At 42.7% G+C, this 143,348-nt stretch overlaps 4 protein-coding genes across 13 annotated transcripts; 2 read left to right on the forward strand and 2 right to left on the reverse strand.

Annotated features, from left to right (window-relative positions):
- Positions 1–10,206: 10,206 nt before the first annotated feature.
- Positions 10,207–22,356, forward strand: LOC139540897 (cell death-inducing p53-target protein 1-like). The gene is made up of 6 exons (XM_071344987.1): positions 10,207–10,388; positions 13,666–13,717; positions 14,263–14,422; positions 15,246–15,389; positions 15,521–15,803; positions 19,704–22,356. The coding sequence occupies exons 3-6, from the start codon at positions 14,338–14,340 to the stop codon at positions 19,813–19,815; spliced, it is 624 nt and encodes a 207-aa protein (XP_071201088.1). The 5' UTR covers positions 10,207–10,388; positions 13,666–13,717; positions 14,263–14,337; the 3' UTR covers positions 19,816–22,356.
- Positions 22,357–22,411: 55 nt separating this feature from the next.
- Positions 22,412–23,676, reverse strand: LOC139541214 (DNA-directed RNA polymerase III subunit RPC10). The gene is made up of 3 exons (XM_071345657.1): positions 23,546–23,676; positions 23,331–23,418; positions 22,412–23,066 (listed from the first exon to the last, which is right to left on the reverse strand). Exons 1-3 carry the CDS (start codon positions 23,654–23,656, stop codon positions 22,939–22,941), a joined length of 327 nt encoding a protein of 108 aa, XP_071201758.1. The 5' UTR covers positions 23,657–23,676; the 3' UTR covers positions 22,412–22,938.
- LOC139540966 (U11/U12 small nuclear ribonucleoprotein 25 kDa protein-like) lies at positions 23,669–29,828 on the forward strand. 6 transcript variants are annotated; one of them, XM_071345184.1, is made up of 8 exons: positions 26,038–26,054; positions 26,486–26,517; positions 26,975–27,016; positions 27,498–27,653; positions 27,813–27,938; positions 28,039–28,119; positions 28,287–28,434; positions 28,785–29,828. In XM_071345184.1, exons 4-8 carry the CDS (start codon positions 27,506–27,508, stop codon positions 28,891–28,893), a joined length of 612 nt encoding a protein of 203 aa, XP_071201285.1. In that variant the 5' UTR covers positions 26,038–26,054; positions 26,486–26,517; positions 26,975–27,016; positions 27,498–27,505; the 3' UTR covers positions 28,894–29,828. The 6 variants fall into 6 exon arrangements, with proteins under 6 accessions (XP_071201456.1, XP_071201535.1, XP_071201629.1 ...); XM_071345355.1 differs by lacking the exons at positions 26,975–27,016; positions 27,498–27,653; positions 27,813–27,938; ... (1 more) ...; positions 28,287–28,434; positions 28,785–29,828 and adding exons at positions 23,669–23,804; positions 24,255–24,499; positions 24,599–24,689; positions 24,803–24,908; positions 25,820–25,894 and having other exon boundaries at positions 25,990–26,054; positions 26,486–26,787; XM_071345434.1 differs by lacking the exons at positions 26,975–27,016; positions 27,813–27,938; positions 28,039–28,119; positions 28,287–28,434; positions 28,785–29,828 and adding exons at positions 23,845–24,499; positions 24,599–24,689; positions 24,803–24,908; positions 25,820–25,894 and having other exon boundaries at positions 25,990–26,054; positions 27,498–27,595.
- On the reverse strand, positions 29,540–94,688 carry LOC139540664 (myocardin-related transcription factor B-like). Of its 5 annotated transcripts, none has more exons than XM_071344620.1 (16): positions 94,543–94,688; positions 80,190–80,276; positions 53,527–53,726; positions 44,518–44,583; positions 41,818–41,873; positions 41,623–41,698; positions 41,095–41,259; positions 40,642–40,862; positions 40,183–40,329; positions 38,805–39,052; positions 38,237–38,399; positions 35,689–36,564; positions 34,429–34,596; positions 34,200–34,310; positions 34,037–34,097; positions 29,540–33,929 (listed from the first exon to the last, which is right to left on the reverse strand). In XM_071344620.1, exons 3-16 carry the CDS (start codon positions 53,681–53,683, stop codon positions 33,421–33,423), a joined length of 3,024 nt encoding a protein of 1,007 aa, XP_071200721.1. In that variant the 5' UTR covers positions 53,684–53,726; positions 80,190–80,276; positions 94,543–94,688; the 3' UTR covers positions 29,540–33,420. The 5 variants fall into 5 exon arrangements, with proteins under 5 accessions (XP_071200721.1, XP_071200636.1, XP_071200799.1 ...); XM_071344535.1 differs by having other exon boundaries at positions 53,527–53,770; XM_071344698.1 differs by lacking the exon at positions 80,190–80,276 and having other exon boundaries at positions 53,527–53,770.
- Positions 94,689–143,348: the final 48,660 nt, after the last annotated feature.

Below are 143,348 nucleotides of genomic sequence, written 5' to 3' on the forward strand. Positions count from 1 at the left end.
GTGTGATAGAAAAGGAGAGATTGGGTTGGTTGGCCTCTAAACTTGGCTCAGACTATGGGATGTAAAACTTGCCAGAGAACAAGGGAGTGTCTACTCTGCCAACAGCAGTACTTTGTTGTTATAACTTGTGTGCCTGGAACTTCACTATTGTTTAAGTTTGAATGCATGGGAAAACCTACAGTAGGCCTAATGACTAAATTGCAATGTGAAACAAAAACATACAGAATGCTCTAAAAACAAATATCCCATTAGAGATAAAACAGCATAAAATTGGCCATATTATCTGCACCTAAGATGCGGGGGAAATAGTTGCATTTGAGTGCAGTGGTAGACTAAATGTGTCTTCTGACTATAGTTATGCATTGTGCACAGTGCTCTCTAGTGGACATTTTAGGTATGGAGCCATTGCTTCGCAACACCATACAAATTCAGGCTATATAAATAATCGCAAACCTCCACTGAGACACCTATTTCAACCGCTTTCTTTCTTTTGTTTATGTCTGTGTATTGAAGTGAATGTTTTTGTTGTTGCCCCCTAGCATGATGTATATCATTATTGCATCTTCAACAGAGGGCAGGAATTAAGTTAAGTTTATTCTCTCTCAGGAAACAGTGGGAGTCTGGGAAATCCTAGGGCCAACGGCAACAATAGCGTAATCCTCTCTTTACATAGCGGGTTACTGTTTTTTCTAATTTGTTCCTTTTACATGCACAAGTCTCCAATGAATGTTTTTTAAACAGAGATCCAAGCTTTAAAAGAACATGGCACTGTTCTGGTACAGGGTTGTGGGCTCAGCTGCTCTCAACTGTCTACTGAGTATTCTAACAGTAGCTGTCTGAGAAAGACTGTGAGAGGCCATCTGGGGTAGTGAAACAGAGAGTGCTCTGAGCCAGAGAGAAGAGTCAGTGGATAGTCTGCTTCAGAGTTGCACTGTATCAGGAGGTTTTCTTTGGCTTGCACCCACCCACTACTTCCTCTCATGCTGTGCAAGGAAAGCGAGCTAGTGGTTCATAACTCTCTGTTCTGTAGGACTGAAAATATGCCTACATCTCCCAAAGAACAGGAAGGACATCTCTGACTCGCTTATTAGCACACTTATTATTGAAGCAAATGGAACATTATAAGAAAGATATGAGGCTACATATCACTTTTTCAGTTCTGTACAAACAACAATTATCATGTTACATTCAATGACAGTGAAGGTCTCGGGGTAATCAATAATAAAGAAAGATCAAGATGGCTTTCAGAGTATTAGATGTTTTATTGACAAAGACAAGCAGAGACATACATGCCAGGGCCCCTGGGAGAAAACTCTAGAACAGGTCTCAAGTACATTTTCTCAAAGCCTTAATTTCTTGTTCATCTCTGTTTATACCTGGTTTTGCGTCGTAATGTGCCTTGCAATAATTGGTTACAGTAATCAAATTCAACATATCACATCAGCTTGAGTGTAGAGTTTCAATAAACCAGTAGGTAGACCATATTTGGCTAAGCTTCCAGGTGACGAGCTTAATCATCACATCAATGTTGTTGACATGAGACCACAGATACAAGCAGCTTGTTAGCGGCTGGAGTGGACAACAGGGCAGGGCATTCTCTCTTGGCCTTGGGAGGAAACCCTCCCTATGTTAGACTCAATGGGTTCTGACAAATATTTCATTCGTTTCAGAAACAACCTGCAGGATGACCTCATATTCTATGATAACAGACAGAAAAAGTATTTTGTTTTCGAAGGCCCATTGAACTTCACTGCCCACTTGAGCTTAAAAACAAAACACACGAGGCATATTCATATACAGTGGGGAGAACAAGTATTTGATACACTGCCGATTTTGCAGGTTTTCCTACTTACAAAGCATGTAGAGGTCTGTAATTATTATCATAGGTACACTTCAACTATGAGAGACGGAATCTAAAACAAAAATCCAGAAAATCACATTGTATGATTTTTAAGTAATTAATTAGCATTTTATTGCATGACATAAGTATTTGATACATCAGAAAAGCAGAACTTAATATTTGGTACAGAAACCTTTGTTTGCAATTACAGAGATCATACGTTTCCTGTAGTTCTTGACTAGGTTTGCACACACTGCAGCAGGGATTTTGGCCCACTCCTCCCTACAGATCTTCTCCAGATCCTTCAGGTTTCGGGGCTGTCGCTGGGCAATACGGACTTTCAGCTCCCTCCAAAGATTTTCTATTGGGTTCAGGTCTGGAGACTGGCTAGGCCACTCCAGGACCTTGAGATGCTTCTTACGGAGCCACTCCTTAGTTGCCATGGCTGTGTGCTTCGTGTCGTTGTCATGCTGGAAGACCCAGCCACGACCCATCTTCAATGCTCTTACTGAGGGAAGGAGGTTGTTGGCCAAGATCTCGCGATACATGGCCCCATCCATCCTCCCCTCAATACGGTGCAGTCGTCCTGTCCCCTTTGCAGAAAAGCATCCCCAAAGAATGATGTTTCCACCTCCATGCTTCACGGTTGGGATGGTGTTCTTGGGGTTGTACTCATACTTCTTCTTCCTCCAAACACGGCGAGTGGAGTTAGACCAAAAAGCTCTATTTTTGTCTCATCAGACCACATGACCTTCTCCCATTCCTCCTCTGGATCATCCAGATGGTCATTGGCAAACTTCAGACAGGCCTGGACATGCACTGGCTTAAGCAGGGGGACCTTGCGTGCGCTGCAGGATTTTAATCCATGACGGCGTAGTGTGTTACTAATGGTTTTCTTTGAGACTGTGGTCCCAGCTCTCTTCAGGTCATTGACCAGGTCCTGCCGTGTAGTTCTGGGCTGATCCCTCACCTTCCTCATGATCATTGATGCCCCACGAGGTGAAATCTTGCATGGAGCCCCAGACCGAGGGTGATTGACCGTCATCTTGAACTTCTTCCATTTTCTAATAATTGCGCCAACAGTTGTTTCCTTCTCACCAAGCTGCTTGCCTATTGTCCTGTAGCCCATCCCAGCCTTGTGCAGGTCTACAATTTTATCCCTGATGTCCTTACACAGCTCTCTGGTCTTGGCCATTGTGGAGAGGTTGGAATCTGTTTGATTGTGTGTGGACAGGTGTCTTTTATACAGGTAACGAGTTCAAACAGGTGCAGTTAATACAGGTAATGAGTGGAGAACAGGAGGGCTTCTTAAAGAAAAACTAACAGGTCTGTGAGAGCCGGAATTCTTACTGGTTGGTAGGTGATCAAATACTTATGTCATGCAATAAAATGCAAATTAATTATTTAAAAATCATACAATGTGATTTTCTGGATTTTTGTTTTAGATTCCGTCTCTCACAGTTGAAGTGTACCTATGATAAAAATTACAGACCTCTACATGCTTTGTAAGTAGGAAAACCTGCAAAATCGGCAGTGTATCAAATACTTGTTCTCCCCACTGTATGTTAAGACAGACAAATCATTGTGGTTCCAGTGGCGATTTTAGCATTTAAATCTTGTTGGGGCAAAAAAAAGAATAATAAGTGGGATGCATGCCAGCCAAGCCACAACACAACACTAAGCAATAAATTAATTGCACTATAACGGTGACAAACGGTGCCCACAAACTGTTAGGGCCTACATAAAGCTGTCCCAACATCTTACCACTGCTACACCTGGCCTTGTCTGCCAGCAAAACAGTTCAATCAGCCTCATTTACTGCCTTTAAAAAAAACATAGCTGATATGGCTGACTTGCTTAAACAAATGTGATTTCTAATGACAATTGAGATGTACAAACTGGCATAAGGGGACGACAAGCGGATAAGAGGCAATCCGTAATTTCGATTAAGACATTAATGAGCGAGCTAGGACAGACGTTGTTGATATAACTATTTGTTTAGCACTTTTGAAATGTACAGCTACAGAATTCAGAACATGGGTCATTCTTACAGTGTTCTCCCTGTACACCAAGTCAGAACCGTAGGATAAATTAAAGGGGGCATATAAGCAGACAATGAAGGCTCTTACAAAATTTGTTGATTACATTTCTCTAAAACAGGTTATAGGCTACATGTGCACCACCAAGTCAAAACAGTTGGTGAAATTAAGAGCGGTAAATAGACCAAATTATTAGGGTGAGGCACATGGGCTACTAACAGCTTACTACACAACGTACACTTAGCTTCACCTTCTTAGATACAGTGTACATATCTCCCTGGCATATTACATCATTTATGCAGCAGCATACTGGACATATTTGGACTCACCTTGTTGTGCTGTACTCACTTGAAAGGAAGGTGGCCCGGCAGTCCTTCCTTGGCAAATTTTGTCAACAAAGTCTGGCCTTCTCTGGATTTATGGTGCTTTCAACTGGGAACTCTGAAAAAAACAAGGTTGAATCATGATGATCTTCAGGTCGTAGCTCTAGAAAGAGGCCTGAGTTCCCGACTTACAATTCCGAGTTGGATGACCATTCAAAACGTATTTCCCAGTCGGAGATCATTTTTTCCGGAATTCCCAGTTGTCTTGAACTCACTGAAGTCAACTTTTCGCAATTCTGAGTTAACAGTTGTTTTGAGCGCAGCACAAATCACACTTCATTGACAGCATGATTTATCATTTATCGTTTTAAACTTGGAAAAGAGACACTTAATCCCAGATTTGGGACCACACAGCCACTCCACTGAATAGCAGGCTAGTGATTGCTTTGCAACGCTTGCAGTTAGCCACTGTCACTGATTCCTTCCAAACCATTCATTGTTGAATTTACGATTCCAAACTCGTGTAATGTTTATGTCCAATGGCCCATGAGCACCGATACGTTTTACCTATACTTTCTCTTCATATGACAAGGATTAAAAAGGATTTGCCAGTAGATTGTCGACAAGATTCTTGATGATGCCTGAAAGCGAAGATTTTGAAAGTATGATGTTGACAGTCCAATCAAAGCTACTGTAGAGATAATGTAATTTGACATCATTTTATCTGTGGCCAATGACCTTGAGCCTTCTTGGATGGGCACTTCTAATGTAACTCTATGGCAGCACCCAAGGGGCTTGAATTTTCGAGGTCTACCCTTAGACTTGACATACTGTCCCCACGAGTGACAGAACACTGAGCTAATCATGGCACAAGTAAAGAACATTACCAAGACCTACGCTCCGTATTTTCCGCTGGCTGCCCCACCACCACAAAAAGCAATGAGGTAGGCTGAAACACCTGCATTTTGGAGCTGCCTTACTCAAGAAAGCAAAAAAGAGACCATGTTTGTATGCGTCTTTATTAACTCAATGACTTTTAAATATGTTTTTTAACTTTGTTTGAAAACTGATATGTGACACGTATTAATGCCAAAATAGCAAAAACAAAAATGTTTTTTGGGGGGGGGGGTTTGCAAAAATTGTGGTGCTCTGAATGACGGGTTGCCACTGTTCGGTTCATTGCTACATGTCCATAGAGTACCACAGTATGAGTCATAATACCCATAAAACCTAGTGGTTAAACAGGGAAATGGTTCCAATTGTTTTTCCACCATTCATTTTTCCCATAGGGGATTTTAAAACGCTTAAAATAAGGGCTGTTTCGTGTAGGCTTACCCCGGTATGACTTTTTAATAACCATGTAAATCTCTCTAGGACAAGGTGAATTTTATCAATATACTTGCCTGTATTTACCCCCCCAAAATGTAATGCTAATTAGCTGCTAATGTAGCTATCATAAAGAACTACAAATGCCTTGATAATCTGGACGAGACTGATGAATCGAGGAAAAGGTAAGAATATCTAAATGTAAATTATTTAAAATGTCATTAAATTAACCTGTTCACAAAGGTGCCAGCTAGAGATGACATGCAGGAGCTTGCAGTGATTTGTAGTCTTGCATGATATGCATCATGTGTACTTTGATGTGTACATGATGTGTACTTTGATGCTAATTAGCATTTTCAAATCTGAGAGTAAATGGAGCTGAATATATTGCAAAAATCACCTTGTCCAAGAGAGATTTACAAACGTCAAAATGTCTCGCCAGGGTAAGAACTGGGTCTGAAACCCACCCTGTGCAGCTGGGTCCTGGACTTCCTGACTGGCCGCCCCCAGGTGGTGAAGGTAGGCAACACCTCCACTATGCTGATCCTCAACACAGGGGCCCCACAAGGATACGTGCTCTGACCCCTCCTGTACTCTCTGTTTACACATGACTGCATGGCCACACACGCCTCCAACTCAATCATCACGTATGCAGACTACACCACAGTGGTAGGCCTGATTACCAACCACAACCAGACAGCCTACAAGGAGGAGGCGAGGGCCCTGGTGGAGTGGTGCCAGGAAAATAACGTGTCCCTCAACGTGTCCCTTCAGGAGACAGCAGACCAGAGGACATTTCTCCAAAAAGTACGATCTTTGTCCCCATGTGCAGTTGCAAACCGTAGCCTGGCTTTTTTATGGAGGTTTTGGAGCAGTGGCTTCTTCTTTGCTGAGCGGCCTTTCAGGTTATGTCGATATAGAACTTGTTTTTACTGTGGATATAGATACTTTTGTAGCTGTTTCCTCCAGCATCTTCACAAGGTCCTTTGCTGTTCTGCGATTGATTTGCACTTTTCGCACCAAAGTACATTCATCTCTTGGAGACAGAATGTGTCTGCTTCCTAAGCGGTATGACAGCTGCATGGTCCCATTGTGTTTATACTTGCGTACTCTTGTTTGTACAGATGAACGTGGTACCTTCAGGCATTTGGAAATTGCTCCCAAGGATGAACCAGACTTGTGGAGGTCTACAATTTTGTTTCTGAGGTCTTGGCTGATTTCTTTTGATTTTCCCATGATGTCAAGCAAAGAGGTACTGAGTTTGAAGGTAGGCCTTGAAATACATCCACAGGTACACCTCCAATTGATTCAAATGATGTCAATTAGCCTATCAGAAGCTTCTAAAGCCATGACACCATTTTCTGGAATTTCCAAGCTGTTTAAAGGCAGTCAACTTAGTGTATGTACACTTCTGACCCACTGGAATTGTGATACAGTGAAGTATAAGTGAAATAATCTGTCTGTAAACAATTGTTGGGAAAATTACTTGTGTCATGCACAAAGTAGATGTCCTAATCGACATGTAATGTGAATATTTTGCCATAGTGTTTAAGTGTGAACTATCACTAAATTATGCAATTTGTTATTAGAGTGGAGTGGAAAAGGCAGAAACAGGGAAATTATGCATACATCCTTTGTGAAACACCATTTTCCACCACCATTCAGCCACAGGTGTCCAACATCCTAAATTGTCAGAAAATACAAAAATGGTGGTGTCAACCTTGATCCTTAATTACTTTGTTGCTCACTAATTGGACATCAAGGTAAAGTTAGAGCAACTGTTTGTGATCAAATCAAACTCATCCAGACATAATGAAGTGCATGACTGAAGCTTCTCTGGATGTCCATCAAGCCTAAGTGTTCTGTTCTCTGATTCTAAAGCTATTCCATTAATGCATGAGGCCTAAATGCATGTTCTGTTTGATTAAACTGTAAAGTAAGTGCAAACTCATGACATCATCTAGGTTGCCTTAGTCCAAATACGGATAACTTAGCCTAGCTCTTATAGAACTGTGCCATACATTCAGATGCCATGCATTTGTAACTTGTATATTCTTAGTTTTTCCTACACTAGAAAGTCCTGTAATTTCCCCAACCGAATCAGTGTTCGTCACACTCACTGGTTTTATTTTTGGGCAATTTAGGATGTTGCACAACGCGTTCAGCCACTGGTGTCAGAAAATACGAAAATTGTGTTTTTACCTGCCTTCTTGTCAATGTAGCTAGTTAAGGAGTAAAAGGAGTAAAATGATGCCTTTGCAGCCTGAATGGAGGATGCTTCATGTACAGTACGAACCGGTCCAGAGTGTATTACGGGGAATGCACATCAAGCCTAGAAGAGCCTCTGCCCTACATTTACAGATTACTTAACAGCTGAACATAAGCTATCCAAAAGCCCCCATATAAAACACACACTCAGTAAATATCCTATGTTCAATATGTTTTTACATCAAATAGAATAACTTCAACATTATGTTACTGCCAATGTTGACATATCCATAATACATTTAATTTTAGGCAATCAGTCTACATAAGAAAAGCTTAAATTCTCATCTTTGTTACTCAATAATGTATCATAGGTGTCTACAAACGTGACACTTCCAAAAGGTGCAACAATGTGTCTAAAACAGGAAAAAAAGAAGTCATCATACCCAGAGCAGTAGGTGGCTGGGAAAATTGTGCTTTAAAGACGACTAGAAAAACATGTCAAATCATGACGGCGCTCAAGAAAGATGTCTGAGTTTCAGGGGGAGGAGGGGGGAGGAGGGGGGAGGGAGGAGGGGGGAGGAGGGGGGAGGGAGGAGGAGGGGGGGGGGGGGGGTGTCCCAGCTGTCTTGAACGCACTGAAGTCAGAAGTTGTAGATTTGGCGAGGGCACTAGAATAGTCTGCAGCACCCAGCCTCAGCATACTGGACTCAGAAATCAAATATCTACTGTTCACAGATAATCTGCTACTTCTGTCCCCAACCAAGGAGGGCCTACAGCAGCACATTGATCTTCTACATAGATTCTGCCAGACTTGGGCCCTGACATTGAATCTCAGTAAGACAAAAATAATGGTGTTCCAAAAATGGTCCAGTAGCCAGGATAACAAATATAAATTATATCTAGACACCATTGCCCTAGAGCAGTGGTTCCCCACCAGGGATACTAGGACCTGAGGGGGTATTCCAGGCAGAGCAAAATTCAGTTGGTGGTACAATAACTGAAAAGGGTTGGAAACCACTGCCCCCAGACCACACAAACTATACTTACCTCAGCCTAAACAGCAACACCACAGGTAACTTCCACAAGGCTGTGAACGATCTAAGAGAAGGCAAGGAGAGCCTTCTACCCCATCAAAAGGAACTTAAAACTCAACATCCCAATTAGGATCTGGCAACAACAAAAACACTTCAATCAGTTATAGAACCAATTGCACTCTATGGTTGTGAGGTCTGGGTTCCACTCACCAACCAAGAATTCCCCAAATGAGAATCTGCAAAAATATAGCTGGTGTACAACACAAAACCACAAACACCACACGTAGAGCAGAACTAGGACTGTACCTGCTATTTATCAAAATCCAGAAAAGAGTTGTTAAATTCTACAACCACCTACAAGGAAGTGATACCCACACATTCCACCACAAAGCCCTCGTCGACAGAGAGAGATAAACCTACTATCACATTTCAGGTAAGACCTAGATGCAGACAATGTCGAAGTATCAACAGTTTATAATCAAACAGAGGCAGGAAAAAGGCAAGTCAAGGGCAGGGAGAGGTCAGTAATCCAGAAAGGTGGGGCAAAGGTACAGGACAGCAGGCAGAATGGTCAACACCGGGAAAACTAGGAAACAGGCACAATCAGGAGCAGAGGGGAAAACCACTGGTAGGCTTGACGAAACAAAAACAAACTAGAAACAGAGAACACGGGTATAAATACACATGGGGTAATGGGGAAGATGGGTGACACCTGGAGGGGGGTGGAGACAATTACAAAGACAGGTGAAACAGATCAGGGTGTGACACCTACAGAAGAGTCCCCTCAGCCAGCTGGTTCTGTTCACAAACAGACCCCTAGGACAGCAACACAATTTGACCCAAACAAATTATGAGAAAGCAAAAAGATAACTATTTGACACACTGGAAAGAATCAACCCAAAAAACTGAGCAAATTGGAACGCTATCTGGCCCTAAACAGAGAGTACACAGTGGCAGAATACTCTACCACTGTGACTGACCCAAAATTAAGAAAAACCTTGACTATGTACAGACTCAGGGAGCATAGCCTTACTACTGAGAGAGGCTGCCATAGCAGACTTTGATCTTGAGAGAAGACCGGCTGTGTGCCCACAATTTTTGGGAGCTGCACTTCCTAACCTCCTGCCAAATGTATGACCACATTAGATACATATTTCCCACAGAACCACAAGGAATTCTAAAACAAATCAAGCATTGATAAACTCCCATATCTGTTAGGGAAAATACAGCAGTGTGCAACCAAAGCAGCAAGATTTGTGGCCGTTGCCATGTGAAAAGGGCAACCAGTGGAGCACAAACAACATTGTAAATACTATTTCACTTGCTTTGGCAATGTAAACGCATGTTTCCCATGCCAATAACGCCCATTTGAATTGAACTGATTTCTTTCCGAGTTTTTAACGCTCCGACCTGAAGCTCAGCGACGTCGTGATTTGACCTCTTTTTTTCCGCCGAGTTCCCAGTTGTCTTGAAAGCACCACAAGAGGCGGATGTTGAGTAGATTCATGATAAACAGACTAGCTAACGGTTGCCATCATTTGACTTCCCTACGAACAGGCTTGGGATATAGCTATTCTCATCACCTAATTAAAATTGTGTGGAAGAGACAACGCATCAGGTAAATTCCGTGTGGAGATAACTAGGAAACAATATTTGAGAGACTATCAGCTAGCTAACGTAATGTAGCTAGCTAACGTTATTCTCCGTTTAGTTTTAAACTGATGTTACTCAATGTGAGCTAGCTAACGTTACATGTTACTTGACTGTTCTTTTGAAATGTGTTCCATTTTCACTGATGAAAATTATAGCTAGCTAGATACCTAACTAGCTAGTTGAACTAGCTACAGTAACAACTATAACGTAACTAACTAGGCAGACAGTTGTATAACGCTAGCTAGCTGATGTAAACATCCAGTCAAATCGAGGCTTCTCTCTCGTCAACAAGTCCAACATGCAGTAACGACGAGCTAGCTAGCTAGCTAAGAGAACAATTTATGTTTGATATAAACTGTGTCGATGTCTAGATAGCTAGCTACATTACGTAAAGAGTGTTTGTCTAGTGGGTTGAGCAGATCATCTATGTAAATAACGTTACTGTAGCAAGAGGATTCAGGAAAAGGATGGATGAAGCTTTCTAGAAAGTTGCCTCTCACTAGAGGTAAATTATTGAAAATGATGATGGCTCATTCATATACATACATTGACAATTACACTTTTTTGTAACATCACCATCATTGATCCTCAATTACTTTGTTGGAATTCAGTGTAATGTTATAACAAATTAAGGCCTGTTTCAACTGTTTGTGATTAAATCAAACTCATCCAGACATAATGAAGTGCATGACTGAAGCGTCTCTGGATGTCCCTTAAACCTAAGTGTTCTGTTCTCTGATTCTGAATTTCTGATGCTGTTCTAATGTACAAGGGCTAAATGCTTGTTCTGTTTGATTAAACTGTAAAGTAAGTGCAAATTCATGGCCTCATCTAGGTTGCCTTGGGCAAAATACGGGTATTAACTTAGCCTAGCTCTTATAGAATTGTGGCCTACATTCAGATGCCATACATTTGTACAGTTTTATTTCTATCATACCCTGGACATTCCTGTGATTTCCCCAGCTTAATCAGTGTTCACATCACACTCACTAACTGGTTGGATAGCTCTCCTCTGCCTTATCACTGCCTTAGATTACCCAGTCATTTGACAGGTTTATTTTTATTGCGCTGTCTGGCATTCTGACTGTTTGTTTTGGAGCAGGCGGGCCAGCCTCCTAATCATCTTATGTTCAAATTAGAGACGCCGTGACATGCATGGTGATCTCTCACAGGCATGGTCAGCTGACCTGGGAAAGTGAAGCCTAGTAGGCCGAAGTATGGATGGCAGGTCTGGACAGCTGGTGGCATAGCAGTGTCCTGCTCCCTAGGCTAGGCTGTGTTTGTTTTCAGACACGTGCAGTAGTCAGGTGAGGTTTATGTTGTTGTAGAGTCTGTTAGGGAAAGTGTTAGGCTAATCTGTAGCCAAGTTAATTGCGCTGCATTGCTGTGATGACATATGAGTCTGTAATACCAACATGTTTCAAGCAGACCACCATAGTCACTGTGTCCAAGAACACTAAGGTAACCTGCCTAAAAGACTACCGACTTGTAGCACTCATGTCTGTAGCCATGAAGTGCTTTGAAAGGCTGGTCATGGCTCACATCAACACCATTAACCCAAAACCCTAGACCCACTCCAATTTTCATACCGCACCAACAGATCCAGAGATGATGCAATCTCTATTGCACACCACACTGTGCCTTTCACATCTGAACAAAAGGAACACCTATGTGAGAATGCTATTCATTGACTACAGCTCAGCGTTCAACACCAAAGTGCCCTCAAAGCTCATCACTAAGCTAAGGACCCTGGGACTAAACACTTCCCTCTGCAACTGGATCCTGGACTTCCTGATGGGCCGCCCCCAGGTGGTAAGGGTAGGTAACAACACATCCGCCAAGCTGATCCTCAACACGGGGGCCCCTCAGGGGTGCGTGCTCAGTCCCTTCCTGTACTCCCTGTTCACTCATGACTGCACGGCCAGGCACGACTCCAACACCATCATTTAAGTTTGCTGATGACACAACAGTGGTAGGCCTGATCACCGACAACAATGAGAGATCCTATAGGGAGGAGACCAGAAACCTGGCTGTGTGGCGCAAGGACAACAACCTCTTCCTCAACATGATCAAGACAAAGGACTACAGGAAAAGGAGGACCAAGCACGCCCCATTCTCATCGACAGGGCTGTAGTGGAGCAGATTGAGAGCTTCAAGTTCCTTGGCGTCCACATCAGCAACACACTAACATGGTCCAAGCACACCAAGACAGTCATGAAGAGGGCATGACAAAAATCTATTCCCCCTCAGGAGAATGAAAACATTTGTCATGGGTCCTCAGATCATCAAAAGGTTTTACAGGTGCACCATCGAGAGCATCCTGATGGGTTGCATCACTGTCTGGTATGGAAACTGCTTGGCCTCCAACCGCAAGGCACTACAGAGGGTAGTGCGTACGGCCCTGTACATCACCGGGGCCATCCAGGACCTCTATACCAGGTGGTGTCAGACGAAAGTATATAATTTTTTTAAAAAGACTCCAGCCACCCTAGTCATAGATTGTTCTCTCTTCTACCACACGGCAAGCGGTACCGGAGCGGCAAGTCTAGGTCCAAGAGGCTTCTAAACAGCTTCTACCCCCAAGCCATAAGACTCTGGAACAGCTAATCAAATGGCTACCCAGACTATTTGCATTGCCCTCGCACATTGACTCTGTACCGCTACCCCCTGTATATAGCACCGCTGTTGTTATTTACTGCTGTTCTTGAATTATTTGTTATTCTTTTTTTTGTTGTATTTTCTTAAAACTGCATTGTTGGTTAAGGGCTTGTAAGTAAGCATTTCACGGTAAGGTCTACACCTGTTGTATTGGGTGCATGTGACAAATACAATTTGATTTGATATCTAGTTCTTAACTGTTCCAATAATGTCAGCTCCTCTTGTGTCATTTGGCCAGTCAATCTCCTTTATTTTGAGGCAATGTGCTTGTTTTATTTAAAGGCTACTGAGATTAGCTTAGGTAAGCGCTTGTGTTGTCAGGTGAATGAATTAATGCCATAATGCAGTCGACTGTGATTTAATGGGCATGCATGTGTTAGTATCTTATAGTTATGATGTTGGAGACTAAATGTTCAATCACCAATGTTTGAGGGAAGCAAGTTGTCTATAATTAACCTAGCACTTGTTAATGGCTGCACACTGTTAGTGCTTTTCATTCGCCTGAGAAAGTAGCAATTGCAATTTCCAAATAGGACCACATACAATAAACTTTTGCCATCTTTTCTTTTCCCTTTTTCTTGTAGGCTGTTGGACCTGACAGAAGAGCAGGTGGAAACTCCCCACTGTCATCAGCAGGTAATCATGACTTATGTCCCTTCTCTTCATCCTGCTGCCATAGGTTTTGTTTTTCTGTAAATATTAGTGGCTTTAAGAGGTCATTTCTGTTTAATGTCAGACTGCCAACTCATTGCTGAACTCCCTAATGTTTGCTGTCGTGAGTGTGTTAGATGATAAACATTACTAATGTTTGTTATCCTAACACACATTTAGGTAAAGAGTGGATTGAAAGCAATTGCCATTGTTTTTGTCTTAAATCCTTGTAAATGTAATATTCTAGAGGCCTCAGAGCCAGTAGCCTAGCCTAAACACAGCGTTATCCAGCTATACTGTTGAATATTGTCTGCATCCATCATATTTATCATACCAATTCACTTGATTGAAAAGATCTATGGTCTACCTAGACGAGTCAATACTGAGACAAAATGACAAATAAATAAATACATTTACTTGAATGCATCAGTAGCTGAAGTGCGAGACAGCTGCTGTATCATGTTGCAGTGTGTGGGTATTGAACTGACTGTCAGTGAACTGATAGGCCTGTGTGCGTGTTCTTCTCACAGAGTGGCTGAGTGAGTCCAAGGCCAGTGGTGAGTGGAGCTTCTACCCCAGGCCCCCCATCCAAAGGTCCACCCAGCATGTCCAGCGACCCACCTCCTCCCTACCCCGGAGGTCCCAGCGCCCCTCTTATCGAGGAGAAGAATGGACAGCCAGCCGTTCCGGGTACAATTATTCTATAATGGTCTGTTATTGTATGATGTGTATGATGTGGAGGAAAAAACATTTAGTTTGGGGCAAGACTACAAAAAGAGACTATTTTACAAAAGGACAGAAGTCCAGGGTAGGAACCACGCACAGGCATACCTGTGAACTTCATCAGAGCTCTGACGAAGGCCGTGAGGCCGATATGTAAGCTTATTAAAGATCAGTGATACTATCAAGAGCAGTGTGCAGTTTTCTTTTTCATTCATGAAGTTCAACTATTGCCATGCACCTGCAATAAGTTTGCTCAGATGTGCTAGTGCCTTTTGAATACCTGTGAACTTCAAAATACCATCTGGTTTCTTTGACTGGGCTGCTGATTTAGTATTTGCACTGTAGCTGACTAGCTGTAGGGAAACTGGTGTGAATTTGCATAATTGCCTCCCATAACAGCTCTTGTGTGGCTGGTTAGAGGAAGGCCTAGAGAAACATCACCAGGGAAACCTTGAAAGTAGGCCCTGTCTGTGAACAAATCTTTATTTGTCTGGCTCCCCTTCCACCCCAGGTTTCCTTACAACAAAATACTGTTTTGATCAGCCAAAGGAATGTCATCAACAAAGTGTATTTGTTACAACTACGTAACAAATCCTTGAGAATTGTAAATCTATGAAAAAGCACAAGTGCGGCTATTCTGGACCTAGTAACAGATGATGATGCATGTTCTCAATAATGGGCAAATGCCTTACTTGATTTAAGCCCAACATAAGTCATGTTTCTTCAATCAATCATTGCTGTGAAAGCTCACTAATAAATCCTTCTTGTTTGTCTGTGTTTTCTCTCCCAGGCTCGGCGGCCCCTGTAACGACGGGTCCTCCTCAGGGGCCCTCCCTGCCTCCAGACTATGGCCCTCCACCCTACGAGGCCACGCTACAGCCAGGCTTCTTGCCGCCACACGTCCCAGGAGATGGGGCCATGCCCATACCACATGGTAGGCATACACTGGTCTACAGGGGGAATGAAATAAGATGGGCGACTCTAAATGCATACACATGTCATTTGGCATAGCACCTGTATACAGAACATAAACAGTACATACCTCCTTGTGTTTTTACTCTACAGGTGGCTTCTACCCTCCGCCAGGTCACTTTGGCCCGGGGCAGTTTGGCCCGGGGCAGTTTGGTCCGGGGCCCATTCAATTTGGGCCTGTGGCAGGTCAGACGGCTCACACGGTGCTGGCACCCCCTGGGACAGCTACCACAGTGACCGTGCTACAGGGGGAGATATTCCAGACAGCACCCGTACAGACTGTGTGTCACCACTGCCAGCAGCCCATCATCACCCGCATCAACCACAGCGTGGGCCTCATGAACGCTGTCTTCTGCCTCTTCTGCTTCTTTGTTGGGTAAGAGGAAGAATTGGTGTACTACATTGTATAGAGGTTATGTAAGGAATAACCAACGAGTGGCTATGCGTTCTATGGAAAATAATAAACGGCGTGGAAGGTGTGTTCCACGACATGTTTAGTTACATTATTTTCCTGAGAAAAGCCCATAAAGCCCTGAGTTGATTCTCTTTCACACCATGGCTATAATTGAACACATTTGCTGCTAGAAATGTGTTCATTTGCAGGTAGAAATGTGTCAACATCCACTGAAGTAGCTAACAAGTTTACTAGATACAGTGCCTTCAGAAAGTATTCATACCCCTTGACTTATTCAATATTTTGTTGTTACAGCCTGAATTCAAAATGTATTTAATGTGTTATGTTTTATTCTCACCCATCTACACATAATACCCCATAATGACAAAGTGAAAACGTTTTTAGCAATGTTAGCAAATTTATTTAAAATGAAATACAGAAATATTTAATTTACATGAGTAATCACACCACTGAGTCAGTACTTTGTAGAAGCAGCGATTACAGCTGTGAGTATTTTCTGGGTAAGTCTCTAAGAGCTTACCACACCTGGATTGTGCAACATTTGCCCATTTTATTATTTTCTAAATTCTTCAAACTCTGTTAAATTGGTTGTTGATCATTGCGAGACAACCATTTTCACATCCCACTGTCTGGTGGAAAGCAGACTGAACCAGGTTTTCCTCTAGGATTTTGCCTATGCTTAGCTTCATTCTGTTTATTTTTTATCCTGAAAAACTCCCCAGTCCTTCATGATTACAAGAATACCCATAACATGATGCAGCCACCACTATGCTTGAAAATATGGAGCGTGGTACTCAGTAATGTGTTGTATTGGATTTGCCCCAAACATAACACTTAACACAAAAAAAGTTAATTGTTTTGCAACATTTTTGCAGTATTACTTTAGTGCCTTGTTGCAAACAGTATGCATGTTTTGCAATATTTTTATTCTGTACAGGCTCCTTCTTTTTCACTGTGTCAATTAGGTCAGTATTGTGGAGTAACTACAATGTTGTTGATCCATCCTCACAGCCATTAAATTCTGTAACCGTTTTAATGTCACCATTCGCTTCATGGTGAAATCCCTGAGCGGTTTCCTTCCTCTCCGGCAACTGAGTTAGGAAGGGCGCCTGTATCTTTATAGTGACTGGGTGTATCCAAAGTGTAATTAATAACTTCACCATGCTCAAAGGAATATTTAATGTCATTTTTTTTTTTTTTACCCATCTACCAATAGGTGCCCTTCTTTGAGAGGCATTGGAGAACCTCCCTGGTCTTTGTGGTTGAACCTGTGTTTGAAATTCACTGCTCGACTAAGGGACCATACAATTATCTGTATGTGTGGGCAGTGTAGCATGTAAATCTTGGTGGGGGGGGGAGAATTGGGGGGGGGGGGTGCATGCCAGCAAAGCCACAACACTAAACAATAAATTAATTGCACTATAATGGTGACAAACGGTGCCCACAAACCGTTAGGGCCTACATAAAGCTGTCGCAACTGCAGTCCCAACACCTTACCAATGCTACACCTGGCTATCAGCGGAGCCTTGTCTGGCAGCAAAACAGTTCAATCAGCCCCATTTACTGCCTTTAAAAAAAAGAAGCTGTTATGGCTGACTTGCTTAAACAAATGTGGTTTCTACTGACAATTGAGATGTACAAACTGTGGCATAAGGGGACGGCAAGCTGATAAGAGGCAATCCGTAATTTTGATTAAGACGTTAATGAGCGAGCTAGGACGGACGTAGTCCATATACCTATTTGTTCAGCACTTTTGAAATGTACAGTGGCAGAATTCAGAACATGGGCCGTTCTTACAGTGTTCTCTCTGTACACCAAGTCAGAACCGTAGGATAAATAAAGGGCACATAAGCAGACAATGAAAGGTCTTACAATATTCAATGATTACATTTCTCTAAAACAGGTTATAGTCTACATGTGCACCACAAAGTCAGGGCAGTAGGTGAAATAGACCGATTTATTAGGGTGAGGCACATGGGCTACTACCCAAGCGTACTACACAACATACACTTAGTATTACATTCTTAAGTTGTTTTGTTAAGTTGTTTTGAACGCGGCAGAAATCACGCTGGATTGACAGCATGGTCAATGTTGAATGTTTAGAATTTTAAGCTTGGAAAGAGACCCTTAAACACAGACTTGGGACCACACGGCCATTCCATTGAATATCAGACTAGTGATTGCTTGGCAATACTTGCAGTTAGCCACTGATTCTTTCCAAACCACTCATGGTTGAATTTGCGATTTCCAACTTGTTGTGTAATGTTTATGGCCGATGAGCACCGATATGTTTTATCTATTATTTCTCTTCATATGACAAGTATTGAAAAGGATTTGGCAGTAAATCGTTGACTTGATTCATGATGATGATTACTAGCGAAGATTTTGAAAAGTATGATGCTGACATGATCAGTCCAATCAAAGCTACTGTAGATATAACGTGATTTGATGTCATTTTATCTGTGGCCAATGACCTTGAGCCTTCTTGGATGGGCACTTCTAACAGAACACTGAGCCAATCACGGCGCAACTAGAGAACATTACCAACCCCTACGCATCGTATTTTGCGCTGGCTTGCCCGACCACCACTGAAAGCACTGAGCTAGGCTGAAACACCTGCATTTTGGAGCTGCCTTTCTCAAGAAAGCAAAAAGATCATATTTGTATGTGGCTTTATTAACTCAATTATATATATATTTTTATATTGTTTGCAAACTGATATGTGACACATTAATGCCAAAATAACATGAAAAACGGGCACCCCCGCACCCCCTCAAAGCAGCAACAAAAGATGAGGTAGTCATTCAAAAATCATGTTAAACAGTTGCACACAGTGAGTCCATACAACTTTTTATGACTTGTTAAGCAACATTTTACTCTTGAACATATTTAGTCTTCCCATGACAAAGGGGTTGAGTATTTATTGACTCAACTTTAAAAAAATTAAAACCTCTACAGGATCGGTGTCCCTAAACCGGGACGGTTGTTGCTAATGTGACTAGAATGACGTAAGTAACAGCCAACTTTCCAGGACATAGACATGTCTTATATGGGCAGAAAGTTTAACAAGAATTTAAGCTAACTGCACTGCCCAATTTACAGTAGCTACTACAGTTAAAATACCATGCTATTGTTTGCAGAGAGTGCACGACAACAAAACGCTTTTATCACGGCAACAAAGTGTTTCCTTGCAAATGGTATCAAGGATATGCATATCCTTGCTTCAGGTCCTGAGCTACAGGCAATTAGATTTGGGTATGTTATTTTAGGTGAAAATTGGAAGAAAAAAAACTTTCCACTTTGACATTATGGGGTATTGTGTGTAGGCCAGTGACGACAAAATCTCAATTGAATCCAATTTAAATTCAGGCTGTAACACAACAAAATTTGGAGAAGCTCAAGGGGTGTGAATACTTTCTGAAGACACTGTAGCGAGAGTAGTTGCCTCGGTAACCAAACAGACTTGCTAGTATAGCTAACCAAACCATCAGTCCTGCTTGCTGTTATGAAAATCGAATGCAACAATGCCAATAATGTTTTCAATTAAACTTCTGCTTTCAAAAGCAGCTCAAACATAGAACATGTAAGAATGAAGTAGCCATTGAATTCTACCATGCGTCATAAGGAAATAATGCATGCTCTAGAATGACCTTCAAGCCAATCGGAAACGAGTATTCAACAATACCATGGTATAAACACAGAATAATATACTATGGCAGGAAATATTTGATTTCAGGCCAAACACCACAGAATGAAATGAAGTAGAGCAGCGGGTTGTTAGCTATAATAAGACTATTGATTTTGGTCTGTATTCTCTGGTGGTTTGTTTCGTAATTTTTCTCTCTCTCTCCTCTACCACAGGTGTGATCTGGGCTGCTGCTTGATTCCCTGTCTGATTGATGATCTCAAGGATGTGATACACACCTGCCCCTACTGCAAGGGCTACATCTACACATACAAGCGTATCTGCTAACCACCAACAGACAGACACGTATATATATATATATTATGCACACATTAACTCACAGCCCCTCATGGTTGTAGTTGCAGCCTATGTTCTTTCTCCAACATTTGCTCAGTGTGTTGTGCTTCATTTAGCCCTCCTAACTTTACCCTCACTTTCTAAAGCACTTGTTCACACACACTATACTTACTGTATATCATAGGAGGCTGGTGGGAGGAGCTGTAAAAGGACAGGCTCATTGTAATGGCTGGAATGGACTCCATGGAACGGAGTCCAACACGTTGTGTCGATGTATTCGATTTGTTTGGTACTATTCCACCGATTCCATTCCAGGCATTACAATGAGCCTGTCCTCCTATAGCTCCTTTCACCAGCCGCCTCTGATATATATATTGTCCAGACTCACTTACCTAGCTATGTACAGGCATTTAGATAAGTGCTAGATAGACACGTCACAGGGGACTGAACTTGATCTAAAAACAGAAACCTATAACAATTGAGAAAAGATGAGTTGCAGACACGGTACATCTTACATACTTTATATAAATGTCTTTGGTTACGAGAAGGCTCGGAATTTGACATTTATGGTGCGAACTTGAGGGGTAGAGAAGGTCACACTTTGGGAAAGCTGTAAACATTTGTCACTTTAATCAAAATCGTCAGCAATCATCAGCAATTGCAGGGTCAGTATTTTGTTGTTTCTGTAATTATTTAATGTATTTTAACATGTTAATTTTGAGCACAATGAAGGTTACGTCCATGTCTGAGACCTACTTTATGTTTATGTTCTATCACCCTGTTTGTCCTACAACCTAAATGTATATCCATTTCAAATGTTACAAGGAAATAACCATGTATCAGATTTGTCAGGACAAACTCGAGTCGGTAAGACTGAGTTTAATTTATTTCGTTTTCCTCACTTAAGTGAGATAAGTATGTGTTACTGTCTTTTTTAATCCTCTATGTGCTTTAGATACACTTGATGTCCAGTGATTTTTGCTAGAGTTGTTACACAATAATGCCAGTCATGTCCATATGAATGTATTCAATTTTGATAATGAAGAAAATGTGTGCTTATATAATGGTATTGCGAATGCACAAGTTCCCATGTGAAATTTCATACATTCATAAAACCATAATTGCCATGACTTTACTGTATAGTTTTTATTTATTTAAGTGGTTTAGACTGTCATTCATTTAGCTACTTTATAGCCTTGCTTGCCAAGCTTCATTATCATTAAGACCCAACTGGTAAGGAGACTAGCTTATTTTGGAAGACTTTTGTCAACAACTTGGACTATATGTCATATTAAGGATAATTTACATGTGGCTTGGTGTCAAATGAAGTGTCTGAGTGAACCTGATCTTTACTCATAATCCTGTACTCTCCACAAACACATCACCTGTCATTGATGCAGGACTACATTGAGCTTCAACATCCATGCAGTCACCGAGCACCATAACCATGCACATGTCAGAGGCTGCGATTTTCTAGTTGATCTATCAGTCCACAGAGAAAAATAAGTTTCCTTGTATTTTTCCGTATAGGAAGGGAACGGAGCGAAGCCGACCTGGCTGGCAGAGTCCAATCCGCTCTGCTGGAGAGGCACATTAGAATGATGAAGCGCTCTGCATGATATCACTGTAATTTTGTGCAGTCCTCTCCCAGGCCATATGTCCAGTCTGTGTCACGAGGCCAATGTGTGTCAACCTGTGCTGCCCAATCCCAAACAGATTATCCTTTCAATGGTCATGTCTGTCAGTTGATGTTCAGAGGGAATAATTAAAGTAGAGTGCATCGAGGGTTTTTCCCTCGCCATTGTTTTACTACCTTTTTTGATGGGTTACATAGCGTATTTAATGATAGACAGAATGTCCTTTATATTCAATCTCATACATTCTTTCATATTCAGCATTTCTGTGCATAAACCTGCTACATCATCTGTTCAAGCAAAGTTAAGGTCTCAAAGCCACAATCTGCTCTTTCTTTTTAGTGTTCCTTGTCTAGGTTTGATCACTATTGCTATGATGCATGTTAGTCTGAGATGCCATAGAGATACAGGTATACAAAAGCAAGTTCGTCACCAAGTCTTGGCTGAAATAATGTAATCTCGAATGCAGATTCGAGTGATGTCATCACCTGCTTCATATTAACGTGTTCGATCCAGTCCAAGTACACCAATGTATGGTATGCAAGATCTTTTGTCTGCTTCATTTGAGTCTCATCTGTAGGATCTCTCGTCTCCTCTTAATACTACCAATAACCAGCATGATTATATACAGTAAACACTGACGGCAGGTGGAGTATGTCTGCATGTACATGCATTCTTATGGATATGTTTCACAGGCTGGTCTCTTAACTTTGTACACTCTTGAATCTTCTACATGCAGTGAGAAGTGGCTTGAAGCTGTGTAAGAACATGTAGTAAAAGCACAGTTTAAGGATTGTCTTTAACTTTAAGCACAATGGTCTTTGTTGTTGGTAGATAGTTTGGTCTGTTGCCCCCTCAAAAAAATAAAGAATTGTATAATGTACATGCAAAATCTAAATGATGAGTTGGCTCATTACTGTTGCATACAGTGCAGTTATTTTAACAAAACAAACCAGTATTTGTGATTTTATGTTATTAGTAATTTGTCAGCTGGTCATAGTCTTTTAATCCAAAAACAGTCATTTTTATAGTATGTAAAACATCTAGGAGAAATAAAATAATGACTCAAACAATGGATTCTGGCCATTTGGCAACTACTCAAACACAAATTATGTATCTTCAGCTATAAATTGGAAGTGACTTCTGAATGTAATAGGAAACAAAACCCAGAGAAGTTAACTAATCACAATGCTAAATAAAGTAAGGACATACTCGTGTATGAAGCACATTTGGTAGAAGTGTATATTACATCAACTCTTGCTACTTTTCCCCCAACACGCTTGGCACCAATGGTGTGGTCAACTAGAAGCCACGTGGTCCAGTCTGTTTGTGCTATTAGCAAACTCCTATCTGTTTATTCACGGTTATGCCAAAGCTGTCTGGCATGACAACAGAAGATTTGGCTACAGCACATACACCATAAAACCAGGTTAGCTGACTCAACTAGTGTTCTCAAGTAGAGATCCAATTGAACACTAGTTTAGTCTCTCCAGCGATGTCCACACTCATAATTGCAGCATTTGTAGAACGTTGTCATCGGTTCATCTGCAGATCTTGTCTGAATCTGCATGAAGAATGCTCGGGGGTGCTCACACTTGGGACATTTTTCTAAAGAACACAAAATGAGGGTTAGAGTAAATACATACCTGGCTATAAGTAACAGTGAATATTGCCCATTAGGACCACCTGCCCTCTATAGGTCCGGTGGTGGACACAGGACAGAGGAGGCTGGGCAAATCTAATCCAGCTATGCCATCTGCCAGCCTTTGGGCTACAATCCAGCCAGTGTTCTATCATTTTAGGCGTGGATAACCAGTGACCACAGAATGATTGAAATGTTAGGTAAATTATGCAGGTGATTTGGTAATTTACCTGGCGTGGAATCCACATTTTCCCAGGCTGCAGCTCCACCAAGCACATCATCAACCTCTTTCAGTTTGGGATACTTCCTGTTGTTTACCTATGGGAAAGATGGACATGTTAATGTATCAATAGGTTTTAAAATGACACATTGTAAGAGAGAACACATGACAGACACATCAGTTACTTGGCAAGAAGTCTAGGAATTAAGTAAAAGTTCGTTTTACCTTCCTAGTAATGTTATGCACGTACGGACATGTGTTGCAGGCGAATCGATAGCACTTCTGTCCTTCCTCTACAATCAACACATTCCCACATGTTGGACAAAACAGAAGCATATTCTTTTGACTAAATTGGTCAGCACCGATCTCACAATGTAGCTAGGTTTATACATCTATTTCAATCATTTAGCTAAATTAAGAAATCCCTGACAACGTTGTTGACCTCCACACTCGTGTGAAACGTTGTTACATCTAAAAAGGTTCGGTAAGAAACAACATTTGCTCTTTCTTTATGGTTCTTTGTTAAAATAATTATAATTTATATTTAAAGTTAACTATATTGTATTATATTATAAATATAGCCCTAGAAATGGAGCAATGATGATAGAAATAGCAGTATCCCAAATCGGTACAAGTCAGAACCTCCACTCGGGAGAGTTTGACTCCGGTATGTGGTAGGTGACGTACATGCCGGTCGCTAAATGTTTTAGCATGGATTGCAGAGCTTCAGACTTTACCAAATATACTTTATTTTTAAGCTACAGTTTATGTATGTTTTAGTAATCACGAAATATATATTTTACTGTACACGTTGATCAATAGAGTATAAGGTGTGAAAATCAGTTACTTTATCTAGCTAGCTAATCCTACATGAAATAGCTAGCTAGCTAACATAAACTGGTCAGCAACTTTAGCTACAAACTCCTATTCACAGTGTAAATGATGGGGGAGGAGACCAAGTCCCTTCACCTGGACGAGGGACTGTCTGTAAAGGAAGAGGAGTTAGGACAGGCAGAGGGAAAGATGAACCAAGTGGAGGATGAACAACCAGAGGAGGTTGAAGAGGAAGATGAGGAGGAGGATGAAGAAGCATTGCCACACTCTGAATTCCTGGACATCTTTGAAGAAGGACTCGCTCGCCTTGTACAGGACCCTCTACTCTGTGACCTTCCCATTCAGGTTGGTTACCTAATCCATACTGGTGAAATGTATCTATTTGATGATGTAAAGTCCTCCAGCCTAACCAATGTCTCACTACTGTCTGTCGCTTTCCTGCAGGTGACTCTGGAAGAGGTGAATTCCCAGGTTGCCCTGGAGTATGGCCAAGCCATGACTGTCCGTGTATGCAAAGCGGATGGCGAAGTAATGCGTGAGTTTCTGACTGATGTTTCTAAGTAGAATACCTTATTTTAGTTCTATTTGAGCAGGTCAGATGAATGATACTGTGTGTGTGTAAGTGAAATTCCAATGTGTGTTGATCAGCCATAGTGGTGGTGCAGAATGCTATGGTGCTGGATTTGAAGAAAGCCATCCAGAGGTTCATGGAGCTGAAACAGCAACGGGAGGGTGGGGTAAAGCACGTCAGCTGGTAACAAACACACACACACACACACACACACACACACACACTAACCTTGTGGGGACACACAATTCAGTCCCATTCAAAATCCTATTTTCCCTAAACCTAACCGTAACCCTTACCCTAATCCTAAAATTAACCCGAAAACATGAACCCTAAACCTAACCCTAGCTCCTAACCCTTACCCTAAAACAAACCCTAGCTCCTAACACTAATTCTAACCGTAACCCCCTAGAAATAGCATTTGGCCTTCTGGGGACTAAGAAAATGTCCCCAGTTGGTCAAAAGAAAATGGTTTACTATTCTTTCTTTTTTTTTTTTTTTTTTTTTTTTTAATTTTATCCCCTTTTCTCCCCAATTTTTGTGGTATCCAATCGCTAGTAATTACTATCTTGTCTCATCGCTACAACTCCCGTACGGGCTCGGGAGAGACGAAGGTCGAAAGTCATGCGTCCTCCGAAGCACAACCCAACCTAGCCGCACTGCTTCTTAACACAGCGCGCCTCCAACCCGGAAGCCAGCCGCACCAATGTGTCGGAGGAAACACCGTGCACCCGCCCCCTCGGTTAGCGCGCACTGCGCCCGGCCCGCCACAGGAGTCGCTGGAGCGCGATGAGACAAGGATATCCCTACCGGCCAAACCCTCCCTAACCCGGACGACGCTAAGCCAATTGTGCGTCGCCCCACGGACCTCCCGGTCGCGGCCGGCTGCGACAGAGCCTGGGCGCGAACCCAGACTCTGGTGGCGCAGCATAGCACTGCGATGCAGTGCTCTAGACCACTGCGCCACCCGGGAGGCCCACCGGTTTACTATTCTTGTGGGAAATTCTTGTCCCCACAACTATAGTTACACACACACACACACACACACACACACACACACACACACACACACACACAGTTTTTATTTTCTTGTGCAGGAGGTACGTATGGAGAACCTTTCATCTCGTATTTCAAGGAGAGAAGCTTGATGATGACAAAATGAAACTAAAGGAGTAAGTTTCAATCAAACACCATTGTAATTATGGAGTATATTACATAATGCTTTTGTTAACTGAAAACAACATTTCTTGTATTGTTTTATTGTCAGTTATGGGATCAGAAACAGAGATGAGGTGACATTCATGAAGAGACTGAGGAAGAAGTGAAACGGAGGTACAGTAGTCTTCTGAACTATGATCTCACCTGAAAGATGTTCACAGGCCAAGTGATACCATTATAATGATTACTGTAACTAATACAATTTTATGGCTGTGTGAACGAGAGAAAAGCTATTGGAAAATACCACTGTCTTATGCGCCTGTGGCATTTTCCATTATAATAAGATAATGCTAATTTTGAAAGGACTCAACATTTGTATTTCTTGCACTCCCCATGGGAGTATAACACTGGCAACCCTTTGAAATATATATTTTATGTTTGTAATATTATTGATAATACATTGAGTTGAACAATGAATAATGCGTGTGTGTAATATTATTGATAATACATTGAGTTGAACAATGAATAACTCGTGTGGGTAATATTATTGATAATACATTGAGTTGAACAATGAATAACGCTGCTCTATGTGCTTCTAACTTCAGATCTCACTACCGTGTGGAGTCCTGCCTACTCTGTGAGTTGCCTGCACAGTTCCCATTGCTTCAGACCTCTATGATTCAATCTGGAGATGTACAGCAACTATATTCATACACTGACATGATTCAGTTGATGTCTAAAAGGTTTTTCAATTGACATCTCAAACGTTTTTACATGTTGTAGATATGATTGTGTGGAATGTTTCGTACGGTCTCAATTTTTTATTGTTTGGACATATTCTCTTGTCATCTTGTACAGTCAAATTGTGCCACTTCAAATATGAATAAAGGCTACAGTGCAACCTAAACCCCCCTGAAATATCACTTAATTTCAGTGAAAATGTTTTAGAATTTTATCTGGCGTTAAATCATTTAACCAGACCTGGGTGTGCCGCCTGGTCTAACAGTGAGAGTACAACCACAATATGTAAATATCTCCTGTAGTCCTTGTTGAAAACTGAAACAAAATATTTCACTATTTCCTGGAGTACATAGAGGAGCATCACATTTCCCACTGCACAATCTGGGAGCAACCAGGTAAAAATATATATTGTCTCATTACAGTAATCATTTAATTTGCAGCAGCTAAGATGGATAAGAGAAAATGTGAAATATATTTCTTATCTTTCTATTCTTGGTTTTTAGTAATGTTGGGTCACATCAATCTATCTGACTTGTGCAAATAGAACGCGATCTCCTTACATTAGTTTGTCTTGGTATGAAGTATTTGTAGATGTGCAAGGTTGATGCTTACATTGATACATAAAGTTAGTGCTGTGTCTTCTTTTGGCTTATCATCCAAGTGTTGCATAACAGGAATAGATCGAATTGATCTGAATGAATCTAACTTCATGACCCAATCATCTGAACAAATTTAATTGTTGGCGTAACACTATATAGTTCAAGTCTCTGGGCGACTGGCATGCGTTTCAAACCGGACTACTTGATTGGTAGCATTGACTGGTGGTGTTTGAAATGTTCCACCTTTGTGATGTCTGATGCTGGTGGTTCTTTTCAGCTCCCAGGATGTCTGGCTCTTCTGAGGACAGGGAGCTGGATAGGATCTCCATGGAGATGAACCAACTGTCATTCAGGAGGCAGCAACTGATCGACCGCAGGAACATGCTGACCATCCTGCAGGAGTTCAGGAACCGTTCCAACAACAATAGCACAGGTAAAGAGGAAATTCACTGTCTAGAACCGCTATTATTGAGTAAATGCACATGGCAGGCATGGATGTACTGTGTGATGTGTCCTCTAGCTATGACCCAGCAGGGCTGATGTGTTCCATCACTGACTCCCTCTGAGACATGTATTACCTCTCTTTGTCCAGTAGAGGGATCCAAGCAGCAGACTGAGATTCAATGCATTGATCAGGAACTGCAGGAGCTGTCTGAGAAGAAGAGAGCCCTGCAGGAAAACCAAGATAACATTCTCCATTCCAAGGACCAAAGAAAAGGTGTCTACTTTACCTCCGTTATGGTGATACTGTCCTCACACAGCACTCTCTTAATACTCACATTCTGATCATGATTGTCTCCCTTTAATGTCCTTTGCAGAGTGCATCATCAGTCAGGGGGGCGTGTCTGTTCTCCCTGATCCCTCTGTTGTCTTTGTTGAAGCTCCACCCTCTATACCAGGTGAGACACCTGGACTGAGAGTCAAATGAGGTGTGAACTTGTTCATTTGTGAGTTATTTCAAGCGGTACGCCCATTTTGCTACAATTATTTTCCTGGCCTGCTTAGATCAGAGGCTAGTCCTATAGATGAGTGATGTCATATGGTCACAACTACACTCCCTCCATAGCTCCGGAGGTGATCCTGGACATCCAGAAACTTCCTCCCTGCTCATCTCAGACCCAGTGCCCACATTGTCGACAGTTCATCACCACAGAGATTGTCACTTCAGTAGGCAATGTGGCCTGTCTGGTCTGTGTCACAATGTCTATACTTGGGTGAGTTGACCTGCACTGTCTTACTGCTGTGTTACTACCAATTGTCTGCCATCTTTGAATGGACAGGAGGTCGACAATGAGGTGTTTTCAACTCTATGCTTCATCTAGAGTTGGAGGGAGTAGGATATTTCGGTTAACAAAGAATAGGAACACTTCTTAGGTCTCTTAAGTAGAGCTGCCAACAGGTGCTTTTTGGAGACTGCATTCCAGATGTTTGTTTCCTGCAGTACTATGCAAATTCCAGTTTGTAACAAAAGCCAGTGCCTTTGGGCTAGTGTCATATCTGATAATCACATCACCTGATGGAATGCAAAGTTTAACACTATATTTTCTGGTCTATTCTCATTCAGCTGTGTGGCTGGTTGCTGCCTTATCCCTTTCTGCATTGATAACTTCAAAGATGTCACGCATAGATGTCCTAAGTGTCGAAGTTCAATACTCACCATCAAAAAGCTCTGAAGTAAGGGCCCACATGTACATAGAGACTAATAAACAGGTCTCAGACTGGGCATGGAGATCTCCCCTTGTGATGATGAGATGATCTACATGATCTACCATGAATCTGAGGTGACCCATTTGGGGTTCAGTAGACACCCTGTCCCATCATGCAGGTACAAGACAGCAGTGGATGAGGAGGACATGGACAATGAATGTTGAATGGACCCAAGCCATAGTGAAACATGTTCTGCTGAGTGATAAGTGATCATAAATTCCCAACAACTGTACTGAGGTCAGTGTCACTCCCATCATTCCTGTGATGACGATGTAGTCATACTGTGAGAACTGTGGCTGCATCCTGTACATTTGAAGTTAGTGTGTATGGCATTGTTCTTGGAATAAAATGTCTTCATCAATGCAATTTATTAGAGAAACTAATAAATAAATCAAATGTTAATATTTTCTTTTGACCTGCAAAAAGCCTGTGTGAATTGTAAAACATAAGAGGAAAATAGTGTTTCAAGGTCTGTGAACTCTAAAGCTGCATGTGACTTATCCAAGCCTAGTGGTGGCTGTGTTAGGGTTTGGAACTCCTTGATAAACAAAAAGTCACATGATATGGTTGTTTTATTTACTAAACACAGCTGAATAATTTTCACACACAATGTACATGACCATTTTTATTGACACAAACAGGCTATATATATACATTATGGGTATACAGTAGTACGCATACTGTATACACCAAACAGTCTTAATACAAAAGAGCTTAGATGTGCTACATTTGTATAAAATGTACGAAAAGAGCTAATGTGCTACATTTGTATAAAATAAAATGCATGACAAAATATATACACAATGTGCAAAATGTATGGCATACTAACTATGTATCAATACACCATTGCAAGGGAAGGGGCTATACTAGTATAGTACAAATAAAATGACTTCTGATTCCAGCTCATTCTCCCTTTCTTTAGTTTGGACACATGATCAATGGGACACTGATGCTCAGACAAAAACAAAGTTGTGCACAAAGACCTATCAGGAGCAGGCAATGTTTTTTTGATTAGCTACCCATTTTTATCCACTCACAGTGTAAACTGCTTTGCAATTTAAGTGCTTTTGTCTGTTTTTTCTAACAGAAATGTGTGACATTGAGGCTCTTAAAGGACCAGTGCATTCAAAAACATTTATATACACTGATTGTACAAAACATTAGGAACAGCTTCCTAACATTGAGTTGCACCCCCCGTTTCCCCCAGAACAGACTCAATTCGTCAGCGCATGGACTACAAGGTGTTGAAGCATTCCACAGGGATGCTGGCCCATGTTTACTCCAATGCTTGCTTCTCACAGTTGTGTCAAGTTGGCTGGATGTCCTTTGGGTGGTGGACCATTCTTGATACACACGGGAAACTGTTGAGCATGAAAAACCCAGCAGCTTTGCAGTTATTGACACACTCAAACCGGTGTGCCTGGCACCTACTACCATACCCCGTTCAAAGGCACTTAAATATTTTGTCTTGCCCATTCACCCTCTGAATAGCACACACACACAATCCATGTCTCAATTTTCTCAAGGATAAAAATTCCTTCTTTAACCTGTCTCCTCCCCTTCATCTACACTGATTTGAAGTGTATTTAACAGGTCACATCAATAAGGGATCATAGTTTTCACCTGGAAAGAGCAGGTGTTTTGTACACTCAGTGTATGTTTCAGCACTATGAGGTTGGAATAATACTGTGAAATTGTGAAAATTATGATAATGCCATTTTAGTCTTTAGAGCTGTTTTATAAAGACCGCCTGAAAATTCAGCCCGTTTACGTGGGATGGAGTTTTGGTTTGCCAGGCAGTAAATTAGTTAATAGACCAATAAGAAAGAGTTCCAAACCTCTCTGCCAATATCAGCTAGTTTTCAGTTTTCCCCTCACCACTCAGACCACTCCCAGACAGTCCTAGCAAAATTATTTCTGAGAAATGGCTCTTTGCTAAGGAGCTGTTTCTTTTTGATCATTTTAAGTGAAAACAATCACAGTAAGGTACTTATTTGTTACTCAGAAATGATTTGATATTGAGTTAAAAACGGCTGCATTGGACCTCTAAGTAATTTTCTTTGGTAGGGGACAGACAGGTAGGCTATAATTGATCAAACCCGTTGAAATGACATATTTCTTTAGCACTGTCCTCAATGTATTTCCAAGGAACGCTTATGCTGTCGTTGGTGCTTCAAACTTTATCATGCTGACTAGTGTTTTAAAGTTTCTTACATTTTGGGGGGGCTCTAGAAACACAGAAACCTTTCAGCAATTTAGTAAAGGCAGTTATCCGTTGCGTAGCTCAGACTGCTTGATAAAGAGGACTGCCAACTTTTGTAAAGTCAAACCGTCTGTAAACACCTCTACCTTAACCCATTTCAACCGTCGGTTCAACACTTCAAATGCTTTCACATTTTATCTTTGCCCAGTATATGTCACTGTAATGTAATTTTTAACTACATGTGTACGATTGCAATAATCATGTAGGATTTTGACCGAAAAGAAGACTTCAACTGGGAGAGAGGAGTGAAAACCAAGGCTATTACAACAGTGTGGAGATCATTTTAATACCCATCTGTTGGTAGTAATGGTACATATGGATCACACACTGCTTTGAAATGGGTTTTGAAATGTGTTTTGAAAGGTTGCCTCTTGATGTGATGTGAGTGGCCGAAATCCCGACCCTACATAATCTGCTGGACTAAGGCTTCATGAATAGAGACACATTAGGCCTACTACAACAAAATAATTATGCTTACATTTGAACCTGCGGGACTATAGCCACAAATATTGCTAAGCTGATCACAAAAGCACAAGACAGCCTTGAACCACCTCTGCTGATTCACTGTGACTCCCTGGCTTGTCAAACTGAATGATGTCAATTTGTCTGTTCTCGATATGTCAGGCAACTAAGGTCAGACGGTATATTGAAGAGAGCCATTGAAATGCTGAGGGGAATTTACTGGCTATATTTCTGCCAGTTCCTAGAGTCAAAACAAGCAAAAGCGATATGCAACACAGATGTGCAGTGCACACACAGACACCAGCTCTACACACCAGCTCTAGCTCATGTGCACTGCACGTCACACATAAACAAGCAAGATTCAGCTGATCTGTACATTGGGATAAATCCACTCCAGACTTGACAATAGGGTTGAGAGAGAGAACATTTTGAAAGGCTCTTTTGTCGATAATATAAAGGACATAGGCCTGGGCTAGCTAGCTACAGCAGCGCTGTGGGGTGCTGTGCCACCTATTGTGACCCCATGCACACTCAGGCAAAGCACGTTGTAGTTTGGTAAACAAACTCACATTGGCTCTACTCTCCCCCACACTCCCCCACACAAGAATAGAGTAAGAACAACAGCTGCTAAAAATGTGACGCCTCTCAACTTCTAATTTGGATTAATTCAAGAGTTCTCAGGCCGACAGCTCTCGTATTGTCAACCAGTGATACTAAATGTGGGTTTCGTGCACTCACTGTTTTATCTTACATGATATAAGGCTGCCTACTGTCAACACTCACTTTAAGTAGTCTCCTGCTTTATTTTAGTTACAACACTATCAGTCATCACTCTGTGTACTCTTTGGAAAGTCTTTAGTTGAATTAAGTGAAAGCAACGCGTTGAAAATAGCAAGATATTTGGCAAATGGTCTTATAAGGCATAATGTAATATGTGCAGTCTTTTAGCATCTGTGTCCAATTCTCTCCCGTGATGGGAATCGCATGCGGGCACTGAGTAAAGCAAAGGCAGTTATTACAAAGCCATAATGCTAAGCTAATACCACATTCCAATATGTCATATACATACACAGGACTGTAATACAGCTGCCTTAGTGATGTATGCAGCAGAGCAGACAGACTACTGCTACTGTAGACATAGGCTTATAATATATACAATCTCTCTGCGCTGTCTGTCAAATTTATCACGGAAGTCAGTCAGTAACCATGCCACTGGCGCAGTCAGAACCAGGCGTGAAATTCTCTAACACCTGGGTCAACATCTGTTTCCACTAGCGAGTTTTCATCCTGAGCCGGGATCACATTTCCTGATCCCGCTCCTTATCTACTGTAACACCATTTCAGGAGAGACCACCCTTCCTCAGACAAGGTTCTCTTCTGAAAGAGACCACAGGGGGAGATCAACCTCTTCATACCGTTGATCTATACCACAGCCCAGCGGGTGCGGGCCTTCCTTAGAATGAGTGGCTGTTATGAGGGACGATACCTCAAAGGGAAACAGCTTTACTGTATATCCAATGACGAAGGAGGGTCCATGCCTCTAGCACTCTGAGCTGCTCAGAGCAGTGAGATCCACCACTAGTGCTGCTGTAGCCCTGCACAGAACTTCCCACAGGGACTCAAGGCCAGCAGCACTGCACTCTCCTCCCCCACCTCCACTGGAGAAGGACTGACCTCTCCGTCTCACTTATCAGTATGTGTGTGTCTCTCCCTGACAGCCCTCTGTCTGAACAGGCCTGTTTGGGGGGGGGGGTCACATTGACGCCCCTTAGTCCCAGTGTAGCTGCAGGTCATGGGAGTCCAGGAAGTCAGAGGAGAAGACCCCAGACGGGGGAAGGCCCAGTGGGTTGAGTCCCCCCGTCGGCCCGGGCATGGTCAGGTCCAGCCACTCCATGTTGTCCAGGTTGGTGTGGTCCAGGTGGTAGCTGGAGGGGGGTGCACTGACATTGTTGAACCCGGTGGTGTCCGTGTCCATGGGGGAGTGGGGGGAGTGCTCCAGCAGCTGACTGTGCAGCTCTTCCATCAACCTCAGTGTCTGGGGCTCAGTCTCCCCCTTCAGCGTGCCTTCCAGGAAGGCCTCCAGCTGGTTGTCTATGGCCAGGGCTGTCAGGCTGGGTGGGGCCGGTGGGTTAAGGGTGGGGGCGGGTGGGCGGGCCACCTGGATCTGGGGCGGGGGGCGGGATAGCACTGTGTTGAAGGGCAGGGTGGTTACGCTGGCGGTCACAGGAAGCAGCTTGTCTGGAAAGGAAAGGTCCTGTCTGATGAATGGGGAGATCTCTGTAGAAGAAAATAACATGGGAGATGATGGATTCATGGCCAGGGAGGGACTCAGCTGTCTTAATGGAGAGGAGGAGACCCCAACCACAGTCAAATATTTTTCTCACCTCCACTCTCGATCAACACGTCAAACAGGTCGTCCATGTGCTGGCTGGTTGCAGTGGGTACCTGCATAGACAATAAAGACCAGTCAATACCTGCCTCAGCGCCTAACAGACCTAGAAGGTCAGTCCAGTGTGTTTTAGTAGGGTGTTATAAAAGCTCTATTACCTGTGCAGCAGTCTGCATTCTGCGCGTCTGTTTAACGGCCTCTTCGTAGCGTGGCGGGTCCTTACTCTTGGGGACGTGGTTTGAGAAGTTGGGCTGGCAGGGAGAAGGGGACTGATGGACAGAAAAAACAATGAGATCTAATCCCTATAAGCTCTAAACAACCTATGCGGTTCACATATTCAACACAACTAAATGAATACGTGGATATAATGCAGTTTTTAAACAATACCTTGTTTGTTGGACCATTGGGGACTGCTTGGTTGGACAAGGCCCTGGCAGGGGACCTGCTCCCTGGGGAAGTGTTTAGGAAACACTGGGGGATCTCTGTCTGACCTGGGCCTGCTCTGAACTGGAACCCAGAGCCTGAGGTGGTGGTGGTGCACAGTGGGACTGTCATCTGTAGAGGAATGATGAACAGTGGTTAACCCCGTGGTACACACTCCTTCTGGGGCAGATAAATACTGGTCAGCTGTAGTAGTACACACCCTCCCTTAGAAGGCACACAGTGGTTGGACAGGGTACACACTCTCTCTGGGAGGAATAAAAAGTGTTTATGTTTTATTATGTGGTAGTACACAATCTCTAGGGACATAATAAAAGGCATGGGGTATCAGTGCAGTGCAACACAAAGCAGTGTGTTTCTGGGTGTGGGAGCACTCTTCAATGAGTGTTGTGCTGCAGTTGCTGTTGCTAATTCTAGCTGGCTGTTGATTCGGCCCAGTGCAGCTCTGCAGACCTGGGTTCAAATAGTATTTGACATCTTTCACTTAAGTAGTGTTTGCTTGAGCTTGCATTTGAGTGACAGATGGACGGAGGGTGCACTTTTGGGACTATTCAATTGGTAAAATTTTTGTCAGGCAGGCCCAGTCAAGCACAGCTTAAGTATTTGAAGGAAAACAAATGCTATTTGAACCCAGGCCTGGTCCTATAGAGACGAGAGCAGACAGCGTAGTCTAGTGTGCTGTCTGCCTGGCCGTCAGTCAGCACCTGCTCCAGTAACCGGAGCTTAGACAGGCTCCGGCTCTCCTTTTGATGTGACTAGGAGAGGAATTCATCACCCTGGCCAGGCCTGCTATTACCTTGGCAACACACTAGATAAATCACCCAGAGAAGAGAATATTAAAGAAGTTGGAGAGGGAGACTCTCTGCTTTCAAAACACGGCTAATGCCCTAAGAAATGTGATTAGGCCGGCCCATCACAATAGAATGTAACCAGCGATTTATAAAGTGTCTCTGGAAATGGTGTTATCCCAGAAAAAGGGCACAAAAACAGGATGTGCAATTTATTCAGTGGAACAATTCATCCACAGACCAGACAGCAATTTATTTAGTTATGGTTTGGTGCAGCACACAGCCCATGGAGAGTACTATAACACAATACACAGAGACACTACAATACAGGTGGGTAAAATGGTGTCTGCAGACAGTAGCTTGGGGAATATCCCACTCTAAATATGGGATTGGAGTAAATTAAACCATATATTCTCACCTGTGCCATGGGTTGGGTCTGGGTGGTGTGTTGGTGGTGGTGGGGTGCTGAGGCCTCTGTTTTCTGGATGAGGCCTGGAGCTGTAGTGCTAACTGTGGTCTGTAGGACCGGCTCTCTGACCTGCAGCTTAATGCTGTTGTTCGGTAGCTGAATGGTGGCAGTGCTGGTGGGCATGGAGACAGGCAGCAGGATCTGTGTTCCAGGCTGGCCAGATAGCGAGGTCTGAGGCTGGGGCTGTCTGAGGACCTGATGCACCTGCTGGTGGCTGATGAAGAACTGAGGCAGGGGGGATGTCTGCACCTGGCCTGAGCTGGGCTCCTCCTGTTTCACCACTGCTAGTGGGCTATGCGCAGGGGCAGAGCAGTTTGAGGCGGCCCTGCCCTCTTCTTTGACCTGGGCCAGGGCCATGGGGGCTGGAGGGCTGGGCAGACCCCTCTTCTCCACCTCTAGCTGCATCTTCAGCTCCTCCACCAGCCTCTGCTCCTGCTCCAGCTTCCTCATCAGCTCCTCGATCTGACGCTCCTTCTCGTGTAGTCGCTCGTCCTTCGCTGAGGTTCTGGTCTCCATTGGGCTGTCCTCCAGGCGGCCTTGGTGGGGAGACGACCCAGAAGGAGTGGGCCGAGCTGGGGAAAGAGCTCCTGGCATCCCAGCCTCCTCCATGCCCAGGCTGGAGACCTCCGAGGGCGCGGGGGACACAGGAGGTGTGGAGCTCATGCTCTCAGGTTGTGGGGCCCCTGTGTAGCCTGTCAGCACCATGGCAGTGGCAGCCTGGCTGCTGGGGATCTCCTGATAAGGCTTTAGTCTCTCTATCAGGTCAGTCTTGGTGCCAGACACCGGAAGACCTCGCAGTTTCAGCTCCATCTTCAGCTCAGCTACCTACGGGCCAGGTATAATGAACAGTCATGAGTCATCATAACAAAAAACAAGCCCTCTCAATAAATCTCCATACAACATGTCACTGCCTAGGGGCTGCGCTCTGCCCTTTAATAAACTCAGCAAAAAAAGAAACCTCCCTTTTTCAGGACCCTGTCTTTCAAAGATAATTTGTAAAAATCCAAATAACTTCACAGATCTTCATTGTAAAGGGTTTAAACACTGTTTCCCATGCTTGTTCAATGAATCATAAACAATGAATGAACATGCACCTGTGTAACAGTCGTTAAGACACTAACAGCTTACAGACGGTAGGCAATTAAGGTCACAGTTATGAAAACTTAGGACACTAAAGAGGCCTTTCTACTGACTCTGAAAAACACAAAAAGAAAGATGCCCAGGGTCCCTGCTCATCTGCATGAACGTTCCTTAGGCATGCTGCAAGGAGGCATGAGGACTGCAGATGTGGCCAGGGCAATAAATTGCAATGTCCGTACAGTGAGACACCTAAGACAGCGCTACAGGGAGACAGCTGATCGTCCTCGCATTGGCAGACCACGTGTAACATCAGCACAGGATCGGTACATCCGAACATCACACCTGCGGGACAGGTACAGGATGGCAACAACAACTGCCCGAGTTACACCAGGAATGCACAATACCTCCATCAGTGCTCAGACTGTCCGCAATAGGTTGAGAGAGGCTGGACTGAGCGCTTGTAGGCCTGTTGTAAGGCAGGTCCTCACCAGACATCAACGGCAACAACGTTGCCTATGGTCACAAACCCACTGTCACTGGACCAGACAGGACTGGCAAAAAGTGCTCTTCACTGACGAGTCGCGGTTTTGGCTCACCAGTGGTGATGGTCGGATTCGTGATTATCGTCGAAGAAATGAGCGTTACACCGAGACCTGTACTCTGGAGCGGGATCGATATGGAGATGGAGGGTCCGTCATGGTCAGGGGCGGTGTGTCACAGCATCATCGGACTGAGCTTGTTGTCATTGCAGGCAATCTCAACGCTGTGCGTTACAGGGAAGACATCCTCCTCCCTCATGTGGTACTCTTCCTGCAGGCTCATCCTGACATGACCTTCCAGCATGACAATGCCACCAGCCATACTGCTCGTTCTGTGCGTGATTTCCTGCAAGACAGGAATGTCAGTGTTCTGCCATGGCCAGCGAAGAGCCCGGATCTCAATCCCATTGACCACCTCTGGGACCTGTTGGATCAGAGGGTGAGGTCTAGGGCCATTCCCCCCAAAAATGTCTGGGAACTTGCAGGTGCCTTGGTGGAAGAGTGGGGTAACATCTCACAGCAAGAACTGGCAAATCTGGTGCAGTCCATGAGGAGGAGATGCACTGCAGTGCTTAATGCAGCTGGTGGCCACACCAGATACTGACTGTTACTTTTGATTTTGACCCCCCCTGTTGTTCAGGGACACATTATTCAATTTCTGTTCGTCACATGTCTGTGGAACTTGTTCAGTTTATGTCTCAGTTGTTGAATCTTGTTATGTTGGTACAAATATGTACACATGTTAAGTTTGCTGAAAATAAACGCAGTTGACAGTGAGAGGACGTTTATTTTTTTGCTGAGTTTATATCTATCATATAGTGAAAATCTCTGTTTGAGTAAAATAATCTATGTTTGTACGGAGCAGGAGTGAGCTTCACCTTCATTTCGTCCAGGTTGGCAGGTAGGACACCAAGCTTGCGGTTTGTCAGAGTCTGGTTAGACCGTGCTGGGGCAGCGCTGGGTAGAGAGACCATGATGGGACTGGACAGACTGCTGCCACTCAGAGACACACTGGAGCAGCTGTTCTGACCCTCCGTCGACCTGTAGGAACACAGACAACGGGAGGAGGGTTTAGTGTTCGAATGGGAGAAAGAGTTTCCTGTATGTCCCATCATTCAACGGTCTCCGCCCGGGACAATGCACACAGGAATACTATATCTAAGCCAAACAGAAGCTGTGCAGGAAACAGATGTGGCAGATTACATCGCTATTATCCAGGTGTGGACTTATTCTGTTAGGGAGGATTGTTTGCTTGAATCACATTGTTCAAAGGAAACTATGTTTGCCTTCCAGGTGTAGCGATAATGTACTAACCGCCCTCAACACAAAGCTGTCAGTCAATTAAACTGCAACTAGAATGTGAGGGCTAGCCACATTACTTGGCCTACGGTATGCAAGCTGCGGTAACACATTACATTCCAATGTCCTTTTTACAGTGGGCCATACTTGAGTGGGGAAGGTAGGATGGTCTGGTAGTTATAGTGCTGCTGCTGCTGGCTCAGTATCTGCAGCTGGAGGAACTGCTGCTGCTGATGCAGTAGCCTGGCGTAGGCTGAGTCCATGGGGGCCTCGTTGGCCTCCTGTTTCTGGTCCGGGGGGATGTACTGGTGGTACTTTAGCTTCTTCACCCGCGGTTTGGGATCCTTATTCTTCTTACTGCGGCTCTTGTCATTGGGTGTCTTTGGTTGGCTTTGCTGCACAGGGGAAAAGAAGAACGGTTACAAACTACTGGATACTATCCGGGAGCAGCAGTGAAACGTTTTCACTGAAAACTTCAAAGGTTCATCTCACTGAGTGGATTGTGGACATGTTTAGTGTTCTGACTGTTATGGATAACGTCTAAACATCTTGCCAGTATTGTGAGGCTTGTACATGAAATTGTGTCCACTTCATACTGTAGTATCAAATTAATATGTGGGACATTGTGATAACGCACAGTGAGAAAGACCGGATGGGGAAATGGAATGTGGAAAGGGATGTGGGGTGACCCTTATTGTTCAGTAACTAAATTACAGGATACACATTAAATGGCTTGGCATTTGAGAGGTAGATGCAAGCCATAAAAATATGCATGCAAGCCATAAACACCAATTCAAGTTGGTTTATGCAAACACACAGCCTCGAATGTGTTCCCCCCTGTTCTTCAACACGGGAGGTTATGGAGTGTAATGGACTGTGACAAATGCCCAAGTTATTGCTTTACTCCCTTCTCTTGCTTCCATCCTTTATGCCCTGAAGGCTAAGAGAAAGCCTGTCACTTAACCTTAATTGAAGACTGAGAGCGGCTGGCAGTTTAAGTCCATGGATTTGTGAAAAATTCCTCCAGGCCTTGTTGTGCTTTGAACCACATTTGAATTGGCCGAACCATCAGTTTGGACTCGTCTCTGCCTGCACTGACGGGTTCTTTCACAGTGACCGAACACAGCCCAAGTGTTTGTCCTCCCCTGACTTCTTATCTCTGATTACAGTTCCAAAGGAAGCAGCATGAAAACCACAACAGATCAGAGAGAGAGAGTTAAATATCAGAGGTGACTTTCATGTTTACGGGGTATATTTAGTGTTTGTAGGAAAAGCTTGCTCAGCTAACTGGGATCAAAAAGGAACCAAAACATCGTCATTGATGAAATAAATAGCTTTCTGTACCAAGAGACAGAAAAGTTTGGTTATAGCTTGTAACGTGCTCAGCTAAACGCTATAAACAAATGTATGTTTAATATTTGCATTGAATGTACAGCTTTGCACATTGCCATGATTTACCATACCTTTGCCACAAGGTTCAAGTACTGTCCATATGACATCACTTTCTTTCAAATTTGTGGCTCACCTTTACTAACATGGGCCCCGGCTTTGGAGGGGCAACAATGGTGATTGGCTGAGGCGTGGTCACCAGGCGATTGTTCTGATGCTCATTGGTGGAGACATGAGAGAAGTTGAAGAAGTCTGTTGTGGACTGGGAGGTAGGTGGGCAGTGCTGAGATAGAGACAGAAACCACATGGCCCGTTCAGGAAGGAGGGGAACAGAGGCCTGTAAATCCCCCTCCCACACTAAGCCACAAGGGCAGAGCAACTGGAAAAAGACTAACAAAAGATGGATGTCGTCTAACAGAAAACAGGAGGCAAAGAATATTTTCTAGCAAGCAGAATTTGATATACAACAGGCAGGTACAATGGGAGACTATTATTTAGGCCCAAAATGTAGAAATATAAAATATTTACGCTGTTAGTCATACCATAACAACACAATTTAAGGTATTTATAGGTGAGATATTACGATTGGACCTACCTTCATGGTGATGGAGCTGGTCGGTGGGGAGGTGGAGAGGGCAACAGGGGCTTCTGTCACTCTGGGGGTTCTGGGGGAGGGTGAGGGGGCAGAGGAGCTCTGGGACTCCTGGCTGGCCGGCTGCTCTGGGGACAGGGCGTCGCTGCTGTCCTCGTCAAAGTTGTACACATCCGGTGTTTTCGTCTTGGGGAAGTCATTCTCCACCTCACTGTCTGGGGGATCTGCAACGTAACACGTGCAAAAGCACAGCTTATTAATTACAAGTAGACCAATGGAGAGAGGTTTGTACTAAGTTGTTTCTCATGGTAGTCACTGGAAATGTCTCAGTGCTGTGATAGTCATAATAGGCACTTTCAGAAATCTACACTATACAAATATGCAGGGAGTGGGAGTTGAATGAGTTACTTCGCCCTTAGCCTGAAGATAATGTATAAAGTCAAGAGTGTTCTCTACCGGTGATGCCGTCCTTGACGAGGCTGGGTTCCACAGGCAGAATGTTCTTGACCACCAGCTCCATGGGGCCGGGTCGCTGGGCCAGCTTCTCATTGAGGTCATCAGCCAGCCTGGCTCTCTTCAGCATCATCTGAGTGGCCTGCAGTGAGGGCTCCACATGGGTCTCTGTGGGACAGATAGCAACTCATCAGCAACTGCTAGTCTACCTAGAACTCACAACAGTACTGTTCTACTACTGTGCGTCTCACAGTGAAGACTGTTTAAGGTGGTATGTCCTCATACGTCAAAGACAATCAATCAGACAACTGATTGTAACATCTCAAGAATATTTAATATCCTATGGATTGTATCCAATAGGGAGGGGTACAATTTCACAGGATCCTCCTCTTCCGTCATCATCTCTCTTCTGAGAGCTAACTTGGCCAGCTAAACGTGCATGTACTTTCTGTTGCTAGCTGAGTATGCTCCATATCACCTGTCTTCTCTACAGCCTATCATAAAGCATACAGTACATGGCAGTGAGGTTACCTTGCAGGATGTGCATGCGGACCAGCTCTGAACGTTCAGGTCTACTGCGGATTTTGTGCTTCAAGAAGTTCTCAGTCTGTAAGAAAACAACATAAAACTACATTTAATCGAGATGATATGGAATGGCATATGTATGTGATAGTGTGTTTTTATCTCAATGAAGTACAATGAACACTAGTGTTAGTGAGGTCTTACCCTGGACCTCTGCAGGCTGCGGATCTGTTCGTGGAAGGCAGCAGGGCATTTCAGTGCTATGGGAGGGAAGATCAACATCATATACAGTGAGCTCCAAAAGTATTTTTATTTTATTTAACTAGGCAAGTCAGTTAAGAACAAATTCTTATTTACAATGACGGCCTAGAAACAGTGTGTTAACGACAGATTTTTACCTTGTCAGCTCGGGGATTCGATCCACCAACCTTTCGGTTACTGGCCCAACGCTCTAAACTCTAGGCTACCTGCCACCCCAAAGTATTGGGACAGTGACAATGTTTTGTTGTTTTGGCTCCGTATGAAATTATACAATGACTATGAGGTTAAAGTGCAGACTGTCAGCTTTAATTTGAGGGTATTTTCATCCACATCGGGTGAACCGTTTAGAAATTTCAGCAGTTTTTGTACACAGTCCCCCCATTTTAGGGGACCAAAAGTATTGGGACAAATCCACTTATGTGTATTGAAGTAGTCAAAATGTTATTATTTGGTCCCATATTCCTAGCACGCAATGACTACATCAAGCTTGTGACTCTACAAACTTGTTGGATGCATTTGCTGTTTGTTTTGGTTGTGTTTCAGATTATTTTGTGCCCAATTTAAATGATTGGTAAATAAGAATAGAATATGTTTCTAAACACTTCTACATTAATGTGGATGCTACCATGACTACGGATAGTCCTGAATGAATCGTGAATAATGATGAGTGAGACAGTTACAGACGCACAAATATCCTATCCCCAAGATATGCTAACTTCTCACCATTACAATAACAGGGGAGGTTCTTTTTTTACTGGGGGGGTGGGGGTGTTTATTATATGCCTCTAACTTTTTCACTCATCATTATTTATGATTTATTCAGGATTATCCGTAATCATGGTAGCATCCACATTAATGTAGAAGTGTTTAGAAACATATTATATTCTTATTTACAATAAAAGTGACTGCAAAATGGCACAATACATTATTTACCATTAATTTCTATTGGGCACAAAATAATCAAAAACACAACCAAAACAAACAGCAAATGCATCCAAAAAGTTTGTAGTCACAAGCTTGATGTAGTCATTGCGTGCTAGGAATATGGGATCCAATACTAAACTTTTGACTACTTTAATACACATATAAGTGAATTTGTTCCAATACTTTTGGTCCCCTAAAATGGGGAACTATGTACAAAAAGTGCTGTCATTTCTAAACGGTTCACCAGATATGGATAAAAAAACTCAAATGAAAGCTGACAGTCTACACTTTAACCTCATAGTCATTGTATCTTTTCAAATCCAAAGTGCTGGAGTACAGAGCCAAAACAATCAAAATGTGTCACTGTCCCAATACTTCTGGAGCTCACTGTATCTACCTATATCTTCTCATGGGTAAAAGGTAAACTTGTCCTCCTGAAATGTCATATTTGAGACATTATGTAGTTGTACTCGATGACAAGCTGACGACAACAAGGAGAGACAATAATGTCTGTTATTTCTTTGGAAGAGAGGATGACTTTGCTACTACACAATAGCTGACGGGAGTAAGACAGGATGTCTCTGAATGTTCCACTCATCCAACTAGTGAGACAGTCAGGCCGAGACTTTGATTTCATCAGACACACTTATCCTGCTGTTGGCATGGCACGGCTACACCCATTAGTCACCTCTAACTAACACAAGCACTGTTTGCTCTCTACACACACACACTGAGGTCTGAACACACACTGACCAGTGGTTCTTCTTAGTCAGAGTGAGTGTGTCAAACTCAGAGGAGCAGAGCTAAGCATTCCTGAGCGTCACCCAAGCCCTGGCACGCATACCTATTGTAAGTCCTCTGTGTGGGAGAACCAGAGCGATTTACCCAGTGTCGCTGGCTGGGAGGTTCCTGTGCTGCCTGTGCTAGTGCCGAAGTGGGGGTTACTGACCTCCAGCACAGGCCCAGTCGCTGACTCATACAGCTCTGACTGTGGAGCCTAATAAGAGGAGCTTAGAGTCCACATGGAGGAGGCCTCTTAGGGCTGGACAAGACAAGACAGAGCACACTCCCAGCACTGAGAGGGCTCTGGTCTGGGGCTCCTGCGGCTCTAGCCACAAATAACTTAGCTACACCACTGTTCTCCCTCTCTCTGTGTCTGTCTGCTGTCTGATTTCTTATCAGTCTGTCTGCTCTAGTCTGCAACCCACTGGCTCCCTGAGAGACTAATCCAGTAAGGGCAGCAAAAGGAAGGATTCTGCTCCACTTTGCTGACTTTGAGAGCTGGGTGTGGAAGTTTTCAGTATGCCTTTTGGTTTCTGGTATGCCACTGGCCACCGATGTATGCCTCACTGTGGGTTAAGACCTTAGACCATTCCGAGTATTTATTTATTCTACAAACATCATGACGAGGTTGTGGTGGAGGGTGGTCGAGACATCAGTGGTGGCAGAATTCCACTCCTGTATGGTTGTCATAATAGTAGCAAATCAGACAGCACGTAGTTCAATATATGGTATTCATTTAGGTAATAATTGTATGACATTTATTTTCTGAGAGCGTTCTGGAACCAAGACCCACTTTAATGACTGTGGTGTGGGTGCAGTTATAATTTTCCTACATGCCAGACCAATAACCTTAACTCTGGTAGAGGTGAGTTACAGTATATTAAATCCTTGGTGGTTTGAGAGTGGCGGTGCCCAATGCTCAGTGGTTATACTCACGTGGCATGATGCCCTGCTCCACTAGCTGCTCACGTGTGCGTCTCTGCTGCAGGCGGCGCTGGAGGACTGTGGGAGAGAAGCAGAGATAGGTTAGAGTTCAACCTATGCCCAACTAGCCTGGTCCCAGATCTGTTTGTGCCGCCACGCCAATGACCATAGGAGTTAGAAAGACAACATAAACATATCTGGGAACCTCCATTTACATCCTAGAGCTGGGACGATGAACTGAAAATGATCGATACCAGTCACTGGTGCACAGTCATGTTATAAAATTCTGGCAATTTATCGCAGTATGGATTTTGTCCACCCAGTTCTACTACACACCCAACCCACAGATTAAGGCAGTAGGTTACTTAAGACAGAAACGATAGGAGGGAGGTTGGTCGGGGAGGGTAGTATAACGTGAAGGTCTAGCAACCCAAACGGTGCATATTCGACTCTGGACAACTTTAACATTTTAGCGAATTAGCAACTTGTAACTACAGTTGAAGTCGGAAGTTTACATACACCTTAGCCAAATACATTTAAACTCAGTTTTTCACAATTCCTGGCATTTAATCCTAGTAAAAATCCCCTGTTTTAGGTCAGTTAGGATCACCACTTTATTTTAAGAATGTGAAATGTCAGAATAATAGTAGAGAGAATAATTTATTTCAGCTTTTATTTCTTTCATCACATTCCCAGTGGGTCAGAAGTTTACATACACTCAATTAGTATTTGGTAGCATTGCCTTTAAATTGTTGAACTTGGGTCAAATGTTTCGGGTAGCCTTCCAAAAGCTTCCCACAATAAGTTGGGTGAATTTTGGCCCATTCCTCCTGACAGAGCTGCTGGTACTGAGTCAGGTTTGTAAGCCTCCTTGCCCTTGCACACTCTTTTTCAGTTCTGCCCACAAATGTTCTATAGGATTGAGATCAGGGCTTTGTGATGGCCACTCCAATATCTTAACTTTGTTGTCTTTAAGCCATTTTGCCACAACTTTGGAAGTATGGTTCGGGTCATTGTCCATTTGGAAGACCCATTTGCGACCAAGCTTTAACTTCTTGAGATGTCTTGAGATGTTGCTTCAATATATCCACATAATTTTCCTCCCTCATGATGCCATCTATTTTGTGAAGTGCACCAGTTCCTCATGCAGCAAAGCACCCCCACAACATGATGCTGCCACCCCCGTGCTTCACGGTTGGGATGGTGTTCTTCCGCTTGCAAGCCTCCCCCTTTTTCCTCCAAACATAACAATGGTCATTATGGCCAAACAGTTCTATTTTTGTTTCATCAGACCAGAGGACATTTCTCCAAAAAGTACGATCTTTGTCCCCATGTGCAGTTGCAAACCGTAGTCTGGCTTTTTTATGGAGGTTTTGGAGCAGTGGCTTCTTCCTTGCTGAGCGGCCTTTCAGGTTATGTCAATATAGGACTCGTTTTACTGTGGATATAGATACTTTTGTACCTGTTTCCTCCAGCATCTTCAACAGGTCCTTTGCTTTTGTTCTGGGATTGATTTGCACTTTTCGCACCAAAGTACGTTCATCTCTAGGAGACAGAACGCGTCTCCTGCGTGGTCCCATGGTGTTTATACTTGCGTACTATTGTTTGTACAGATGAACGTGGTACCTTCAGGTGTTTGGAAATTGCTCCCAAGGATGAACCAGACTTGTGGAGGTCTTGGCTGATTTCCTTTGATTTTTCCATGATGTCAAGCAAAGAGGCACTGAGTTTGAAGGTAGGCCTTGAAATACATCCACAGGTACACCTCCAATTGACTCAAAAAATGTCAATTAGCCTATCAGAAACTTCTAAAGCCATGACATAATTTTCTCGAATATCCCAAGCTGTTTAAAGACAGTCAACTTAGTGTAGTGTTGACCCACTGGAATTATGATACAGTGAAGTATAAGTGAAATAATCTGTCTGTAAACAATTGTTGGAAAAATTACGTGTGTCATGCACAAAGTAGATGGCCTAACCGACTTCCCAAAACTATAGTTTTTTAACAAGACATTTGTGGAGTGGTTGAAAAACGAGTTTGACTCCAACCTAAGTGTATGTAAACTTCCGACTTCAACTGTACTGACTACTTTTTAACTACTTAGCTAGCATGTTAGCTAACCCTAACCTAACCCCTAACCCTAACTCTGAACCTTAACCCCTAGCCTAGCTAACGTTAGCCACCTAGCTAACTTTAGCCACGACAAATTGGAATTCCTTATAAAGAACATTGTGTAGTGGACAAGATTTGTTATGAAGAAGAAAATTGTGTAATGGACCTGAAAAAAATTGACGAGTCACCAATTTCTGTTGACACACCACATCACAGCCCAGCCAGAACAAAACAGGAAGTCCTGTTCCTCCACCTAAGACATCTTATAGAGACAGCCTACAGACTTTCTGCATGGTTAACCTACCAGACAACTAGCAATAACACTCTTCTTGGCACTGTGAGTTTACATTTGAACGATTACATGGGCTTTAAATATTAATATACAAGCTCTCTTCAAATAAAGTGAAGACAAGGACATACTGAGGACGGACTGGGATGCAAATGCAGAGGTAACTTTACATAGATGTTCAACTTGAAATACAAACATAGATAGACACAGGCAAGGGATGAGTCTTTCTCAAGTACCACTGTAGAAATAACAAACCCTGAAGACTAATTACAGTGCAATGTTCATTTGTCCGAGTCACCTCCGAGTTGGAGATGATGTCATCCCAGGACTGAGTGAACTCGGTCTCTTTTGTAAGTGCCGCCTCATAAAAAGTGAGATGTGTAGTCTTGTTTTGGAGCGGTAAGCACTGATCCAAGTCCTTGGAACATAAAAAGACAAGAAGGCCTCTTATGCAGGAGGCTCCAAATCCTTGGACGGCACCCAATGTTATTTTTCTATCATAATAAACTGCAATGTGGGCCCAGTTTAAACATGTTATAAACAGGCGAGCGTGGACGTGTTATTTCAGTGGAATAACAGTGATCCTCAGCAAAAATATTTGAAGAGGAAGGTGACGGTTGATGGTGACGAACGACGCGGCGCTGTGAAGAACGTTGGGGCCCTTATCGTCACCAAGGCACTGTGTTCATAGTGAGGTCGGACTGCTGCTGGAGTAGACTGCTCATTGGCTATGGCCAGATGGTCAATGCACAGTCAAACACACACACACACACACACACACATACACACTAAACACTACATACTACACACACACCCAGGCCTGCTCTGCTCTAGTCCCCTGGGACAGTCACTGCGTCTGACCAGGCCAACGTGACTCACTCCAGCTAAAATAAACTGGGCAGCTGTGAGAAGAAGGCCTGGGAACCATGGAGTCTGGAGGTGGCATGGGGGTGGGGGCCGGGACTGGAACCCAAAGCATTGTACAGAGTGGGGGGGGACCGCTCCCACTGGTGGACAGAGGAGCACAGAGAGTCCCAGGGAGCCAAGGCAGGGGAGCAACTGAGTCCATTCTCAGAGCCCCCCATAACTTTTTCAAGCCCCTCTGCGCCTCCAGGGCTCAGAACACTGTGTTCCTGCTCCCTATCCATGGTTCCCATTACACGTTCACACCAGGGTCAGGTTAGCGTTTTTTGTCATGAATCTTGTTCTGGAGGAAGTTCTGCAGCGGTCACTAGCTGGAACAGCCACAAAGACATAAAATCAGATTTTGACCCTATCTTTAACCACACTGCTAACCCTAATGCCTAACCCAAACTTTAAATTAAGACCAAAAAGCTCATGTTTGTTTTCATTCATTTTTACAAATGTGACTTTGCAGCTCGCCTATCTAAGGGGAAATCGCTCAGTGCTGCCTCCAGGACAAGACTCATGACAATACACGTCAACCTGCACACCAGGGGGGCACCGACACAGATAGATCATTCAGGAAGATTGGAGAGAATTACCATTGGTTGGTTTCAATATTCATATTATCCACTTTGACTGGACTGGAAAATAATGCTAAAGGATAATTGACGATTTAAGAGAACAATACTGCCATTTCAAGTTGTTATTCTTGACATCAACGTGGCAGTACAGCCCATGCCTGAGGTGCTCCTTACATTTTGTTTGACCGATGTCAATAGTGCTGTTCTCAGTGAACCCTGGCTGACCTCTGTGTGAGGCAAGTCGGCTGTACTCCCCTGCTCTCCAGCACAACATAAACAGAGGTACTTCACAAAGCTCAGAGTGTACATAGCCTTTACTAAAATCCCTGTCTCCTGATTCTATCTCTAATCCCCTGCCTATGTTCGTCTCAACAAAACTCATCTCTGGACAAAGTCTACCGTTAGATCTCTTGGCCTGACTTTTTCCTAGAAACTCTCTGCGTAAATATAAGAGAGAATCTGTTTTGTTATGGCTACACTGTTATAGAAACAGTCTGACACTGACATAAGCTATGTTCACATTACAGCTGGAAATATACAGTATTCTCCTTGCAGCTCAGCTGTGCTCCATGCCCTTGCAAATGCTCATTCACTCTGAGTCAGTTTGTTGTTTGATGTATGCTCGAAGATAGATAAGGAATAAAACATTGGCAGATCCATCCAACTCATCCAAGCACGATTCTACACCCATGACCCGAGGGGACACAATACCTTTTAAATATGACCTACATTGAAGCCAGGTAATAGAGTCATATCACCTTTTCTTTACACACCAAGTTGTTCTTTGAAACACCTAATACTATCAGGAGCTGCCCTGTAACAGTATGCAGATCACAAACAGAATGTGGAGCAACAGTATTTCCAAGTTTAGCATTTCACTGGGGACTATTCCTCCCAGCCAACATACTGTACAGCAGAATGCTATCGTTCAGGAAAAGGTACTAACTAAAAGTCCTGGGTTTAAGGATCCTAATAATATGATACCCTATATAAACCCACCTCCCTAGTCCCCTCCCTCATTCTGGCCTCATTTTGACTTTGCTTGTTTCTAATAGAAAACAACAACTCTTTACACTATTGTGATGCTCTTAATCCAAACGGATACTGGACATCATTTAATAGCTATTCGTTCTGTAATGCCCTATCATTTCCTGGTGGGGCTCTCTGTCTCTGTCCTAGCCCAGCGTCAAGGTGTTATCATCAATTAATCAGTACAGATTACTCTGACATCACTGCCGCTGGTCAAGTTTGTCAAGGCCTATAAGTAGCTGTATATTTCATTCAAGGTAATCACGTTGACTGAAAAGCCATACACATTTCACTGTAACTCCATTATTTTACTGAGAACTTTAACAACTATTTGCCTTCTAGTGAGAATATACTGTAGCTAAAAAGTCCTAAACACACAACATTTTTGGAGACAACCGTAGAGGAAACCAAAATGGATTCTGATTTATGTTGACACTGGGCTTCACGCCAACAACGTAGTGATGCTACCTAGCAGTGAGAGCAAGAAAGAGTGAAAAGGTAAGCGAAAGAGAGAGTGAATGAATGAGGAGGGAGAAAAGGAAAGACAGAGAGACAGGGGCACCTGATTTAAATTTACCCCTGCAGACGGCGGGGGTCTCCACGTCGAGGCACGCCATAGAGGAGGAGAGAGCCGGGTCGCTTAGCGGCCGGGTCTGGAGTCCCATGGAGTGATCAGGGCAGTGAGGAACGAGGACCAGCATGAGGGTTTGGTAATGAGGGGAAACACCCAGCTAGGAGCGTATGGTAAGAGAACTGTTTCTCACAGTCTGGTACGTACAGTCCCTCCCTCTCTCTCCAGTCTCTCCCTCTCTCTCCAGTCTCTCCAATCTCTCTCTGCCTGTCTTTGTGTTGGTCTCAGCGGGAGCGAGTGTGCGCTCACTCATGCTCTGGCTGGGCTCAGCCAGTAAGAGTCAGGAGGAGGAGGGAACACAGACAGACGAGCCACTGTTAACCCCTGCTGGGTCACTCTGCTCTGCTCTCAGTGCTCTGCTCTTTCAACACTAGCCTCATTAGAATAAAAAACATTGAGTCAAGCTACTTTAATTACCAAAACAACACAGAGAACAATATAACCTTTTGACTAAACCAACTACTGTCCTAAAAGTCTATAAAAGTAAGTCATACTTTCAACCAAATCATGAAGTATGCTAACTACATGATTGTATTGAAATGTCATTTTAACTTCTTGTGTCTTTCTTGGCCCAAAAACATTGAGTATTTGTGACTTTTGAGTGCGAGGATGAAAAGCTCCATGAGAAAACGAGCCGGGAGTCGATTTTCATACCATGTTGTGTCACTGGATAAGAATGACAAAAACAAACATGCTGAGGCCCCTGGGACATTGATGTTTATCTTTGTCACTTTTCCCAGTTGTAAAGTGTGTATTTCTGTCATTTAGCACATTCTTGTTATTGCCATCATTTTCATTTCACTATTTCGACTACAACACTACACTCAAAGCACAAACATGACATTAATACAATCTTATCTATTGTTTTCATTTGTGTAGACCAGACCGTAGCTGTTGCTGACTAATATTGACATAAGTATCAATATTTTCTTTCGGGTTTCAAACAAAATAGATAAAATGTAAACATTAGAAATGGGAGGTGGTTGCATTCAACCCTGTCTCCTTCACAATGTTGTCTCGGAGAACATATATCAATCTGGTCTCTGTGTCCGAGAACAAATAACAGCAAAGAGAAATATCACCCACCCAGAGGAGACTTCTAAAGGGACAACAGGGAAGAGAGAACACCGAAGAGTGATAACAGATGAATAGGTGGTCATTTCTAGCCAGGTTAGCATTCACATACAGGAAGTATGAGTCATACGCTTGAAGTCCAGATCTGTGTCCCTCCCTACTCCCTAACACTGCAGGTTAAAGGGCAGAGGGCAGCCAACATGAACTGGCATACTGGCATTTCCATTCCAATCCATTTCGCCCTGGTATATTTCACCCATGTCAATGTTCAAGGACGACTTGGGAACAGTCATGAACGTGTTAACCTTACAATACTATAAAATGACACAACTGCAAGCTGAATGTCTAGATAAACAGCTGTAGTCATATTATGACACTAACAAAGATACAGACCCGAAAGGAAATGACTGGCCGGTACCATGTGTTCAAATGGATTTGGAATGCTGCTTAAATGAAAGCAAGCTCCTTTATAGAGCCGGTCCTGATCTTGATTCTAGCCACTGTTGTGCAGGTGAATCCACTACAGGGGTCTTCCTCTTAGGAAGAAAGACAGGATGCAGTCTGTGCTCTAGACGGCCCAGATGCTCCCTGTCACGTGCCTGGCTGTGTCAGCTCCTGCTGGGGCCCAGGGAGGGAGAAAGAGCCCTGGTGGGGAGGGATTCATGGAGCTCAGACCTGGCCTGCAATGGGATCAATGTGTCTGCAGCCCAGAACAAGAAGAAAGTGGCAATCAATACAGAGAGTGGCACAAGATGGAGTACCAAGCAGAGACACTGGCCTATGAGAGCTCCCCACTAAAGGGGTGTGTTAATGTTGCAATGTCAAGGGCCTCCACAAGTGCATACTGTATGGAGTAAACACTTCAATAATGGATAGTATGACGTCCAATGTGCATCACTATCAATAGAAAAATGTTGGGTCCCGCGTATCACGTGAGCTGCATTGGAAATTATTAATCAGACATTAACCAGAAGAGAAAACAAACAGCGAACTTCCTGTATTATTCTGGTGATAAAAGACATCATAGTCTGAGTCGAGTCCAAGTTTTCTGAGGGTGGGGCTTGTGAGGGGAGGGTAGTAAGGGTCAGTACACGAGAGATTAAACTTGGCCAGACGCATGTATTTTGAAACTGAACAAATCAAAAATCTCCACTACATCATCACATCATCAACAAGGCGTAGAGTGCAACACATTTGAGTTTTCCCAGTGTCTGTCTCTTGGGCAGTAAGGTTGGGGTGAACAGTGGTCTCCACCCCATACTCTCCATTCCTGACTGTGCCCTCTCTAGGGACTGGGAAAATGTCAGGATACCACTCAGGGTGGGTGAGTGCCAGCCTGCCCACCAGACACTGCCTCAGTGCTACCCCTCACTATGGTTCACATGCCAGGGGAATATTTCCAGACTGGGTTCTGGCTGTGGTTGTGAGAACCAGTGGGTTAGGAGAGTGAGATAACAGAGGAGATCTCAAGATACTGAAGGTCCACAATTTCAAGGAAAATGCACTGGGAAATATTCGTAAGGAATTCATCATTAGTGAAAAGTTAAACTAGAGGCTCAACCCGTTCATTGACTTTTGTTGAAGTCTGTTCATCAGAATCTGCATCTAATTTATCATACTCATTAATAATTCCCGCTTTTCTGAGAGCAACCAACAAACAAAACACTTAGTGGCCCAAGGAGAGGACTGACTTTGGTACTTGATGTCAGGAACCGTTCAAGCTGTGATTATGTGTTGGCTTCCAGATGCAATTCCAGTATAATTCCCCACTTCTCTCCACAAACAAATCTCTCTGGACTGGAGAGGAGTTTGTTTTCTCACTGTCAGGGCAGGCTTGCTCTCTGATGGATGACATAGAAACCAGAGTCTCTGGGTTAATTTCAATCGTATTTCCTTGATTTTTCAGAGCCTCGGATCTGCTTCAATGCATTTTGAGAAGGAGGCAAGGAGAGAGGATGCAATGAATCAAATACAATTGATTCACCCTCTGTGTTTTCACCACTCATCCTCCTGATACTAGGTATGCAATTACAAAATTGGAAATTAACATGCAAAGTGGAAATTCCTGCTACAAACAGGGTGATCGAAGTAAGATCCTACATCTGTATATGACATTATATAGGCTAGGCCATAGGGTGCCATTTCAGATGCATGCCCTAGGTCAGGGCTGCCCAACCCTCTTCCTGGAGATCTACGGTCCTGTGCCTTTTCAGTCCAACCCTAATTTAACACACCTGATTCTACTAATTAGCTGCTCAACAAGACCTTAACTAGCTGAATCAGATATGCTAAATTAGGGTTGGACTGAAAACCTACAGGACAGTAGATCTCCAGGAAGAGGGTTTGGCTGCCCTGCCCTAGGTGATTGACCTAGGTGACTGAATGGTCTACTACTCACCGTTCTTACGCTCTTTGAGAGGCGGCAGGCTGGGACTGGGCTGCATAGTCAGATCTTCCAGCTCGTGGGTCACTGCCTCGCTCCGGAGACTGGGTACCAGCAGCGCCAGCTGCAGGCTGAAGTCCCCCTCCACTCCCAGACTCCCCTGGGGCTCCATGCTGCAGCCTCAGGACTCAGGAGGAGGAGCTAGGCCGGGTCTCCTGGAAACCAGCAGGGCAGATAGAGCTGCTGTTGTCAGTTGTTGCTGGGGAGATGGGAACATTGTGCCATTTTACAGAAGGAGTTATTAATCACATGACAAACTTGGCTGCCAATTGAATAATTTCATTGACTTATAACAGTTTTACTTATAACAGTTGATTGCATGGAGATCACTATGGAACTGAAGCAGAAGGGAGCTTGACAATGAAGTTAAAGATTCATGTGCCACGTTAACATTAATCTGATGCTGATCAACAAGAATCACGCTAAAAGCCTAATTACTTATATTAACAGATGAATGTACCAGATGTAAAAGGTCTTAGAATATTGTACGTTTCTAATTAGTAATACATTTCCCAAGTTTGTATAGAATTGGATTCCCAAGTTTCCTGTTGGTCTTATTACCATCACTTCATCAACCCATATTCTGGAAGTACAGGTGAAGTCGGAAGTTTACATACACTTAGGTCCGAGTCATTAAAACTCGTTTTACAACCACACCACAAATTTCTTGTTAACAAACTATAGTTTTGGCAAGTCGGTTAGGACATCTACTTTGTGCATGACACAAGTCATTTTTCCAACAATTGTTTACAGACAGATTATTTCACTTATAATTCACTGTATCACAATTCCAGTGGGTCAGAAGTTTACATACACTAAGTTGACTGTGCCTTTAAACAGCTAGGAAAATTTACAAACACCTTAGCCAAATACATTTAAACTCAGTTTTTCACAATTCCTGACATTTAATCCTAGTAAAAATTCCCTGTCTTAGGTCAGTTAGGATCACCACTTTATTTTAAGAATGTGAAATGTCAGAATAATAGCAGAGAATGATTTATTTCAGCTTTTATTTCTTTCATCACATTCCCAGTGGGTCAGAAGTTTACATACACTCAATTAGTATTTGGTAGCATTGCCTTTAAATTGTTTAACTTGGGTCAAACATTTTGGGTAGCCTTTCACAAGCTTCCCACAATAATTTGGGTGAACTTTGGCTCATTCCTCCTGACAGAGCTGGTGTAACTGAGTCAGGTTTCTAGGCCTCCTCGTTCGCACACGCTTTTTCAGTTCTGCCCACACATTTTCTACAGGCTTGAGGTCAGGGCTTTGTGATTGCCACTCCAATACCTTGACTTTGTTGTCCTTAAGCCATTTTGCCACAACTTTGGAAATATGCTTGGGGTCATTGTCCATTTGGAAGACCCATTTGCGACCAAGCTTTAACTTCCTGACTAATGTCTTGAGATGTTGCTTCAATATATCCACATAATTTTCCTACCTCATGATGCCATATATTTTGTGAAGTGCACCAATCCCTCCTGCAGCAAAGCACCCCCACAACATGATGCTGCCACGCCCATGCTTCACGGTTGGGATGGTGTTCTTCCGCTTGCAAGCATCCCCCTTTTTCCTCCAAACATAACGATGGTCATTATGGCAAAACAGTTCTATTTTTGTTCCATCAGACTAGAGGACATTTCTCCAAAAAGTATAATCTTTGTCCCCATGTGCAGTTGCAAACCATAGTCTGGCTTTATTATGGCAGTTTTGGAGCAGTGGCTTCTTCCTTCCTGAGCGGCCTTTCAGGTTATGTCGATATAGGACTCGTTTTACTGTGGATATAGATACTTTTGTACTTGTTTCCTCCAGCATCTTCACAAAGTCCTTTGCTGTTGTTCTGGGATTGATTCGCACTTTCGCACCAAAGTACATTAATCTCTAGGAGACAGAACGCGTCTCCTTCCTGAGCGGTATGACGGCTGCGTGGTCCCATGGTGTTTATACTTGCATACTGCTGTTTGAACAGATGAACGTGGTATCGTCAGGCGTTTGGAAATTGCTCCCAAGGATGAACCAAACTGACAGAGGTCTACAATTTTTTTTTCTGAGGTCATGGCTGATTTCTTTTGATTTTCCCATGATGTCAAGCAAAGAGTTTGAAGGTAGGCCTTGAAATACATCCACAGGTACACCTCCAATAGACTCACATTATGTCTGGAATTTTCCAAGCTGTTTAAAGGCACAGTCAACTTAGTGTATGTAAACTTCTGACCCACTGGAATTGTGATACAGTGAATTATAAGTGAAATAATCTGTCTGTAAACAATTGTTGGAAAAATTACTTGTGTCATGCACAAAGTAGATGTCCTAACCGACTTGCCAAATTAACAAGAAATTTGTGGAGTGGTTGAAAAATGAGTTTTAATGACTCCGACCTGTAAACTTCCGACTTCAACTGTATATGTTCTATACATGTCTTTATGTGGCTCTTATCCCAGAGTAAGAGTGGGATAAGGAGTGTGTAGACAGCATTGTAGATAGTGTAGACTGGGCACAAGGCTCCACAGCTGGGGCGTGTTCAGCAGGACGTTCAGATAGAAATATGTAGAACAAACATCCCTCTCGTATGTGTTGAATAAGGAATAACGTCAGCTCTGTGCATGGAATTTCTATCTGTAACGTTGGAGAACGTTTTGCAACAGAATGTGGAACTCTTCTGTCTGCCAGTGACAGATGCTGAATGTGCAACGTGAGGCAGACTGTGGTGCAGATCCAGGCTGCTTAGAAATGGAGCCATCGTCGGTCTGTTTCAGGAGAACAGCCTACAGAGGGGATCCAGGTGTACACAACGTTACCCTTCAAGTGCCAGAGAGTAATATAAAATGACCTTACCCTATAGCTGCTACAGTGTCTGGCTTCTGAAACCTGTCATCCAAAAGTAGAAACCCAAGACATCTGAGCTGCAAGGCACCTTCCATCTCTAAAACAAACTCCAGCTGTGTTAAAACTAAGGCGGATCTTTGTTTGTTCTTCTTCATGCATTCCGGTTTCAGTGCTGAAGATAGTCTTGGTAGACTCCCACTGGGAGCTGGCAGACTGGGAAAGGTATGAGAGGTGGCTATGGACAATGACAGCATTCTGGGCCCAGTCCTCCCATGTCAGCGTGCACTCAGCACAGCTCCTCATGAGTAAGCAAAGCAACTGTTTAGCACATCTCAGCACTAGCCTAGGTCATTATGGTTCTTCGCTTGAATTCACACCACTAGTACAGAATATAATTTTTGAATGTCAGAACATGTGGTTTTAAGGGTAGAGAGTGCAAGCTTAGAGAGAATGTGAATATTTATGTCAGCTTGACGTGTGAACTGATGTTTGGAGATACATATCGAGGCTTGTAAGTGTGTTCTTTTTATTTTGATGAAGGGGGAAGTATATAAAAAATTCCAAATCATTCTAATCATTTAAGTGATATACTGTATGGGATGTCAAAACCAGTTATTTCTAGCACCTTGTACCAGACAGATGTGCCACTTCCCCTGTCACCCATTTGAATGTCCTATGTCAGATCGTGATGCCATAAAACATATCAGATACACTTTCCTTGTATAATAGTCAATTCCATCGCAGCGTACGCAAAGCCTACAGTTTTCTGATTGATTTATGCAACACAATGGGTTAAATCACAGAGATAACAAATTGCTTTCAATGATGTGCCATGGAGCCAAACATATCACCCTTCCATCCCCTCCGTCCCAACCCAGAATCTACTCTCTCTCTCTACAATGTGCTCCAGCCTCCCAGAGGATGGAGTGGCACCAGTCCCATTTCTCCTGTCTGTCTCTAGGGTGTTATGCTGGGTAAAAAGAGAACCAGCTGTGTTGCAGGATGACTCTGGATAAAGACACAGTCCAAAATGGAAATATTGTTGTTTATATATAACACACATATAAATCTCCATAGTCCTTTGGTATGAGTAGCAGTGCCAGAAAACGTCAAAATAGAAGACTGACAAAGATAGTTTTACACAATGAGGTCTGTGCTCTCTACCACACGAGGCACATTATCAAGATGGGGAAAACAAATGAGAAAGCTGCTACTTAACTCAGTTGATATACGGTACAACTAGGAGAGGGTTTATTTGCAGCTAGGAGAGGGTTTGTTTGCAGCTAGGAGAGGGTTTGTTGCAGCTAGGAGAAGGTTTGTTTGCAGCTAGGAGAGGGTTTGTTTGCAGCTAGGAGCGGGTTTGTTTGCAGCTAGGAGAGGGTTTATTTGCAGCTAGGAGAAGGTTTGTTTGCAGCTAGGAGAGGGTTTATTTGCAGCTAGGAGAGGGTTTGTTTGCAGCTAGGAGAAGGTTTGTTTGCAGCTAGGAGAGGGTTTGTTTGCAGCTAGGAGAGGGTTTGTTTGCAGCTAGGAGAGGGTTTGTTTGCAGCTAGGAGAGGGTTTGTTGCAGCTAGGAGAAGGTTTGTTTGCAGCTAGGAGAGGGTTTGTTTGCAGCTAGGAGAGGGTTTGTTTGCAGCTAGGAGAAGGTTTGTTTGCAGCTAGGAGCGGGTTTATTTGCAGCTAGGAGAGGGTTTATTTGCAGCTAGGAGAGGGTTTATTTGCAGCTAGGAGAGGGTTTGTTTGCAGCTAGGAGAGGGTTTGTTTGCAGCTAGGAGAGGGTTTGTTTGCAGCTAGGAGAAGGTTTGTTTGCAGCTAGGAGAGGGTTTATTTGCAGCTAGGAGAGGGTTTGTTTGCAGCTAAGAGAGGGTTTGTTTGCAGCTAGGAGAGGGTTTATTTGCAGCTAGGAGAGGGTTTGTTTGCAGCTAGGAGAGGATTTATTTGCAGCTAGGAGAGGGTTTAGTTGCAGCTAGGAGAAGGTTTGTTTGCAGCTAGGAGAAGGTTTATTTGCAGCTAGGAGAAGGTTTATTTGCAGCTAGGAGAGGGTTTATTTGCAGCTAGGAGAAGGTTTGTTTGCAGCTAGGAGAGGTTTTATTTGCAGCTAGGAGAGGGTTTGTTTGCAGCTAGGAGAGGGTTTGTTTGCAGCTAGGAGAGGGTTTGTTTGCAGCTAGGAGAGGGTTTGTTTGCAGCTAGGAGAGGGTTTATTTGCAGCTAGGAGAGGGTTTATTTGCAGCTAGGAGAGGGTTTATTTGCAGCTAGGAGAGGGTTTGTTTGCAGCTAGGAGAAGGTTTATTTGTAGCTAGGAGAAGGTTTGTTTGCAGCTAGGAGAGGGTTTGTTTGCAGCTAGGAGAGGGTTTGTTTGCAGCTAGGAGAGGGTTTGTTTGCAGCTAGGAGCGGGTTTGTTTGCAGCTAGGAGAGGGTTTATTTGCAGCTAGGAGAGGGTTTATTTGCAGCTAGGAGAGGGTTTGTTTGCAGCTAGGAGAGGGTTTATTTGCAGCTAGGAGAGGGTTTGTTTGCAGCTAGGAGAAGGTTTGTTTGCAGCTAGGAGAGGGTTTGTTTGCAGCTAGGAGAGGGTTTGTTTGCAGCTAGGAGAGGGTTTGTTTGCAGCTAGGAGAGGGTTTGTTGCAGCTAGGAGAAGGTTTGTTTGCAGCTAGGAGAGGGTTTGTTTGCAGCTAGGAGAGGGTTTGTTTGCAGCTAGGAGAGGGTTTAGTTGCAGCTAGGAGAAGGTTTGTTTGCAGCTAGGAGAAGGTTTATTTGCAGCTAGGAGAAGGTTTATTTGCAGCTAGGACAAGGTTTATTTGCAGCTAGGAGAAGGTTTATTTGCAGCTAGGAGAGGGTTTATTTGCAGCTAGGAGAAGGTTTGTTTGCAGCTAGGAGAGGGTTTATTTGCAGCTAGGAGAGGGTTTGTTTGCAGCTAGGAGAAGGTTTGTTTGCAGCTAGGAGAGGGTTTGTTTGCAGCTAGGAGAGGGTTTATTTGCAGCTAGGAGAGGGTTTATTTGCAGCTAGGAGAGGGTTTATTTGCAGCTAGGAGAGGGTTTGTTTGCAGCTAGGAGAAGGTTTATTTGTAGCTAGGAGAAGGTTTGTTTGCAGCTAGGAGAGGGTTTGTTTGCAGCTAGGAGAGGGTTTGTTTGCAGCTAGGAGAGGGTTTATTTGCAGCTAGGAGCGGGTTTGTTTGCAGCTAGGAGAGGGTTTATTTGCAGCTAGGAGAGGGTTTATTTGCAGCTAGGAGAAGGTTTGTTTGCAGCTAGGAGAGGGTTTGTTTGCAGCTAGGAGAGGGTTTGTTTGCAGCTAGGAGAGGGTTTGTTTGCAGCTAGGAGAGGGTTTGTTTGCAGCTAGGAGCGGGTTTGTTTGCAGCTAGGAGAGGGTTTATTTGCAGCTAGGAGAGGGTTTATTTGCAGCTAGGAGAAGGTTTGTTTGCAGCTAGGAGAGGGTTTATTTGCAGCTAGGAGAGGGTTTGTTTGCAGCTAGGAGAAGGTTTGTTTGCAGCTAGGAGAGGGTTTGTTTGCAGCTAGGAGAGGGTTTGTTTGCAGCTAGGAGAGGGTTTGTTTGCAGCTAGGAGAGGGTTTGTTGCAGCTAGGAGAAGGTTTGTTTGCAGCTAGGAGAGGGTTTGTTTGCAGCTAGGAGAGGGTTTGTTTGCAGCTAGGAGAGGGTTTAGTTGCAGCTAGGAGAAGGTTTGTTTGCAGCTAGGAGAAGGTTTATTTGCAGCTAGGAGAAGGTTTATTTGCAGCTAGGACAAGGTTTATTTGCAGCTAGGAGAAGGTTTATTTGCAGCTAGGAGAGGGTTTATTTGCAGCTAGGAGAAGGTTTGTTTGCAGCTAGGAGAGGTTTTATTTGCAGCTAGGAGAGGGTTTGTTTGCAGCTAGGAGAAGGTTTGTTTGCAGCTAGGAGAGGGTTTGTTTGCAGCTAGGAGAGGGTTTGTTTGCAGCTAGGAGAGGGTTTATTTGCAGCTAGGAGAGGGTTTATTTGCAGCTAGGAGAGGGTTTATTTGCAGCTAGGAGAGGGTTTGTTTGCAGCTAGGAGAAGGTTTATTTGTAGCTAGGAGAAGGTTTGTTTGCAGCTAGGAGAGGGTTTGTTTGCAGCTAGGAGAGGGTTTGTTTGCAGCTAGGAGAGGGTTTGTTTGCAGCTAGGAGCGGGTTTGTTTGCAGCTAGGAGAGGGTTTATTTGCAGCTAGGAGAGGGTTTATTTGCAGTTAGGAGAAGGTTTGTTTGCAGCTAGGAGAGGGTTTATTTGCAGCTAGGAGAGGGTTTGTTTGCAGCTAGGAGAAGGTTTGTTTGCAGCTAGGAGAGGGTTTGTTTGCAGCTAGGAGAGGGTTTGTTTGCAGCTAGGAGAGGGTTTGTTTGCAGCTAGGAGAGGGTTTGTTGCAGCTAGGAGAGGGTTTGTTTGCAGCTAGGAGAGGGTTTGTTTGCAGCTAGGAGAGGGTTTGTTTGCAGCTAGGAGAGGGTTTGTTTGCAGCTAGGAGAAGGTTTGTTTGCAGCTAGGAGAAGGTTTATTTGCAGCTAGGAGAAGGTTTATTTGCAGCTAGGAGGGGGTTTATTTGCAGCTAGGAGAGGGTTTATTTGCAGCTAGGAGAGGGTTTATTTGCAGCTAGGAGAAGGTTTATTTGCAGCTAGGAGAGGGTTTATTTGCAGCTAGGAGAAGGTTTGTTTGCAGCTAGGAGAAGGTTTGTTTGCAGCTAGGAGAGGGTTTATTTGCAGCTAGGAGAAGGTTTGTTTGCAGCTAGGAGAGGGTTTATTTGCAGCTAGGACAAGGTTTATTTGCAGCTAGGAGAAGGTTTATTTGCAGCTAGGAGAGGGTTTATTTGCAGCTAGGAGAAGGTTTGTTTGCAGCTAGGAGAGGGTTTATTTGCAGCTAGGAGAGGGTTTGTTTGCAGCTAGGAGAAGGTTTGTTTGCAGCTAGGAGAGGGTTTGTTTGCAGCTAGGAGAGGGTTTGTTTGCAGCTAGGAGAGGGTTTGTTTGCAGCTAGGAGAGGGTTTATTTGCAGCTAGGAGAGGGTTTATTTGCAGCTAGGAGAGGGTTTGTTTGCAGCTAGGAGAAGGTTTATTTGTAGCTAGGATAAGGTTTGTTTGCAGCTAGGAGAAGGTTTGTTTGCAGCTAGGAGAGGGTTTGTTTGCAGCTAGGAGAGGGTTTGTTTGCAGCTAGGAGAGGGTTTGTTTGCAGCTAGGAGAAGGTTTGTTTGCAGCTAGGAGAGGGTTTGTTTGCAGCTAGGAGAGGGTTTGTTTGCAGCTAGGAGAGGGTTTGTTTGCAGCTAGGAGAGGGTTTGTTTGCAGCTAGGAGACGGTTTATTTGCAGCTAGGAGAGGGTTTTTTGCAGCTAGGAGAGGGTTTGTTTGCAGCTAGGAGAGGGTTTATTTGCAGCTAGGAGAGGGTTTGTTTGCAGCTAGGAGCGGGTTTATTTGCAGCTAGGAGAGGGTTTGTTTGCAGCTAGGAGAGGGTTTGTTTGCAGCTAGGAGAGGGTTTATTTGCAGCTAGGAGCGGGTTTATTTGCAGCTAGGAGAGGGTTTGTTTGCAGCTAGGAGAGGGTTTGTTTGCAGCTAGGAGAAGGTTTATTTGTAGCTAGGAGAAGGTTTGTTTGCAGCTAGGAGAGGGTTTGTTTGCAGCTAGGAGAGGGTTTGTTTGCAGCTAGGAGAAGGTTTGTTTGCAGCTAGGAGAGGGTTTGTTTGCAGCTAGGAGAGGGTTTGTTTGCAGCTAGGAGAGGGTTTATTTGCAGCTAGGAGAGGGTTTATTTGCAGCTAGGAGATGGTTTATTTGCAGCTAGGAGAGGGTTTGTTTGCAGCTAGGAGAAGGTTTGTTTGCAGCTAGGAGAGGGTTTGTTTGCAGCTAGGAGAGGGTTTGTTTGCAGCTAGGAGAGGGTTTGTTTGCAGCTAGGAGCGGGTTTGTTTGCAGCTAGGAGAGGGTTTATTTGCAGCTAGGAGAGGGTTTATTTGCAGTTAGGAGAAGGTTTGTTTGCAGCTAGGAGAGGGTTTATTTGCAGCTAGGAGAGGGTTTGTTTGCAGCTAGGAGAAGGTTTGTTTGCAGCTAGGAGAGGGTTTGTTTGCAGCTAGGAGAGGGTTTAGTTGCAGCTAGGAGAAGGTTTGTTTGCAGCTAGGAGAAGGTTTATTTGCAGCTAGGAGAAGGTTTATTTGCAGCTAGGACAAGGTTTATTTGCAGCTAGGAGAAGGTTTATTTGCAGCTAGGAGAGGGTTTATTTGCAGCTAGGAGAAGGTTTGTTTGCAGCTAGGAGAGGTTTTATTTGCAGCTAGGAGAGGGTTTGTTTGCAGCTAGGAGAAGGTTTGTTTGCAGCTAGGAGAGGGTTTGTTTGCAGCTAGGAGAGGGTTTGTTTGCAGCTAGGAGAGGGTTTATTTGCAGCTAGGAGAGGGTTTATTTGCAGCTAGGAGAGGGTTTATTTGCAGCTAGGAGAGGGTTTGTTTGCAGCTAGGAGAAGGTTTATTTGTAGCTAGGAGAAGGTTTGTTTGCAGCTAGGAGAGGGTTTGTTTGCAGCTAGGAGAGGGTTTGTTTGCAGCTAGGAGAGGGTTTGTTTGCAGCTAGGAGCGGGTTTGTTTGCAGCTAGGAGAGGGTTTATTTGCAGCTAGGAGAGGGTTTATTTGCAGTTAGGAGAAGGTTTGTTTGCAGCTAGGAGAGGGTTTATTTGCAGCTAGGAGAGGGTTTGTTTGCAGCTAGGAGAAGGTTTGTTTGCAGCTAGGAGAGGGTTTGTTTGCAGCTAGGAGAGGGTTTGTTTGCAGCTAGGAGAGGGTTTGTTTGCAGCTAGGAGAGGGTTTGTTGCAGCTAGGAGGTTTGTTTGCAGCTAGGAGAGGGTTTGTTTGCAGCTAGGAGAGGGTTTGTTTGCAGCTAGGAGAGGGTTTAGTTGCAGCTAGGAGAAGGTTTGTTTGCAGCTAGGAGAAGGTTTATTTGCAGCTAGGAGAAGGTTTATTTGCAGCTAGGAGAGGGTTTATTTGCAGCTAGGAGAAGGTTTATTTGCAGCTAGGAGAGGGTTTATTTGCAGCTAGGAGAAGGTTTGTTTGCAGCTAGGAGAAGGTTTGTTTGCAGCTAGGAGAGGGTTTATTTGCAGCTAGGAGAAGGTTTGTTTGCAGCTAGGAGAGGGTTTATTTGCAGCTAGGACAAGGTTTATTTGCAGCTAGGAGAAGGTTTATTTGCAGCTAGGAGAGGGTTTATTTGCAGCTAGGAGAAGGTTTGTTTGCAGCTAGGAGAGGGTTTATTTGCAGCTAGGAGAGGGTTTGTTTGCAGCTAGGAGAAGGTTTGTTTGCAGCTAGGAGAGGGTTTGTTTGCAGCTAGGAGAGGGTTTGTTTGCAGCTAGGAGAGGGTTTGTTTGCAGCTAGGAGAGGGTTTATTTGCAGCTCGGAGAGGGTTTATTTGCAGCTAGGAGAGGGTTTGTTTGCAGCTAGGAGAAGGTTTATTTGTAGCTAGGATAAGGTTTGTTTGCAGCTAGGAGAAGGTTTGTTTGCAGCTAGGAGAGGGTTTGTTTGCAGCTAGGAGAGGGTTTGTTTGCAGCTAGGAGCGGGTTTGTTTGCAGCTAGGAGAAGGTTTGTTTGCAGCTAGGAGAGGGTTTGTTTGCAGCTAGGAGAGGGTTTGTTTGCAGCTAGGAGAGGGTTTGTTTGCAGCTAGGAGAGGGTTTGTTTGCAGCTAGGAGACGGTTTATTTGCAGCTAGGAGAGGGTTTTTTGCAGCTAGGAGAGGGTTTGTTTGCAGCTAGGAGAGGGTTTATTTGCAGCTAGGAGAGGGTTTATTTGCAGCTAGGAGCGGGTTTATTTGCAGCTAGGAGAGGGTTTGTTTGCAGCTAGGAGAGGGTTTGTTTGCAGCTAGGAGAGGGTTTATTTGCAGCTAGGAGCGGGTTTATTTGCAGCTAGGAGAGGGTTTATTTGCAGCTAGGAGAGGGTTTGTTTGCAGCTAGGAGAAGGTTTATTTGTAGCTAGGAGAAGGTTTGTTTGCAGCTAGGAGAGGGTTTGTTTGCAGCTAGGAGAGGGTTTGTTTGCAGCTAGGAGAAGGTTTGTTTGCAGCTAGGAGAGGGTTTGTTTGCAGCTAGGAGAGGGTTTGTTTGCAGCTAGGAGAGGGTTTATTTGCAGCTAGGAGAGGGTTTATTTGCAGCTAGGAGATGGTTTATTTGCAGCTAGGAGAGGGTTTGTTTGCAGCTAGGAGAAGGTTTATTTGTAGCTAGGAGAAGGTTTGTTTGCAGCTAGGAGAGGGTTTGTTTGCAGCTAGGAGAGGGTTTGTTTGCAGCTAGGAGAGGGTTTGTTTGCAGCTAGGAGCGGGTTTGTTTGCAGCTAGGAGAGGGTTTATTTGCAGCTAGGAGAGGGTTTATTTGCAGTTAGGAGAAGGTTTGTTTGCAGCTAGGAGAGGGTTTAAATGCAGCTAGGAGAGGGTTTGTTTGCAGCTAGGAGAAGGTTTGTTTGCAGCTAGGAGAGGGTTTGTTTGCAGCTAGGAGAGGGTTTGTTTGCAGCTAGGAGAGGGTTTGTTTGCAGCTAGGAGAGGGTTTGTTGCAGCTAGGAGAAGGTTTGTTTGCAGCTAGGAGAGGGTTTGTTTGCAGCTAGGAGAGGGTTTGTTTGCAGCTAGGAGAGGGTTTAGTTGCAGCCAGGAGAAGGTTTGTTTGCAGCTAGGAGAAGGTTTATTTGCAGCTAGGAGAAGGTTTATTTGCAGCTAGGAGGGGGTTTATTTGCAGCTAGGAGAGGGTTTATTTGCAGCTAGGAGAAGGTTTATTTGCAGCTAGGAGAGGGTTTATTTGCAGCTAGGAGAAGGTTTGTTTGCAGCTAGGAGAAGGTTTGTTTGCAGCTAGGAGAGGGTTTATTTGCAGCTAGGAGAAGGTTTGTTTGCAGCTAGGAGAGGGTTTATTTGCAGCTAGGACAAGGTTTATTTGCAGCTAGGAGAAGGTTTATTTGCAGCTAGGAGAGGGTTTATTTGCAGCTAGGAGAAGGTTTGTTTGCAGCTAGGAGAGGGTTTGTTTGCAGCTAGGAGAGGGTTTGTTTGCAGCTAGGAGAAGGTTTGTTTGCAGCTAGGAGAGGGTTTGTTTGCAGCTAGGAGAGGGTTTGTTTGCAGCTAGGAGAGGGTTTGTTTGCAGCTAGGAGAGGGTTTATTTGCAGCTAGGAGAGGGTTTATTTGCAGCTAGGAGAGGGTTTGTTTGCAGCTAGGAGAAGGTTTATTTGTAGCTAGGATAAGGTTTGTTTGCAGCTAGGAGAAGGTTTGTTTGCAGCTAGGAGAGGGTTTGTTTGCAGCTAGGAGAGGGTTTATTTGCAGCTAGGAGAGGGTTTGTTTGCAGCTAGGAGAGGGTTTGTTTGCAGCTAGGAGAGGGTTTGTTTGCAGCTAGGAGAGGGTTTGTTTGCAGCTAGGAGACGGTTTATTTGCAGCTAGGAGAGGGTTTTTTGCAGCTAGGAGAGGGTTTGTTTGCAGCTAGGAGAGGGTTTATTTGCAGCTAGGAGAGGGTTTGTTTGCAGCTAGGAGAAGGTTTGTTTGCAGCTAGGAGAGGGTTTGTTTGCAGCTAGGAGAGGGTTTGTTTGCAGCTAGGAGAGGGTTTGTTTGCAGCTAGGAGAGGGTTTGTTGCAGCTAGGAGAAGGTTTGTTTGCAGCTAGGAGAGGGTTTGTTTGCAGCTAGGAGAGGGTTTGTTTGCAGCTAGGAGAGGGTTTGTTTGCAGCTAGGAGAGGGTTTAGTTGCAGCTAGGAGAAGGTTTATTTGCAGCTAGGAGAAGGTTTATTTGCAGCTAGGACAAGGTTTATTTGCAGCTAGGAGAAGGTTTATTTGCAGCTAGGAGAGGGTTTATTTGCAGCTAGGAGAAGGTTTGTTTGCAGCTAGGAGAGGTTTTATTTGCAGCTAGGAGAGGGTTTGTTTGCAGCTAGGAGAAGGTTTGTTTGCAGCTAGGAGAGGGTTTGTTTGCAGCTAGGAGAGGGTTTGTTTGCAGCTAGGAGAGGGTTTATTTGCAGCTAGGAGAGGGTTTATTTGCAGCTAGGAGAGGGTTTATTTGCAGCTAGGAGAGGGTTTGTTTGCAGCTAGGAGAAGGTTTATTTGTAGCTAGGAGAAGGTTTGTTTGCAGCTAGGAGAGGGTTTGTTTGCAGCTAGGAGAGGGTTTGTTTGCAGCTAGGAGAGGGTTTGTTTGCAGCTAGGAGCGGGTTTGTTTGCAGCTAGGAGAGGGTTTATTTGCAGCTAGGAGAGGGTTTATTTGCAGTTAGGAGAAGGTTTGTTTGCAGCTAGGAGAGGGTTTATTTGCAGCTAGGAGAGGGTTTGTTTGCAGCTAGGAGAAGGTTTGTTTGCAGCTAGGAGAGGGTTTGTTTGCAGCTAGGAGAGGGTTTGTTTGCAGCTAGGAGAGGGTTTGTTTGCAGCTAGGAGAGGGTTTGTTTGCAGCTAGGAGAGGGTTTGTTTGCAGCTAGGAGAGGGTTTGTTGCAGCTAGGAGAAGGTTTGTTTGCAGCTAGGAGAGGGTTTGTTTGCAGCTAGGAGAAGGTTTGTTTACAGCTAGGAGAGGCTTTGTTTGCAGCTAGGAGAGGGTTTATTTGCAGCTAGGAGAAGGTTTGTTTGCAGCTAGGAGAAGGTTTGTTTGCAGCTAGGAGAGGGTATATTTGCAGCTAGGAGAAGGTTTGTTTGCAGCTAGGAGAGGGTTTATTTGCAGCTAGGACAAGGTTTATTTGCAGCTAGGAGAAGGTTTATTTGCAGCTAGGAGAGGGTTTATTTGCAGCTAGGAGAAGGTTTGTTTGCAGCTAGGAGAGGGTTTATTTGCAGCTAGGAGAGGGTTTGTTTGCAGCTAGGAGAAGGTTTGTTTGCAGCTAGGAGAGGGTTTGTTTGCAGCTAGGAGAGGGTTTGTTTGCAGCTAGGAGAGGGTTTGTTTGCAGCTAGGAGAGGGTTTATTTGCAGCTAGGAGAGGGTTTATTTGCAGCTAGGAGAGGGTTTGTTTGCAGCTAGGAGAAGGTTTATTTGTAGCTAGGATAAGGTTTGTTTGCAGCTAGGAGAAGGTTTGTTTGCAGCTAGGAGAGGGTTTGTTTGCAGCTAGGAGAGGGTTTGTTTGCAGCTAGGAGAGGGTTTGTTTGCAGCTAGGAGAAGGTTTGTTTGCAGCTAGGAGAGGGTTTGTTTGCAGCTAGGAGAGGGTTTGTTTGCAGCTAGGAGAGGGTTTGTTTGCAGCTAGGAGAGGATTTGTTTGCAGCTAGGAGACGGTTTATTTGCAGCTAGGAGAGGGTTTTTTGCAGCTAGGAGAGGGTTTGTTTGCAGCTAGGAGAGGGTTTATTTGCAGCTAGGAGAGGGTTTGTTTGCAGCTAGGAGAAGGTTTGTTTGCAGCTAGGAGAGGGTTTGTTTGCAGCTAGGAGAGGGTTTGTTTGCAGCTAGGAGAGGGTTTGTTTGCAGCTAGGAGAGGGTTTGTTGCAGCTAGGAGAAGGTTTGTTTGCAGCTAGGAGAGGGTTTGTTTGCAGCTAGGAGAGGGTTTGTTTGCAGCTAGGAGAGGGTTTGTTTGCAGCTAGGAGAGGGTTTAGTTGCAGCTAGGAGAAGGTTTATTTGCAGCTAGGAGAAGGTTTATTTGCAGCTAGGACAAGGTTTATTTGCAGCTAGGACAAGGTTTATTTGCAGCTAGGAGAGGGTTTATTTGCAGCTAGGAGAAGGTTTGTTTGCAGCTAGGAGAGGTTTTATTTGCAGCTAGGAGAGGGTTTGTTTGCAGCTAGGAGAAGGTTTGTTTGCAGCTAGGAGAGGGTTTGTTTGCAGCTAGGAGAGGGTTTGTTTGCAGCTAGGAGAGGGTTTATTTGCAGCTAGGAGAGGGTTTATTTGCAGCTAGGAGAGGGTTTATTTGCAGCTAGGAGAGGGTTTGTTTGCAGCTAGGAGAAGGTTTATTTGTAGCTAGGAGAAGGTTTGTTTGCAGCTAGGAGAGGGTTTGTTTGCAGCTAGGAGAGGGTTTGTTTGCAGCTAGGAGAGGGTTTGTTTGCAGCTAGGAGCGGGTTTGTTTGCAGCTAGGAGAGGGTTTATTTGCAGCTAGGAGAGGGTTTATTTGCAGTTAGGAGAAGGTTTGTTTGCAGCTAGGAGAGGGTTTATTTGCAGCTAGGAGAGGGTTTGTTTGCAGCTAGGAGAAGGTTTGTTTGCAGCTAGGAGAGGGTTTGTTTGCAGCTAGGAGAGGGTTTGTTTGCAGCTAGGAGAGGGTTTGTTTGCAGCTAGGAGAGGGTTTGTTGCAGCTAGGAGAAGGTTTGTTTGCAGCTAGGAGAGGGTTTGTTTGCAGCTAGGAGAGGGTTTGTTTGCAGCTAGGAGAGGGTTTAGTTGCAGCTAGGAGAAGGTTTGTTTGCAGCTAGGAGAAGGTTTATTTGCAGCTAGGAGAAGGTTTATTTGCAGCTAGGAGGGTGTTTATTTGCAGCTAGGAGAGGGTTTATTTGCAGCTAGGAGAAGGTTTATTTGCAGCTAGGAGAGGGTTTATTTGCAGCTAGGAGAAGGTTTGTTTGCAGCTAGGAGAAGGTTTGTTTGCAGCTAGGAGAGGGTTTATTTGCAGCTAGGAGAAGGTTTGTTTGCAGCTAGGAGAGGGTTTATTTGCAGCTAGGACAAGGTTTATTTGCAGCTAGGAGAAGGTTTATTTGCAGCTAGGAGAGGGTTTATTTGCAGCTAGGAGAAGGTTTGTTTGCAGCTAGGAGAGGGTTTATTTGCAGCTAGGAGAGGGTTTGTTTGCAGCTAGGAGCGGGTTTGTTTGCAGCTAGGAGAGGGTTTATTTGCAGCTAGGAGAGGGTTTATTTGCAGCTAGGAGAAGGTTTGTTTGCAGCTAGGAGAGGGTTTATTTGCAGCTAGGAGAGGGTTTGTTTGCAGCTAGGAGAAGGTTTGTTTGCAGCTAGGAGAAGGTTTGTTTGCAGCTAGGAGAGGGTTTATTTGCAGCTAGGACAAGGTTTATTTGCAGCTAGGAGAAGGTTTATTTGCAGCTAGGAGAGGGTTTATTTGCAGCTAGGAGAAGGTTTGTTTGCAGCTAGGAGAGGGTTTATTTGCAGCTAGGAGAGGGTTTATTTGCAGCTAGGAGAAGGTTTGTTTGCAGCTAGGAGAGGGTTTATTTGCAGCTAGGAGAGGGTTTGTTTGCAGCTAGGAGAAGGTTTGTTTGCAGCTAGGAGAAGGTTTGTTTGCAGCTAGGAGAGGGTTTATTTGCAGCTAGGACAAGGTTTATTTGCAGCTAGGAGAAGGTTTATTTGCAGCTAGGAGAGGGTTTATTTGCAGCTAGGAGAAGGTTTGTTTGCAGCTAGGAGAGGGTTTGTTTGCAGCTAGGAGAAGGTTTGTTTGCAGCTAGGAGAGGGTTTGTTTGCAGCTAGGAGAGGGTTTGTTTGCAGCTAGGAGAGGGTTTGTTTGCAGCTAGGAGAGGGTTTATTTGCAGCTAGGAGAGGGTTTATTTGCAGCTAGGAGAGGGTTTGTTTGCAGCTAGGAGAGGGTTTAGTTGCAGCTAGGAGAAGGTTTGTTTGCAGCTAGGAGAGGGTTTGTTTGCAGCTAGGAGAAGGTTTGTTTACAGCTAGGAGAGGCTTTGTTTGCAGCTAGGAGAGGGTTTATTTGCAGCTAGGAGAAGGTTTGTTTGCAGCTAGGAGAAGGTTTGTTTGCAGCTAGGAGAGGGTATATTTGCAGCTAGGAGAAGGTTTGTTTGCAGCTAGGAGAGGGTTTATTTGCAGCTAGGACAAGGTTTATTTGCAGCTAGGAGAAGGTTTATTTGCAGCTAGGAGAGGGTTTATTTGCAGCTAGGAGAAGGTTTGTTTGCAGCTAGGAGAGGGTTTATTTGCAGCTAGGAGAGGGTTTGTTTGCAGCTAGGAGAAGGTTTGTTTGCAGCTAGGAGAGGGTTTGTTTGCAGCTAGGAGAGGGTTTGTTTGCAGCTAGGAGAGGGTTTGTTTGCAGCTAGGAGAGGGTTTATTTGCAGCTAGGAGAGGGTTTATTTGCAGCTAGGAGAGGGTTTGTTTGCAGCTAGGAGAAGGTTTATTTGTAGCTAGGATAAGGTTTGTTTGCAGCTAGGAGAAGGTTTGTTTGCAGCTAGGAGAGGGTTTGTTTGCAGCTAGGAGAGGGTTTGTTTGCAGCTAGGAGAGGGTTTGTTTGCAGCTAGGAGAAGGTTTGTTTGCAGCTAGGAGAGGGTTTGTTTGCAGCTAGGAGAGGGTTTGTTTGCAGCTAGGAGAGGGTTTGTTTGCAGCTAGGAGAGGGTTTGTTTGCAGCTAGGAGACGGTTTATTTGCAGCTAGGAGAGGGTTTTTTGCAGCTAGGAGAGGGTTTGTTTGCAGCTAGGAGAGGGTTTATTTGCAGCTAGGAGAGGGTTTGTTTGCAGCTAGGAGAAGGTTTGTTTGCAGCTAGGAGAGGGTTTGTTTGCAGCTAGGAGAGGGTTTGTTTGCAGCTAGGAGAGGGTTTGTTTGCAGCTAGGAGAGGGTTTGTTGCAGCTAGGAGAAGGTTTGTTTGCAGCTAGGAGAGGGTTTGTTTGCAGCTAGGAGAGGGTTTGTTTGCAGCTAGGAGAGGGTTTGTTTGCAGCTAGGAGAGGGTTTAGTTGCAGCTAGGAGAAGGTTTATTTGCAGCTAGGAGAGGGTTTAGTTGCAGCTAGGAGAAGGTTTATTTGCAGCTAGGAGAGGGTTTGTTTGCAGCTAGGAGAGGGTTTGTTTGCAGCTAGGAGAGGTTTTATTTGCAGCTAGGAGAGGGTTTGTTTGCAGCTAGGAGAAGGTTTGTTTGCAGCTAGGAGAGGGTTTGTTTGCAGCTAGGAGAGGGTTTGTTTGCAGCTAGGAGAGGGTTTATTTGCAGCTAGGAGAGGGTTTATTTGCAGCTAGGAGAGGGTTTATTTGCAGCTAGGAGAGGGTTTGTTTGCAGCTAGGAGAAGGTTTATTTGTAGCTAGGAGAAGGTTTGTTTGCAGCTAGGAGAGGGTTTGTTTGCAGCTAGGAGAGGGTTTGTTTGCAGCTAGGAGAGGGTTTGTTTGCAGCTAGGAGCGGGTTTGTTTGCAGCTAGGAGAGGGTTTATTTGCAGCTAGGAGAGGGTTTATTTGCAGCTAGGAGAAGGTTTGTTTGCAGCTAGGAGAGGGTTTATTTGCAGCTAGGAGAGGGTTTGTTTGCAGCTAGGAGAAGGTTTGTTTGCAGCTAGGAGAGGGTTTGTTTGCAGCTAGGAGAGGGTTTGTTTGCAGCTAGGAGAGGGTTTGTTTGCAGCTAGGAGAGGGTTTGTTGCAGCTAGGAGAAGGTTTGTTTGCAGCTAGGAGAGGGTTTGTTTGCAGCTAGGAGAAGGTTTGTTTACAGCTAGGAGAGGCTTTGTTTGCAGCTAGGAGAGGGTTTATTTGCAGCTAGGAGAAGGTTTGTTTGCAGCTAGGAGAAGGTTTGTTTGCAGCTAGGAGAGGGTATATTTGCAGCTAGGAGAAGGTTTGTTTGCAGCTAGGAGAGGGTTTATTTGCAGCTAGGACAAGGTTTATTTGCAGCTAGGAGAAGGTTTATTTGCAGCTAGGAGAGGGTTTATTTGCAGCTAGGAGAAGGTTTGTTTGCAGCTAGGAGAGGGTTTATTTGCAGCTAGGAGAGGGTTTGTTTGCAGCTAGGAGAAGGTTTGTTTGCAGCTAGGAGAGGGTTTGTTTGCAGCTAGGAGAGGGTTTGTTTGCAGCTAGGAGAGGGTTTGTTTGCAGCTAGGAGAGGGTTTATTTGCAGCTAGGAGAGGGTTTATTTGCAGCTAGGAGAGGGTTTGTTTGCAGCTAGGAGAAGGTTTATTTGTAGCTAGGATAAGGTTTGTTTGCAGCTAGGAGAAGGTTTGTTTGCAGCTAGGAGAGGGTTTGTTTGCAGCTAGGAGAGGGTTTGTTTGCAGCTAGGAGAGGGTTTGTTTGCAGCTAGGAGAAGGTTTGTTTGCAGCTAGGAGAGGGTTTGTTTGCAGCTAGGAGAGGGTTTGTTTGCAGCTAGGAGAGGGTTTGTTTGCAGCTAGGAGAGGGTTTGTTTGCAGCTAGGAGACGGTTTATTTGCAGCTAGGAGAGGGTTTTTTGCAGCTAGGAGAGGGTTTGTTTGCAGCTAGGAGAGGGTTTATTTGCAGCTAGGAGAGGGTTTGTTTGCAGCTAGGAGAAGGTTTGTTTGCAGCTAGGAGAGGGTTTGTTTGCAGCTAGGAGAGGGTTTGTTTGCAGCTAGGAGAGGGTTTGTTTGCAGCTAGGAGAGGGTTTGTTGCAGCTAGGAGAAGGTTTGTTTGCAGCTAGGAGAGGGTTTGTTTGCAGCTAGGAGAGGGTTTGTTTGCAGCTAGGAGAGGGTTTGTTTGCAGCTAGGAGAGGGTTTAGTTGCAGCTAGGAGAAGGTTTATTTGCAGCTAGGAGAAGGTTTATTTGCAGCTAGGACAAGGTTTATTTGCAGCTAGGACAAGGTTTATTTGCAGCTAGGAGAGGGTTTATTTGCAGCTAGGAGAAGGTTTGTTTGCAGCTAGGAGAGGTTTTATTTGCAGCTAGGAGAGGGTTTGTTTGCAGCTAGGAGAAGGTTTGTTTGCAGCTAGGAGAGGGTTTGTTTGCAGCTAGGAGAGGGTTTGTTTGCAGCTAGGAGAGGGTTTATTTGCAGCTAGGAGAGGGTTTATTTGCAGCTAGGAGAGGGTTTATTTGCAGCTAGGAGAGGGTTTGTTTGCAGCTAGGAGAAGGTTTATTTGTAGCTAGGAGAAGGTTTGTTTGCAGCTAGGAGAGGGTTTGTTTGCAGCTAGGAGAGGGTTTGTTTGCAGCTAGGAGAGGGTTTGTTTGCAGCTAGGAGCGGGTTTGTTTGCAGCTAGGAGAGGGTTTATTTGCAGCTAGGAGAGGGTTTATTTGCAGCTAGGAGAAGGTTTGTTTGCAGCTAGGAGAGGGTTTATTTGCAGCTAGGAGAGGGTTTGTTTGCAGCTAGGAGAAGGTTTGTTTGCAGCTAGGAGAGGGTTTGTTTGCAGCTAGGAGAGGGTTTGTTTGCAGCTAGGAGAGGGTTTGTTTGCAGCTAGGAGAGGGTTTGTTGCAGCTAGGAGAAGGTTTGTTTGCAGCTAGGAGAGGGTTTGTTTGCAGCTAGGAGAGGGTTTGTTTGCAGCTAGGAGAGGGTTTAAGTCTGCAGCTAGGAGAGGGTTTGTTTGCAGCTAGGAGCGGGTTTGTTTGCAGCTAGGAGAGGGTTTATTTGCAGCTAGGAGAGGGTTTATTTGCAGCTAGGAGAAGGTTTGTTTGCAGCTAGGAGAGGGTTTATTTGCAGCTAGGAGAGGGTTTGTTTGCAGCTAGGAGAAGGTTTGTTTGCAGCTAGGAGAGGGTTTGTTTGCAGCTAGGAGAGGGTTTGTTTGCAGCTAGGAGAGGGTTTGTTTGCAGCTAGGAGAGGGTTTGTTGCAGCTAGGAGAAGGTTTGTTTGCAGCTAGGAGAGGGTTTGTTTGCAGCTAGGAGAGGGTTTGTTTGCAGCTAGGAGAGGGTTTAGTTGCAGCTAGGAGAAGGTTTGTTTGCAGCTAGGAGAGGGTTTATTTGCAGCTAGGAGAGGGTTTATTTGCAGCTAGGATAAGGTTTATTTGCAGCTAGGAGAAGGTTTATTTGCAGCTAGGAGAGGGTTTATTTGCAGCTAGGAGAAGGTTTGTTTGCAGCTAGGAGAGGTTTTATTTGCAGCTAGGAGAGGGTTTGTTTGCAGCTAGGAGAGGGTTTGTTTGCAGCTAGGAGAGGGTTTGTTTGCAGCTAGGAGAGGGTTTGTTTGCAGCTAGGAGAGGGTTTATTTGCAGCTAGGAGAGGGTTTATTTGCAGCTAGGAGAGGGTTTGTTTGCAGCTAGGAGAGGGTTTAGTTGCAGCTAGGAGAAGGTTTGTTTGCAGCTAGGAGAGGGTTTGTTTGCAGCTAGGAGAAGGTTTGTTTACAGCTAGGAGAGGCTTTGTTTGCAGCTAGGAGAGGGTTTATTTGCAGCTAGGAGAAGGTTTGTTTGCAGCTAGGAGAAGGTTTGTTTGCAGCTAGGAGAGGGTATATTTGCAGCTAGGAGAAGGTTTGTTTGCAGCTAGGAGAGGGTTTATTTGCAGCTAGGACAAGGTTTATTTGCAGCTAGGAGAAGGTTTATTTGCAGCTAGGAGAGGGTTTATTTGCAGCTAGGAGAAGGTTTGTTTGCAGCTAGGAGAGGGTTTATTTGCAGCTAGGAGAGGGTTTGTTTGCAGCTAGGAGAAGGTTTGTTTGCAGCTAGGAGAGGGTTTGTTTGCAGCTAGGAGAGGGTTTGTTTGCAGCTAGGAGAGGGTTTGTTTGCAGCTAGGAGAGGGTTTATTTGCAGCTAGGAGAGGGTTTATTTGCAGCTAGGAGAGGGTTTGTTTGCAGCTAGGAGAAGGTTTATTTGTAGCTAGGATAAGGTTTGTTTGCAGCTAGGAGAAGGTTTGTTTGCAGCTAGGAGAGGGTTTGTTTGCAGCTAGGAGAGGGTTTGTTTGCAGCTAGGAGAGGGTTTGTTTGCAGCTAGGAGAAGGTTTGTTTGCAGCTAGGAGAGGGTTTGTTTGCAGCTAGGAGAGGGTTTGTTTGCAGCTAGGAGAGGGTTTGTTTGCAGCTAGGAGAGGGTTTGTTTGCAGCTAGGAGACGGTTTATTTGCAGCTAGGAGAGGGTTTTTTGCAGCTAGGAGAGGGTTTGTTTGCAGCTAGGAGAGGGTTTATTTGCAGCTAGGAGAGGGTTTGTTTGCAGCTAGGTTGCAGCTAGGAGAAGGTTTGTTTGCAGCTAGGAGAAGGTTTATTTGCAGCTAGGAGAAGGTTTATTTGCAGCTAGGACAAGGTTTATTTGCAGCTAGGAGAAGGTTTATTTGCAGCTAGGAGAGGGTTTATTTGCAGCTAGGAGAAGGTTTGTTTGCAGCTAGGAGAGGTTTTATTTGCAGCTAGGAGAGGGTTTGTTTGCAGCTAGGAGAAGGTTTGTTTGCAGCTAGGAGAGGGTTTGTTTGCAGCTAGGAGAGGGTTTGTTTGCAGCTAGGAGAGGGTTTATTTGCAGCTAGGAGAGGGTTTATTTGCAGCTAGGAGAGGGTTTATTTGCAGCTAGGAGAGGGTTTGTTTGCAGCTAGGAGAAGGTTTATTTGTAGCTAGGAGAAGGTTTGTTTGCAGCTAGGAGAGGGTTTGTTTGCAGCTAGGAGAGGGTTTGTTTGCAGCTAGGAGAGGGTTTGTTTGCAGCTAGGAGCGGGTTTGTTTGCAGCTAGGAGAGGGTTTATTTGCAGCTAGGAAAGGGTTTATTTGCAGTTAGGAGAAGGTTTGTTTGCAGCTAGGAGAGGGTTTATTTGCAGCTAGGAGAGGGTTTGTTTGCAGCTAGGAGAAGGTTTGTTTGCAGCTAGGAGAGGGTTTGTTTGCAGCTAGGAGAGGGTTTGTTTGCAGCTAGGAGAGGGTTTGTTTGCAGCTAGGAGAGGGTTTGTTGCAGCTAGGAGAAGGTTTGTTTGCAGCTAGGAGAGGGTTTGTTTGCAGCTAGGAGAGGGTTTGTTTGCAGCTAGGAGAGGGTTTAGTTGCAGCTAGGAGAAGGTTTGTTTGCAGCTAGGAGAAGGTTTATTTGCAGCTAGGAGAAGGTTTATTTGCAGCTAGGAGGGGGTTTATTTGCAGCTAGGAGAGGGTTTATTTGCAGCTAGGAGAAGGTTTATTTGCAGCTAGGAGAGGGTTTATTTGCAGCTAGGAGAAGGTTTGTTTGCAGCTAGGAGAAGGTTTGTTTGCAGCTAGGAGAGGGTTTATTTGCAGCTAGGAGAAGGTTTGTTTGCAGCTAGGAGAGGGTTTATTTGCAGCTAGGACAAGGTTTATTTGCAGCTAGGAGAAGGTTTATTTGCAGCTAGGAGAGGGTTTATTTGCAGCTAGGAGAAGGTTTGTTTGCAGCTAGGAGAGGGTTTATTTGCAGCTAGGAGAGGGTTTGTTTGCAGCTAGGAGAAGGTTTGTTTGCAGCTAGGAGAGGGTTTGTTTGCAGCTAGGAGAGGGTTTGTTTGCAGCTAGGAGAGGGTTTGTTTGCAGCTAGGAGAGGGTTTATTTGCAGCTAGGAGAGGGTTTATTTGCAGCTAGGAGAGGGTTTGTTTGCAGCTAGGAGAAGGTTTATTTGTAGCTAGGAGAAGGTTTGTTTGCAGCTAGGAGAAGGTTTGTTTGCAGCTAGGAGAGGGTTTGTTTGCAGCTAGGAGAGGGTTTGTTTGCAGCTAGGAGAAGGTTTGTTTGCAGCTAGGAGAGGGTTTGTTTGCAGCTAGGAGAGGGTTTGTTTGCAGCTAGGAGAGGGTTTGTTTGCAGCTAGGAGAGGGTTTGTTTGCAGCTAGGAGACGGTTTATTTGCAGCTAGGAGAGGGTTTTTTGCAGCTAGGAGAGGGTTTGTTTGCAGCTAGGAGAGGGTTTATTTGCAGCTAGGAGCGGGTTTGTTTGCAGCTAGGAGCGGGTTTATTTGCAGCTAGGAGAGGGTTTGTTTGCAGCTAGGAGAGGGTTTCTTTGCAGCTAGGAGGGGGTTTATTTGCAGCTAGGAGAGGGCTTATTTGCAGCTAGGAGAGGGTTTATTTGCAGCTAGGGGCGGGGTTATTTGCAGCTAGGAGAGGGTTTATTTGCAGCTAGGAGAGGGTTTATTTGCAGCTAGGAGAAGATTTGTTTGCAGCTAGGAGAGGGTTTATTTGCAGCTAGGAGAGGGTTTATTTGCAGCTAGGAGAGGGTTTGTTTGCAGCTAGGAGAGGGTTTGTTTGCAGCTAGGAGGGGGTTTGTAATGTGATCCCTGGACTCTTTGCCAAGACTAATGTCAGCTTTCAGTGTGCTGTTGATCTTCGATCCATACTCAGATCCCAATGCTTCTTAGTTTACCCTCTGTCAGCTGAAGTACACGCATTAGTGTTGTTTACAACCAGGGCTGTGCAGGAGATGAAGGACTGCCTCTCTCTTCACTTGAGATGCTCCGGCTGGCCAAATAAACCAGTCTTATCGGCGATGCATGTAAATAAAGATAAAGCGTCTCCAAACCCAGGCTGAGTTCCATTATTAACACTATACAGTTTATTATATCCTCCATGCAAAGAGTTTATCGCTCTGCAATGCATCGGCCTGCCTGGCTGTATTCAGTTAGCCAAGTATGCACCAGTCCAAAAAAGTCAGGTGCACCTTTGGCTAGGATGGAAGTGTACAGTCTAGATGAATCCTCTTGGTACATGGTCTGTGGTACTCTGCAGGTCTGTTAAATATGGTTTAGCGCTCGAGCCAGTCCTGTTCCTTAGATAGCCTGTTATTGGCCAAAGACAGACCAGGAACCATGCCATGCCATAACTATGGGGCGTTCTGGCTCCTTGAACAACCAGATGTAGATCATATCAATTGGAATAGCCGGGGTTTTTTGTTTGGATAAACTTGCAAACCTTACGAGAGTTGTTTACTGGATTCCTTTCAATGAAAAATCTGTCATTAGTCATTTCTACCAAAATGTACTCATCACTCATCATGAAATAAAATGAACATGAGAAAAGGAAAGAATGTAGCTCTACAACTGACCTGCCACATCCTTTCCAGACAATCGCCAGAACAAACATGACATTTCCAGTGGATGCCATACTGATGGGTCTAACCTTTCAGTTAGGAAGCTACTTCAACACAACACAACACTCCATCACTGAGATAGCTTTCCTGCATACCAATAATGGCTCATTAAACTTACAGTATGTGCCGAGGCCATAAGCCCCATTACGTTTCTCCTGTACTGCATACTAGGTCTTTCTCCTGGTTGATGACATATGTTGTCATGATGAGAAAACATACATTTCCACTATGACTATTTCGATCTCATTGGACTGTTGACCCTATGTCCTAAATTATCTTTCACAATGAACATTTCCACTTATTTTCCCCCAAAGAGAATGCCTTTAGACATCAAAGCCTTTTTAGTGTCAAATCCCGAGTGTTGAGTCCAAAAAAAGTGTGTAACTACAGAGTTACATCTAGTGAAGCGTTCTCAGGTTACAGTACAAAGAACCAAATCAAGATCAAACCAGATTCAGCAATTAACTTGGTCACTTTAGCTTACAACGCATAAGAAGAACCACAGTATAAGTAGCCAGCAATAATATGGTTGACAAACCCTTAAAAGACACTCAAGCTGATTTAAGGCACCACTAGCAGTGCTATGGTTTCTCATTAGAGAGACCAAACACTGAAGCAATCCTCTGTCTTCCCCCGAAGGTAGATGACGTGTGCTCTAACCAAGTTCAGATGCACTGTGGCAGATAGAATCTGCTACTCATGCTTCTGCATCACACTGGTGTTTGCTATGAAACAAAGACTTGCTTTAAGTGAGTGAGAGAGCGAGAGAGAGAGAGAGAGAGAGAGAGCGAGCGAGAGAGAGAGCGTGTGTGCAGAGCATGGCTAAGACACCCACACGTTCCAATGTGATCTGGATACAGGTACCCACATGTGAAGAGAGTTAGTAGGTCTTGCCACAGCTTTAAGCCCAATTCTGGGCAAATAAAATAAATGGACTTGGTTTTGGCTACATAAACCACCTGGCATGTTGATACAACCAAGATAAATGCCTAGTTGGATCAAGGCCTGACAGCCTAGCTAGAACACATGAGCATAGTGTCAGGGTTGAGGGTTTGGGCTGATTGATTACAGGTTATAAAACATTGAGATTACAAGCCCTTAGCCTAGTGTTATTCATTATTGAGAGAGGTCTGCGTAGTTGGCACAGTTTGACCCTGTCTGTCAGTTCAGGAACGAGGTGTATCGCCTTCCACCTGGTTTTAGATGTTATCTGAGTGGCCAAGCCAAGGGTCTGACACTGTAGGAATACTATCTCAGAGGAAATAGACTTTCTAGCCTAGCCATTTGTGATTACAGTGCCTCGACATTACAGTGGACTCTGTAAATCCAGACACTTTTATTTATTATAATGATCAATAAAGATTGTGCTACCACGGGGAGCATGCTGATACAATTCAGTAACTTTGGCTCTTGGTTTTCCTTGGTTTTCACAGAGGAATCTCCTCTACACCCACTACCTTCCCATTCTTGCTGCTCTGCTCCTCATCCCCTGCTAGGCTCTCTGCAGCGCAGTGCACATGGTGGGAAAGCCAGAGGGAAATCCCTGTAGGCCTCTGACTTCTCTTTGAAGGCCATGAAGGCTATGCGGCACGCAGGCAGCTGCCAAGAAGAGTCTACGGAAAGGCATTCCTCTGGCTGTGTGGGTCACATCATCTTCAACACACACATGGATGCATGCACACACACTTATATACACACACTTACATACACATACACACACATGCACAATCAGATCACACACACACACACATGACCACGCACGCACACAGGGATGGGCAAAAGTGACACACTGATCACTGTAAAGTACCTCAGCTGGATTGCCGCTGTCACATTTATATTTATTGCAAATTATGATAATGAGATACTGAACCCAATGCCTGGACATAAAATCAGTCAATACATGGTGAGAAAGACGGCAACAAACACTCCTGATCATTAAATACACACCACTGTGTATTTAGTCTGCCAAATATTTGAGTGTAAGAATTGAAGTGAGCCACAGTTCTTTATTCGATATTTCTCTTCTATTATTTTCTTCATAGAGCAACCCACAGAGCACCAGTAGATGGCGCTGCAGTGCATTAGCTGGAGTGAGTCACTTCGAATTCCTCACTGATGTTGTTGGAAGCCAATTACATGTCATTTTCAAGAATGTTCTGTTCCTTTATTTTCTTTTTATTCAAAATGACTGATCCCTAAAGGAAAGGAAACGTCAGCCATGTGTCACCATTGCTATTTCGGTAATTTAGTATATTATTTTCTAACCCAACCTCTATGTTGATGTTCGGGTTTAGCTTGATCTTGAAAAGGCATTAAGGAAAGTATATTATCAATTAAAATAACCGCATATTGGATTATAATAAGTAATTGAAAGTAAATTGAAAGTAAATGTTCAATCCCCCATTGATGATTTACAGCACAGTGGTAGAGGAGGAAAATATTTATACTGGGTGAGACAACCTTGAGGTGTTATCTGGGTTTACCTGTGACAGTACGAGAGGGAGCAAGGAGAGGACACTGTCTGGCAGTGTTGCTGTACAACTCAATAGGTCATGGCGCTGCCTTCCAAACTGGAACACAAAGAAAATATATTTTTAGCATTGAATCCCCTTTCCCAGTCACTTTGAAATGAGACTACCATCACTTCACCAATGAGAAAAAATATTCTCTAAAAAGGAAATTATAGATTAACATGTAAACCAGATTGAGACTTGATTTTCAGCTTGAAAGTTTGCATCTCATTGGAGTGGGTTGCCGTGGTGACGCTAATTGGTGAGCAGAGTGCAGTGTTGGTTGGGGCTAAACAATAACAGGACAGGTATTAATAGATCAGTGGCTCTTCACTGGAGTGGCAGCCTTAAGATATGGAAAACAGGCACACTGAAGCAATAGGGTCCAATTGGGACTTCATCTCCCAGAGCAGACATCCCTCAGGGTCTCTATGCTGCCCCCTACTGATATGCAGCAGCAGTGTGTGGGTAAAATCACTGGGGAAGCCATATTTGCGCATTGGGACCGTGATATATAGGCCTAAAGGCAGAGACAATAACACAGTGGACGAATAAATTCAACCACACCTTTGTTTTATCACAAAACCGGATAGCTACCTCTGTCCAGTGAAGTCCACAAAGCATATTGCATGTAACAAACAGTTACATGACCTACAGCATGGTCAAGCAAGTTAATGTTTCTGACATTTTTGGACCACTAAACAACTATTGATTTAGAACCACAGAGAGTTACCGCAAGTCACAAAGAAAACAGGAGCTGCCTCCACTATTCCAGCACCATTTCAACTTCAACATTTCAACATCATCGAGAGCATCCTGACCGGTTGCATCACCGCCTGGTATGGCAACTGCTCGGCATCTGACCGTAAGGCGCTACAGAGGGTAGTGCGAACGGCCCAGTACATCACTCACTAGTGCCAAGCTTCCTGCCGTCCAGGACCTATATAATAGGCGGTGTCAGAGGAAAGCCCATAAAATTGTCAGAGACTCCAGCCACCCAAGTTATAGACTGTTTTCTCTGCTACCGCATGGCAAGCGGTACCGGAGCGCCAAGTCTAGGACCAAAAGACTCCTCAACAGCTTCTACCCCCAAGCCATAAGACTGCTGAACAATTCATAAACCGTCACCGGACAATTTACATTGACACCCCCCCCCCCCCCCCCCCTCTTGTACACTGCTACTCGCTGTTTATTATCTATGCATAGTCACTTCGCCCCCACGTACATGTACAGATTACCTCAACTAGCCTGTACCCCTGCACACTGACTCGGTACCGGTGCCCCCTGTATATAGCCTCGTTATTGTTATTCTTATTGTGTTACTTTTTATTATAACTTTTTATTTTAGTCTACTTGGTAAATATTATCTGTACTGTTGGTTAAGGGCTTGTAAGTAAGCATTTCATGGTAATGTCTACACTTGTTGTATTCGGCGCATGTGACAAATAAAGTCTAATACAGTGACAACTAAAAGATACCGAAACTTATTTAGTCCAATCAATATAAGCTAAATATGATGTGGCTGTCCATGGTTCTGATTTCTGTGTGCGTGTGTGTGTGTGTATGCGTGTTCGTGCAAGTAGAAAAACATGTTGACTCACCCTACTAAGAGAAACACCAATGCCATCCTACTCTCTTTCATGTTGACCAAACTATCACTCTGTCATACACTACACACCTTTATTTTTTGTTGTCCTAGGCTACCTGGTTAAAATGCTTGCTTGCTACCCTAACTTCCATTCATGGGCAATGTTAGCTAGTTAATATTAGCCTTCTACATCTAGCTACTGTACATATTGAACTTCCATCCTCTCAGCCCAGGGGCACAACAATGTATGAATTAATGGTTGGATCAGAATTGCCATTATAATCATATGCCATGAAGGAGAATTAAGTAAAACCACAAGTCCAAATCTCTATCTCAATCCATGGCTAATTTAGGAAGGGGACAATTTTAGCTAGCTAGCTAGCCACCAGAGGACAACAACACAACGAGATACAACAATTCAAGTTTTTCTGTCAATGACGTGTGCTCTCAATGGGATTTGATAGGAGTGATGCCAAAATCCAGGCTGGCTTCCCTTGACACTTTTTTTTTGGTGTGCCAGGACCATTCACAGTTAAGCTTGCTCAGTTTAGCTCAACGCTGATTGGCACATTTTTGATACTTTTTTTTATCAAAGGAGGCCAAACGCTCGCTGGCTTCCCATGCCTTCAATGCTATGGCGGCAACAATGTCATACTCGTTTGGACCAGACAGCATCAGATAGATGGCCTACACGTAGAGAGACAGAGGGGCGCTGTTTGCTCGCTCAGATGCTTTCTCCTGTGAGATACATTCAGCCTCTCGCGAATTGAAGGAAAATTATGAAACACAGAGTGACAAAAGATAAAAAAAATATAATTTCTGAAAAAATAAGTATTGGTCATTTTTTGAGGGAAGCCAAAGCTTCCCTTGGCATCCATGAATACACGCCACTACTTATATGTCATCTCTCAATGCAGTGCATGTCAGGAAAAGTGGGGGTTTCGAAAAGAGTGGGCATTTAGAAAGGATAAGAAGAAGTGGAGGTTTCAAAAGGTACCATATAAGGAGAGGTGGGGGTTTCTAAAGGAACCATATAAGGAGAAGTGGGGTTCATGAAAGGAGTCTTTATTTAATTTTTATTTAACTAGGCAAGTCAGTTAAGAACAAATTCTTGTTTATAATGACGGCCTACACAGTCCTGTGTGCATACGTTTTACGTATGGGTAGCTCCAGGAATCAAACCCACAACTCTGGCAATACAAGCGCCATGCTCTACCAACTAAGTCACACAGATTACGTTTAATCTTAAACTAAATTGCCCTTTTAATCAAGATAATTTGGTTTAATGAAAGTGCAATAATCCTGGACTATGAGCTTTAGTTAATTTATGGTCCTGTAATCAGCATACCCAGGGTGCGTGTCCGTCCCACTGAGTAATTTGAAGCCTAGTTATGACATTACGTACGGGCACATGACAATATTTCTCTTCCCATAGATGCCTGAGGCAGATGAGTTTGCCTCAGTAAATTACGACCAAGAGGCAGATGAGGGTGTAAACATGTCCAGACAGTGGGCTGCCAGTATGACTCAAAAGCTGTCCTCTTCCTGACACAATTAACAACTCCGCTATCTCAGCAGGGGGTTGATTCTGTGTAACCCACAAGGCCTACTGGCAGTGGATTGGTTTCACAATAGTGTAGAAATCAATACTTGTCCCCTGCATATTCTTCAAAATACACATGATGCCAACACTAAATATGTGTCCCTTTGAACTGACAGCATATCTATTTCATAGGTTCCTTGTGTACCACAAGGTTAAACCCCTAGTGAGCATGAGGCCACCTCTGTTGGGGCCGAGGCGACAGCTCAAAGCCTGCCTCGCCCGAGTTCACTTGCAGTCCACTGAATTGGGACGTACCGTGTCACCACCTAGGGCAGGAAGTGAGCCACATAGTGCACATGACTAAGCATTGAGTGTCATCGTAGTAAGAATTCCACCCTATCCTGGGGGTTAAAAGTGTCCTCATGAGTAGGGATTCATTGTTCTTGAGAGGGTTGCGATGGGGTAACTATATGCGCTGATGATGTGACATTGTGTTTGTCCTCGTGGTTGGTGTAGATGCAGTTTGATGCTAAGTAGCTGAGCCATGTCAAATCTGATCACGGTGCATGGACTCATTTGAGACTTGTTGGGACACATCTGTAGAAAAAAACTAACAGACATGGGAGGCAAAGCCTGTGATCTGATTGTTATCTGGATCATTCATGAGAAGACACAGACAGTGGTGAGATAAAAAAAAAAAAAAAAATCCTATCAGGAAATAGTAAGACTTAAAAGCAGTTCAGCACAACAGGAGTTAGAACAGAAGAAGTTGAAATGAAAAATCCTCAGAGGTGTTGGAAAGAGGATTGTGAGGAATGGGAAAAAACTCAAATGTATGTGGAATAGAGAAAAAAATGGTATGTTACCACATTACACATTTATAACTTGAACCTCAATAAACACTCACTGACTCACCACCAGTTAGCCAGAGGAGGTCAACTGTATGGCTAAAAATAGCTGATAGTACTCGCCAGAATAAGCTGCTGGAAAAAAAGACAGGAAAAAAAGCCTCCTTTTCCATGTGTGTCTCAGGCCATATGGGTCTCACCGCACTCTGCACAAAAGAAAACCGTGTGAGACTGACTACTGCAGCACTGCAGAAAGAGGAGGGGGACTTCCTCATCCTTAACCCTTCCCCCACCCCACCCCAAAATTCCCCCATTTCAAACACTGTAACTTTCCCATAAGTCTAATAAATTCTCCAGTGGCCATGACTGAGAACTTCACACATGGTGTCTGACCCTCCCACTTCCCCTCCTGGACGGGCCCCTGTAGGGCCCAGGAAGCGGAGCGGGCCACTGCACTCAGCATTGGGTCAGTGGAGGAGGGGGCGGCTGGACCGGCCGACCGCAGACAGAAATAGCCTTCCGCTTGGCTGTTGGCATGCTGGGACTCATGGCGTGGGCCTGGGAGGAGGGGGGGAGTATCTGTTTTGGTCTACAATCACAGTTGGGGAGTGCTGCTCTGCTTTCCAGATGGCAAGTTTCCATTCAAACAATGTTACTGGGAGAGTTTGAGGTCGTCATTTAGTCCAACTAAAATAACCTATGATAAAATAATGAGGCAGATACTACTGCAATGGCACAGATATACTACACAACACAATGACCTGTGCTCCAGTATTACCAAATAGGGATGTAGCCTATACCTCTTGATATTTTACTATTTCAAATTCTAGTGTATACAGTGCCTTCAGAAAGTATTCATATTTCATACTTATTCCACATTTTGTTGTGTTACAGCCTGAATTAAAATGGGATTAAATATATATTTTTTCTCTCATACTCTACACACAATACCCATAATGACAAAGTAAAAACCTGTTTTTAGAAAATTTTGCAAATTTATTGAAAATGTAATACAAAATTATCAAATGTATGTAAGTATTCACATCCCTGAGTCAATACATGTTAGAATCCCCTTTGGCAGTGATTACAGCTGTGATTCTTTCTGGGTAAGTCTCTAAGAATTTTGCACACTTGGATTGTACAATATTTGCCCGTTATTCTTCAAACTCTGTCAAGTTGTTTGTTGATCATTGCTAGACAGCCATTTTCAAGTCTTACCCTAGATTTTAATGACGATTTCAGTCAAAACTGTAACTAGGCCACTCAGGAATATTCAATGTCGTTTTGTTAAGCAACTCCAGTGTATATTTGGCCTTGAGTTTTAGGTTATTGTCCTACTGAAAGGTCAATTTGTCTCCCAGTGTCTGTTGAAAGCAGACTGAACCAGGTTTTGCTCTAGGATTTTGCATGTGCTTAGCTCTATTCTGTTTCTCTTTATAAAAAACAAGCATTGCCGATGACAAGCATATCCATAACATGATGCAACCACAACCATGCTTGAAAATATGAAGAGTGGTACTCAGTGATGTGTTGTGTTGTATTTGCCCCAAACATAATGCTTTGCATTCAAGTTTATTTCCGTGACAATTTCTTTTGGCATATTACTTTAGTGTGTTATTGCAAACAGGATGCATGTTTTGGAATAGTTTTATTCTGTACAGGCTTCCTTCTTTTCACTCTGTCAATTAGTTTAGTATTGTGGAGTAACTACAATGTTGTTGATCCATCCTCAGTTTTCTCCTATCACAGCCATTAAAAAACTTCTTGATGCACGGATCCCTTTAGTGGGATAATTTTCGTAAACAACCGCTGAATTGCAGAGCGCCAAATAAAATAATATATATATTTTTTTTTATAATCATGAAATCACAACTGAAATATACCAAAACACAGCTTAGCTTGTTGTTAATCCACCTATTGTGTCAGATTTTGAAAATATGCTTTACAGCGAAAGCAATCCAAGCGTTTGTAAGTTTATCAATCACTAGACAAAACAGTAAGAACAGCTAGCCGCAAATTAGCTTGGTCACGAAAGTCAAATTACGCAATCAAATTAATCGCTTACCTTTGATAATCTTCGGATGTTTGCACTCACGAGACTCCCAGTTACACAATAAATGTTATTTTTATTCGATAAAGATTAGTTTTATAACCGAAAATCGCCATTTGGTTTGCGCGTTATGTTCAGAAAACCACAGGCTCGTTCCGGTCCTGAAAGGCAGACGAAGATTCCCAAAAGTATCCGTAATGTTCGTAGAAACATGTCAAACGTTTTTTATAATCAATCCTCAGGTTGTTTTTAACATACATAATCGATAATATTTCAACCGGACGGTAACCTATTCAATACTAGAGAAAAAAAATGTCGAGCTACATCTCTCGCGCGCAGGAACTAATCAAAGGACTCCTGACACGTTTTGAAAAATCTCGCTCATTTTTCAAAATAAAAGCTTGAAACTATGTCTAAAGCCTGGTCACAGCCTGAGGAAGCCATTGGAAAAGGAATCTGGTTGATACACCTTTAAATGGAGGATGGGCAAGCAATGGAACAGGGATTTTTCCAAATAAAAAACACTTCCCGGGTTGGATTTTCCTTCGCCTGCAAAATCAGTACTGTTATACCCACAGACAATATTTTGACAGTTTTGGAAACTTTAGAAACTTTAGAGTGTAGGTAAACTTTAGAGTGTTTTCTATCCTAATCTGTCAATTATATGCATATTCTAGCATCTGGACCTGAGAAATAGTCAGTTTACCTTGGGAACGTTATTTTTCCAAAAATTCTGCCCCCTAGCTGAAAGAGGATTTATTAAACTCTGTAACTGTTTTAAAGTCACCACTGGCCTCATGGTGAAATCCCTGAACGGGTTCCTTCCTCTGGGTGTATAGTGACTGGGTGTATTGATACACCATCCAAAGTGTAATAATAACTTTACCATGCTCAAAGAGATATTCAATGTCTATTTTTTTTTTTTTTACTCATCTACCAATAGTTGCCCTTCTTTGTCAGGCATTGGAAAACTTCCTTGGTCTTTGTGGTTGAATCTGTGTTTGAAATGCATTGCTCGACAGGGACCTTACAGATAATTGTATGTGTGGGGTACAGAGATGAGGTAGTCATTCAAAAATCCAAACTATCCAAACTATTATTGCACACAGAGTGAGTCCATGCAACTTATTATGTGACTTGTTAAGCACATTTGTACTCCTGAACTTATTTAGGCTTGCCATAACAAAGGGGTTGATTATTTATTGACTCAAGACATTTCAGATTTTTATCTTTAATGAATTAGTAAACATTTCTAAAAACATTATTCTAATTTGACATTTTGGGGTATTGTGTGTAGGCCAATGACACAAAACATACATGTAATACACTTTAAATTCAAGCTGTAACTATATACACTACATGACCAAAAGTATGTGGACACCTGCTTGTCGAACATCTCATTCCAAAATCATGGGCATTAATATAGAGTTGGTCCCGTTGCTGCTATAACAGCCTCCACTCCTCTGGGAAGGCTTTCCACTAAATATTGTAACATTGCTGCGGGGACTTCCATTCAGCCACAAAAGCAATAGTGAGGTCGGGCACTGATGTTGGGTGATTAGGCCTGGCTCGCAGTCGGTCGTTCCAATTCATCCCAAAGGTGTTCGATGGGGTTGAGGTCAGGGCTCTGTGCAGGCCAGTCAAGTTCTTCCAGAGGCAGTTTGGAGCTTGGCAGACAATTTTTATACGCTACGCGCTTCAGCACTTGGCGGCCCCATTCTGTGAGCTTGTGTGGCCTACCACTTCGTGGCTGAGCCGTTGTTGCTCCTAGACGATTCCACTGCACAATAACAGCACTTACAGTTGACCGGGGCAGCTCTAGAAGGGCTGAAATTTCACAAACTGACTTGTTGGAACGGTGGCATCCTATGACGTGCCACGTTGAAAGTCACTGAGCTCTTCAGTAAGGCCATCCTACTGCCAATGTTTGTCTATGGAGATTGCATGGCTGTGTGCTCAATTTTATACACGTCAGGCATGGGTGTGGTTGAAATAGCCGAATCCACTAATTTGAAAGGGTGTCCAATTACTTTTGTTTAGATAGGGTATATATACATGTATATATATATATATTTCAAACATTTAAAAGTAGCAATGGAGACAAGATGCTAGAGTAAAAACATTTTCAGAGTGAGGACAAAATGAAAATCTGTCTCTTGAAAGAAAGTTGTTTCTTAGAAGCCCAAAGAGGCCATGGAGAGCAGAGACCGATCACCAGGGGCCTTAATGTGTTTGTAAGTGGACAGAGTGCTGCTGACCCTAAGTGTCCTTTGTGTAACACAATCACGAGCCTGCAATCCCGCTGACTCAGTGGGAAATGCTTCCGATTCCCTGCTCATCACTAGCACTCACTGCCCTTAGATTGACATGCTGTTCATGTTACTGAAATTTATGCTGTGCCATGGAAATGTAATGCCGGGAATCAGTTCTAACTGCATAGGGAATCGGGATGATGTCAACTGGGAACATTCCACTGGAGGGTAGTATTTCATGAGGTGGGAACATGTTGTTCAAACAAATTCACTGGAACCGACAATCCACTCAACCCAAATATAAATGAGGAATAAATGCTTGTCATGACTATCTGAATCATGTTCACACAGAAAACATGTCGCTCTTGTAGTATTCATATTATATTCAAGTCTGTTCGCATGGGCCCAGCAAGGTGCTGTATACACTTACAATTCCCCAGAAACATTTAGGAATAACATTTATTCATTGGAATAAATGTTAACAATAACAGCGTCAGAACAGTGTAACAGGCCTCCTGCCTGAATACGGACAGACAGCACAGTAGGGCTGAGAAATACACACCCCAGAACACCAGGGAACCACCATGTCTGGCCTGCCCTCTCCCTGTGCTGTGCTGCCTCACTATGAATACCCAGAGATGGGCAGTATTTCTGTTACATGTATTTGAAATTCACAATTAAGTATTTTGTCATTTGAATTACACTGTGCTGAACTACACCAATGTATTTTGTCATTTGAATTACACTGTGCTGAACTACACCAATGTATTTTGTCATTTGAATTACACTGGGCTGAACTACACCAATGTACTTTGTCATTTGAATTACACTGGGCTGAACTACACCAATGTATTTTGTCATTGTTTTTATAACACGGAAAACTTTTCTTTATAATAAAAAAAAAATAGCGATTCACATTTTGTGCCCCCCTCCTTTTACCCTGCATTGGTATCAGAAGTCTGATGGCACTATGGTGTGATAAGAACACCTGCTAAATGAACTACATAGACACTGAGTGTACAAAACATTAAGAACACCTGCTCTTTCCATGAGATAGACTGACCAGGTGAATCCAGGTTAAAGCTATGATCCCTTATTGACGTCCACTTCAATAAAATTCACTTCAATCAGTGTAGATGAAGGGGAGGAGACTAGAGGTCGACCAATTAATCGGAATAGCCGATTAATTAGGGCCGATTTCAAGTTTTCATAACAATCGGAAATCAGTAATTTTTTTTACACCTTTATTTAACTAGGCAAGTCAGTTAAGAACACATTCTTATTTTCAATGACGGCCTAGGAACGGTGGTTTAACTGCCTTGTTCAGGGGCAGAACGACAGATTTTTACCTTGTCAGTTCAGGGATTCAATCTTGCAACCTTACGGTTAACTAGTCCAACGCTCTAACCACTTGCCTCACGAGGAGCCCGCCTGTTACGCGAATGCAGTAAGAAGTCAAGGTAAGTTGCTAGCTAGCATTAAACTTATCTTTAAAAAAACAATCAATCAATCATAATCAATAGTTATAACTACACATGGTTGATGATATTACTAGTTTATCTAGCGTGTCCTGCGTTGCATATAATCGATGCAGTGCGCATTCGCGAAGAAGGACTGTCGTTGCTCCAACGTGTACCTAACCATAAACATCAATGCCTTTCTTAAAATCAATACACAGAAGTATATATTTTTAAACCTGCATACTTAGCTAAAAGAAATCCAGGTTAGCAGGCAATATTAACCAGGTGAAATTGTGTCACTTCTCTTGCGTTCATTGCACGCAGAGTCAGAGTATATGCAACAGTTTGGGCCGCCTGGCTCACTGCGAACTAATTTGACAGAATTTTACGTAATTATGACATAACATTGAAGGTTGTGCAATGTAACAGGAATATTTAGACTTATGGATACCATCCGTTAGATAAAAGACAGAACGGTTCCGTATTTATTTCACTGAAAGAATAAAGGTTTTGTTTTTGAGATGATAGTTTCCGGATTCGACCATATTAATGACCTAAGGCTCGTATTTCTGTGTGTTATTATGTTATAATTAAGTCTATGATTTGATAGAGCAGTCTGACTGAGCGATGTTAGGCACTAGCAGGCTCGTAAGCATTCATTCAAACAGTACTTTCGTGCGTTTTGCCAGCAGCTCTTCGCAATGCTTCAAGCATTGCACTGTTTATGACTTCAAGCCTATCAACTCCCGAGATTAGGCTGGTGTAACCGATGTGAAATGGCTAGCTAGTTAGCGGGGTGCGCGCTAATAGCGTTTCAAACGTCACTCGCTCTGAGACTTGGAGTAGTTGTTCCCATTGCTCTGCATGAGTAACGCTGCTTCGAGGGTGGCTGTTGTCGATGTGTTCCTGGTTCGAGCCCAGGTAGCGGTGAGGAGAGGGATGGAAGCTATACTATTACACTGGAAATACTAAAGTGCCTATAAGAATATCCAATAGTCAAAGGTATATGAAATACAAATTGTATAGAGAGAAATAGTCCTATAATTCCTATAATAACTACAACCTAAAACTTCTTACCTGGGAATATTGAAGACTCATGTTAAAAGGAACCACCAGCTTTCATATGTTCTCATGTTCTGAGCAAGGAACTTAAACGTTAGCTTTCTTACATGGCACATATTGCACTTTTACTTTCTTCTCCAACACTTTGTTTTTGCATTATTTAAACCAAATTGAACATGTTTGAGGCTAAATTGATTTTATTGATGTATTATATTAAGTTAAAATAAGTGTATTGTATTGTTGTAATTGTCATTATTACAAATAAATGTAAAAAAAAATCGGCCGATTAATCGGTATCGGCTTTTTTTGATCCTCCAATAATCGGTATCAGTATCGGCGTTGAAAAATCATAATCGGTCGACCTCTAGAGGAGACAGGTTAAATAATTATTTTTAAGCCTTGAGACGATTGAGACATGGATTGTGTATGTGTGCCATTCAGAGCATGAATGAGCAAGACATAATATTTAAGTGCTTTTGAACGGGGTATGGTAGTAGCTGCCAGGTGTGAGTGTGAGTGTGTCAAGAACTGCAACCCTGCTGGATTTTTCATGCTCAACAGTTTCCCGTGTGTATCAAGAATGGTCCACCACCCAAAGGACATTCAGCCAGCTTGACATAACTGTGGGAAGCATTGGAGTCAATATGGGCCAGCAACCCTTTGAAATGCTTTCCTCACCTTGTAGAGTCCATGCCCTGACAAATTGAGGCTGTTCTGCCGACAAAAGGGAGCGCAACTCAATATTAGGAATGTTTAAGGTCCTAAGCTCTAAGTTCCTCAGTGTAACACATCGCTAAAGATCTATCATGGTCCAAACACACCAACACAGTTGTGAAGAGGGAATGACAGGTGGCTGAAAATATTTGGCATGGGACTTCAGATCCTCAAAAAGTTCTACAGCTGCACTATCGAGAGCATCTTGACTGACTGCATCACCGCTTGGTATGGCAACTGCTTGGCATCCGCAAGTCACTACAGAGGGTAGTGCCTACCGCCCAGTACATCACTGGGGTCGAGCTCCCTGCCATCCAGGACCTCTATACAGTGGTTCTTCCTTTAAAAGTTGTACTGCAGCACAGCTTGCAGGATGCCGCATAATTCTATGGCACGTTATTTAAGTGTCATCCATTGTTGCCAGAAGGACGCAATTTACCACAATATGCCACCATCTACCACAAACGGTAGCGCCATAAGCTCAAACTTTTAAAGGAAGAACCACTGTACCAGGCGGTGTCAGAAGAAGGCCAAAAGAATTGTCAAAGTCTCCAGTCACCCAAGCCACAGACTGTTCTCTCTGCTCCTGCTCCTGCTCCTGCACGGCAAGCGGTATCAATGCATCGAATCTAGGTCCAAAAGGCTTTTTAACAGCTTCTACCCCCAAACCATAAGACTCCTGAACAGCTAATCAAATGGCTACCCAGACCACTCTTTTACGCTGCTGCTAATCTCTGTTTATTATCTACGCATAGTCACTTTAACTATACCTACATGTACATATTACCTCAATTTCCTACATTGACTCTGTAACGGTACCCCCTGTATATAGCCTCGCTATTGTTATTTTACTGCTGCTGTTGAATTATTTGTTACTTTTATTTGAACTTCTATACTCCAACACTTTTTTCTTAAAACTTCTTAAAGCATTGTTGGTTAAGGGCTTGTAAGTAAGCATTTCACTGTAAGGTCTACTACCCCTGTTGTATTCGGTGCATGTGACAAATACAATTTGATTTGATTTTTATCTTATCTTTTGGACCCTTGATGCAAACTGAACTTCTCACCAGCCCTGCAAAAACACTGCAACATGAACTACTGAATGACTGTGAGAACATTGATGCTGTCCAGGCTAGCTGCTTCAATAAATAGACTTTAAATATACAACTTTGCCCTTTTGTAGACCCTCGTAAAACTGTAATGTAAACACGCTTCTTCCATTAGTTGCAATGGGCCCATTTCAATGGACCGTGCCAGATACACCAACATTGACAGAAAACAGTAGCAAATAAAAAAAGGAGTGTGCAATTTTCCAGGTGGTCTGCCCTTCAAGAGTTTGTAATTGATTTGACAATTTACGTTGTATACATCTGCATCTGTTGCAACAGAGATGAAATAAATGATGAAAGGAAGTTTATGACGTAGACAGTCATGTAACATACATGTTTTCCATCTCTCTCAAATTCAACATGAAATGCAGAACACACAGCACCCCTCTGTCAAAAACGGTTCTCTCTCTCGCTCTCTCTCTCACTCTCTCACTCTCTCACTCTCTCGCTCTCTCTCCTCTGCATTCATTGGCTGTCATCTCCCCAGAGCTGATTGACTTCCTGCCTCCACTTTGAAAAACAGTTAAGTTCCCCTGATTACAACCGTTTCCTTCCTTCCTCCATCCCTCACAGTGCTGCTGGCTCAGATGGATACATTATTTACTCAGGCCCTGCACCCACAGTCACAGCGATGTGCATCATACAGTGGTGAAAGAGTGCTGAAAAAGCAATCTGGCTCAATCTAGAAACTGTTTTCCCTTGAGAGACGCTTTCTGGTTACATGGGTTTGTTTGGTGAGTGGGATTTCAAAACGAATGAAGTCCGAAAAGACTTCAAATATATGTTGTGTTTGTTGACAGTGTTAAGCGGCATTTACTCCCAGAGTTTTAACAGAGCATTTAGAGTTAATCTTAAGGCGTCAATCAGCAGTAGAAACATTAAGGAGCTAGAAAAAGAGCTGCCATGTCTATCGGCGTCATCTTGATTTGATTTGACAACAACAAAGAGGTTCCCCACCCCTAGTTCGGTAAAAAGCTAAGGGATCGGGCTGGAGAAATGTAACCTCTTTCAAATTCATAGACATAGCTATGGACTCAAGGACTGACCATCCATGATATCAAAATGATAGTTTTAACCATGTTTGTTTACATTTTCTTTGTTTACAAATGTTGGAGTAAAACAAGCTTATATTTTGGGTTCTGATGGGGTATGAAATTAACAAGTTGCATTAACAAGTTATATTCTTCTAGAATCAATGGGTACATATAATGAATTTATAAGTCAAAAATGGATGTAGCGACTCCTGATTGCGACTTTTAACATTTAAAAGACTTCCTCACATAAGAACACTACATCTAATCGAATCTAGCTCGAATCACCCCACTATGAGCTGTATTTAATTGGTGACAAATGCACGTGTGGGGCTATTGCCAAGTAGATAGACAATATTTCAAAATATCAGGTGTGTTAGGTTACCTAATAAATTATCAGAAAAGTTGCATGGTATTGTGGTCACGCATATTAGTTTTTCTACATAAAATCAACATACAAAACCTGCCGTTATCGTGAGAATAGCTTGTCAAGATCTGCCATTAAGTTTTTGCCAAATCTAGGCTCGCGACATTGTATCCACAGTTCGTCACTTATTATTACACTGTTACAATGCATCACCAAAGCAACCAGTGGCAGTGATGCATATTGAAACAGCCATGAAAAACAGTGACAGTAGAATTATTGAAACATTGACATACAAATCTTACCGATTTTCCTTGGAGTTCGTTGGTATTTGTCTCGAAGGAACGGAATAGTCGCTTGTTTGAGATAATTAATAAAGAAATATCTATTTGTTTTTCTTCGGTGAAAGTGAAATTGTTGGTCTTGGAAAAAGATGGCTGCTCCTCGGCTGGAGTCGATGATGTAATCTGAATTTTAACCCTTTGATGTGTTCAATAGAAGTGTTTATTCCTGCTCCATCTCATTCTGAATTCAATAAACCCTTCATAATTGTTTTAAAATCACTGCATAATTTGTAAATGTTTGATATACAGTCAGGTCCATAATTATTGGCACCCTTGACAACGATGAGCAAAAAATACTGTATAAAATAAATAATACAAATACTGAACGATATTGTATGCTCCAAAAAAATGGGAAATAAAAAAAAGTACTAATACAATTGCTCACAAAAGGTGATTTTGTTAAGCAAGTATTAAAAACAGTCGAAAAAGATTTTGGCACCCCTGGATTCATAAGCAGAAAATAACCCCATATCTCCTTTAAAATATGGTGGTGGATATTTGATGTTATGGGTTATTTTGCTTCCACTGGTCCTGGCTAGGGCAATGTTAAGGTCATCGGCATCATGAACTTTACCCAGAAAATTATGCACTTTTACTCCATACATTTTCCCTGACACCCAAAAGTACTCATTACATTTTGAAATGCTTAGCAGGACAATAAAATGGTCTAATTCACACGCTTATCAAAAGAACATCCCTGGTCATCCCTACAGCTTCTGATCGGGTGGACTCACTAAACACATGCTTTGTTTGTAAATTATGTCTGAGTGTTGGAGTGTGCCCCTGGCTATCTGTAAATAAATAAAAACAAGAATTGCATGCCTTCTGGTTTCCTTAATATAAGGAATTTGAAATTATTTATACTTTTACTTTTACTTTTGATACTTAAGTATATTTTATCAATTACATTTACGTTTGATACTGAAGTATATTTAAAACCAAATACTTTTAGACTTTTACTCAAGTAGTATTTTACAAGTAGATTCACTTTTACTTGAGACATTTCTATTAAAGTGTCTTTACTTTTACCCAAGTATGACAATTCGGTACTTTTTCCACCACTGATATTTGTATTATTTATTTTATACAGTCTTTTTTGCTCATATTTATCAAGGCTGCCAATACTTTTTAAACCTGCCTAGAAGTTCAGCATCCCGGAGTCGCCTCTTCACTATTGACGTTGAGACTGGTGTTTTGTGGGTACTATTTAATGAAGATGCGAGTTGAGGACTTGTGAGGGGTCTGTTAATCAAACTAGAGACTCTAATGTATTTGTCGTCTTGCTGAGTTGTGCACCGGGGCCTCCCACTCCTCTTTCTATTCTGGTTAGGGCCAGTTTGCGCTGTTCTGTCAAGGGAGTAGTACACAGCGTTGTTCCAGATCTTCAGTTTCTTGGCAATTTCTCGCATGGAATAGCCTTCATTTCTCAGAACAAGAATAGAATGTCGAGTTTCAGAAGAAAGGTCTTCGTTTCTGGCCATTTTGAGCCTGTAACCGAACCCACAAATGCTGATGCTCCAGATACTCAACTAGTCTAAAGAAGGCCAGTTTTATTGCTTCTTTAATCAGAACAACAGTTTTCAGCTGTGCTACAATAATTACAAAAGGGTTTTCTAATGATCAATTAGCATTTTAAAATGATAAACTTGGATTAGCTAACACAACGTGCCATTGGAACACAGGAGTGATGGTTGCTGATAATGGGCCTTTGTAAGGCTATGTAGATATTCCATTAAAAATCTGCCGTTTCCAGCTCCAATAGTCATTTACAACATTAACAATGTCTACACTGTATTTCTGATCAATTTGATGTTAATAAATAAAACAATTGCTTTCTTTCAAAAACAAGGACATTTCTAAGTGACCCCAAACTTTTGAACTGAACGGTAGTGTATGTGAATTGATATCAGAACACAGAATTTGAACAGACAATTATTTTTTATTTGACAGATTTATCAGTATTTAATTGAGAGGCAGCTCTTGTTTCCAGTTTGGCACAGCCTTTATCTTATGTGCAATGTAATTCTTATAAAACACTAATCCAATAGCTCCCATTAATTAATAGTATGAAAACAACTATTTTTGATCAAATAACTAGAATAAATCAATATTTAATCCACTATTTATTGATGACAATACTGTTGCACCATTTATTTCAAAGGTTTGACGCCCTACTCAGAAGTTTAGAGGCCATCAAATACTAAAATGTTCTTTAGACTATACTGCCATCTAGTGTGAGTTACCAGGTTGCTAATGCAAAAATACTCCTGGAATATTGCATAGTGCTCAGAGCATGATGGGGAAAGAACTGTATGTATGACACACCGTGTCATGAATTTGGTACCTTAAGACTGTGTTAGCAGAGCATAGTGGGGAAATAACTGTATGTATGACACACCGTGTCATGAATTTGGTACCTTATGACTGTGTTAGTTCACTGTGCTAAAGACCAGGCATAAGGTGGAGCTAATACAAAAGTTCAGGTCTCAGGCACAGTCACTCATCACTCGAGTGTTGTTCAACGAACCATCACCTCTACATAGAACATGACTTTGGATATACACTACCATTCAAAAGTTTGGGGTCACTTAGAAATGTCCCTGTTTTTGAAAGAAAAGCAACATTTTTGTCCATTTAAAATAACATAAAATTGATCAGAATACAGTGTAGACATTGTTGTAAATTACTATTGTAGCTGGAAATGGCAGATTTTTTATGGAATATCTACATAGGCGTACAGAGGCCCATTATCAGCAACCATCATTCCTGTGTTCCAATGGCACGTTGTGTTAAATAATCCAAGATTATCATTTAAAGGTTAATTGATCATTAGAAAACCTTATTGCAATTAACTTAGCACAGCTGAAAACTGTTGTTCTGATTAAAGAAGCAATAAAACTGGCCTTCTTCAGACTAGTTGAATATCTGGAGCATCAGCATTTGTGGGTTCGATTACAAGCTCAACATGGCCAGAAACAAAGACCTTTCTTCTGAAACTCGTCATTCTATTCTTGTTCTCAGAAATGAAGGCTATTCCATACGAGAAATTGCCAAGAAACTGAAGATCTTGTAGTACGCTGTGTACTACTCCCTTCACAGAAGAGCGCAACTGGATCTAACCAGAATAGAAAGAGGAGTGAGAGGCTCCGGTGCACAACTGAGCAAGAGGACAAGTACATTAGTGTCTAGTTTGAGAAACAGATGCCTCACAAGCCCTCAACTGGCATCTTCATTAAATAGTACGCGCAAAACACCAGTCTCAACATCAACAGTGAAGAGGCGACTCCGAGATGCTGGCCTTCTAGGCAGAGCTGCAAAGAAAAAGCCATATCTCAGACTGGCCAATACACATAAAAGATTAAGATGGGCAAAAGAACACAGACACTGGACAGAGGAACTCTGCCTACAAGGCCAGCATCCCAGAGTCGCCTCTTCACTGTTGAAGTTGAGACTGGTGTTTTGCAGGTTCTATTTAATGAAGCTGCCAGTTGACTTGTGTGGCGTCTGTTTCTCAAACTAGAGACTCTAATGTACTTGTCCTCTTGCTCAGTTGTGCACCGGGGCCTCCCACTCCTCTTTCTATTCTGGTTTGAGCCAGTTGCGCTCTTCTGTGAAGGGAGTAGTACACAGAGTTGTTCCAGATAGATCTTCAGTTTCTTGACAATTTCTGGCATGGAATAGCCTTCATTTCTCAGAACAAGAATAGACTGACGAGTTTTCGAGGAAAGTTTTTTGTTTCTGGCCATTTGGAGCCTGTAATCGAACCCACAAATGCTGATGCTCCAGATACTCAACTAGTCTAAAGAAGGCCAGTTTTATTGCTTCTTTAATCAGGACAACAGTTTTCAGCTGTGCTAACATAATTGCAAAAGGGTTTTCTAATAATCAATTAGCCTTTTAAAATGATAAACTTGGACTAGCTAACACAACGTGCCATTGGAACACAGGAGTGATGGTTGCTGATAATGGTTCTCTATACGCCTATGTAGATATTCCATTACAAATCTGCCGTTTCCAGCTACAGTAGTTATTTACAACATAAACAATGTCTACGCTGTATTTCTGATCAATTTGATGTTATTTTAATGGACAAAAAATTAGCTTTTCTTTCAAAAACAAGGACATTTTAAGTGACCCCAAACTTTTGAACGGTAGTGTATATTTCTAGAGAAATCAAAGATGAGATTCCACTCGCTATACACCATTTAATTCCAATGACAAATGTAAAAGACATAGTGCTTGTAGATTGCGTATAGTGTGGAGTGCATGTTCTGTTCATATTCATCTTGGAGAGATAGCGGTTGATTATTTTCTCCTCACACACGAGAACACACATGATCGCATGCTGTGGTATGAGTCATGAGAGGAGTTGCTCTCGTCTTCCCATGTCTTTGTTCCCTGTGCCACTGCTATTCCTATGCTACTGCTGGAACCTGACTGACACGTGTCCTGCAAAGCAAAGCTCACACTTTTGTCAATGTGGTGTGAGTCTTAATCATCGGCCCCAAAAATAGCAGGAGCCAATGGGGGGGGGGGCCGGGGTGGAGGAGGCTGCCCCTCACTGAGGGACCAAATGCCAACCCTATCACTAGTAGGAGGAGTGGTTATGTGTGAAGTGACTCATCTCTGTGGTCTGTCTTTTCCAGCCCTGCAGCCTTTCATTCCCTCGCTGATACAGATGGAGGGAGAAAAACTGGGAGGCAAAGGAGGAACCATGGAGTGGGACTGTGTGTGACACTACATGAGCCTAGAAGGTGTAGGGACCGTCATCAGAGCCCTGGTGGGTGGACAAGTGGAGCCTGCTGTTATCAAGACTACACTTGGTGTTGTGTCATTAACAGTAGCTTACATAGGATGGAGACATCATTTAGTTGACGTAAACCCAGATGGTAATGTGCCACTATGTACATGCTTTGTGCTCGCTGGTGGTGCATGAGATGTCATGGAGGACATTTTTCTAGAAGTGATTTACAGAATCAGAAGAAAACAACACATTGTCATTTTGGGATTTATTTTCACTAAGTCACAAGGGGGCAGTATAGTATTCCTAAAGAGACGACTATGGATCTATTTGACGTCTACATTTGATCTGGGACACCGCAAAGTTATTAGTTTTGATGTTGTGGCATTAAATCACCTGAACAGAATGATTACTTAAAAATGCCTTTTCAATTCACATGTTTGTTCTCTCTGTCTTAAAAACTCTGGCATTTATGCGGAGAGAGGAGTGAGTCGATTATGGTCTGTGCTATTATTCTTTGGTATTATTCAGACACAATCTTTTTTTTTGGTCAACAGTAGCCTACATAATACATCTCCAGGTCTGACTCAGTGTCACTCCTACAATCAAGATGAAGTTTCACAAAGCTGGGATGTCACCTTCCTTGAGTACACACAGTGTCGCAGCTGCAGCTGAGCTCTTGACGCCACCCCTGCCCCCAGAATCTGTTACCATAACAGACAGTCACACCTCAGTGCCCAGCAAAGTGACTCAATGGCAACTACGTCCTCAGCACGCAAACCACAGGGCTCACGGATGATGCTCACTGTTATGTGGAAATGTGTCGTGACTCGTAGCCGAAATGCCCATGACTACATTACTTGCATTCATAAGTCGAAAAGGCATCCCAAACTCATGTTTAATTCATAAGTCGAAAAGACATCCCAAACTCATGTTTATTAGCATGGTAAAGAGGACTAATGCTTTCAGGAAGGACATCAACTACTGTACAGTAAGAATCTCTGGTAACATAAATCCTGTAAAATAGCCATTGGCAGATGCGAAACACTGATCCATGTCAGTCTCGAGACTGTCTCGTATCAACATATGGTAACAATATTCAGTCGAGGTAGAAAAGAGAAGGAAACTGAAATATTCTGAAGCTTCGTCAAATACTGGGGGTGCAAGCCAAGTCTAAACATCTGAAATACATTTCAATTAAGTTGAGTAATAATCAATAAATTAGGAAAAGGTCTCAACAAATGAAGGAAACTAACGGAGAAAACGTAAAAGCCCTAGTTACCGTGATTGCATTAAAGTCCACTGTGATTGTGATGAACAATGCAATTTCAGATAAATTCACAGAAAATAGTAATCTAGTTACTAGTAAGTGACTCAACAAGTGTATTCAAATCAAATGTCAAACCCATTATGGAGGAATTGTAGAGGTGCAGGAGTAGAGGCTGAATACTAAGGCTTTCTTCAGTGAAAATGTAATGAAATAATGGTCAAACTGACCTCAAAAGCTCCTTGACTTTCTAAGGTGTTTACCTTGTAGGTTGAAAGATTCCACATAGTGCAGATCACTTTAGAATATAATAAATAGAATAAAACAAGATGTTCTCTCCATTCAGTTTTGTTGGTGTATGTGTTTAACAACATCTCCAAGTCTTCTCGTGATCTCAATTTAAGCCTGGTACCAGTACCACGGAGAATATTCTACAGTGTACTGTAATTACAATGTAATTACTTATGTTAAAGTTAGGTGTTACGAATGGAGGGTTTGCGGCAGGGTTCTTTGGCTACTGTTCAATGGATGCTGCTGTGGCAGACTCAGTAGTACCTGTGGCTGGACATTCAGTGGACTAATTATCATCACTTCAGTATCAGACTAATTTCTTAATGGCAGTTAATTGGGTGGCTATTATAATTATCTGGGTTAATGGCAGTACAGGGGTTATTTTAATGATTCCAAGGCAATTATACATGCCATTTACAATTTGGCCAAACTTGAAAAGCTATACTTTGTCGGCATACACTGAGTGTACAAAACATTAAGGACACCTGCTCTTTCCATGACATAGACTGACCAGGTGAATCCAGGTGAAAGCTATGCCCACTTATAGATGTCACTTGTTAAATCCACTTCAATCAGTGTAGATGAAGGGGAGGATACAGGTTAAAGAATGATTTTTAAGCCTTGAGACAATTGCAACATGGATTGTGTATGTGTGCCATTCAGAGGGTGAATGGGCAAGATAAAATATTTAAGTGCCTTTGAACAAGGTATGGTACTATAGTAGGTGCCAGGAGTGTGAGTGTGTCAAGAACTGCTGGGTTTTTCATGCTCAACAGTTTCCCATGTGTATCAAGAATGGTCCACCAGCCAAAGGACATCCAGCCAACTTGACACAACTGTGGCAAGCAGTGGAGTCAACATCCCTGTGGAACGGTTTTGACACCTTGTAGACTCCATGCCCCGATGAATTGAGGCTGTTCTGAGGGCAAAATGGGGGAGGGTGGAGATTTCCTCAACGTTTTGTACACTCATTGTATAGGCCAGTACGTATATTCAAATGTTGCATTCAAACTTTGTAATCAAATGTCTACACAGAAAATAACATCTCAACAAAAGACTACTTTTAGCCATAATTCTGATGTTGTTGCAACTATAACAAGGTTGTCAGATTCAATTCAGCCCAACCAAACGACTTGAGCAATAAAACCTGGAAAACATTGTGCACAGGAAAAAGAACAGCAGAGATATATGACTTGGGGAAGGTAAATTTGCAGAGAGAAAGTAAATAGGAGCAAAACAAATAGACATCCTTGCTGTGGTGAAAAACTGCCATGACAGACGCTAAGGTAAAAAAAAGAGCTACATTTGTTGGAAACGTAAATAGGGAGGTATGTCAGCCTTGAGAAAGATGGGGGATGTTTGAGCAGCCTGTCAGACGGTGACAGAAGCTGTGCTTTGAAATGCAGTGGTAGTGTCACCAGCTCATTAAATGAATCTAACATATCCAACAAGATGAAATGTATGCATGTTTTATGGAAGCAAAATTTGAAAAGGAGAGTAAACTTTTGTTTGATGATCCCTGACAAAAAATTCAAGTCGCAACTTGACTTGAAACAGTGGAGGCACTTAGAAGAAGCACATAGACTCAAAGCCAAAACCAAACAGTTTGGTTCCCAACTGCAGGGAGGAATCACAGATAGGGACATTGTCAAATTGAAGATGCAGGAGGTCTATGCCATACACCCACAGTCATCCAGCTCATACTGACTGTACACAGATATCTGTTTTCAGTATGCACCTATTCATGCATGCAAGCTATTCCGAGACAGTTGTGCAAGAAAAAAAGGTCAACTCTAGCCCTGGTTTCATTTGGAAGAATAAGCCAGCCTACTATCTTCTGTGTCTCAGTCGGCTGCCAGGCTGCCAAATTCTGACAGAGTACAGGCTTGAGGGATACGTTTTGCTCCAGTAAAATGTGTGGGCCGTAAATAGATGGCCTGATCGAAGAGTTTGTGTTTCGTTTTACAGTGCACTGGAGACCCAAGCCCCTGCAATACAGCAGCCACAGCCTTCACTGATGTCCTCATTAGCAGGCTGGGTCTAAACTCATCCCAGATAACATGAGATGGGATTCCTGTAGGACGCTTATCAGGGTCACATTATCATGCAGTACTGTATGTGTTTGTCACTAGTTATGTAGACTGCAATAGAGGGTATCACTGAGGACCTGAAATTAACTTTGTGGGGTGATCCAACAAACCATATTGCATGTTGCAGATATTGTGCCAGTGTAGTGGACATGAGTCGGTCATGGTCATGGCCCTACCCTCGATCTTCAAAACCAGTGTCTGCCCTCGGCCCAGGAGGGAATTTCCTCGGTCTAATACGTTGGTTGCTCCCGTGGGAGACTCAGATTCATATCCCACGTGTTACAATGGCGCACAAGGTGGCGCAGCCTATCATGGGGGAGGAGGTCAAAAGGGGGGTGAATGTAGTGGACAGGAGTCAGTCATGGTCACGTTATGAGGTAGCCCCTCCTGCGATCTTCAAAACCAGTGTCTGCCCTCAGCCCAAGAGGGAATTTCCTCTTGGTCTAATACGTTGGTTGATCCTGTGGGAGACTCGGGTTCATATCCCACGTGTTACACCGGTTATACATTTTCCAACCATATGTTAAACATATTTCATCTGTGTTGGCATGATGTTTAGGGAGAGTTATAAAGCAGTGGCATTTCTTCTTCATCAGAACATGTTGACAATACCTCTTCACTGTCTCTACATATGTGAGCTGCTTGGAAAACCGAAACCATGGCTTACAGTGACTCCTCCAATTCTATCAGGTCTGGTATTTGGTTTTCTTGTCTGATATGCTGTGCGTGCTTAGTGAGAAACATGAGCACAGTACATTCCACATACACATTCCTTTTCCTACTGGGTGGGAAATGTGGTTCTAATACAGAAATACAGAAATGAATATTGTCTCAAAACTAGCTTGGACAGAGATGAAGTATTTCTCTTTGGTCGTAGCGTATAAAGGGATCTGGGTGTGGACCTCAGTACCAAAGGTCTTGGTCTGGACCCTGGTCTTGCCAACCAATGTCTTTGTCTGTGTCTCAACTAATGGTCTGACAAGGCCACGGTCTTTCCCAGACCAAGATTTCCCAATAAATGACTGAAAACAATCTCTTGTCAGAGTTCTGTGGCTCAGAAGGAGTGTCTCTTTCAGGTTGACGTTCTCCTTCCCCTTCAAGTATTCACAAAGCAATGTGCCAGTAAATTTCTAGAGCGTAGCCTTGCTTTCTGGGGCCAGAAAATCAAAACAAAAACCAGCAGCAATAAGCCTGGCAGAGCTCACCAGTCCACCACACCTGGGAGCAGTGTAGAGGATGGGCATTCACATGTCGTTGTCACAGTGAGTCACATTTGACTGGGAAGCCTTTCAAGGTTCGCAACAGCACAGCTCTGTGTAGTATCTCCACTTTGTCAGGTCCACAGAGTTCTTCCCCCTCAGCACTGCTAATGCTCTCAGCGCTAATGGTGCTCTCTCTCTCTCTCTCTCTGTCTCTTTCTCTCTCTCTCCCTCCCTCTCTCCCTCTCTCCTCAGCGTGGTCTATCAGACATAATGTTATGCAAATGCACTGCCAACAAAGAGATTGTCTTTTTTTTTCAAGAGGTAAATTGTGATTGACGGCTAAAATAAGCACCTGCGGCTGTCTTTCTGGTAAAAGGAAAAAGCCTATCGACAGGGAAACAAACGCTGAGTAAATCAGCACATGGCAAAAGGGGCTTCTTAGAGGGAAGATGTCTCGGGGATGTAAGGGATTGGAGCTTAAATATTTATTTAGAAAGACCTGCTCCAGTTTCTCAGCTGTAACTTTCAAAGCTTTTGAGAAAAGCTATGTTTTAATCAGATAACTTCCCCCCTGACTGCATGATAAACCAACTCTAACTCTGTAGAGCATTAGCGACATCGAGTACATCACAGCAGTTTTTCCCTTTCATTCATTTCCAATATTTTTTATGATGTTTGATGATTCTCTGTCATCAATGAATGAGCCGCTCATTTCAATCAAAAAATCCCTGTAGGTCTGGCGCAATAATGATCCAGCTGATTTCTGCAATTTGCAATAAACCCTTCAAAGTCTCTTTATTTCTGAACAATAGATTCTATCATGATTTTCTCTGAAGTAGTCACACCCAAAGGCCTGATCAGACTTCCAGCTGTTGAGAGGGACTTGCTGTCTACCCATCATACTCTTACAAAACAACCCCATTTCCCTTCACTACAGGGTGTGCAGGTAGGTGAGGAAAAGTTGCAGAAGTATTAGTTTGGCTGGTCTTCAGGATTCCACTGGGGAGAGAGAGAGAGGACGAGGAGGATAGAGAGAGGTGAAACAAAAGAGGCAGACTGGAAGCACTGCAGCCACACCACTTAAAAAAACTGGAGAGGTAGGTCAAGACAGGTTTCTGCTTACTCCCAACAGACAAACAGGGAGTTCGTTTGCTCCTCCAAAGCCTCACACTGTTAGGGTAGAAGTGAACTCTCATCCTGGTCCGAATGAGTCTGATGGTCCACCAGACTCATCTGCTCTGTCAGGCTCCTTGCATCCTTGTTGTTCTGCCGCACGGTGCACATATTAGGGCATACATTCTACACAAGACATCCAATGATGTAGCATGTATTTGCTGTCAATCGTCTGATGTAGCTCCTAACATGTTCACCATACAGGGGGGTTGTGAGCTCCATGGGCCCCAGATGACTATCTGAATGGCTTCTGCTGAGTGTCTGCTGCCGCGTATCATTGCCCCACAGCTCTCTTCACGGCAAAAACTGACCTTGATGTCATCAAGATTAGTAAGTGTAGCAATTTATAGGGCTTTTGTCGACCTTGTTTTGGCCACTTTAATGTTTCAAAACACAGGAGTTGATTGATGGAATATGCTTTACTGTATGTCGTCGTTTGTATGTGTTTGTTTTGTATTTCCTTACTGCCTAGTTTCCCAAACATTTTTTATCTGCATATCACATGTACTGTATGTCTGTGCAGTGGCTTGTCTTCACGGGTGCCAAAGGAAGCCAGGAATCCCCAATAAAAAGGACCAATTAAAAAAAGAAATAAACACATAAAATAATTTGTCTCCTGTTTCATATTTTTCCTTCAATTCGCAAGACGCTGATGTATCTCACCGAAGAAAGCATCTGAGCAAACGAAAGAGCGCCCCTCTGTCTCTATATGTGCAGCCCATCTATCTGATGCTGTCTGGTCAAAAATAGTATTGATATTTTTGCAGCCCGTAGCATTGAATGCAAGGGAAGCTAGTGAGCATTTGGCCTCCCTTGATATACATACTGTATCTATTTTTTATAGCCAGTCAGCGTTGAGCTAAACTGAGTCAACAGTGTATGGTCTTGGCAACAAACAAAAAAAGTGTCATGGGAAGCCAGTTTGGATTTGGCTTCACACCAATCACATCACATCAAGCCTAACATCATTGACAGAAAAACACTTGAATTGTTGCATCTCGTTGTGTTATTGTCCTCCGGGGGCTAGCTAGCTAGCTAAAATTGTCCCTTTCCTAAATTAGCCATGGACGGAGATAGGGATTTAGTCTTGTGGTTTACTTAATTCTCCGTACTGGCCATTGATTATAACGGTTGTCACTGTATTAGACTAAGCATAGGTGCTTTAATAACGTTAAAACGTTGAAGATGAAATGGTGCTGCAATAGTAGAGATAGCAATAGTAGCTCCAATTTCTTTGCGACTTGTGGTAACTCTCCGGCCTTTTGCCTCTCGGTAGGCAGTCATTGTAAATACGAATTTGTTCTTAGTTGACTTGCATAGTTTAATAAAGGTTAAATAAAATAAAATAACATTCTAAATCAATAGTGGTTTATTAGTCCGAATATGTACGAAATAGTAACTTGATTGACCATGCTGTAGGTCATGTTTGTTTGTTACATGCAATATGCTTTGTGGACTTCACCGGACAGATGTTGCTCTCCGGTTTAGTGATGAAACAAAGGTGTGGTTGAATTTCTTCTGCCACTGTGTCTTCATATCGTATCGGCCTTTAGGCCTACAGTATATGTCACGGTGGCAAGGCATATGAACAAACAGGTTATAGAGCAAACAACGCAATTATCACAACACATAGGTTGTAATATAGCTTTTTTCCTCCTAGCTTGGTTTCCCCAGTGATTTTACCCACGCACTGCTACTGTGTCTATGCACTGTATCCCTTGACTACTTTACAAAGAAAGAACAAAATTATTCAATGCTGTCAATATATTCAGTCTGGTTGTTTCAAGCCTTTATTCTGAGTTGTGACTATGTATTAGAGCAAGAAGGAAAGTAAGGGAACGGGGGATACCCAGTCAGTTGTACAACTGAATGCATTCAACTGAAATGTGTCCCCCGCATTTAGCCTAACCCCTCTGATAACACACGCATTCATCATGACTGGCACTGAAAAGCTCACAAATCACAACAAAGGCCTTTTGTACTTGAATAAATCTATGTATTTTTAATAATACGGACGATGGAAAAGAGGTCCCATTAGTTTATCAGCCTGAGCCTCATTTGACCCCTTGACAAAGAGTGTTGCCTGCTGACCATGGTATTATGCCCCAATCAGGGGTTTGCTTCAGTCTGGCTCCCTGGAGTCAGGGTAGTGAGAGCTCTCTGTGAGTCGCACTTCCCTCTCACGGTACAGCAGACACTCAACTATAGTCCTCTGCATGCTGAGAACAACAGCTCCACAGTAGCTGCATCATCACAATGTAATGACAACAGTGAGCTTCTTGAATGAAAGCGTCCAAATAGCCTAGGTAAAAGTATTAATCAATTACTGAAGACAACGTGTTTTGATACTCCTTCTGAATCTAGTTCTACTACTGTAGCATATCCCACTGTGTCACACGTTTACGAGGTATTATTCACAAGCTCCCTGCTCATAAAAGATGTGCACACAAACTCAGCAACACACATTCCCGTGCATCCTTCCTGTTTGGAAACAGAATCTCAATGGAATCCTCCCAGCTGCCGCTTTGAAAATGTTGTGGCTCGGTCTGCTTTAAGACTTTGCTCAAATATTTTTCACATATTTTCCTCATAGTGATGAGACTACATGCAAATGACAGTGAATCCCAAGGTTGTCCACAACAACAATAGAAACAGTAGCTACTGTATATGGAGTCTGAAATCGGTCCACTGTGAATAACCATCAGATCATTTGTGTGTGTGGAATAAACCTTCCTGTATCTTCTTCTTTTGGCTTGTTCGAAATGGAATACCCGAAAGAGACAACAGCACAGGGAATTAAATGAGCCGTTTCAAAGACAATCTAGGTCAGTCTGACAAACTGTGACTATGACAAGGACAAAGCTATGATGTTTCATTTCAACGTTTTAGTTTTAGTGAAAAGGCTACTCGAGGAGCTATTCTGGGCTTCATCAAATACAAGCCCAAGACAGGGTGAAATAAGAGGTTATGCAGAGAAAAGCAACAGCATTATTTTATTTCAAAGTTATGCTCATCGTTAGTCTTCCTCCACCCAAATACTAACTGAATTTATTTGACAAATGCAACACAGAAACGTCAAACGTCAGCCTTGATTACATACATTTCAATGGGAGTGAGAAGCAGTATTAAAACACTGAGCTGTGTACTTCAGTGCTATACTATAAATATAATCTTGATTTAGCACTCTTGCTACATTTTATTGCCATGTGTTTGTGGAAATTCTCAGCGTGATGCAGTGCGGTATGAAATCAGGTCATGAAACAACTTCCACAATACAAACCATCCTACTGGCAGGCCTTCGTCACTCATGGTCATCCATGGCTGTTTTTTATCTGTTACCATGACAACGTCCCTCTGCACTAGCCCTCCCTGCTTTCTGAATGTGCAGAACAAGGAGACCGACGCAGAATTCTTCAGACCATCAGCAGCTGCCTTCAATGCTGCTGATCACAAACCTCAGTGATTTGACAATATCACGGAAAGAGGTGCAGTAGTTGAAAGCTTGAGATTGTGACTCGTCATTATGGAATATGAACTTTAGTCACCTGTCGACTGGTCAGTTTTTTGTCCATAATGTAGCCTAAACTAGATTATACATTTTTATGTTGGAAATTGGAGTGTAGAAATTGGAATATGACTAACGGATATAAGAAAAATTTGGTATTTGTAGCCTATGACTAAATGTTGCAAAATTATTTGAACATGGTCATGGAATCACCTCTGTAGCAACAATGGAAAAACATTGGTGTCCTGATGAGAAACACAGTTAACATTACCAGCACAGTGTCACATTACCAGCACAGTACCAACGGCCCCAACTGTGTGCCACAGCGGATCCTATGAGAATTTGCCTGCGAGTTGAGTCAATACATCTGTGACATACTCAATATTGCATTCCAGCAAGGTGAATTCCTCTCCCAGGGGAAAGAAGCCCTGGTCGTGCCCATCCTCGAGGCCCACCATCCTTCACTCAACCAGCTACGGCCAATATCCCTAACACCACAACTATCAAAGCTGCTGAGAGCTTCGCCGCCAACTGGATGAAGGAAGACATAACACCCAACATAGACCCCAGAAAGATAATCTACCTATGCCTCCTGTGCTGTTTATACAAGCAATCAAACATCCCATCCACCATAACCACATTCATCCCCACTGACGTCTCCAAGGCCTTTGACAAAATCGACCACAACATTGCTGTTGAACGCCTAATCCAACTGAGTGTCAGACCGGCCGCAACCAACTGGTACACTACCAAGACAGCCTCTCAGGCTGGCAGGAGTCGGCAGGAGGTATGGCTGAAGGAACTCTTCTGGTCTCTTTCATCTTCCTTGCGGTCATTGACAGCGCAGCCCAGGATGTCAACAGTAGGTGGAAATATGTTGACGATCTAAATCTGGTCCACACGCATATAACAGGAAACATCAGCACACTGCAGCCGGGCCCTGAACAACGTTGACATGTGGGTTCATGCAAGCAGTGTTACGTTCCCCAGTTTCTGTGTTGTAGTTTGTATTTGACTGTGTGTTTCCTAGTAAACGGTAATTCGTCATCCTTACTCGCACCTACAGTCCCATACCTCTTTCGCTTCACGGAGAGTTGAGTTGCAGCAGGGTGTTGCGTTCCCTCTTCTTAGAGGTGTGCGTAACAAGCAGAATGTCACTGAACCCTGCCAAGTGCAAAGTCCTATCAATCCACCTGTACCGTGCCCTCTCCGGATCAAGGGCCAGGATCTCAAACTGTGTGATAGTGTGAACATTTCAGGGGTAATGGTACAGAAGGACTCACAATGGGGTGAGCAGGGCCCAGATTCACGAAACACTTCTTACGCAAAAACTTAAGAAGCTTCTTTAAAAAAAACAGTTCATAAAATAGTTTAAGTGCAATTCCTCAACAATATCTTAAGATTTAATGATTTTCTTATGAACTTCTCAAATATCTTCTTACAAATCTTCTTAAGATGTTTGTTGCTAGGCAACTGTTTTAGCTAGCAATGGCAATCCAATTAGAATATTTCTTACTAAGATTACTGTTCTAAAACATGTTCTGGTTTTAAAATAATCAATATTGAAACTTTAAGATGAAGTTGGTGAGGGAATTAAGCATGTTCAGTTGCTTTTATGAGCTTTTTCTCTCACTGCCCTGAGTTTAGGATAAGGGTTTAGCTATCTTGGAATTAAGAACATTTCCAATAACTTTATTTTCAAGAATCTAATTTCTTTACTTTTTGCTTAAGGAGAAACATCAGAAATAGCGCAATAAAATTTCCAATCAATTTTTTGAGGAATAGCAACTTTTCTTAACTTCTTAAATCTATAGTTAAGGAAAAAATGTCTTACAAAGGTTTTTTGAATCTGGGCCCAGGTTGCTATTATGGTAACCAAGAGCAACAAAATGTTTTCTCACTCGCTGCCTTAAAAGGTTCCATGTGCCATAGGAAGACCTAGTGAGCATTTACACCGGCTACATACGCCCCACCTTGGAAGATGCCACTCCTGCTTGGCACAGCTCACTGACCAAGGCCCAGTCTGATGACCTGGAGTGTATTCAGAAGAGAGCATGCTGCACCATCCTAGGAGGATACTCCAGTTATACTGAGGCACTTCAGACCCTGTCCCTACCTCAGCTTCATGGAAGACAGACACAACTCTGCATTTACTTTGCTGTCAGCCTCCTAAAATATCAATTCAGAGATTGACTACCCCTTGACAGAATCACAGTGACAGACAGGAACACCCGCAGTCAAAACAAACTGACTATTGCAAAGTAAAAATTAAACAAAAAATGGTTTGACTTTGCCTGTGACTCTTAACTGCCTGTGACACTATGAGCCAAGTGAGACTAAACATACCCAAGCGGGCGTGCGCATGCGTCCGTAAGTTGATTTTGTCCCCCCACACCAAACGCGATCACAACACGCAGGTTGAAATATCAAAACAAACTTTGAACCATATTAATTTGGGGACAGGTTGAAAAACATTTAACATGTATGTCAAGTTAGCTAGCTAGCTTGCAGTTGCTAGCTAATTTGTCCTAATTAGCTAGCTTGCTGGTGCTAGCTAATTTGTCCTGGGATATAAACGTTGAGTTGTTATTTTGCCTGAAATGCACATGGTCCTCTACCTCTACTCTGACAATTAATCCATACATAAAACGGTCAACAGAATCGTTTCTAGTCATCTCTCCTCCTTCCTGGCTTTTTCTTCTTTGGACTTTATATGGCGATTGGCAACTAACTTTCATAAGGTATATTACCACCATCGACCTCCGTTCATCTGTCACCCACTTGGGTATAACCAATGAGGAGATGGCACGTGGGCAAATGCTTCTAAAAGCCAATGAGGAGATGAGAGAGGCAGGACTTGCAGCCGTTCTGCACCACAAATAGAAGCAACTTCTATTTTGGCGCCTGGCAACGCAGACGCTCGTGCGCGAGCAGTGTGGGTGCATTGATTGAGTAACATGTATGTGTACATTTATTTTGCAATGCTCGCGCACACGACGCAAGCGGTGTAGTCAGCATGTAACACCCTGACTACACCGCTGGTGTCGTGTGCGCGAGCGTTGCAAAATACATTTTGAAATCTATATTATTAAATTATTGCGTCAACGAGCATCTGCGTTGCCAAGGGCTAAAATAGAAGGAAGTTTTATTTGTGACGCAGATCGAGCTGCAAGTCCTGCCTCTCCCATCTCCTCATTGGTTTATAGAAGCAGATACCCATGTGCCATCTCCTCATTGGTTATACCCACATCTTCGTGGTAATACTATGAAAGTTTAGATGCCAATCAGGATATAAGTTCAAAGAAGAAAAAGCCTGGAAGGAGGAGAGATGACTAGATACAATTCGGTTGGCCGTTTTATGTGTGGATTAATTGTCGAGTAGAGGACCATGTGCATTTCAGGTAAAATAACAACTCAATGTTTATATCGCAGGACAAATTAACTAGCAACAGCAAGCTAGCTAAATAGGACAAATTAGCTAGCAAGTGCAAGCTAGCTAGCTAAATTGCCATAAATGTTTAATGCTTTAAGACCTGTCTCCAAATTAATGTAATTGTTTCAGAGTTAGTTTTGATATTTTAACCTGCGTGTCGTGATCGCATTTGGTGTGGGGGGACAAAACAAATTTATGCACGATGGCGCACAATGGCGCATGCGCGCAGCATGTTTTGGGTTCCGTGTAAGAGTTAGATGAACTGTAAGGGAAGTCATTGAGTGAAGAACAGGATGATGACAGGCGCTCCACTCACAATAGACCTCAAATGTTTGCTCTGGTTGTGTATAAATATTCAAGATGAACGGCGTTTAACTCACGTTGAATTCTCTCTGGAGCTCATTACTCTAGTCTTGTCTCCATGGATAGAGAACACCACAGGGAAAAGGAGGCAACATAAAACACGGGTGATTTTGACACATATGTTCAGACGTATTACACCCAACTGGATAAGGAACGTGTATAAGGAATATCTATGTCACACCGTGTCCAAAGGCACTCCCAATCCACCAGCAATTGTCATTCTTAATAAGAGTCACTGCTTATTGACATCAAATAAAATGATCATCCAAATCAATGAGCGACTAGAGATGTTGCTCTTCATCCACAATCTGTAAAGTCTCCCAGCTCCCTCGTTTAGTTGAAGGTTTACAGATGAAGAGATGCTTCCTGGCACAGAGGAGCCAACTGTACTGCTGGAATACATAGCCCCTGAATTAGCCCTGCGGCTACATATTAGTGTGCACACATGAGGTTTCTGCTTGTTAGTCTGCTTCCGTATACAGTAAGTAGCACAGTGGGCTGAGACCATCTCCAAGACAGGCTATGCCATATAATGAGCTCTCTATGTATTAGGACTATTTGCCATGATATTTGGGAATGTTTTTGCCTTATTACAGTGGATCGCAAGTTGTAACCTTGAAGCACACGTGTCACCATGTGCAGTAACACTGCTTGCATCTACAGAAAAAAAGCTCACAGAAAAATCTTCACACACACATTTGATATTTTTCAAAGTGGGTTCACACACAGAGCTCAAAGAACAGCTTGTTGGTGTATCAGCACATGGATATTGGTTTGAAAACCTGTTCATTTGCTTTGCAATCCAGATTGCCTCATTGCTTAATAGTGTGTAATTACAGTGCACTTGCAGTATGGCAGATATTGGAGAGGAAAAAAAGAGGTAAAAGTTCCTCTTTGAGCAATCTTCTGGGTTTGATGAAACAGATTTACTGTGAAAAGTGAATGTTGTCAAAATAATGTGAAGTAGGACACATTTCAGATGCTCTGCTTGTTTCCCCAGTTGATGTCACAATACTATCATGTGCCTACCCCTTCATAATACATTACAACTGTATGGTCAAGTCGTTGACAGATAATGCATGATGACGACCATCTCTCAATATACACTATTATCATTATATTAATCTTATTATTCATCTTATTGAATTAAACAGGTTTATAAAAAAGAGCCAGGATTGGTGTTGCATGTTATGGTCAATCCTCTTAAAGATGTCTTTGAGGTCTTGGAAAACTGGGGCATCAAGCGAGCCAATGTTTCTGTCTGCTTGTAAACGGATTGGGTTTCTCAGCAAGCATCTGTACAAGACTCTTTCAGCCATTTGGCTCACTGAAACTGTGCAGAGAAAAAGACATCTAAAGAGCTGTTCATTCTCTGCGTGTGACAAACGCAATATAAAGCAAACCAATTGTTACGAGCAGACAGATGTCTGACTCATGTGTTGTCATGATGTTGATGTTGTCATTCGGGCAACTTGGATTATTTGATGACTATCTGAGAAAAGTTCAAACAAAAAATATTCAACCTTTGGACATGAACAATTCTGAAAAAGAGAAGCCTTATTAAATTCATTATTGTAGCATTGTGGAGAAATGAAAGAAACAGTGAATAGGAAATGGATTGTTATTAACGTACAGTAGGTGAAAGAGAATCCAGACCCCCGACAGCATGATCATTAGCACCCGCCTCCAGGGCAAATAGATCAGGGAGAATAAGCCTCCCACAACGGCTTCATATACAATTTTTGTTTAAGTCAGAAGAATAGATTATTGCATTGCCTTGTTATTACATTTGAAGGTTAGAGTTAGGAAATTAGTTAGATGGCTCTAAAGTTTCCAAAGGACTTGTTTCCTGTTTAAATACATTATCTCAGCAATAGAGATGTGAAGCGAGGAAGAAAAACATTAAAATGTCACAAGCACATATTTTATATTCCAAATTCACAGGCAACTATTTATAGTCTGTCATTGAAAAGGATGTGTCTGCACCTCAAAGGAAGGCTAATCCATCAACGTCTTCCTGCATTAATAAAATCTGTCACGAGGTATGAATTCTGGGCCTGGTTTCGGAGGCTGAATTGGAATTGCCGCCATCCAGTCCTGATCTCTGAATACTGCAGACTGCCAGACAAGACAGGTCCATTGTCCCAGTGTTAGAACCCTGAAAGGTCAGCTAATGCAGACAGCTGGCTGAGAATAAAAAATGGAGCTTCATAGTGTGTCCAAGATGAGGCAGTAATTCTTCAAAGTGAAAATACCAGGGACGTAAGCCAGGATGAATAGAGACAGCATTTCATGCCTTTACGCTTTTGTTCCTCTAAAACTTGGTGAAGCGCACTGAGATGGGAGGAGGAAGAATAGAAACTCAGCATGGGGCCATGCAAAAAGTTAATACACCATAAGGAAAATTGTAGAGGAACAACTGACACAGACTGACACAACATAATTGAAGGAGAGAGAGATAGAGAGAGAGAATGAAAGACAAAATCTTTGATTGAAGTGCCTGTCAGTATTGTGTTCTGGCACCTGGGAAGCGTTGTCCTGGGGATAAGGTAGGATTAGCACTCAAGCCCATCAGTGCCTTCGCTGCTTCGCCTGGAGGTCTGGCTGAGGAAGCTGACTGTGGTTCAGGCTGCGCTGCGGATGCATACGTACAGATGGAACCACGTCCACATCCCTTTGGGCATACTGATTCTGCTCAAGTCAGCACAGCAAGAAAACATTCACCCATTACATACTTTGCCAGAGAAGTTACTACTGAGACAGGAATTACTGTTGATTGGATGCATGTCAATACCGAGGGTTTTCACAGTGTGGAAGTTGTTTTGCTGACAACATGTAATTATTTAATTCACATGAGATGTAATAGATTTGATACTCCTGTGTAGTGGTTTAGTGCAAAAGTCATGTTCGAGTCAAATACAATTGACTGGTTTGATAGAGCGTTTGTACTTCTACACAGCACTTCGGTTGTCCATGAAATAAGGCACGCATAATTGTTATCATTCCAACTGAGATTAGAAAATTACCTTCACACTGTAAATTGCAGTTGATATTGACATTCTATGACTAAGTTGACAGAACCATTTGAAAATCACAATTACTATTGAAAGGGAGCTGTGATTGAGCTGTGAAGTCAACCTGATCTGATATCCACCCAGATGGCCTAAATTACAGTCATCAGAAGAAGAGACATCTCTTGCGCATGAGCCAATTTGAATCACATATATTGGGCTTGTAATTTCGCAAGCAAGTCCTATAAATCTGCAGCACAGCGGCTCTGCAGTTCTGTGGGGGTGGAAATGAGGTTGTGTGTGGCTGATACATTGAGGTAAAGGTAAGTGACAGAGAAGCAAAATAGAGGAGGATAAAACCTTCACTTCAGTCAGGGTGTGACAGAGATGTTGAGTCTGGGAGCGTTGTTACTACGCTCCTCTCAGCCAAGTATATACTTCACCTTGTGACACCTCAATAATTCAACAGTGCGACACGGTCTATCCTGCTTGTGAAAACAAGTCATCCATCAACATTACTGGCTCACAGGCAAGATAGATGAAATATGGATGGAGTGTGGACTTGACTCCGACAAGTGGTGATATCAGTGAAAACACAGATTACAATACAGAGGTGTTTGACATGTATATTTTGCCCGCGCTACAGATGGCTATATCGTTCCACTAATACAGGACTAGTAAAGGCCCAGTGCACTACTTTTGTTACTTTTTTTATTGATTAATATATATTTTTTTATTATGATTTTACAGGGGGTGCTGCAGCACCTCTACTCCCCCTTTATTTAATCAGGCAAGTCAGTTAAGAACCAATTCTTATGTACAATGACAGCCTTCCCCGGCCAAACCCTAACACAGATGACGCTGGGCCAATTGTGTGGCGCCCTATGGGACTCCCAATCATAACTGGTTGTGATACAGCCTGGAATCAAACCAGGGTCTGTAATAACATCTCTAGCACTGAGAAACGGTGCCTTAGACCGCTGCGCCACTCAGGAGCCCAGTCAATATACTCCACATTGGAAACATGATCTTCAGGCAAAAGTGATGGGGGAAAACACCTTCTTCACTCCGAATCCAAGGACAATGGACATGAATGTGTGGAAAGAGTCCAGTTAAGACAGACTCCACCAGACGGACATTAAATTGCCTCTGTTCAACTCTGTTAAATGAACGGTGTCCAAAACTGTTGATCAATCCAGTCTGTTCCCTCAAGGTGTCTCCTCAAACATAATTTATGTCTCTGAAGGTGAAACTCAGTTATGTGACTGTGCGTCATCAATCAAAATTTAATGAACTAATGTGATAGCGTGAAATGAATGATGATATACTACAGGATCAAGTTTGTGGGGATCTCGTGTGGCTGTGCATTATGCAAACCGATTCCTCTTTAACATGTAAAACATACATTACAGTGTGTAGGTCATACATCTCAGCTAAAATTCTAAATTCAAAAACATCAGAGAGCAAATGTTCAACAGAATCTTCTCATCAGAATTCAGCATCGGGATCATGACGCTCATCAACCAGTTTTGTAAAAGGTAATGCACATTAGTCAGCTCCACACATCTGCATGGTCCAGAGCTGGTACCCTAAGATTCTGATCCATCTTTCATCTTGTATGGTTTGAAGCATCGGGAAAGGAGAGCCTTAGAAAGGAAAGGAGAGCCGTAGTTCTGCTTACCATTTCCCCTGGGACAAATGTCAGCTTCTAACATGAGGAGCTGAATTTTCAATGGAACACAGAAATGATAGATGAATTTAAAGGCCGAACATCACGGTTCTAGGACTAAACTTTATCATGAAGGTTTAAAAACCACTCCTTTCAACAGGAGTTTTTGGTTTAGGATAAGACCCATTGTAGTATGCTACATTCCTCAAAATAAATTGGGGTTTACCTCTGAATCTAAAATATGAATGTAAAGTGTAAAACCTCAAGGATTGCATGATTTATTGGTGTATACATGTAAACACCATTTATTAAAGGGGTTGCTGAACCTTGGAGATTACAAGGATGCCTTCACTTAGCATTCATGGTTGAACATTCCTCATGATTACATTGTTTAATATGTATCCCCAACAGATCCATTCTTCCCACACTGCATGCATAGTTCAACAGCAGGAGGCCTCATACAGATGATGGATCTTATTTTGATCACCCTGTTGCAGGAGAACTTTCTTTCAACCCCTACAAAACTGTCCATTAATTATAATCCACATAATAATTCACATTTCCTGTTGCTGCAGGATTATTTTCCTGCTACAGCAAACTGGCTCAAATTAAGATCCTACTTACTGTATCTGTATACTGTAGCTCTAGCTGTAATCTCCAGTTTTTATACGTACCTCTAGTAGTAATCCTTCTTGTCCAGCACGGCCTCATTGGCCTGTATCTGCCCAGGCATGCTTATCTCCCCTGGCCCACATGTATGCACATTTACTCATGTGCAGCGGTTTACATCCATGACCAAATACTCATACAGTATGTCACATCCATCCATCCATCTAGAGTGTTTGTGTTTACCTGGGATAGCTATGGATTGGTTGGCGCTCGGGGAACAGACTCTTCTATACCACAGCTGGGATGAGGGCCATTTGTCTTTACTGATCATGGTCATGTACTCAATTCAATGAAGGCTTTTCACTGGCACACTCAGTGCCAAGTTTGCCAAATCAAATCAAATGTATTTATATAGCCCTTCTTACATCAGCTGAGTGCTGTACAGAAACCCAGCCTAAAACCCCAAACAGCAAGCAATGCAGATGTATAAGCACGGTGGCTAGGAAAAACTCCCTAGAAAGGCCAAAACCTAGGAAGAAACCTAGAGAGGAACCAGGCTATGAGGGGTGGCCAGTCCTCTTCTGGCTGTGCCGGGTGGAGATTATAACAGAACATGGCCTTTCTTCCATGATATTTTCACTTGATCCTCACTTTAATAACTTGTTTGATGCATCTCAAGCCTCTTGTATGGGTGTTAATGAAACAGCACTTAGAATTGGAGAGCAGCCACCATTCCTACTTCATGCTCCGCTCCACTCCTCTTCTCCCTGTATGGGGAAGAAGACAAAAGAAGAGAGGGAATAGAGAACAAGTCATCTTATCAAAGATCAAGATCCCTCTGTGCTCAGCTGTACTGTGATAATTTGTGTACAGATGATGGCAAGCCGTGACACCGTAGACCTCTGTGGAGGTCCAGCTGCTACACTCCATCATCCCTCGCTTCACATATCCCAACACCGAGACCACGACAAGAGCACAGATGCTGGGAAAAGAAGAAGACAAGTAGTCAGAGTGGATATCAAGCAGAACGGGAGAGAAAGCAATTTACGCCGGATTGAACTCCTGTCCAGTTTTACAACATGCTCCTTGAAAAAGGTATCCATCACCATGTCTGTTTGTAAGCCTCAAAAGTCAGCTAATTGACACATCACTTGGCATTATTCCACAGACAGCATAGGGAAGCCAAAAGAGCTGCAAACTGACCAAAATCATTGCCTTGCCTAACCCCCTCTGTAGATACAGTGAGCTCCAAAAGTAATGGGACAGTGACACATTTGTTGTTGTTTTGGCTCTGTACTCCAGCACTTTGGATTTGAAAAGATACAATGGCTGAGGTTAAAGTGCAAACTGTCAGCTTTAATTAGAGGGTATTTTCATCCATATCGGCTGAGCTGTTTAGAAATTACAACACTTTTTGTATATATTCCCCCATTTTAAAGTAGTCAAAAGTTTACTATTTGGTCCTATATTCCTAGCATGCAATGACTACATCAAGCTTGTGACTCTACAAACTTGTTGGATGCATTTTCTGTTTGTTTTGGTTTTGTTTCAGATTATTTTGTGCCCAATAGAAATTAATGGTAAATAATGTATTGTGTCATTTTGTAGTCACTTTTATTGTAAATAAGAATATGTTTCTAAACACTTCTACATTAATGTGGATGCTACCATGATTATGGATAGTCCTGAATGAATCGTGAATAATGATGAGTGAGAAAGTTACAGACACAAATATCATACTCCCAAAACATGCTAACCTCTCACCATTAAAATAACAGGGGAGGTTAGCATATGATATCTGTGTGTCTGAAACGTTCTTACTAAAGGCATATTGGCCTATCTACAGTACCACTCAACAGCCTTATTTTCTCATACACATTGCTACTCTGACTACCTGCCATGAGAACAGTGGTCTATGAAAGGCTGCTATTCCACCCCCACTCTATCAGAAGGAGGATAACGCCATAATAATGCTATGACGTCTGCACTGCTGCTGGACCATTACATTTCACTGAGGGTTAGAAAGGTCAGCACTCATTGGTATTCACGTGATAAGGTTTGCTAAGATGTCATTTTATTTGAAGAGTTGGTTTTATTTTTCACTTCCCAATAACTAATGTTTAATTAACACTAAAACCGCCATAGGCCAACGGCCACTGACGTTACATTTTTTAAACAGAAAAAAAATGTCCTATTTGGTTGTCAGAATTTTCAATTCACAAGCAGAAAACTATTAAGAGACTTTTTACTTTTTTTTACCTTAACGGACCAAGACAAATGTGGCAGAAAGAGTTAATACTCAGGTGTTGACGTGTCTCTCTCTTTTCTAACTGAATTAATTATGTCAATGGATGAATGGGTGATAGCAACCAGATAGAAACTGATCATCGCCAACATGACTTCATGACTGAATTTGAATGGACTGAATGATGAGGATGAAGAGGAGGATGAAGAGGTTGAAGGAATTTAGAACAACAGTGTAAGAATTGTGGCCACAGTGCGTCCTGCTCTGCATCCTGATCCTCCTCTACCCTAGGAAAAATACAATCATTTTTGGTTTGTACTTTGTCAGGAAGCTGTAAGGGAACTGTATTAATTACAATAACTCTAGTACTAATCGAATCTACAAATAAAATGTATCAACGGTATTACACTGTCATGTTTTTATTGTACGAGAAATTAAATACAACAAATATCCTTTACCATCTGTTTTTATATTTTCACAAATATTTATTTGTGGGCGGTTTTATTATTTTATTATGAAAGGCTGGAATTGATATAATCTCCCCTTGGTGAGAGTCAAGTCAGACAGTGAGTACAACCTGTTCAGTTCACAATGGCAAACCGAACCAAACGAATGGACGCATTGACAGCATTGCAAAATGCTGCACAATTTATATGAGCTGGAGTCAGATGGAGGATCGGATATTGAGCCTGAAATCAATGTTGCTCATGACAATCTGACTTCGAGACTCTGCCTCCGATGTCTGAGCCTCGCCGGAGAAAAAGCAGAACAGGGCCAAGTGACAAGGTGATCCCAACCAGCACGGTGAGCAGGGAGTCTTGGAGGGATGGCACGGTTTGGGTAGGAAAGAGCTTCAAGAGCGCATTTGACCTGCGCCTCCTTTTCGTTTCTACTTTGTCAAAAAAAGCTGAAACTGGACTGTATTACTTACTATAACGCTACTCTACTTGTTGTTTATGCATACAAGCATTGTTTATGCTCTGGGCTATTTATAAAAGGTTGGTGCTTAGTCCTACCTTTATGGCAAATCACTTGACCTGTGCGCCTTGCTGGTTGATAATCTCTTTTTCGTTTCTACTTTGTCAAAACAAGCTGTAACTGGACTGTATTACTTACTATAACTCTAGTACTAATCACATCTACAAATAAAATCAATCAAATGTATAACATTGTAATGTATTTATTTATAGAGAAGCAAAAATAGTCAAGGCCTAGGTCTTGCAGTAGCATATTCATTTGTAGTATAAAACATATCCCTACATGCCGTTGACGTACTTCAAAATATACGATACAGAACTTTTTCAAAATGAACTAAATATTCTTAAGACATGGCTACATTCATTCCATAAGTTTTTTCATGGTATTTATTTAGGTTGACAACACAGTAGATGAATCTGATGCGTATGCTAATAGTGACAACTGACAACGTTCTCTAGCAGATACTTAAATGCTAAAAGGCCAAGTGGTTCGAGTGTTAATGTCTTCATGTGGAAAATAAGATACAACTAGTCTAACACCTGGAGTGTGCATCATTATTTAGCATAAACCCATCTCCCCAAGCATGCCACACATGCACGCGAGCACAAACAAACATACACACGCTCCAAAACGTATAGTGCACTGCCCAGAATGATGGGTTAAATTATTGGCTCCCACATGCCGCAACTATTTTGCTACCTCACATAGGTAACATATCCATTACATACTGACATTTTTGTCATTCAAATTCCTAGTCTTTAAAGTGAACAGATTTAATTTGTGATTAGCAGGGAGATATACAGTGCCTTGACTTATTCCACATTTTGTTGTGTTACATCCTGAAATCCTTTATTTTAATATGGATTTTTCTCACCCATCTTCACACAACACCTCATAATGAAAACGTGAAAACATGTTTTTAGATTTTTTTTGCAAATGTATTGAAAATTAAATACAGAAATATCTAATTTACATAAGTATTCACATCTTTGGTTAGCGCTTACAGATGTGAGTCTTTCTGGGTAAGTCTGTAGGAGCTTTCCACTCCAGGATTGTGCATAATTTGCCAATTATTATTTTCAAAATTCTTCAAGCTCTGTCAAATTGGTTGTTGATCATTGCTAGACAACCATTTTCATGTGTTGCCATAGATTTTCAAGTACATTTAAGTCAAAATTGTAACCAGGCCACTCAGAAACATTCACTGTCTTCTTGGTAAGCAACTCCTGTGTAGATTTGGTCTTGTGTTTTAGGTTATTGTCCTGCTGAAAGGTGAATTCATCTCCCAGTGTCTGGTGGAAAGCAGACCAAAACAGGTTTTCCACTAGGATTTTGCCTTTGTTTAGTTCCATTCCATTTCTGATTGTTTCCTGAAAAACTCCCCAGTTTTTAAAGATTACAAGCATACCCATAACATGATGCAGCCACGACTATGCTTGAAAATATGTAGAGTGGTACTCAGTAATGTGTTGTAGTTGATTTGTTCAGGACAAAAAGTGAATTGCTTTGCCTCATTTTTTTTGCCGTATTACTTTAGTAGTGGCTTGTTGCAAACAGGATGCATGTTTTTGAATATTTTTATTCAGTACAGGCTTCCTTCTTTTCACTCTGTCAATTAGGTTAGTATTGTGGAGTAACTACAATATTGTTGATCCATCCTCAGTTTTCTCCTATCACAGCCATTTAACACTGTTTTAAAGTCACCAGTGGCCTCATGAAATCTCTGAGCAGTCTCCTTCCTCTCCGACAACTGGAAGGACGCCTGTATCTTTGTTGTGACTGGGTGTATTGATACACCATCCAAAGTGTAATTACTAACTTCACCATGCTAAAAGGGATATTCAATGTCTGCTTTCTTTTAACCCATTTACCAATGCACTTCTTGGCAAGGCACTGTAAAACCTCCCTGGCACTGTAAAACCTCCCTGTGGTTGAATCTGTGTTTGAAATTCACTGCTTGATTGAGGGATCTTACAGATAATTGTATGTGTGGGGTTACAGAGATGAGGTAGTCATTCAAAAATCATGTTAAACACTATTATTGCACACAGATTGAGTCCATGCAACTTGTGACTTGATAAGAATTTAACTTATTTAGTCTTGCCATAACAAAGGGGTTGAATAATTATTGACTTCATTTTTTAGTTAACTTAAGGCTAGGCGTCCCGCTAGAGGGACAACTTCCAGTGAAACTGGAGGGCGTGCAATTCAAATAAATAATTATAAAAATTATGGATATTAAACATTTAGGTACATACTGTACAAGTGTCTTATATCGGTTAGAAGCTAAAATTCTTCTTAATCTAACTGCACTGTCCGATTTACAGTAGGCTTTACAGCGAAAGCATGCCATGCAATTGTTCGAGGATGGCGCCCCACATCAAAATGTTTTTTTCACCGGCACAGGTTTCATAAATTCACAAATAGCGATTAAATATTCACTTACTTTTTAAAAATCTTCCTCTGATATGTCATCCAAAGGGTCCCAGCTATAACATGTAGTGCCGTTTTGTTAGATAAAATCCTTCATTATATCCCAAAAAGTCTGTTTAGTTGGCGCCATCGATTTGAGTAATCCACTTGTTCAACATGCCAAGATAGGAATCCGAAAATGTACCCCTAAACTTTGTTTCAACAAGTCAAAATAAATTTCTATTTAATCCTCAGATACCCTAAAATGTAATTAAACTATAATATTTAATACGGAAAGAAGTATGTTCAATAGGAAAGCAATATTAGCAGGTGCGCGTCCTATTCATCGCGTGCGCATACACAAATTTCCAAGTCTGTGTCCCTGTAGTAAAACTCATATTTCTTACGCTTTTTGGAAGAAACAAGCCTGAAACCTTGAATAAAGACTACGGACACCCAGTGGAAGCCATAGGAATTGCATACTGTGAGCTAGATTTAATTATTTCCCTACACGTTCCATTGGAAGAGCATGGGCTCTCAAAAAAAAATTCAGGTTGGTTTTTCTTTGGATTTTCTCCTACCATATCTATTGTGTTATGGTCTCCTACATTATTTTAACATTTCTATAAACTTCAGAGTGTTTTCTTTCCAATGGTACCAATTATATGCATATCCTGGATTCAGGGCCTGAGCAACAGGCAGTTTACTTTGGGCACGTCAGTCAGGCGGAAATTGAGAAAAATAAACCCTAGCCTGAAGAAGTTTTCATTTGTACACATTTCCAAAATAAGAAAAAGTCTTAAAAGGCATTAGAAATACAGTACATCAAAACATAAGAATAAAGTACAGACTCCTGCCAACTAATATCAACACTTATATTTAGTTTTGGATAATTTTTCTGCCTTCTGTAAGTTTAAGAAACATTACCTTGTGCCTTGTAATTCCGTTACCAAAACCCCACATATCTTTAGGATATTTTCTAATTTCTCTCCCTCATGGGGAGGGAGGATAACGAAAGTTCACAGAAGTAACAAGGTAGACATATCAATTAGTTAGTGTTTTTACTGATATACATTTTGTTTATTAATTATTAAGATCATTTCTGCAATTTATTTGGCTACAATGGGAAATCCTAGTAGTCACAAACCAGAGCTGGGTCACCTGCTATTGTCCTACCGTCACTGAAATACTGTTATGTTCAGCTTATTACTGTTTTCTTTCTCTTTCTGTCATCTGGTGGTCAAAGCAAGAATGTGAAAAGTCTGGACAACCCCTTTTGCTCTCTCTCTCTCCTCTTCTCTCTCCAATTAATGTCACCTCTTCCGGCTCTTACTTACACCTACCCATTCTATTTGCTGTAACCTGCATCCTCGCCCACTGAGCAGCACTGACCATCATCTACAGATGATAAATCCGGACTATGCAAATAAAGTGTGACCAAAAACCTAGATAAAAAATGTTAGCTTACATGGGCTAGTTGATCTGGATATTTCTGACAAGCTATCAATAGCTCTCTAAGGTCTGCAATGACTGATTTGACAAGAGGAAACTGCTGATGCACTACCTAACTTCGAAATTGCACCTTGTGCTTTCTGCTATTACAACTTTCAAGAGTAAGTTGAAAGCCTGACTGAGTTTGGGAACCACTGCAGTACAGAAAGAAAAGTAGAGTATAGTATAGTACTGAACTCTACTGTACTATACTCTACTGTACTATACTCTAATGTACTGAACTCTACTGTAATGTACTCCACTGTTGTCACGACTTCTACCGAAGTCGAAGCCTCTCCTTGTTCAGGCGGAGCTCGGCGGTCGATGTCACCGGTCTTCTAGCCATCATTGATCCATTTTTCATTTTCCATTGGTTTTGTCTTGACTTCCTACACACCTGGTTTCAATCCTATTCATTACCTGTTGTGTATTTAACCCTCTGTTTCCCTTCATGTCTTTGTCAGAGATTGTTTTATGTTCAGTTTTCGTGTTTTGTATTTGGTGCGCGACGTGTCCTCTTACCCACTTTGTTTCATTGTATTTTATGGTTTTGGAGTTATGTGTTTAAGTTATTAAACTACTCCATTCCACCAAGTTTTTGATTCTCCTGCGCTTGACTTCCCTGCCACCTATACACACGACTGTGACAACTGTACACTACTGACCTCTACTGTGCTTTGTTTCGATGTCCATACTTGTGAAACATAGACATCTATGATTGGTTTAAATTTGTCCAGTTCGGACCAACCAAATAGCAGTTTTATTTGGAGGTGGAGTTCATAAAAAAATAATAGCCAGTGTGTAAATAATACCCAAACATGCAAAGGAGGATATTGCATATTTCTACTTTTGTGTACCTATTTAGGATACCTCACCATGAAGAGAATGACATTTATATCCATAATTATGCATTTCTGTGTAGTACTGATCAAAGACACATGATGAAATTCCTTTATCGCAATTCTGTTGCCGGGTGTAAAAACTTAGCATCTGCACAGTTCTCCCAGTAAATATGTTTTTGTAAAATGTTCGGAGTAAATTCTTAAAGCCGCTATTTTTTGGGGCGACCTGACCAAATTCACATAGAATTGGAGTTATAGATCTGTCATTCTCATTGAAAGAAAGTCTATGAAGCGATAGATCTGTTCTCTCTCCATTATTTCTATGCTTCCCATTCTTAAGTTTGTTTTTGCGTATTTTACTTTCGGTTTTATACACCGCCTTCAAAAAGCAATAAACAGCAATAACCAATATTTTTGGTTATGTAAAATATATTTCACAGCATTTTAGATGGTACAATGATTCTCTACACTATACTTTCTTGTTTTGTCACAGAAACTATTAGACTATTTCTGCATAGTGCATCTTTAAAAGCAGTTCTTGTGCATAGTGTTGTATGGTTTGTTAAACTTTGAAATCAATGGTTTTTGTTTGGCAAACATTTTCAGTGAGAAATCTGAGTCTCTGCGCAATTCCGTCACTGTGGAATTGCCCATTCACAACAATCTCCCAGTGTGACCTATTTCCCACTGTCTTTGAACCCGTGTGCATAACGGGTTCTCTCCCTGAGTGTGTGATGGTGTGCCTCTACAGGATTCTACCTCAAGTAACATCCACACAGGGAATATCCTGATATCTTCATTAGTCCTGGACTAGTCAATAGTGAGCCCCTACAGGTCGACTCCTTGCAGACCACGAATCACATTTCATTTCCTTTTTCAATTACCCAGCAGGCAGCAGTCAGGCAGGCAGGTCAGCCCTGGTGAGTGGAGGGCCAGTTCTGATTATGTGGTTTCCAGCTCAATCACAGACTGTTTGCAGGAGGGGAGGGAGCTCAGGCTGCCTGCATGCCAGATTAAACACGTCGTAATGGCTGCCCTAATGTTATCTGTGGTTATGCTAGGGGAATGGAAAGCAAAAAACAGAGTAACAGAGTAGAGGAAGAGAGCGAGAGAGAGCGAGAGAGAGAGAGAGAGAGAGAGAGAGAGAGAGAGAGAGAGAGAGAGAGAGAGAGAGAGAGAGAGAGAGAGAGAGAGAGAGAGAGAGAGAGAGAGAGAGAGAGAGAGAGAGAGAGAGAGAGAGAGAGAGAGAGAGAGAGAGAGAGAAAGTGAGAGACAGAGGTGAGATAATGTGACACATGGAACTCCCACTTCCTGATTCATATGGGGAGCACAGGAAAACATCTGAATTGTCATCACTTCAACTGCATTGTGCTGCCAATCACCCATGGCTGTACTACAAGTACTGGGAAAGCATTCACACCAAGCGAGGTTAGGTATTACTAACGTACAGCATTTATAACATGCATTGTTATTGTTAATTGGTGCATTGTCTTAGGGTGTTAGTTGCTTTGTGTAGTACCCTACCCACTATCAGCCATGGTTAGTCTCTCCATCCCTCAGACATGTAGCAGTCAAGGCCATTGTCCTTCTGCTCTCTGTAAAATGTTTTTGTCAGGTTCCCCCCTCACAAGGGGCGATCGAAAAGAACATGGCATAATCAAACAATGAGCAGAATGATAATTCTGACTGAGAGATGAAGGTAAAGGTCAAAGCCAAAGCCCGGGTGGGAACTATACCATGCTGGGGTCAGTTCGCTTACAGCATAATTTCACTCATGGAATATTTATTGAGGCAGACGCTTAAATCCAAAAACTTGTGTATGCTCCCTGCATCTGTGTTTGCTCTGTGTGCCATTCTCAATCCTCCAGGTAATGCAAATATATATTAACACACAACACAGGCATTGTTGGAATTCACATGTTGTACAAAGCGCTGGTAGCCTGTGAGGAGGAATGGCTAGGTGATGTTAGTGAAGTCCTGGAAGTGCATCCTAAGCTCTTTGAAATCACATAATATTGCTTGTTTTATCTTGAAACGCCAGATGGTATAGCAACGGTGCATCGGGGAATTGAGGAACAAATGTAATTTGCAGATTTATTTCCCTTCACAAAATCCCCCACTTTTGAATGAGACGGGCACATGCATGGTGCACTCACCATAGAAATTATTCATTTAAAAACAAAATTTTAATACATGTCACTAGTTCCACAGCTTTGCCAGGTTAACCATAAAAAGCCTTCAAGATTGTGTGTACTGCAATATAAAAACGTAATCAAAATCGGGGAGATGGCATCAGACATGGATGGAAGGAACCCACTGGGCACAGTTCAACGTCTAGTTTTTATTTCCATTTTTTTAAATTTACATTTGGTTCAGTTGTCAACTAATGTAAATTCAATGAGAAATCAACTAATAATGTCACTATGTCATTGGATTTAGGTTAAAAGTTGGGTGAAAAAAATATGAAATGGCCTTACTTTGATTACTTTTTGCAAATCCAATCAGTTTTTCACATTGATTGAAAGTCATTACATTGATTTCTTTGGTTGAAATGACGTGGAAACAACGTTAGGTCAACCAGTTTTTGTCCAGTGGGAAACCAGTTAAAGCTCGAGCAGAGAAGCCTTGAAATTAGGTGGAACCGACAAGATCTTTCACTGTAAATGGGAAAACGTAGCCATGGGAAGACAGTGTAGGCTACGGTATGTCTTTTTTATTCTACATTGGTAAAACTAGTTTCATATATCAAATTTTACAATCCATTTTTGTGGAGTTTATCTGCTGTCACATTTTGCATTGTTTCTCATGAGTTCTATGCTGTTGCTCTACTCTCTTCTCTATACCAGAAGGCTTTTACCTGACGTGTCCAACCTAACAACTCTCTGTTATTCACTTCCTCTGCGCTATCTTAAATGCCTCCCCTTTGAGTGTTTCTGGGGAAAAATACTCAAATTGCTTTGTTAGGCTTGATGGCAACAAGTACAGTGGGCGGCTTCCGCCTCATACTCTGCATGCATATTACAGGCCATTCTAGAAGGATGCTCTGATTCATGCATGACTAATAGCAGAGCTCAGTGCCCACTGGGCATAAACTGGTTGAATCAACGTTGTTTCATCGTAATGTGTCAACGTATTCAGGAGCGTTAGGTAACCTATTGCGTTGGGCCAGTAACCGATAGGTCGCTGGTTCAAATCCCGGAGCCCACTAGGTGAAAAATCGGTCGATGTGCCCTTGAGCAAGGCACTTAACCCTAATTGCTCCTGCAAGTCGGTCTGGATATGAGCATCTGCTAAATGGCTAAACTGTAAGTGCGTGATGTGGAAATTTCAACAGCAGGGTAATGTGATCATTATAACCAATTTTCAGCATAGACAAACCTTGTATAAAATATGTTGAATTTGTACCTTTGAAACAACGTCAGATCTTCAACGTTTCCTCCACTATCAGAAAAAAAGAAACATTCTGGGCAACACCTCCTACTGGAGAGTTGATTTCTCTACAGCCATTCATTTAGTCTCCCATCCAGGGTTTTAGCCAAGCCCAGCTTAGCTTTGATATTTGTCACTGACTACTACCAATGTGCTATCATGAGAATGATTATTGAGTGATCTCTTGTATTCACTGTTGCTATCGAAGTCATTCCAAAGGTTAGGTTTAACAGAGCAAATTAAATGTAACCATACTTTATAGTCAAATATAATCAATGATACTATTTAGGCCTACACTCTTAGAAAAAAAGGGTTCCAGAAAGGTTCTTTGGCTGTCCCCATAGGAGAACACTTTTGGCTTCCAGGGGGCTACATTTTGGGGGGTTCTTGAATTGGAATTATATTGAATTTTGCTTATCATGCTATACCAAATTAAACATACATTTCAAATGCAGAGACTCTGAGACCATGTTGAAGTGACAGGTTGGCGCTGTATCAGCGCAATGGACAGTACCCTACACACTAAAGCCAGGCCGTTTTGGTAATGAATATAGGCTACAAGATAGATAGGGTAATTCACCTATTACAAACAACCTATGTGAATGCAGCCGTACATACAGTTGTCTTACCAAAATAATGCAAACTAAATGCTGAAAGTAGTAGCCTAGTTATTCACGCATGCAAACAAAAATACTGACTAGCATTTTGTCTTAGAATAGCGACACAACTGCAAATGCGAAAGAATTAATGCAAACAGAACAAAACAAGGATACAAAGTAGGCTTAAATATCAGATCGATAAAGGCATGCCACAATCTATATTTAGGCAAGTTACATTAACAGTAAACAAACGCAGTAAACAAAAGGTGAATGGACATCCAAATAACCAAAACAGCCATGCAAAGCTGTCTTGCCAAACAAATAGGCCTATAGGCCCACTTCAAACATTGAAAACCATGCTGCTCATGAGTACAGCAACAAGTTGTGATATGGCACAATACACTTCTGTGGATCGAATCGACCCACGTAATCAATTAAGCAATGTCAGCCTACCATAAACACGTGTCCAATACGTACAGTTCAATTTACAACCACGAAAAACAATAGGCTACCAAGAAAACCATAATAGATTGTAACTACACTCAGCGGTCTGTTTTAGGTTAATTTGTAGACAAACTGGAATTAAAGACACTTTTGTAATACAGTAAAGTTAACAAATGATACACTATATACATATCCAAAGTATGTGTACACCCCTTCAAATGAGTGTATTCGGCTATTACAGCCACGCCCGTTGGTGGCAGGTGTATAAAATCGAGCACACAGCCATGCAATCTCCATAAACAAACATTGGCAGTAGAATGGCCTTACTGAAGAGCTCAGTGACTTTCAATGTGGCACCATCATATTATGCCGCTTTTCCAACAAGTCAGTTCGTCAAATTTTTGCCCTGCTCCAGTCAACTGTAAGTGTTGTTATTGTGAAGTGGAAACGTCTAGGAGCAACAACGGCTCAGCCGCAAAGTAGTAGGCCACACAAGCTCACAGAATGGGACCGGCGAGAGATGAAGCGCGTATCGCGTAAAAATCAACTGTCCTCAGTTGCAACACTCACTACCGAGTTCCAAACTGCCTCTGGAAGCAACGTCAGCACAATAACTGTTCGTCGGAAGCTTCATGAAATGGGTTTCCATGGACGAGCAGCCGCACACAAGCCTAAGATCACCATGTGCAATGCCAAGCGACGGCTGGAGTGGTGTAAAGCTTGCCGCCATTGGACACTGGAACAGTGGAAACGTGTTCTCTGGAGTGATGAATCACGCTTCACCATCTGTCAGTCTGACAGACCAATCTGGGTTGGGCAGAAACCAGGAGAATGCTACCTGCCCGAATGCATAGTGCCAACTGAATTTTTGGTGGAGGAGGAATAATTGTCTGGGGCAACAGTTTCCGTTTCAGCATGACAATGCCCCAGTGCAAAAAGTGAGGTCCATACAGAAATAGTTTGTTGAGATCGGGCTGGAAGAACTTGACTGGCCTGCACAGAGTCCTGACTTCAACCCCATCAAATACATTTCGGATGAATTGTAACGCTGACTACGAGCCAGGCCTAATTGTCCAACATCAGTGCCCGACTCCACTAATGTTCTTGTGGCTGAATGGAAGCAAATCCCCGCAGCAATGTCCCAACATCTATTGGAAAGCCTTCCCAGAAGAGTGGAGGCTGTTATAGCACTAAAGGGGGGACCAGCTCCATATTAATGCCCATGATTTTGGAATGAGATGTTTGACTAACAGGTGTCCACATACACTACATGACCAAAAGTATGTTGGATTCACATCTCTAACTCAACCCCCCCAGAAAATGTGGCTCAGATGAAACTATCCAAGCATTAGATATATCCTTTAAGTGTTGATATTTGGTTGCATTGTGAACCAAACACATTTCAATACTTTTGTAATACAGTAAATAGCCTAAAGTTAAGGCTCTTACAAACTAACTTAGAAGTATTTATTCAACCTTAAAATGAGTAACACATCCTTGGCCACATGTTGAGGTTAGCCTACTGTAACTATAAATGTCTTCTTATGTAATCATAGAAAGCGTGCATGTTCAAAATAGCATGCAAAGTTCGCAGGTCTGTGGAGACCTTCATAAGCTCTATAATAATCTGAGCAGAATCTCGAACAGCATTGATCCCTTGTACTGTATACTTGTAATGTTATCTCAACTGCAATCCAGGTCATTTGGTTGTGCTATTAGTGATAACACATTTCGTTGTTGTATAAATACAAAATATCTGACATTGTATTTACATTTGAACTTTGTTGTGCTTTTAAATGGTTGAACGTGCAGTGATATTACATTTAGATGACAACTAAACCAAAAATTAGACATTGTTTTTCCATCGTAATTTGGTTGTGCTTTTAGATGGTTGAAAGCATAGTGATAACACATCGGGAATTCAACAAACTTCTGGCTGTCATTTAGAGTGGATGAATAAAGGTTGAAATCTCATTGATCAACATCTCAACCAAATATGACCCAATTTTCCACCTTGAAATGTCGTGGTGTGCCCAGTGGGTGGCCACTAAGACTGATGGAGGAAGATGCTAACGAGGAAACATTTATACATTCTATTATGGTGCTTTTGACGAGGGTAAAGATGTGTCTTGGCTTTGTATGTTCATGTGAGGGTGGAGGTTTGTAAATGGATTCTATAGAGTGGAGATGTGTGTTGTCTTTTCTAATAATCTGTATTTTCCAACATTGTACATGTAAAGTTGAAGTTGATGTAGCGACAGGTATTTGCACCGTTCAGTCCATCCAAGGAATGAATTTGTCACAACTTCATTCTAATTCTGAACCAAACATTCCAGTATACAGACAGTGTTTCTGTAATCCTGCATCTGTTACAGTATCTTGTCGGGAATTTTCCATTACAATGTGATCTGACTACATTTCCCTGGCTGTTTACTAATGGGCCCCTAGTACTCCTCTCGTTTGAGTTTGGATTAACAGAGAGCGAATGAAGCAAGCAGCATACTGAATTACTCATTCCTTCCTCAGGCTCGATGATGACACCTTCTTTACGTTCTCCCCAGGGAACCTCTTCATCATCCGCCTCTTGAATGTTAAACATGAACCAAAGCCTTTTCTGAATAAAAGGGTGTATGGTAGATCTCTCCATCACATGGAAATAAAGAAATGAGAAGTGGCACAGAGGGAAGACAGACACTGGTGGTTGTTAAAAAGTACCAAATTCTGTGCCATGGAAGTAGAAGACTGCACTACTTGCCATTTGCTACATAATTAATTTGTAAATGTTTTTTACTGTTCAGTGTAAGGTTAATTAATGAACCACCTATCGACAAGTGTGGGCCCGTGAAAGATGTGTAATGCACTTGTATCCAGATTGAATCACTAGAGTGTTATTCCTAACCTTGCAGTCACATGTCCTGTTACTTAACAATCTGTGGTTGTGATGAGGAGACGCCAGCTGTGTCTATGAGGCTCTAATAAAGCTGCAGTGTGTTACTCTAAACAAACTTGAAAAGTAACATCCCTGGGGAGCGGCTGAACTTTTTACAGGGAACTTTAAAGATATGAATAGACAAGACCAGCAGCCCATATTCCCATGACAGCCAATTGTAAATAAAAGTAGGTTTTCGGTGCCTTGGACGAACTGACTTCAAACACCAAATGAGTGAGATTTCTCAGGTGGCAGATGGTACTTTCAAACAAGGCTGATCATAATCTTAGATAAAAGCAGCCTCACTAAAAATAAATTATTAAATCCATAACTTTTTTGCAAATTCATGCTTGACAAGACCCCTTCATTATAATTTATTGGTAATAAAAGACTAAAGAGAGGAGTAATTAGTTGTTAAGGATGCATATATTTACCACACATAGAGAGGGAAAACAGCAGTTCAAGCTGCTCTGAATATGATTACCAAAAACTTAAGGGGAAACTTTTAATTCTATTCAAAGAATTTTCTGAGTTTGAAGCAATTAAGTTATCGACAATACACGCCAGGGACCTAATTTATAACCGTTGCTTAAATTTCCCACTAAATATCTGCGCATGCCATTTTTGAAAATGAATAGCCTGTGTTAGAATGCACATAATGAGAATGATAAACTTGGCGCATACTACACACACACGTATGTATCCCGTTATATGAGATGTGCATAGAAATGTGTTATGTGGCTACTTCAGGAATATGAGCTGATCACAGCCAGAAAAGGTGAGGAATTTATTCTGCAATGGTTATGAAAATAAATGGGATAAAGAATCTAATTTCTAATTATTTTAGGTTCCAAAAATAATACACATAGGCCTAGATGTTCACTCTTCTCAATAATGGCAAATAGCTGCATTTTTATGTGTTCTGTTTTTGTTGTGGTTTTTTTATGAATAAGTGTGTCATCAAATCCCCCATTTGCACAAAATACTTACTTGCCTGCTAAGCTTGCAATCAGTGGCAGCTCGTAATTGGCTGAATACCCGGGGCAGGGGGGGATTGTCACATTGTCAACAAAGCATAACAGAATAATCATGCCAAGTTTACAAATTACCGGTTGTTTTTTGGGAAGATATATAAAGTGATCTGTGCATTTGAACAACAGAATAAGTACACCCATACACTACATGACCAAAAGTATGTGGACACGTGCTCGTCGAACATCTCATTCCAAAATCATGGGCATTAATATGGAGTTGGTCCCGCCTTTGCTGCTGTAACAGCCTCCACTCTTCTGGGAAGGCTTTCCACTAGATGTTGGAACATTGCTGCGGGGACTTGTTTCCATTCAGTTGGGCACTGGTGTTGGGTTGATTAGGCCTGGCTCGCAGTCGGCGTTCCAATTCATCCCAAAGGTGTACGATAGGGTTGAGGTCAGGGCTCTGTGCAGGCCTGTCAGGTTCTTCCACACCGATCTTGACAAGCCATTTCTGTATGGACCTCGCTTTATGCCTGGGGGCATTGTCTTGATGAAACAGGAAAGGGCCTTCCCCAAACTGTTGCCACAAAGTTGGAAGCACAGAATCGTCTAGAATGTCATTGTATGCTGTAGCGTTAAGATTTCACTTCACTTGAACTAAGGGGCCTAGCTCAAACCATGAAAAACAGCCCCAGACAATTATTCCTCCTCCACCAAACTTCACAGTTGGCACTATGCATTGGGGCAGGTAGCGTTCTCCTGGTATCCACCAAACCCAGATTCGTCCGTCGGACTGCCAGATGGTAAAGAGTGATTCATCACTCCAGAGAACACGTTTCCACTGCTCCAGAGTCCAATGCCGGCAAGCTTTACATCACTCCAGCCGATGCTTGGCATTGCACATGGTGATCTTAGGCTTATGTGTGGCTGCTCGGCCATGGAAACCCATTTCATGAAGCTCCCGACGAACAGTACTTGTGCTGAAGTTGCTTCCAGAGGCAGTTTGGAGCTCGGTAGACAATCTTTATGCGCTACGTGCTACAGCACTTGGCAGCCCCGTTCTGTGAGCTTGTGTGGCCAACCACTTCGCGGCGGAGCCGTTGTTGCTCCTAGACGTTTCCACTTCATAATAACAGCACTTACAGTTGACCCGGGCAGCTCTAGCAGGGCATACGTTTGACAAACTGACTTGTGGGAAAGGCGGCATCCTATGACAACGCCACGTTGAAAGTCATTGAGCTCTTCAGTACGGGCCAATCTACTGCCAATGTTTGTCTATGGAGATTGCATGGCGGTGTGGTTGATTTTATACACCTGTCAGAAACGTGTCTGGCTGAAATGGCCAAATCCACTAATTTGAAGGGTTGTCCACATACTTTGTATATACTTAACAGTGCATCGATGACACTCACAAGCACAGGGAAAAGGCATCAAATAAAATGTTATGTCACATGCGCTGAATACAATAGGTGTAGACTACCGTGAAATACTTACATACGAGCCCTTTCCCAACAATGCACAGTTAAAAGTAAGAAAAATTACACAAACAAAATAAATAACAATAACAAGGCTATGTACAAGGAGTACCGGTACCGAGTCAATGTGCAAGGACACAAGTTAGTTGAGGTAATATGTACATGTAGATAGGGGTACGGGTAAAAGTGTCTAGGCAATCAGGATAGATAATAAACAGAGTACCAGCAGCATATGTGAAGAGTGTGAAACAGTGTGAAAGTGTGTGTATGTGTGAGTGGTGTCAATATGCATGTATGTGTGTGTGTTTTGTGTGTGTGAGCGTATTGTCTTGTGTGCTGTAGTGTCAGTGAGTGTGCATAGAGCCAGTGCAAAAGAGTCTGTACAAAAAAAGAGTGTCAATGCAAATGGTCCAGGAAGCCATTTGATAAACTAACTGTTCAGCAGTCTCATGGCGTGCGGGTAGAAGCTGTTCAGAAGCCTTTTGGTCCCAGACTTGGCGCTCCGGTACTGCTTGCCATGCGGTAGCAGAGAGGACAGTTTATGACTTGGGTGGCTCGAATCTTTGACAATTTTCAGGGCCTTCCTCTGACACTCTCTGGTATAAAGGTCCTAGATGGCAGGGAGCTCGACCCCAGTGATGTACTGGGCCGTACACACTACCCTCTGTAATGGCTTATGGTTGGATGCAAAGCAGTTGCCATACCAAGCGGTGATGTAGCCAGCTCTCAATGCTGCAGCTGTTTAACTTTTTGAGGATTTGAAGGCCCATGCCAAATCTTTTCAGCCTCCTGAGGGGGAAGAGGCATTGTCGTGCCTTCTTTACGACAGTGTTGGTGTGTTTGGATCATGATATGTCCTTAGTGATTTGGACACCGAGGAACTTGAAGCTCTCTACCCACTCCACTACAGAACCGTCGATGTGACAAGCACAGATGCGACAAGTGAAAACCAATTAACAAGCTAACTGGGGATAGCTAGCTAGCATAATGTCACAAGCATGATGAGCTCACCAGTAACGTTTGTCAGACTTGAAATTGGCATGCCGATGCAGTCGTGGCCAAAAATATTGGCACCCTTTAACTTTTTTCTAATACTCCACATTTCTTCCAGAAAACTTTGGATTTTTATTTTATTTTGGTATCCATGTATGCATATGTATGTTTTCGATATGCAGTTGAACCCCTCAAAGAAAATCTGAATAATTTACTAAATGTTAGCTTATTCCACAAAGAAATACTAAAATGGCCCGTACATTTTTATTGGCACCGTCTAGAAGTAGTTAGTGTCATGTGTGCTCCCTTTCCGGTCACCAGGCTGCTTGTTTATGGCGCACACCTGTCAGCGTTACGCGCATTTGCGCATTATGACACTCACCTGGGCTCCATCACCTCCTTGATTAACTGCCCTTCATTTTTTTTAAACATTTTTATTTAACCTTTATTTAACCAGGTAGGCCAGTTGAGAACAAGTTCTCATTTACAACAGCGACCTGGCCAAGTGAAAGCAAAGCTGTGCGACAAAAACAACAACATAGAGTTACACATGGGATAAACAAACATACAGTCAATAACACAATAGAAAATCTGTATACAGTGTGTGCAAATGAAATAAGGAGGAAAGGCAATAAATAGGCCATAGTGGCGAAGTAATTACAATTGAGCAGTTAACACTAGAGTGATAGATGTGCAGATGAGGATGTGCAAGTAGAAATACTGGTGTGCAAAAGAGCAGAAAATAAAATATGGGGATGAGGTAGGTAGTTGGTTGAATGGGCTATTTACAGATGGGCTGTGTACAGCTGCAGCGATCGGGAAGCTGCTCTGACAGCCGATGCTTGAAGTTAGTGAGGGAGATATAAGTCTCCAACTTCAGTGATTTTTGCAATTCGTTCCAGTCATTGGCAGCAGCGAACTGGAAGGAAAGGCGGCCAAAGGAAGTGTTGGCTTTGGGGATGACCAGTGAAATATACCTGCTGGAGCGCGTGCTACGGGTGGGTGTTGCTATGGTGACCAGTGAGCTGAGATAAGGTGGAGCTTTACCTAGCAAAGACTTATAGATGACCTGGAGCCAGTGGGTTTGGGGACGAATATATAGCGAGGACCAGCCAACGAGATCATACAGGTCGCAATGGTGGGTAGTATGTTTATATGTCACTCCCTTTGGTTTCTTCCCCAGTCGTCATTGTTTCTGTTCCTGTGTCATGTCTGTGCCTTGTCTGTGTTTCTTATTTTGTATTATGTTGTGTTTATTTATTAAAACACCCACTCCCTGAACTTGCTTCCCAACTCTCAGCGCACATCGTTACAGAATGACGACTCAACAAAGGGAAGCATCAGGGAGGTTTTAAAAAAACTAATTGTGTTGGGGGTGATGTGTTGGGGAGCGGAGCTACTTGAGAGGCCTCAGCCGGTTGGCTAGGCTCCCATGCCTAAGCTGGATGAACAGGTTCCCGTGCCTCAGCCGAGGCAACCGGGGAGATCTCAGCCGGCTCATTAGGCTCTTACTCCTCAGCTGGTTCATCAGGTTTCTGCGCCTCAGCAGAGGAAACTGGTCCGCTCAGGATCCCCGGGATCGTCCCTGTGGATGGCGCCCTGCGGCTGGAGCCGAACGCACCAGGGAGAGGCTACTGTCACGAATGCGCTCTCTCCGGCACTCTAGATCATCATGCTCCCATGCCTTAGCCGGATCGACAGGTTCCCGCGCCTTAGCAGAGGTAACCGGTCCACTCCTGATCCCCGGGATCGTCATCTTGGTCGGCGTCCTGCGGCTGGTGCCGTGCATCGGAGAGGAGGTACTGTCACGTGTGCTCCCTCTCCGGCCTCTAGGTCACCAGGCTGCTCGTTTATGGCGCACACCTGTCACCAGCATTACGCGCATTTGCGCATAATGACACTCACCTGGGCTCCATCACCTCCTTGATTACCTGCCCTTTATATGTCACTCCCTTTGGTTTCTTCCCCAGTCGTCATTATTTCTGTTCCTGTGTCATGTCTGTGCCTTGTCCGTGTTTCTTATTTTGTATTATGTTCTGTTTATTTATTAAAACACTCACTCCCTGAAATTGCTTCCCGACTCTCAACGCACATCGTTACAGTTAGAAATAATTAGATTTTGAGCAGGGGATTCTCCTTTACTTTGGAATTGAACTCACCTGTGGTGAGTTGAAGGTGCCTGCAATATGAAAATTACTAATTCAACCAGTTGGAATAGAGAAAAGGACTCATTCTCCTGTTTTGTGTCACTGCAATGAGCATGGAGAAAATAAACAAAACAAGAGAATTATCTGAGGAGGTCAGACACAAGATTGTAGCCAAGCATAGAGAATCTCAAGGCTAGAAGTCCATCACCAGAGACCTTAATGTTCTTGTTTCCACCGTACATAATGTTATCAAGACGTTTAAGGCCCATGCCACTGTAGCCAAACTCACTGGACGTGGACGCAAGAGAAAACTTGATGGAAGATTGCAGAGAAGAATTGTTCGATTGGTGGAGAAAGAACCTCGATCAACTGCCACACAGATTCAAGTTGACCTTCGGACACAAGGTACGATGGTTTCAACTCGCAGCATCCGTTGCCAACACAATGAAAGGGGGTAAAATGGTGAGAGACCCAGGAGGACCCCACTGCTGAGAGAGAGACATAAGAAAGCCTGATGGCAATGTGCCAAAACACACCTGAACATGCCAAACATCCTTCTGGGAGAATGTCCTCTGGACATTGAAGACCAAATTATAGCTTTTCGGTAAAGCACACCATCTCTATGTTTATAGAAAACAAAATGAAGACTTCAAAGAAAATAACACCTTCCCTACAGTCAGTCGTGGAGGAGGTTCAGTGATGTTTTGGGGTTGCTTTGCTGCCTCTGGCACTGGGTGCCTTGAACGTGTGCATGGCATCATGAAATCAGGAGTGCAATGTCGGACCCAGTGTCAGAAAGCCGGGTCTGCGTCGAAGGTCATGAGTCTTTCAGCAGGACAATGACCCAAAACACACTTAAAAAAGCACTCAGGAATGGCCAGCAATGAGTCCAGATCTAACTCCCATTGAAAACTTGTGGAGAGATCTGAAAACAGCAGTTAGGAGAAGGCACCCTTCAAATATGGGAGGACGGGAGCAGTTTGCAAAAGAGGAGAGGGCCAAACTGCCAGTACAGAGGTGCACAAAGCTCATCAATGGCTATAGGAAGCGCTTGATTGCAGTTATTTGACCAAAGGCTGTGCTACCAAACATTAAGTCTAGGGTGTCAATAATTTTGTCAATGCCATTTCTGATTTAAATGGATATATTAAGTTCTAAATCAAAAACAACGTTTTTAAAATATTAACACTGAAATAAAGAATTATGGAGACCAAATACCTTGGTCAATTTCAACTTATTTTTAGGGAAAATTGTGAGTTACTTGAAAAAAGTGCAAGGGTGCCAATATTTCTGTCCACAACTGTAGTGTCCACTAACTAGCATCTAATGGCAGGGGAAACAAAAACAGCGTTGTGAATTGGGCACAGCCACAGAGACATTAATTGTTGTCCTACCAGATCCACAAGAAGGTTCTAGATAGTGTATCCCTCTATCCTTCAACTGTTGATGAATGTGGATGTCCGGTTCAAGTCCCAGGCTCCCAATGACTGTCATGATTATTTATTTACAAGTTCATTGCAATTTGCTCTTTAGCACCATCTGTTCAGTATCTGATAGAACAGACCCAGAACCTGGGCATTCATTTCAACGACCGAAGACAGTCCATTTACTTAGTGCTATGAAAACCATGTCATGAAATCCTGCAATCTCATTGCTGCAGTCCCCTCCAATAGCAAGGAATGTATACTGTAGTGGGCAATGCAGTCCAAGCGCTGGCGGAAGGCCAAACGCCCGAAGCTGCTGTCTGATAGCAGAGCAGTAGGTAACTGAGCAGCTTGTTTTGAACAATGTACAGAAATTAACAACACTTCTATGGACATTTTAAACATAATCCTGTGTGCACACATGGTCTAAAGTTTGCGTGGAGCTAAGGACATTCTCACTCTAAGTTCAGTTTTGCTAACTTTTGCGGGAAAAGTGGCGCACGCATGGTTTGGGGTATATTTTGTATGTACGCAATGTTTATAAATGAGGCCCCTGATCACTCATAGTTCAGGTTGTGCCCTTGTTCAATTAGTTGCGAAACATAATGGATTTGTAACATGCTGCATAAGAAAGATTCATTTAACCTGAAATTTGGAATGTAGTACTTTGAAATATTATTAGAAATAACAACTAGCAATAGGAAATGGTCTAATCTTCTTAAAAGCCTGTTATTTTTGCAAGCCATTATGAAAATGTTTTATTAAATGCTTTTTCAATGATTATTTGATGTTTAAATTTGCATGTCATTAATTACATTGACTACTGTTACTACATTAGCTCAAGACTGTAAAACAGATGGTTCAGTGAACACATGAGATGAGCCTGAGAGCTGAAGCCTTGTTCTAGCTCCCCAAGCCCAACAGTAAAGCGTATTGTGGTAAGACCAGGATATGAACCCAGATTTTCACATTTGCAACTGATATTTTATCAATGTCCTTTTTATTACAAATGGGGAATTAGAGTACATTGAACTCACAATAAGTAGTAGGTTTGGTGTTACAACCTTACATCAGCCATTTCTTTAAGTTTAAGAAAAATGCAGTGGTGAAACGTGACTATAAGACAGGAACTAGGCCTTCAGAGGAACCAAATCTTCCAATACCTTGTATCAAACTCAAAAATCAAGAAAATAACAGAAAACATAGCATGCGCCCCACATTTTATGTTCTATATTCGGACCATTCTAGTTCTAGCGGGAAAAAAGCAATGCTTTTGATGACATTATGAATTAATCAAACAGGCCTGGCTATTAGAAAGAGGAGGAAGGGAAGCGCTACTAAGGTACACTATAGTATATTTTGGTAGATAGAAGGTGCTCTTTGGTAAAAGGTGTAAATTGGTCATCAAAAAGAAAGGAGGACCAAGGCACTCTTCATATAATTAATTAAAATGCCTTTATTAGTATGGCATGTTCAATAGAAACAAAGTTGTTTAAAAACCGACGCGTTTCGGCTGCATGGCCTTCGTCAGGGAGTACCATGCAGGCCTGGCTATGCTTCGGGCTGCCGCGCACACAGAGACAGAACCAGCATGGACACAAAGCATGAAATTGTGTGACCAGCAAAACAAAGTACACACTGTTTAAACAACCCATGAATCACATTAACACCAATAGCAACAACAACAGTGTCACCTCAAAGGTGACAGGCTCATGGTGCTGAAAGGACAGCGACCGTAATACCTGTGCATTCCATGGCACTGAAGGAGAGAGAGTTTTGATCAAACACATAGACCGGGCTGATAGACAGGCGACAGCAGTCACACCGGCATCAAATAATATTAAAGATAAACAGCCCATTCACTCTAGTAGGCCAAAATGAAATTAACAAATCAGCTGTTACTTCCCATTGCAAATATATTCTATAATGTTCATTCCACTAAACTGTGATCTAACGTTTAAATGCAACAATGTTTGAGTCATTACTTTCAAAGGGATAGCTAACAGCAAGCGAGCTGCAACAAAAAACAGTGCCACTCACCAGATGATGATCATTTGTAAACTAAATTTGAAAGAAGTTTGAAAGTTAATCTTGAAATGGTGATGCTAACAAATTAGCAACAGCATCCAACTTGAAGTTGATAACAGCTGCTGCAGCCGCCATCACCATTATTACACTACTACAACACAAGCAAACTAACATTGTCACACTACAACACAAGCTAGCTAAAGTTACTAGCTCAGGAAATCTACCGCTTGCGCCACTGATTATTTTATCTTGTGCTGTCAGTGTTGAATGGCAGAGGCCTTCTTTCCAGCTACTGAAGGCCTAGTCAATGGCTGGCTGAGCTAGCTAGATTTTTCTACCCAAAGACCACCAAAGAAAATCCTAATTGGATATATTTTTCTATTCAGTATTAACCCTTCTCTTTCCAACACAAATAAGAAGAAATGAAATCAGAAGTTCATTGCAATTATTGTAAATATGAAATAGAAATACAATTATTATTATTTTTTAAATAAATCCTTAGACCTCCGAAGGCCTAGAAGGCCCTCACGGTTCCCCGCTGGAAAAATGTAGTAATGTACAGAGCCTGGAGAAAAACTCTTGCTAAGGTAATGAGTGTGGAATATAATAATTGTTCTCTATTATTCACCTGGTTTCTATGGCAATATCTGTACCCAAGGATCCCCCATAGTGACTCTCAAGTACCACTTGAAGTGGCTCATTGACCCGGCCGTTGCCCATGACAACCCTCAATTCAACCTGAATTATAAAGTGCTATAGTAGCCTACTGTTATCTTGGGAAGTCATGTCACAGCTCCACAGCAGTAGTTTACAAATCAATTACAAAGTCCAAGTAATGAAACCTTCCTAAAATATCCTTTAGTGTCCAACTGCTATGATGACGATACACCCAAAGCCCTATTAATGATAGTTACACCCAAAAGCCCTAGATTCTGATAATTACACAATGATAGTGTAACTATCAGAATCCTATCGGAATCCTATTGGACTACTTTTTTCTTAT

The sequence above is a fragment of the Salvelinus alpinus genome, chromosome 1 (assembly GCF_045679555.1).
Source record: "Salvelinus alpinus chromosome 1, SLU_Salpinus.1, whole genome shotgun sequence".
In the NCBI taxonomy this organism is placed as follows: domain Eukaryota; kingdom Metazoa; phylum Chordata; class Actinopteri; order Salmoniformes; family Salmonidae; genus Salvelinus; species Salvelinus alpinus.

Excerpts from the sequence above, each read along its gene's own strand:
- LOC139540664 (XM_071344698.1), bottom strand. The coding sequence starts at position 53,683 with ATGGAGCCCCAGGGGAGTCTGGGAGTGGAGGGGGACTTCAGCCTGCAG. Across the intron at positions 40,863-41,094 it reads CGTCAAGGACGGCATCACCG|ATCCCCCAGACAGTGAGGTG; the intron begins GTAGAGAACACT and ends GTTACGTTGCAG. Across the intron at positions 40,330-40,641 it reads CCAGCTCCATCACCATGAAG|CACTGCCCACCTACCTCCCA; the intron begins GTAGGTCCAATC and ends TCTCTATCTCAG.
- LOC139540966 (XM_071345100.1), top strand. The coding sequence starts at position 27,506 with ATGTCTGGCTCTTCTGAGGACAGGGAGCTGGATAGGATCTCCATGGAG. Across the intron at positions 28,120-28,286 it reads AGCTCCACCCTCTATACCAG|CTCCGGAGGTGATCCTGGAC; the intron begins GTGAGACACCTG and ends CTCCCTCCATAG. Across the intron at positions 28,435-28,784 it reads GTCACAATGTCTATACTTGG|CTGTGTGGCTGGTTGCTGCC; the intron begins GTGAGTTGACCT and ends ATTCTCATTCAG.
- LOC139541214 (XM_071345657.1), bottom strand. The coding sequence starts at position 23,656 with ATGCTTCTGTTTTGTCCAACATGTGGGAATGTGTTGATTGTAGAGGAA. Across the intron at positions 23,419-23,545 it reads TGCATAACATTACTAGGAAG|GTAAACAACAGGAAGTATCC; the intron begins GTAAAACGAACT and ends TCTTTCCCATAG. Across the intron at positions 23,067-23,330 it reads AAATGTGGATTCCACGCCAG|AAAAATGTCCCAAGTGTGAG; the intron begins GTAAATTACCAA and ends TGTGTTCTTTAG.
- LOC139540897 (XM_071344987.1), top strand. The coding sequence starts at position 14,338 with ATGTCCAGCGACCCACCTCCTCCCTACCCCGGAGGTCCCAGCGCCCCT. Across the intron at positions 15,390-15,520 it reads GGCCATGCCCATACCACATG|GTGGCTTCTACCCTCCGCCA; the intron begins GTAGGCATACAC and ends TTTACTCTACAG. Across the intron at positions 15,804-19,703 it reads CTCTTCTGCTTCTTTGTTGG|GTGTGATCTGGGCTGCTGCT; the intron begins GTAAGAGGAAGA and ends CCTCTACCACAG.